This window comes from Pleurodeles waltl, chromosome 4_2, assembly GCF_031143425.1.
Source record: "Pleurodeles waltl isolate 20211129_DDA chromosome 4_2, aPleWal1.hap1.20221129, whole genome shotgun sequence".
Classification (NCBI taxonomy): Eukaryota; Metazoa; Chordata; class Amphibia; order Caudata; family Salamandridae; genus Pleurodeles; species Pleurodeles waltl.
In genome coordinates, this window is record NC_090443.1 from 306,047,521 (window position 1) to 306,191,699 (window position 144,179).

A 144,179-nucleotide genomic window follows, 5' to 3' on the forward strand; every position below is an offset into this window, starting at 1 on the left:
AAACGGCCTGTAATTGTATGTATGGCAGAGAACACCCCCGCTCAGAAATCTGCCACCTGCGGACACTCTCATGTGAGGTGTAAGGCGGCGGCTTACGGTGCAGCACAATTAAGACAGTATGCGTTCGCCACCAGCCCCTTCCGATGAAGCTGTATCAGGGTGCGGTATAGTCAGTGTAGGAATTTGAAATGTATTAGTCGCAATCTGTAGTTGGGAAAGAGGATCGCTTTCTGCTGCAGCAGTAGGACCACTGGGTATTAGAGATGGAGGAGTCAGTGTCCAGGCGGTTTGCACTGCCTGCGTTCAGACATGTACCATGGCCTGCGTTATGGAGTAAAAGCGTGCAACCAGTTTGTGTGGTGTGGGCATGCTCTGGATTATAGGCAGAATCAGGTTGACTTACTAGAGTTTAGCCCACTTGAAGCAAAACTGAATAATGAGCCTTGGAGTGCAAGCAAATTTATTGTATTTATAAATCACTGGTGATATAACACTCCAGACATTCTACAGAGCTTGCAGAAGAAGTGGGATAGGGACTTGGGACAACTGGAGGAAGCAGAGTGGGTCGAAATAAAAATGGCAGCAAGGATGTAGGCAATTTCGATATATGTATACAGTATGGTTGTCCTCTGGCACTGTAGTGAATGTTAGTATTTTAGACTGGAAAAATTGGGTAGGATGGGAGTCGGCGGGGAACAGACCAGCTCAGATGTGTCATGGGGATAGGCACCTACACACATAATTTGGGAATGCCTGATTATAAGGACCTATTGGTCCTGAACCCATAGGATGCTGGGCAATGGTCCTAAAACCTGTAAGTATAGATATCAAACTTGCACTTCTAATAGAGACTTCTAGCCAGATGTTTACCCCTTTTGAAGTCACTTTTTGAATATTTCCCAGAGGAAGACTAGATCCAGTAACCTTTTGGTAGTACCTCTGCACACCTGTAAGCAGCGCTGTTTCGATCCAGAAATAACATTTGGAGCCTATATAGGAGCCACTCCTGTGCCGCCAGCTCCTTTCTATTCATGCCAGCAGACGCAGATCTTGAGCTACCTCACTTCTCTTTGATACCCTTTCCTCAAATAAAATTTCTATTTTCAGTGTGCAAGGGAAATGTCACCTCCAAAAACAACAGGTTGTAAGCTGTGTAAAGACTGCTGCAAACAAATGTCTGTGATCCTCATTAGATTAGAACCAGATGCTCAGCTACGAGACCGGCCAAAGTCAAATGTTTGGTCCCAAGCCTATTCGAGGTTCAAAAGTCACAGAAGTCATTCCAGAGGTCAGTCTTCATCTCGATCAAAGTTGTTAAAGTAAAAACACAATAAATATAAGTAGGATTCGACCCCTTCCTGCCACTCGGTTTGGGTCAACCGTTGCTCTTGTCCCTGGCCAGCCGCCATATTGCATGTCACCAGTACTCTTCCTCTGGCAACCCTGTATTTTTATCTCAGAATCCCTCCCCTGAAAGCTTAGTGGTGCAGGCATCTACCAGCAGGACTAACCCACACACATTTCCAACTGCTACCCCCAATACGGAGTCAAAACAGGTAGAGCTGTTTGGAAAGAGTCTTCTGGAATACCTGCTTGATGCTTGATCTGTCAATGCCAGCTGGCTCCTAGAGTAATATTCCCACACTCTTTGGATTCTGTGACTCAAGTCCTTCCAGGTGTTCCTGAAGATCTCCGACCTGTCCTCACCCAGGCTATACCTGAAGGTTGTGACATAGTCAAGTTCACTTTTTGTTGTGGCTTGGACTTCACTGATTTCATCGGATAGGCCACTGGTTGCGGTCCGGCGATCTACAGTTTTCCATCATGGACATGTCTTTAGACGGGACTCCCCTGTTTGAGGACAAGGAGGATTCTGCTCTTGAGCAGTTCAAGAAGATTAGGGCTACGGCACGCTCCCTAGGATTATCTGCCCCACTTCGCCAACCACATCAGCCCTATTTCTCCTTCTGTGACTGCGGCAGAGGCTACGTCACCCAGTCCAATCTCAACAAGGTGCCCAGCAGTTTCACAGTCAAGACCATGGTGTCCACAGCCGCCACGATCTAGGTCAATGAGCTGGTGAGTCCACTGTCTCCTCTGCAGCCCCACCTGCCAAACTCCTTTAGCATGCTCTTAGTGGAGCAGAGCCACCCAGAGGGAAGGTCCAATGATTCTGGCAGGGTTGGCAGGCCACAGCATCAAACAGGTGGGTGCTGCAAATTGTCAGAAGGGATAGGCTGTACCTTTCCTTTTCACACCCCTGTACTTTCCACTGCACCCCCAATGACTGATGAAGGATCATCTGTCCATTTTGCATCAGGAAATGCAATCCTTTTTAGCCATGGTTGCTATCGAGAGGGTGCCTGCCCCAAAATTAGGACGTGGTTGCTATTCCTGCTACTTTCTAGTGCACAAGAAGGACAGAGGCCTTTGTCCCATTTTAGACCTGTGCCATCTCCACTTCATCCTCCAGAAGGGAAAATTCAAGATGGTCACACTAGGCCAGGTCTTGCCTGCCCTCGACCCAGGAGAGTGGATAGTGACATGAGACCTGCAGAATGCCTATTTCCATATACCGATCCTGCTGGCCCATCCGTGCAACTTGCGGTTTACAGTGGGACTGGAGCATTTTCAGTTCACCGTGCTCCCCTTTGGTTTCACCTGTGTCCTCTGTGCTCATAAAAGTGATGGCATTGGTAACAGCACACCTCTGGTGGTCAGGGATTCCACTCTTCCCGTACTTTGACAACTGGCTGTTGAAGGCAGGCTCACCTCAGGTAGTTGTCAACCAACTCCAGACAACACCAAACTTCCTGCCATCTTTGGGGTTCAATATCAACGATATGAAGTCATACGTGAATCCTTCTCAGACATGCCCCTTCATTGGCACCATTCAAGACACTGTTCAGTTTTGTGCCTTTCCCCACAAAAGAAAGTCCAGGACATTCAGGCTATGATTCTGAACTTTCAGCCTCAGTCCTGGATTTTAGTGAGGTTGACTTTGATGCTGCTTGGAATGATGGCCTCCTGCATCCTGCTTGTTAAGCACCCCAGGTGGCATATGAGGACTCTGAAGTGGGGTCTGAAATCTCAGTGAGCCCGACATGAAGGGGACCTCTCCAACCACATCTGCAGTGGTGACTGCTGGACTGCGATTGGGTCAGTGGCAGACCTCTCTCTTCCCCACCTGGAGCTGGCAGTGGTGACTAATAAATTGCTTCTGAGTTTCATTGGGATGGCCATCTGGGGAGATAGGGATCACATGACTCTACCCTACAGTGGAGTTCAGGCTCCATATCAACCTTCTGGAGCTGTGGGCCAACTGCTTGGATGCTGAAAGCCTTTCTTTCGTCCATCAACGCAAGGATGTACAGGTGCGCGGGACAACACCACCGCCATTTAGTCCTGCAACAAACAGGGTGGGGTGGGATCATAGACCCTGTGCCAGGAGGTCATGCGCCTTTGGAAATGGCTGGACCACCAGGGAATTTTCCTGGTGGTGAACCACCCGTCAGCTTATCGAATGCCAGAGCAAATGAGCTCAGCTGTTAATGAATAGCAAATCACAACCCGGAGGTGGTGTAAGGTATTTTCTATAAATGAGGAGAGCCTTGGCTCAATCTCTTCTCCACTGCTGAGAATGCGCAATGTCAGCACTTCTGAGCATTGGAGTTTCAAAGGTGTCTCTTGCTCAGAAACGTGTTCTGCCTTGAGTGAAACTCTGGACGCCTGTATGCCTTTCCCTCAATACCACTCCTTCCCAGTGTTCTCAAGAAGATTACGATCGACCAGGCCCAAGTCATACTAGTAGCTTCATATTGGAAATGGAGATTATGTTATCCAGAACTCCTGGCCTTGAGCATGAGACTGACCCTCTGGGAGGACCTGCCGTTGCAGCAGCAGGGTAGGGTTCTGAGCTTGGGCCTTCACAATCTCCACACATTTAACCTTCCTCTGGAGGTGGTTGATGTCATCATGTCAGCCAGCCAGCCAGCCCTTGACAAAATATTTATGTCTGTCATTGGGATAAATTTGCGGCTTGGTGTGGTACTTGGCTTATTCTTGATACCCCCCCCCCCCACCAACCCCCGGTAAAGTTATCTGACGTTCTGTTGTTTGTTTTGTCCCTAGCCCAGCCAGGCTTTGTTCAGGGCACAGTTAGTGGGTACCTTTAAGCTCTTTCTGTTTTTTTTGCGGTTGCCAGACCAGCCCTCATTGTTTAAGTCTCCAGTTGTTATGCACTTTTTGAAAGGTATACATTTGTTTCTTCCCTTTCCATTTGTCATACCACAGTAGGACCTGGACTTGGTCCTCGCATTTCTGATTTTCACTCCCTTCGAGCTGCTTTATAGCTGTTCCTTGCAGCTTTTCACCCTCAAGACACAGTTCCTGTTGCCACAACATTTGGGGCATGTGAGTGCACTTCCAGCTCTGTTTCAACCTGCCATACTCCACCTTCTTCTCAAATAAGCTAGTTTTGTTAATATAGGCATCTTTCTTGCCTAACATAATGTTGTTCCACGTCGGTCAAAACATCACCTTCCTGGCATTCTATACTCCACCTCACCCATCTAAGAAGGAGAAGAGAATCTACCATTTGGACCTTATGAGAGCTCTAAGCTTTAATATTCATTGTACCAAAGAACACCGAGTGGACAATCAGCTCTTATGAAAAAAGACAAGGCTGTACAGAGAACCATCTCCTGCTGGATTTTGCTTTGCAATAAAATCTGCTATGCACTATGATAAAACCAGCCTCCGGAAGGACTGTATTCTCATTCTACCAGAAACAAAGCTGCTACCACTGGGTTGGCACGCAGAGTCCTGCTCTTGGACATTGGCCAGGTAGCTATGTGGGTTTCCCTCCATACGTTCACAGAGCAGTATTGTCTGGACCCAGTGGGGCATTTTGCCCGCTCAGTCCAGCAGGACTTACTAGTTTGAGTTCATTCCCAGAACCAACTCCGAACAGATACTGCTTTGGAATCTATTCAAATGGTGAGGAATCTGCGGCTTGAAGTCTCTATCAGAAGAACAAGTTCAAGTTACTTATCTTCAGTAATGCTTTTTTGGACAGAAACTCTATCTTGACGCAGATTCCTCACTGACCCTTCCATCCTCCCCGTTCTATGATTGGACTCAGTGAGAAATTGGATTGTTGGTTGAGGGGGTGAAACCATACTCAAGGAGCAGCCCCAATCCTGGTTAGGATGAACCACACAATTCTCTTAAATTTACCCGTTCTTTACCCTCTGATAGCTTCGCATAAAAGCAGTCAGGCTTAACTTAGAGGCAATGTGTAAAGTATTTATGAAGCATACAAACAGTGATAAAGTGAAAACACAACACAAGAAAGCTCCCACACCAATTGAGAAAAATAGGGTAAAATGTAATAAATGATTTGATGGGGGAACAGCAAAAATACAATCCGTAGACACGGAGATGTGCAATTTCAAAGATACAAGGTAAATATAGCTCATAAAAAGCACAAAATGCTAGTTGCGGTTATCTGGATGGGTGAGACCAGGTGAATGTCACAAGTTAAGGCTGACGGTGATGGAGCGTGGGCCAGATACAGGGACCAGGTTAGCCACACTGAAAAAGTTACCTTCTTAGGTCCAGTTCATAGTGGAGGAGGCCACAAAGAGCGGAGAGAGCATCACAGATGGTAGTCACTGTAGTGCCAAGGGCAGGTTAGGTGTCAAGGACGGTCATCGCTGTAGCGCGAAGATCCTGTTAGGCATTGTGGACGGTCATTGCTGGAGATTCACGCTGGTGGTCTCCGCAGGCTGTAGCTGAAAGTGCAGATATTGCGTTGCCAGTTGTCGCTGTAGCACGAAGAATCTGGCTACCAGAGCTTTGTGTTGTCTGTTGGTGCTGGCAGCAAGATCTTGGCACGAAATGCCTGTTTGCGGTTGTGAAGAGCCCAAAACTTCAAGATTTCTCCTTTTCTTTAAGGAGAAGTTCCACTGGTGCCACACTAAGGGCGCAGGGCCTGAGGGGCACCTCTTAGGGACCAAGTACTCACTCCAGCAGAAGCCAGTAGGGCTCAGTTAGGCCCAGTACAGCAGGTCAGCTGGGCAGTTGCAGGGAATCCTCTGGTGCTAGTTATGTCCCTGTAGCTCAGAAAGTTCAGTCAGCTGACCCTTGGAGTCACTTCAGCATGGGATGACAAATGGAGGTCCAGTCTTCTTTCTCAGCAAGCAGGCCTCAGTCAGCAGGGCATCCTTCTTCTGTAGCACCACAGATGTAGGAGTGTACTGAAGAGTGGGTCTAAGGGTCCCCTTTTAGGGTAGAGCCGCCGAGTGCATGCGCTAGTGCATGGTTCTTGCTTGTGAGACTCTGTTGTGTACAGTAAAGGGCTTGGAGCCCACCTGTCACTCACTGTTTGTTGGCTTGCATGACACTCTTCTTAACAGCTTCTTAATTCGTCACTGCAGGCCTGGTATAATGTCTGCTCCTCTCTATGGAGCAGGGACCAAGCACTGACTGATTCAACTTAATCAGTGCCCGTCCGCTGCCCCCGAAGTGATCGAGGTACTATTTTGTTCTTTTTAACTTTGAGTGCCATGCAAACAGAAGGCTTGTGATTGGCAAAAACGAGCCCAGCAGGACAAACAAAACTGCTAACTTTTTATTTTGCCAAGTCATCTTTTCTCATTTTTCACTCATGTTTTCTTTTATTTTTGCTTGTGGGCACTCTTTTCAGAAGATGACGGTTATCTTGTTCAAAATACTGCAAAGCAATTTTGTTTCTTTATTATGTATAATTTAACACATAATCGTGCAGTACACCCCAATCCATCCCACTCTAATCTGCCCCACTCCAATCCACCCCACTTTACCCCCACACCAATCCATCCCACTCCAATACAACCACTCACTCCAATCTTCCCAAACCACCCCAAACTAATCTGCCCCACTCCAATTCGCCCTACTCTAATCCAAAACAATCTGCACCACTCCAAAACAGTCTGCCCCACTCCAAACAAAAACAATCTGCACAACTCCAAACCGTTCCAAATCAAAAACAATCTGCTCCACTCTAATCTACTGCACTTCAGTCCAAAACAATCTGCCCCACAACAGTCAACCTCACTCCAATCTGCCCCACTTTAATCCGGAACAATCTGCCCCATTCCAATATGCCCCACTCCCATCTGTCCCACTCCAATCCAAAACAATCTATTCCACTCAAATCTGCCCCACTCCAATTTGCTGCACTCCAATCCAAAACATTCCGTCCCACTCAAATCCAAATCAATATGCCCCACTCCCATCCAATCCTCCCCAGCCCACAACCCAATTCACCCCGTCCAATCTAATCCACCAGAATCCACCATAATACAATTAGCCCCACTCCAATCTGCCCCACTCCAATCCAAAACAATCTGCCACACTACAATCAATTTCAATCTGCTCCACTCCAGTCTGCCCCACTCTAATCTGCCCCACTTTAATCCAAAACAACCTGTCCCATAATCTGCCCCACTCCAAATCACTTTACCCCACTCCATCCCAATTCACCCCACTCCAAACTACCCACTACAATCCAGTCCACCCACACCAATCGAATCCACCCCAATCCAGCCCAGGCCAATCCACCCACTCCTACCCAATACACCTCAACCCAAGGCAATCCACCCCACCCACTCCACTCCAGTCCAATCCAACCCACCTCACTTCAATCCATCCCACCCCACCCCACTCCAATTCAATGCATCCCACCCCAACCCAATCAAGTCAACCACTACTCAATCCACCTCAATCCAATCAAATCAAATCCACCCACAGCACCCGTCCATCCCCACTCCAATACAATCCATTGTAATCCACCCCACTCCAATCCAGTCCACTTTATCCCACCTACTTCAGTCCAATACATTTTACTCCAAACCACCTTAATCTACCCCACTTCTATCCAGTCCAAACCTCCCCAATTAATCCCCCCAATCCAATCCACCCCACCCCACTCTCACCCAACCCCTCCAATCCAATCCACCACACTTCTTTCCAATCCCCTCCAATCCAATCCACTCCACAATATACTCCACTCCAATCCACCCTACCCAATCCACCCACCTCAATCCAATCCAACCTAATCTACCCCACTCACTCCAATTTACCTCACTCCAATCCACCCCAAACCAACCCGATACACCCTAAACCGATCCACCCCACTCGTATACCCCACTCTAGTCCACTCCAATCCAATTCATCCATGCCAATCCAATCCATCTCACATTAGTGCAATCCACCCCAGTCCACCAAACCACAGCCCAATCCACCCACTACAGTCCACCCAATCCACCACACCTCATTTCAATGCACTCCACTTTCCCCCAGTCTACTACACTCCATTCCAGTTCAGTTCACCGCACTCCAATCAAATCCATCCAGCCTACCCCACTACAATCCAGCCCATCCCAATTCAGTCCACCCCACTGCACTCCAGTCCATCCACCCCACCCAGTGCTTAATTTTAACTGGTGGTGGTTTCTGGTGCTAGGCACCGGCACTTATTTTTGGGGGCCGGCACTTTTTTTTCCCGCCTCAGGCATTTACTGCGCTCAAGAGACACACACATGGGAAAGACGGAGGAAGAGAAAAACTAAAAAGAGTCACAAAGGGAGAAGGGAGAAAGCAGAAAGCTGCAAGAGTGAGTTGAAGGAGTAGGGAGTGGCTGTCAATGGATTAAAGAGGCCGAGATGGGCATTCAATGCTCGCACATTTAAATGCAGCAGCCGCACGTTTCAGAGGAGAGCTTTGGGCACCGACACGTTTTTATTTACAATTTAAGCACTGACCCTACCACACTCCAATCTACCCCACCTCAATGCAGTCCACCCCACTCCAATCCAACACACTCCACCCTAATCCATCCCACCCCATTTCCATCCACCCTAATCTAATCCATTCCACCCAACCCAATCCAATCCACCCCAACCTAAACCACCCCACTCACTCCAATTCACCTCACTGCTATCCACTCCACCCCAATTTGATCCACCCCACTCCAGTCCACCCCACTCGTATACTCCCTAGTCCACCCCACTCCATTTCACCCATGCCAATCCAATCCACCTCACCTCAGTGCAATCCACCCACACCCTAATCTAATCACCCCACCCCCAATCCACCCACTGCAGTCCATCCCACCTCATTTCAATCCACTCCACTCTCTCCCAATCCACCACACTCAATTCCAGTTCAGTCCATTGCACTCCAATTGAAACCATCCAGCCTAACACACTACCATCCACCCCACTACAATCCAGCCAATCCCAATCCAGTCCACCCCACTTCACTCTAGTCCATCCACCCCACCCAGTGCTTAATTTGAGCCAGTGGTTTCTGGTGCGAGGCACCGGCATTTATTTGAGGGCCGTCACTTTTTTTCCTGCCTCAGGCACTTACTGCGCTCAAAAGACACACATGGGAAAGACAGAGTGTAGGAGGCTGGACTGGCTTGTAGTGAGTACCAAGGGGTACTTGCACCTTGCACCAGGCCCAGTTATCCCTTATTAGTGTATAGGGTGTCTAGCAGCTTAGGCTGATAGATAATGGTAGCTTAGCAGAGCAGCTTAGGCTGAACTAGGAGACGTGTGAAGCTACTACAGTACCACTTAGTGTCATATGCACAATATCATAAGAAAACACAATACACAGTTATACTAAAAATAAAGGTACTTTATTTTTATGACAATATGACAAAGTATCTTAGAATGTACCCTCAGTGAGAGGATAGGAAATATACACAAGATATATCTACACAATAGCAAAAATATGCAGTATAGTCTTAGAAAACAGTGCAAACAATGTATAGTTACAATAGGATGCAATGGGGAAACATAGGGATAGGGGCAACACAAACCATATACTCCAAAAGTGGAATGCGAACCACGAATGGACCCCAAACCTATGTGACCTTGTAGAGGGTCGCTGGGACTATTAGAAAATAGTGAGAGTTAGAAAAATAACCCTCCCCAAGACCCTGAAAAGTGAGTGCAAAGTGCACTAAAGTTCCCCTAAGGACAAAATAGTCGTGTTAGAGGAATAATGCAGGAAAGACACAAACCAGCAATGCAACAACTGTGGATTTCCAATCTAGGGTACCTGTGGAACAAGGGGACCAAGTCCAAAAGTCACAAGCAAGTCGGAGATGGGCAGATGCCCAGGAAATGCCAGCTGCGGGTGCAAAGAAGCTTCGACTGGACAGAAGAAGCTGAGGTTTCTGCAGGAACGAAAAGGGCTAGAGACTTCCCCTTTGGTGGACGGATCCCTCTCGCCTTGGAGAGTCGTGCAGAAGTGTTTTCCCGCCGGAAGGACGCCAACAAGCCTTGCTAGCCGCAAATCGTGCGTTTGGCGTTTTTGGACGCTGCTGGGGCCCAGGAGGGACCAGGAGGTCGCAAATTGGACCTGAAGAGAGAGGGGACGTCGAGCAAGACCAGGAGCCCTCACTGAAGCAGGTAGCACCCGGAGAAGTGCCAGAAACAGGCACTACGAGGATGCGTGAAACGGTGCTCGCCGAAGTTGCACAAAGGAGTCCCACGTCGCCGGAGACCAACTTAGAAAGTCGTGCAATGCAGGTTAGAGTGCCGTGGACCCAGGCTTGGCTGTGCACGAAGGATTTCTGCCGGAAGTGCACAGGGGCCGGAGTAGCTGCAAAGTCGCGGTTCCCAGCAATGCAGCCCAGCGAGGTGAGGCAAGGACTTACCTCCACCAAACTTGGGCTGAAGAGTCACTGGACTGTGGGGGTCACTTGGACAGAGTCGCTGGATTCGAGGGACCTCGCTCGTCGTGCTGAGAGGAGACCCAAGGGACCGGTGATGCAGCTTTTTGGTGCCTGCGGTTGCAGGGGGAAGATTCCGTCGACCCACGGGAGATTTCTTCGGAGCTTCTGGTGCAGAGAGGAGGCAGACTACCCCCACAGCATGCACAAGCAGGAAAACAGTCGAGAAGGCGGCAGGATCAGCGTTACAGAGTTGCAGTAGTCGTCTTTGCTACTATGTTGCAGGTTTGCAGGCTTCCAGCGCGGTCAGCGGTCGATTCCTTATCAGAAGGTGAAGAGAGAGATGCAGAGGAACTCGGCTGAGCTCATGCATTCGTTATCTAAAGTTTCCCCAGAGACAGAGACCCTAAATAGCCAGAAAAGAGGGTTTGGCTACCTAGGAGAGAGGATAGGCTACTAACACCTGAAAGAGCCTATCAGCAGGAGTCTCTGACGTCACCTGGTGGCACTGGCCACTCAGAGCAGTCCAGTGTGCCAGCAGCACCTCTGTTTCCAAGATGGCAGAGGTCTGGAGCACACTGGAGGAGCTCTGGACACCTCCCAGGGGAGGTGCAGGTCAGGGGAGTGGTCACTCCCCTTTCCTTTGTCCAGTTTCGCGCCAGAGCAGGGGCTAAGGGGTCCCTGAACCGGTGTAGACTGGCTTATGCAGAATTGGGCACATCTGTGCCCAACAAAGCATTTCCAGAGGCTGGGGGAGGCTACTCCTCCCCTGCCTTCACACCATTTTCCAAAGGGAGAGGGTGTCACACCCTCTCTCAGAGGAAGTTCTTTGTTCTGCCATCCTGGGCCAGGCCTGGCTGGACCCCAGGAGGGCAGCTGCCTGTCTGAGGGGTTGGCAGCAGCAGCAGCTGCAGTGAAACCCCAGGAAGGGCAGTTTGGCAGTACCAGGGTCTGTGCTACAGACCACTGGGATCATGGGATTGTGCCAACTATGCCAGGATGGCATAGAGGGGGCAATTCCATGATCATAGACATGTTACATGGCCATATTCGGAGTTACCATTGTGAAGCTACATATAGGTAGTGACCTATATGTAGTGCACGCGTGTAATGGTGTCCCCGCACTCACAAAGTTCAGGGAATTGGCTCTGAACAATGTGGGGGCACCTTGGCTAGTGCCAGGGTGCCCTCACACTAAGTAACTTTGCACCCAACCTTTACCAGGTAAAGGTTAGACATATAGGTGACTTATAAGTTACTTAAGTGCAGTGTAAAATGGCTGTGAAATAACGTGGACGTTATTTCACTCAGGCTGCAGTGGCAGGCCTGTGTAAGAATTGTCAGAGCTCCCTATGGGTGGCAAAAGAAATGCTGCAGCCCATGGGGATCTCTTGGAACCCCAATACCCTGGGTACCTTAGTACCATATACTAGGGAATTATAAGGGTGTTCCAGTAAGCCAATGTGAATTGGTAAAATTGGTCACTAGCCTGTTAGTGACAATTTAAAAGTAATGAGAGAGCATAACCACTGAGGTTCTGGTTAGCAGAGCCTCAGTGAGACAGTTAGGCACCACACAGGGAACATACACATGCACACCTATGAGCACTGGGGCCCTGTGTGACAGGGTCCCAGTGACACATACATATAGGCCACAAACCTATGAGCACTGGGGTCCTGACCAGCAGGATCCCAGTGACACATAACAACCATACTGAAAACATGGTGTTTTCACTATGAGCACTGAGGCCTGGCTATCAGGATCCCAGTGAGACAGTGAAAACAGTGACAAACACCCTGACATACACTCACAAACAGGCCAAAAGTGGGGGTAACAAGGCTAGAAAGAGGCTACCTTCTCACACAGAGCAATAGAAAAACAAAAAAGTGTCACAAAGGGAGAAAGCAGAAAGCTGCAAGAGTGAGCTGAAGGAGTAGGGAGTGGCTGTCAATGGATTAAAGTGGCCTGAGATGGGCATTCAGTGCTGGCGCATTTAAATGCAGCAGCCGCATGTTTCAGAGGAGAGCTTTGGCCACTGGCACATTTGTATTTACAAATTAAGCACTGACCGAACCGCACTCCAATCCACCCCACCTCAATGAAGTTCACCCCACTCCAATCCAATCTAACACACTCCACCCCAATCCATCCCACTGCAGTCTACTACACCCCACCCCAACCCATTTCAATCCACCTCACCCCAATCTACTGCACTCCACTCCATCACGCTCTACTCCAATTCACCCAATCTATCCCAACCCAATCCACCCTATCCCATCCCAGTTCAGTCCACCCCACTCTAATCCATCCAGCTTCCCCCACTCCATTCCATCCAGCCTAGCCCACCTCAATTCAATCCAATCCAATCCACCCACTCCAATCTAATCTAATCCAACCTACTGTACTCCAATCCTATCCACCCCACTCCAATCCAATCCAAACCACCCATCCCAGTCCAGTCCAATCCACCCCCTCAATCCACCCCAATCCCATCCACCTCACTCCATTTCAATCCACATCACTCCAACCCACGTCACTCCACTCTATCTGTCCCACTCTACTGCAATCCAATGCACATCACTATCTCAATCCACTCTACCCTATTCCACCGCATTTCACTCTAAAACACCCTCTGCCACTGAACTCTACTCCCCTGTACTCAACTCTGTGACATTCTACTCCTCCTACTCCACTCTACATTTGAACAAGTTCACTCTATGACACTCTGCCCCTCCCCCCCCCCACCAACTCCACTGTTTCCACACCGCTAACTTTTAGCCATGCTGAACAGCAGCCACACTGGTGTACATTTCAAAGCACATTGCAAAAGCCAACAGCTCTTGTATAGGAGAGACTCATTGGCTTTGCCAATGCTTGTTATATTTGGTGCTTACTTTGAAGTGGGAGAAGCTTCTGTAGTTTCCGTCTACAGGGATGTCTGAAATTAACAGCCCCTCTGCCCTGGCCCCAGGCTGTCTGAGGGCACATTAGGCTAGTGTGAAGACCATTGAGTGTGAGCTGCACTAGTGCCCCTGAAGTGCAAGGGTTTTAGATGACAGCTCCGCCCCACCCTATCAAGTCAGAGATGGCAATCCTGCCAACACCCAGATCCTCTTTTGTGATACTGTCTAGGAGTATTACAGAAAGGCCAGCTGCCAACTACACGTCATGTGACCCAGGAACAGGTTGCAGGCACCAAATGGTTAGGACAAGAAAATTTCAACTTTCCGAAAGTGGCATTTTCAGAACTTACTTAAAATCTGACTTTAGTATTAAGGAGGGTTTTAAATTACAATTCCTCAGACATCAACCATGACTTTCCTTCTTGCTCAAAATCAAAAAACGTATTAAATGTAATAAGGCAAACCAATGTTATCCTATGGGAGGGGTAGGCTGTGCAAAAATGAAAAACACATTTTAGAGTTTTTCACTACCAGGACATGTAAAACTTAAAAGTACATGTCCAACTTTTTTTAAGTAGAACGCACCCTGCCCTGTGCACACAAGGCTGCAATGGTAGACATGTTTAAAATGCTACTTAAGTTGGTGGCACAGTAAGAGTTGCTGGCCCAATAGCAGCATTTAATTTACAGTCACTGGGTGCATGTAGTAGCACTTTACTAGGGACTTACACATAAATTAAACATGCCAATTTGGTGTAAGCCAATTTCATAACATTTAAAATAGAGGGAGCACAAACACTTTAGTGGTGGTAAAGTGTAGTCTTAAGCACTAGCCCCCTGGTGTGTGTGGCTGCCCAGCTTCATGCTTAAGCCACTCACAGAGACATTTGTACCGCGCAGGCATTCTGAAAATTAATGACAGCTTTACTGTCAGCACTTTTCTCTTGTCCAAGATGGAAAAGGCTATCCGTGCAGTCAAGTTCCCTTCTTGTAAGTGTATATTCAAAATGCTGCAATAAAGCCAGAGAATAAAAGCACCATTATGTGTTTTAAAAGTTGGGTAGAACCAAAGATTCTTTTTTTTTTTTTTTTTTTAGTAATTACGTTTTCTATGCTACTAGTGATATTTGTCTTGAAACTAAAATTGAAACATTTGGAGGTCTGTTTGTTTTGCAGATTTCTGGAGTAAACTATTTTGCATTTGAAGTGACCCTTTGTATTGATATGTGAATACACAGATATAAATAAATATATACATTTTTAAGTCACCATAAGTATAACGGCACCAGCAACGGGATCATCACTGTGGCCATTTATTGTTCAGACACCGCTACGTTAATAACTGCATGTTACACAGACCAACACCTCACAATTTCACTATTTGCACTTCTGTGGTTGTAACAATAATACTGGTCATCTTTTATTAAAATACAACATAATTGTTTCTCAGTAACTACCTCTGTGGTCTTACTGCAGGCCACACAGAACTCATCTGGTGCAACACTTTTTTTCTTACTTTGTTCAATTCTCTAAGTCACCTTCCATCTAACCCAAGTAAGCTGCAAAGGGTCTGCACCAAAATAACAAGGAAAACACTGCGGTGTTTGTCATTTGTAGTTGACCAATTTGTTTTGCTTGACTTATTTCTGCTGGTATTACTTGTTCAACACATGATATACCTTTAAGACCTGAATCTAATTTTGCTTCCTGTTTTGAATACCTGGACAAGCACACTTCGCATTATAACTTGATCACATACGGTCATTCAGGAGCCCGCACACAGGTGTAAAAATGCACTCAAACATTCTATTGCTGCAGAAAGAGAAAGATTATTAGAGGGAACACTGGTCGTACAGCTAACAAAAATGAATTCAGCAAAACAGGAAGCGTGAAAGCAAAATGTTTGGGGTAACACCACCCTAAGGCTGACAGGTTTAACAGACTCTATCCATTAACAAGATCCCAAGTCTAGGAATCTGTACACTGGTCACAACCAGTGAGTGGGGCTCTGCGTATAAGGGCATGGACAGTCTCCAAAACAACTGATGTCAGTGCTTAAGTGGCACCTATATAGGCTCTGAAAGTCATTTCAGGAACAGAACAATATCAGTGCAGAGCAGCACAGCACCACCTACCAGCGAGGTGAGGTACTGCTGAAACTTTTCCAGATCTAGTCTGTGCACTTGGGTAGTATTTAAAAGGTGACGAATCTGCAGCAAGATAAAGTCTCTACCAGAAAGAGCATTAGTGAAGGTAAGTAACTTGTTCTCCTATGACTAATGGATAACTTGGGAGGGTCTGGGCCATAATAAATATAGGTGAAAATGGGGTTGCTTATTTCGAGGTGTGATATAGCGCATCACTGGGCAACAAGTAGCCCTCCTTGAATAGCGATATGGCTGAGCAGAATGAACATCTATGCTCAAGCTCCAGGGGCAGTGTCCACATATTCACAAGAAAATATGGGGCCCCCGGTTGGTCTGTTCCAATGGACAGTGTGTCCAATTGAAGCGATACGAAAGTCAGAGTAGGGTGGATCGCCAAATATTGGATGAGAAAATCTGTATTTGAACTGTCAGATGGTGTACACCAGGGGTCTCCAACCTTTTGTGTAATAAGAGCTATTTATGTTAAACAAAACTCATCACATGCTACTCATATTATTAGTGTTGTAATAGTGACCACATTAAACAAGATTACAATAGTGACCACCATGTCCAAGACTGCCAGCAGTGATCACCTCAGTGCATCAGCTTGCCAGCAGTAATGTTAAAAAGGCTTTATGATTTTGGAATGCCGATATGTAAGTAATACATGCCAGCCACAGCTGCAGTGCCCCAGACACAAAAGTCATCATATTAGTAATATGTCTGCGTATATGATTTATCCCTCAAAAAATCACCTTAAATTATATTTTGTAAATTCTGCAATTTTTCTTCAATTATCAGCTTATGTGTTTGGAAAATACACACATTTTCTTCTTGTAATACACAATTTTTTAATACATATGTTGATTTAATCAAGCAAAACGCTCTAATTTACAAGGCTGGGTGCACACTGGAGGGCTACTGACAGGTAGCCAGAGAGCTAAGAGTAGCTGACGAGCTAGGAATTGGGGAAGCCTGAGATATATGAATGTTTCTGGTCTTTTGTTAAACCATAAACCCAATAAAAAAATTGGTTAAAAAAATGAACAGCAGGAGTAGGCCACTTGACCAGCAACAGAAGGAAGCCGACAAAAAGAAAAGGTATATAAAAGTACGAAGAATATATGTCAAGCAGAAAGATTAGAAACGTCAAATGGGCCAGAAGGATAAACAAAAAAAGAGGGGAAAAAAACAAAAAGGAGGAAGTATAAAACAGAAAACGGACATTAGCAGGATATGAAACTCAAAGGTGGGACAAGCTGAAAAAGTAGCCGAAATGCAACAAGCAGGAAACTGAAATGAGTCAAATAGAAAGAATAACAAAAGAAACAAGAAGGGATAATATATGTGAGAACAGGAAGAAAAACCAATGTAGAACCCAATGTTCTACAGAAGAACAAATCTGGTTGCCAATACTATCTCACGCTCACAAAAATTTTTTAGCAGGAAAGGGACAAATTAAATAATTATTGCACGCAACCAATATTGACTCTTGGTTCGGAGGGGTAAAACTATTTTCCCTTATTTATTTCATTTGATAATACACAACCCATCAGAGTCAGAGGAAGACTGCCTATCTATGAACAGATGACACTAAAGTGGACATATATACACTTATGTATACATATTTACAATAATACCAGACATGTGAAACACATAATACATACAATGTTTAAAAAACATGTGCCCTACTCCAACGCTTTATAGAATAGTCACAACAAAATACAATATAGGTTGACATATACCTAATGGGTCCAAGGAGTCTGAGCAAATAATCAATTGATTTCCAAAACTTATATAGCACTACTCACTACCTTGTACAAAGAAATTTAAGGCAGTATACAGCTGGGTGCAAGATCCTTGGTCACCATTTAATTGTTGATCACTATGTTTATTGTATTTTGTTGTGTATTATCAAACCAAATAAATAAGGGAAAATAGTTTTACCCCTCCGAACCAAGAGTCAATATTGGTTGCGTGCAATAATTATTTAATTTGTCCCTTTCCTGCTAAAAAAAATTTTGTGAGCATTGTTAAGTTAGTATCCTAAGCAGGCGAGGGTTATAGGATACTCCCCTCCTTTTTTTGGCTAAATACTATCTCACGCAGCAGCGACTGTCAGAAGGGCAACGCTGTGGAGAAATAACCAGACGAGGCATCAGAATGATTACTCACTTTTAATCATACACTGCCAGAGCAACAGAATACATTCACATATATCATGGTTTCGCTACTGCACACCAGCGACGTGCAGGAAATCTCGCTGGCACGGCACCTGGATATGCTACGCTCTCTTTTGAAGTGTTATCATAGAGATCACACCCGTGAAATACTCAGCGGCCATTGCTTTAACTTTTGTTCACAAGTAGGTGGTAATACGATTTGTGTTGACAGCTTCCGCTTGTGCACAACCGATAACACTGTACAAAGTATTATAATACTGTTGTGTTTTAAAAAATCTTATGTACAACCCTAACTCTGTAAAATAAATTTTGCATGGTCGTCATAAAATTCATTTTGTACAGCTAGGATGTCGTAAAACACAATGCACAGTTGAGAAGTCATTATACTCATTCTGCACGGGCGGGGTTTTGTGGAACTGGTCCCGATGTCCTGCTGAGCTGATTGATCCGGTTTACTGTGGCTTTAGTACAAAACTGGTCATTTCAACGTAAACAGATGAGTCTTTTTGCGGTTGTATGATAGACAAGAAGACAAGCGCAAAACCACAAGTTAAAAAGTGGGGGGCGTCTTGGGTGCCCTCTGATACCCTTGGTAACTGACTGAAGATCCAGCGGTGTTAATCCCATATAAAAATAAAAGGTGAATCACGAATGTAGTCATGGAACATGCCACCTCAGTACCTATATTCTCCATGGTGCTTACACAACAAAGGGCCAACTTTTTCCCACAAACAGGAAACTCATTTCTGTCATGTTTCTTCCCTTTTTGCTAGGGCTAGTATCATTCCTAATCTCAAGGATTATCGCGGAGGTAAAACACATTTCAGGGTAAGCATTATCTATTTACGATATCTAAATAAAAGGCATTTGTAGACCATGGATATAAATTAAACTCTATTTTAAGAGTTCCATTTTAATCCACGATGTAAAAATGTATTTCATTTGTATATCCTAAATACATGGAAACAATTCTACCCGCTGAATACTCTTGGTCTAGCGAGCCAGAACCAATGGCACGTTTTCAAGATAACTGCTGTCTATAAATTATTATTATGCAGATACAGTGTGCGTAAATGTATAGGACGTTGGCATCCCCAAAAAATCGTCCAGGATCAAGTTGTGCATCTACGCTGGGACAATATCCGCATGTTTTTGTATTTTACTAGGCCCTTTCCAACTGTTTTCTCAGTTTAGATCTGCCAAAATTTAACTATGGAAAGTACTGGGGTGTTTTTTTTAATTACTCCAGTAACTACTAAATATTTTCAGATGAAATTCACAGTGAACATTTGCCACACGAAGGCCATAAATTGGTGAAACAGCATGCCAATATTTTGGACACGGGGCCTTGGGTGGGGAAAGATTTTGCAGTCTATTTTGCTAGGTTTTAGAACTCCACTTTTGATAATATTTAAGATTAACCAATATTTATAAATCAAGCACTATGTCATATAAGCAGATGCACACCTGAGTCGGAAGCAAGCTTGGTGACTGGGCCTATCTTGCACCAGCCTGATTTATAACAGAATATCATCTGCAGAGAGCTGGCAACCTGAAGCATGTCATTTGATTTTATTTGGCATTTAGAGCTGAAAGACAAGTCCAGGGCATGTTCCACAAGTCAGGCTGAGGGGCCAACAAGCCTAAATCCTATGTATGAACCGGTTTTACTGGGCCCGAAATTAGTTACCCTATAATAGTCAGTGACATTGGTAAGTATATTTCTAATACTGTACCACAACGTAACTAGTCCATGTTATGATGTATTTAAATGTATGCTTTAGCCAATAACCGTACGTTCACACCATGAAGGCTGCAATGCACATTAGCATCCAGCATGGAATGCTAAGACTGGGTCAGCCAGTTTGGAATGCTTAGAACAACACTAAGCACTGTTGCTTGCCTGAATTCTAGATTTCACCACCTGGTACAAGAGGTAGACAGAGACAGTGGGTGGTTATGTGCTTGTGTATGGTAAGGTTAGGTGGGTGGGTGCCAATAGTCCTAACAAATACTTGCTGAAGGGCACTGACAGCTGTTAATTGTCCTCCCCCTCCTTCTACATTCTTGCCTTCAACCCACAACTAAAAGGTGGTAAACAACAGCCATTAACCCTCCTTGAAGAAGGCTTTTACCAGTGTTAATGCCCTTGGCAGAATACAGTGCTGTTTAATGTTTCTGGTGATAAGTGACCATAGTCCGAGAGTAAGAGGCATCAAAAGGATGTGATGCAGGGTATATTATGCTGGATTTGTATAAGCCACATGCTGCCAAAGAGTTGCCATAGCAGCTAATAAATGGTGTTTATGTAGCCTTTAATTATTTCTTTCATAGCATATGACATGTCACGTTGAGTTTGTAACAAGACATTACTGTGATTGCTCAGAATGTAGGTTATGTTAAGGGAATTTGTAAAGCCTACCTTCTCTCATAGTGTGATCACTGAGTCTGGACTACAGAGACAGGAAACATAAGCATAAAAATCACCCTTTCTGAGTACGAAGTAGGCACTGATGTTATGGACAGTGAGACTGAGATGGTCCCAGAGTTTGACAACGAGAAAGTGCAGCACCCAGAGCTTGACTTGTGAAAGGGAAACACCCCGAGCTGGACTTGTGAAAAGGGAAGGGAAAGTAGGATCACTAGCTGAAAGCTAGAAGAAACAGGCAAGGACCACACTGTTTACATGGATGTAACAGTGAGGTGTAGACTGAGAAGGAATCGTAGGCTTCTGGCTATGCTGGATCAGGGATCCAGGGAAGCTGGTGGTAGATGAGGTATAGTCACATGGGGGGGGGAGAATGTCTTTGTTTCTGACACTTGAAGCTTGAGATAGTGTCTCCTTGCAACCAATCATCGGCGGCTATTGTGTATAGTTATGAAAGGCATCCTGCATTAATCGCCTCTCTGGAGTCTTGTCAGGATTTATGTTTGGTCAGTAAACAAGTAGCCAGGAAAAACAAGACACTTTGGGCTTGATTTAAAACTTGGCGGAGGGGAATATTTCATCACAAACGTGACGGATATCCTGTCCTCCGTATTACGATCCCATTATATCCTATGGGGATGGTAATATGGAGGACAGGATATCCGTCACGGTAGTGACAGAGTATTTCCTTTGGCAAGTTCCAAATCAGGCCCTTAGTGGATGAGGCCAGGTGGTATGGATAAAAGTAGAAAGAAGCAAGTAGAGTGAAGGGGACGGGAAATCATAATCCAGAGGTTTTGATATTAACAGATAGGGGGGATTGGGAGATCTGTATGGATCACGGCACAGGAATCAAGAAAGCCAACCAAAGACAGCCTGTAAATACTGGCTCCTTCAGGCACAGTGAGGATTACGCAGTTGATACTATCAAAGATCGCAAAATGATCACTGAGGAAATCCGTAATGTCAGCCATCACCCAGACACCTTACGGGGTCAACCCCTAAGGAGCTGGTGGCTGTGTATAAACCACAATGTGTGTTGTTCAGTAGCTATAATGAGCAACAGTCCAGCAATTTAGATGGATAAGCACAAAGAGCATGTGAGATTTTTAGGGTGCATGGGAGCTGAGTAACCGTGGCCATGCGCCAGTATCTGTTGAGCAGGTGAAGTGGATGGTATCTCAGAGCATGATCAATTACATCAGGGTGGGGCACTGAAAAGGGCACGAGGGGAACAAAGAAAGAATAGTTTGAAAACGATTTTGAGGGTTTTCAGGGGAGCATCTTTTTTGAGGGTGTTACAGAGCCTGCTGCAAAGCTGGGCCAGAGGTCTGTGTGGGTCACAATCCCATATCCTGTCCTGAGTTCACCACACTGCATAGAACATAAGACCTGAGCCAAATGGGCTGCAGTGTCCAACAGTATACATTATGAATCTGTTACACAAAAAAAGCGTGCTTCCTGGTGACATTACACATGGTGAAAGTGACATGCTCTTGCTATTAGAATACAGTAAAACAAAATCTGGAGGAAATACACTGCCATGTGAAAATAGATAATGGCTGATATCCTATGTGATGAACCTGACGCATGGTTCAGGAATCAGTATCAGACAATACACTAAACCAGACCCAAACGCAGTGCAGGGTCTAATTGCACATGTTCTCTCTATGCTATACCATGGACAATAAAAATGAAGGACAATTACAGTATTAAGGACATAAGGGCAGTTACCCTTTAGAATATATGATGACAGTGTGGTCCAGTGAGCAGTAGCTTCTTAAATAGACAAAACAAGAAACAAAAGGGGCGCAGTGTCAGATAGCATACTGCTTGGTTACCCTACACAATACACAATGAACCTGACAAATAGTCCTGGAATCTGTTGGGTTATGACAGCACCTGAGGCAAACGCACTGTACTGTACTGTACTGTACTGTTTGACAGGATACTGCCTGTTTAGCCATAAAGCACAGAATGAAAGGGACACCTGAGAGCACACATAGCCTCATCCCAGTGCACACCTATGCTAGACAACACACTGCCTTGGGGATCCTACATGATTCATGAAAAAATCCTAAAATCTGTCCATGTTCCTACATAAAACCAAAACCCAGTATCATGGATGGGTAGTATGCTGTCTAGTTATCCTACACAATACATAATGAAAATGATAAACGGCCTTGGAATGACTAGTGTTTCGATACAAAACCTGAAGCAAACACACTCTTCTGTTAGACAGTGTACTGACAGGTTATCCTATGCAATGAAAATGACATATGGTCTTCTAAAAGTCTATGTTAACACGCAAAACCAAATGTGCTGCAGTCAAATAGGATGCTGCCTGGTTATCATACAGAATATATACTGAAAGTGACACATGGTGCTGAAATCAGTCATGTTATAACACAAAACCTGAAGCTAACACACTGTGCTGTCATATAATATGCTATCTGGTTAGTCTTATGATACACAATACAATTCAACACTTGATAGCACAAAAACCTGAATCTAACCCAAATCACTTCTGTGTCACATAGCATAGTACCTGAAAATGTCATTCAAGATGAGAAAAAAAAAAAAAAAAAGAAAAAAAAAACACTTGGAAGTACACAAAACCTCACCTAAATATACTGTGAAGTAACACAGCCTACTGCTGGTTTATTTGATACTACGCACGATAAAAGTCACACTTGGCACTATGCAAAATGAGTACCCAACATGCTGTGGTGTCAAAGTTTACTGCCCGGTTATCCTAAAATATGAAAGAAGCAATTTACGTGTTCAGGTTGGTCAAAGCCCCTTAGGAGATCTGCACCAACGCACTCTGATGTTAGATTGCGTATCGTGTTTTATCTCCAAAAAGAAATATATGCAATGCATATTACACAGAGAGGCAGGGTTGAAGTGGCAGGCTCAATAACTTTTTGTGCTACTCGCCAGATCTCACAGTTAGCGAATATGTAAAATTTGCAATGTATCCTTTGCCACATCTGACATCATAAATTTTTCATACAAAGCCCTTAAGCTCCAAATGCTGAAAGCAGTATGTATGTCCAGAAATAGAGTGCAGATGATGCCCCGGATTAAAGCGCTACCCATTTACGCCAAAATGCGCAATGTGCAATATTTGTTCCTAAAGGGCAGCCATATCTACAAAACAGGTGCCAATAACAACACATTCAAATACTTCTGTCACAGCTAGAGCAATAGAGTGTGGGGGGGGGGGGGGGGGGGAATGATTCTTCCTCCCCCGCTACCCACCCACCCCCAAATGTGGTGCTTGGCAGACTTGAGATAAGAAATGATTGACTATAGATCTGAAACAGACTCGATTCGGTGCCCGCCTCGTCGTGGATTGGAGGTCTCAGTGCTGTTATGATTACACCTTTCACAAGCACTTAAGTCATAACCTAAGCCCTAATAGTGTCTAGAAGTCATTCAGTTAATGGTGTGCAACACACACACACACAAACACGCTCACGGCTGACTGCGATTCATATGGAAGCAGTATACTTTAGCAAACGTGTTACAAATGAACAATTGCTTTTGTGCACCACAATGGTCACAATATTCATTCCGTTGCTTGAAGTGAAGGGTGGAGTCAATTCGATGCTGGTTTGTTCTGGTCGAGGTAGGGTGATTATATATATTTTTGGCACCCAGAAATCTCAAGACTGGAGTTAACACAATCTATGTTTCCTCTCCGGTTTTGTTAAGTACATACATATTTGTTGTAAAATGTCTAAGGGAGGACTGCTTTGGCTTGGTCAAGTAAATCACAAGTCAGACGACATAGAACACCCAACATGCAACTGATTCTATCCTGGCTTGTCTACCATCTTAGAGGCCCGGGCCAGTCAGGGAAAACCACCAATGCCCCCAGACAGCCCAGTCCACCTATGAACGATGGAGCAAAAACTATAGCTACAACACAGAACGCTGCAGTAAACATATCGACCAGAAACTCAGCATTAGTCAATCAGCATTTTCAAACAAAGGGACAGTGTAAGAAAAACGGCCTGCACTCATACAACTAACAAACATTAGATCAAATGTTTGCCTTGAAATTGTTCCACAGATAAGCAGGGCACAACCAAGGACCTTGGTCCACTGATGGCAATACACATCACACGGGCGTTAGGGATCTTAGGGACGTAAATATCACATTACTCTTCCAGTGAGCAGCTCTTTTGCACTACTAGAAACTGCAAAAATAAGGCATGTTTTTCTCCTTTGGGCTTTTCAAATGTAAATGCTGGGGATGGGGGGGGGGGGGGTCGGGGGGAGTTCTCTGTGATTACAACTCTTCCCCCCAAGCCCCCCCCACCCCCTCCCTCCTCCCCGGCAATGAATCTGGACTTTATCTGCCTGTCCAGAAAAGCAGCTGCCAGACACAGACTTCTTAGTAGGATATCTGGTTTCACCCAAAATACACAGTTATGAGACAGAGGTCCATGCTGTACAATACGTTGCTATACATATATTATTTATAATCTCTGTCTAATGTTATTCATCTATAAATAAAATTATAATCACTTTCCATTTGTCAATATAAATAAATATGGCATATGCCTAGAATAAAACAGTTATTCTGATGAAGAAAAGGGGGTTACAGATACAGCTAAAAGAGGAATGTTTCACTGGGCACCTTCCAAATCACAGTGCCATTTGGAGAGGCCGGTTCCAGAGAAAGCCAACAAGTAAAGAGGTCTTGAGGACAGTAAACCGAGGATAAATTATGTGTACTAATCCGTGAAGAGTGTTAAGCGGCAAAGGGAATGCAAGGGTCAAAAAGGTCCAACAGAGGCTGATCAGCACATGTCCAAACCCAATGGTGGAAAAAAACAATCTAACAATGAAGCTGATGCAATTGTACATTGCCATCTAAGGGAGGAGTCACTATACCTTGTGACTCGAAAGACTTCTTCAAAGAATAACAAGTTGCAAATGTCTGAACCCACCACTAGATGGCAGGGGTATGCAGAGCATTTGTAACTAAAGTCACACATGCTATGAACAGATGTTTACAAGGCACAGGCCAATGGGGGACAGAAGGGAGCACCGGTCACACATTTGGACCAACAACAATCCATGGTCTGTGCAAGGCTAACCTGAGACATAGAAGGCTCATAGCTGAAGCCCATGTCTAAGAAAGCAGATGTTGCGTTTACATTACAAAGTTATTATAGCCTTAGTCTTAAACAGCAGAGCTAGTCCTCAAGACAGAGCACAGATATCACTAGCTCAGAAAAGAGAGCTATCCGTTAAACAGACCTCACACGTTCAACAGAGAAATTTGGCAAAATATATGCGCCTTGCACTAATGAAGGTGAGGCAGATTTATAAATCAGTGTTTAGAAGTATTAACTATGCCCAGGAGGGTTTAAAAAGATCATAGCCTGGCACTACTGCACGCTCTGTCAAAACAGGAGGGAGGCACGCATCACTATTATTCAGAAAGTCAAACTGCCATAATGTTTGTTCTTCAGCAGTAGTGTTCTTATATTAATGCATATTTCTTTAATACTTAATGGTGATCATGAGTCTTAATTTGCCTTAGATAAAAATACATGTTTCACAGAAATTCGCGTTCTCAAGGCACAACTGACAGAGATCAGCAAAACTAGTTACCTTGAAAGGGATTCACTTATCATTTGCTAAGGTATCCAACAGCAAATATCAGTGTTTATAAATCCTACCATTAAGCCAGAGTTTGGTGTGGCCTCGTGAGGCGAAACACCTTTTCACTGTCTGTGGTGGTTGTGCCCCAGTGACAAACAGTGGGACGAACAGAGTCTGAGATATAGCTGCATAATTTAAATGAAGAAATGCATATGGATACTACGGAACGATGAGGGGCTTTAAAAGAGCCATTCAAAAGAGAGGAAGAATACCGCTCTCTCTTACCCAGCATCTCTAACAATCATCAATAGGCTTTCTGGAATGTTTGTATGGTGATATGTGCTTGGGTTTTGAGACGTATTTCGATATTTAGCAGATGGCCTTTTTAATTCAGTCTGTTTGTCTTTCTGAATAATAGTCATTTGTATGCCTCCTTACTATCGTGACAAAGTCAGTATTTAAATGAGCTGTAGCGCCAAGTTTGCATTTAACTCTGTGTGGGCATAGAGTTCTTGTGTGTAAGATTTTAGTAAGAACCCCTTAACATGAGGTCTCGTCTGCATCACGTCGACTACAGAGCCCAAGTTAATAATCCAATCCCTCCCCACTTCGACCAACACTGATATGGACCTCCTGCCCTCGATGAGGCCTCTGCCTTTGGCAGGAGCATCCTTGGGGAATGAACTGGCAACCCTCGAGCTCAGATCTTGGGACCATGACTCCAAAACAGTGGGTCGGAATGGCCTACAGGGCAATCAGGCATTGCCTCACGGGCTGGTCTGACAGGTCAGTGTGTGCATGTGCTGGTTTCGGTCTGCTGGGCCGGTTTTTACTGTTGATTTCTCGGATACTTAAACAAAAATTGCCTGCGGCAAGCTCAAATCCATGCAGTCTTCTATTCCTTGAAAAATATAAACACTTATACAGCGTGCCTTTACACAAACCTCTCTAATTTACAAACGTGGGCCCCTTTTCTAGCTACTTAATTCACTAATGGAGGCCCCTTTTATTTTGGTGCCCAGGTCCATCTTCTGTCGAAGTCTGACACTGCAAAGACACAGGAACTCAAGGTACATCCTCCCTTCACAAATTCTAGTGTGACCTAATGGGATCTATGCCCTGCTCTAGAAAAGACCATTCCTCTCAAGATTCCATTGTTACCACAGAGCATTGCCCCGAGTCCTGGTATTCCCACTTCCTTCCACCTCCATAGGTCACTACCCTATTCCCATAAAGAAGCTATTTACACAATGCCAAGGTCACCTGGCAACAACATTAAATCAGGCTCAAGAATAAAATTTAAAGTTCATGGTGTTAAAAGGGGTGTGGTTGTCTGCTTTCCCCGTTAGCTCTGTCCGCCATGATGGTTGAAAGTGCCCCCAGCGGTAGGCTGGATCTGTACAGAGTCCAGCAGAGGCCTCAGCGCCTGTCCAAAGGGCCTGTGATGGGGAAGACACAAGAGAGAGAGAGACATAGGTCAAGACGGACATCTGCATTTAGGTACCACATTACAAAATGCCAGAAGTCTTGATTCGCAGCAGATTCACACAAATGTTTCACAGGCAAGAAAGGTACAGCAAGGTAAACTGGGCAACACATGCACCAAAGGGATCCGACCGAAACCTACGAGAGCAGGAGGAAAAACAGATGGTATTCATTTTATAAGTATGCTCTGAACAGATATCCAAAATAACAAGCACTGGTAAATGCATCAGGTTTCGCCTAACTGACTAATCTTGGATCCTGGACTTCTTACAAAACCATCATAAATATTATTTTAAAGTAACATGTATAGTGGAAAGGTATCAAAGGCTATATGTGCAGCATGTTACGTAACCAAGTCCATGGTCAGAGTACTGTGATAACACTTTATGTAGCCACCAGGCCCATGTGTACCCAAATGAAGATCAACCCTCAAAATGTAAGTAACAAGATTTTGTGGCCGTCAATTGTGAACTAGAAACACCAACAAAAGGGTATCAGTACCGTAAGCAAAGATAACCACTGTGTAGGGTGTGTATCAAGAGCAAGCACGAAATGGGCCACCTGAGTAAGTGCACTGGCCATCATCTACCATCAAATACAGAGTTTCTGTTTCCAAATTGCAGGGAGGTTGAGGCCGTCTTTTGTAGTTCTAAGCAGGCTGGTATTTCCAAGCAGGATCCTTATTTAGCCAATAAACCTATGTGCCATTTACATCGACCTTATGCCAAAGAAAAGATGCCAATGGCAAACACATTGGCCTCTTCTGATTAGAAGAGCATGGCTTAATGCACTTCAGAAAACTTATCAGAACTAAGTCACTGTTCATAGCTGTGGGCTGGAGGTACCAATAAATACTGAACAGCACTGTCCTCTAGAGGAGGAAGTGATATGTCTAATGTGCAGTAATGACTTTGATAATTATCACGCTCTCAAGAGTGATCGCTATACTATGACCAGCTGTATGGAAAATGGCAATGACGAATACCCCTACCCCTTTATTCCATCTACTCTGAGTGTAGCAGCTATATCACAGCTCACTGCATTCAACTGGAAACCATGATACACCCGAGATCAGTGGTTTGTCTGAAGACTACTCCCAGAGTTCTCATTCTAAGGCCACATCGTTAACAGAAAATACAAAAATTAAATAAAAAATCATGCGCATGTGGCTTACTTGGATTGCCAATAATTATCGACAGTAAGTATACCTTTGTTTTCCAAATATTCTAAAATATCACAGACATGTATAGTACTCTATAAAAACAGCCCACAATGTCCATGAGTAGCAAGTGTTGTTAAATCCAGTTCACAAGCGATATGGGTAGGGGGTAAATGAGACATTAGAGTCATGGGCTCAGGTAGACCCACTGTCACGCATTAGAACATACCTTTCAACTTTTTGACCTGTGAATGATATTGAAGCCGATTTTTAATAGAGTGGTTGTGTGAAAGGTAATGAAGGATTATAAATTTACCAGGGCAAGGCGAGATGGCAGAGAGTGACTCTCCTAAACCATAAGGTAGCACATTGCTATGAATCAATTTCACTGAAAAGACGTACACACCCTTTAAACGAATGTGCAATGGGGGGTATGAAAAGTGACCGTCACCTCAACTATGATGAGATAACTCTCTGCATGTTTGCTGCACTGTCTCTGGCTGGTAGTATTGTGTGTACATTTTGAATAGCTGAAAATCAGCAGTACCTGAGGACCCTCGGAGCGCGTATAAGCGGAGCCTCCATGCACACAGAGCAACTTTCTCCACGGAGAGTGACAAGCCTCTGTCACAGGAAATTACTTTTCAGTGACCTAGGGCCAAGCGTGTGAAGCATTAGTTGCGCATGCGCATATGCTTGGTACAGCACTGCCTACAAGAGTTCACGTGTATTAGAAAACTATGATTACACCCTTGTTTGATAGCGCAAGGCGCAGCTGCATTCAGCTGTAACTGAAGCAAGCATTTTCAATGCAACGGGTCTCGCATTTGCTCGAGTTAGAGCTATTACCGTTGTAAAGAAAAAAAATACGCTGCATGGAAAATAAACAGATAAAGTAGTCCGGACATCATGCTGAAAACATCGTATGTTTTTAGTAGTTTACCGGTGCTATGTAGGTGGGCTAAACACCGGAAAAGGCATGACATATGCATGTCTTTCACAAATGAAAGCAAGCAGAATTTTAAAAGGCAAGCCCACGAACCAATGAAAGTTAGTGACGTGAGATGGGCGTGGCTGGAAGCCCAAAGAGAGATTACAGAATGGGACAGAGTGCTTTGCGCTCGCCCATAAAAACAAATGAGCCAGAGTACCGATTGGAAGACAGTGACATCTGCCATCGGCGACACATACTGCATCGTATGACTCATAGTGAAATTTCAACTAGACAATGGCTATCGTCATTTGCACCCACCCAAAAATCTCAGGAAAAACTGTAAATGTATTACTTACAGAAGGTAAATCAGGCTGGACCGTGTGTGACTGTGTACAGACTTGGAAAATGAGGGAAAGCGTTAGTAACTAGGTAAGTGACATTTTCCGTTCGATGGCATGTGTAGCTGCTGATACACATGCTGTGCATAGACTAAAAAGCAGTTCTCCTCCCAAATAAGCGGTCGTTAGCCTGTAGGAGTTGAAGTGGTTTGACATAGTGTTTTTAGCACTGCTTGTCCAACATTGGCTTGTTGTCTAGATAAGACAGCCACGCAGTATGGCTTTGTGAATGTATGTGGTGTGGACCATGTGGCAGCTTTGCATATATCTGCCATTGGTATATTTCCAAAGAATGCCACAGAGGCACCCTTTTTTCTTGTGGAATGTGCTTTTGGAGTTATTAATAGTTGCCTTTTTGCTTTAAGGTAGCATGTTTGAATACATCTCACGATCCATCTAGCTAATCCTGGTTTTGAAATGGGATTACCTTGATGAGGTTGTTGGAAAGCAACAAAAAGCTGTTTAGTTTTCCTAAAGTCCTTTGTTCTGTCTACATAATACATTAGAGCTCTATTAAGATCAAGAGTGTGTAGAACTCTTTCAGCAGTAGAGTCTGGCTATGGAAAGAAGACAGGCAATTCCACTGACTGATTAATGTGAAAAGGTGAAACTACTTGAGGCAAGAATTTTGGATTTGTCCTAAGTACTACTTTGTGTTTGGGTACTTGGAAGAAGGGTTCTTCTAGAGTAAATGCATGAAATTCACTTACTCTTCTCAATGAAGAAACTGCTACAAAGAAAGCAACCTTCCATGTGAGAAATGAATAGCACAGGAGTGCATGGGTTCCAATGCGGGACCCATAAGTCTTGTGAGCACAATGTTAAGATTCCATGCAGGAACTGGAGGAGTTCTGGGTGGAATAATGCGCTTAAGTGCATCCATAAATGCTTTCATGACAGGAACTCTGAAGAGAGAGGTATGTTGTATGTTTTGTAGGTATGCGGATATGGCCTTTAGATGAATCTTAATAGAGGAAAAAGCAAGGTTTGCTTTTTGTAAATAAAGCAAATAACACACAATATCTTGTACTGATGCTTTAAGTGGATCTATATTTTTAGGTTGGCAGTGGTATACAAAGCCTTTCCATTTATTTGAATAGCATTGTCTAGTTGGTTTACGTACTTGTTTTAGAACGTTCATACATTCTAATGGAAGCTATAAATATCCAAACTCTATGACTTCAGGAGCCAAATTGCTCAGTTGAGCACACTGGGATTTAGATGCCTGATTTGACCTTTGTTCTGAGTTAACAGATCTGATCTGTTTGAAAGCTTGTGATGGGGCACTACTGAGAGATCTAGGAGTGTTGTGTACCACTGTTGGCATGCCCACGTGGGAGCTATGAGTATCATGGTGAGAGAAGGGTGACGCATTTTGTTGACCAGAAACGGAATTAGCGGGAGAGGGGGAAAAGCGTAAGCAAATATCCCTGACCAGTTGATTCATAGAGCATTGCCCTTGGACTGAGTGTGTGGGTTTCTGGATGCGAAGTTTTGGCACTTCATGTTTTTGCTTGCTGCGAAAAGGTCTATGTTCGGTGTTCCCCACATTTGAAAGTAATATTGAAGTACCTGTGGGTGAATCTCCCACTTGTTTATTTGTTGCTGCGTCCTGCTTAGAAGGTCTGCTAGCTGGTTGTGTATTCCTGGGATATATTCCACTAGTAGGTGAATGTTATTGTGAATTGCCCATTTCCATATTGTTTGATCTAGAAGGGACAATTGGGAGGAGTGTGTCCCCCCTTGTTTTTTCAGATAATACATTGTTGTCATGTTGTCTGTTCTTATTAAGACTGTTTTGTGTATGATCTGAGGTTGAAATGCATTAATGGCTAATAACACAGTTAATAATTCCAAGTGGTTTATGTGGTAAGTTTATTGATTGAGTCCCATTCCCCTTGTATCGTTAGATTGTTGCGATGGGCTCCCCAACCTGTCATTAACGCATCTGTTGTGATTATGGTCTGTGGCACTAGGTCTTTAAAGGACTGCCCTTTTAAGTGGTTGCGATTCCACCATTGCAGAGATTTTTAAGTTTGCCAGTCTAACAACACTAGATCCTGTAACTGTCCCTGAGACCACTGTTGTGAGAGACACTATTGCAGTGGTCTCATGTTTAGTCTCGCATTTGGTAATATTGCTATGCATGATGCCATCATTCCCAATAGTTTCATGACAAATCTTACTGTGTAAGTTTGGTTGACCTGCATTTGTGCTAAGAGGTATTGAAAAGCTTGTATCCGTTGTGGATTTGGATATGCGAATGCTGTTTGGGTATTGAGAATTGCACCTAGATAAGGTTGAATTTGTGCTGGTTTAAGATGAGATTTTTGGTAATTGATTGTGAACCCTAGTGTGTGTAGGGTATCTATTGTGTATATTGTTGGCATTGAAGAATGGTGCTGGATTTTATTAACCAATCGCCTAGATAAGGGAAGACGTGTATATGGTGTCTTCTGTGGTATGCTGCTACTACAGCTAGACATTTTCGGAACACTCTTGGTGCTGTTGTTATTCTAAAGGGTACTGCTTTGAATTGGTAGTGGCTGCCTGATATTGCAAACCTTAGGTACTTGCAGTGAGCTGGATGTATGGGAATGCGGAAGTACGCGGCTTTTAGATCTAATGCGGTCATGTAATCTTGTGTTTGTAGCAGGGGAATGACATCCTGTAGAGTGACCATGTGAAAATGTTCAGATAGGATATATAGATTTAGAGGTCTGAGATCTAGAATGGGTCTGAGAGTACCATCCTTTTTCGGTATAAGGAAGCATAGCGAGTATACTTCTGTCCCTTGTTGTGAGATGGGAACCATTTCTATTGCCCCCTTAAGTAATAGCGATTGTACCTCTTTTTTTAGTAGAACAGTGTGTTCCGGAGAGAGTCTGTGAGAATGAGGGGGAATGTTTGGTGGAGTGGAGATGAGTTCTATGCAATAACCATTGCAGATAATTGAAAGTACCCACTGATCTGTGGTGATGTTCTGCCAGTGAGAATGGAATTGTTGCAGTCTCCTCCCACAGGAGACGTATGGGATAGTGGGATATTTGGGAAGTCATTGTTTAGTGGGTGTGGAAGCACCCTTTGAGGCTGTAAATTTTCTTCTGGCTCTGAGATTCTTTCCTCTGTAAGAACCTCTAAATGGCCCTCTTGAATAGTACTGTTGTGGTTGTATTGGATGGGAGATGGAAGCTTCTGCAGTTTGGGATTTAAAAGCTCCCCTAAACTGTGTTTTTCGAAAGGAACCCCAAAAAGGTGTGGTATAAAGGGCTACCATGACTTTTGCGGTATCAGAGTCTTTACTGAGTTTCTCAATGGTAGTGTCTACTTGTGGTCCAAAGAGATACTGTTTATCGAATGGCATATTAGGCACCGCCTGTTGTATTTCAGGTCTAAAACCTGAGACCTCAACCATGCATGTCGTTTGATTGTGATGCTAGTATTAATTTCTCTAGCTGCAGCGTCAGCCGCATCTACAGCGGACCTAATCTGGTTATTTGTAATAGCCTGACCCTCTTCTACAATTTACTATGCCCTTTTTTGGTGTTTCTTCAGTAGGTATTGCAAGAATTCTTGCATTTCATCCCAAAGTGCCCTGTCGTATTTTGCCAACAGGGCCTGGGAATTGGCAATACACCATTGGCTGGCTGCCTGTGTTCCCACCCTTTTTACCGCAGCATTGAATTTTCTACTTTCTTTGTCGGGGGTGGGGTATCCCCTAAAGACTGACTATTAGCACGCTTCCTGGCTGCACTGACCACAGTAGAATCTGGTGGTAGTTGTTGTGTAATGTAGATTGGGTCTGTTGGTGCAGACTTGTATTTCTTGTCAATCCTTAGAGTTAGAACCCTAGCTTTAACTGGTTCTTTAAGTATGTCCTCTGCGTGCCTAAGCATACCAGGAAGCATTGGTAAGAACTGGCATTGTTTATGGGTTGAGGACAGTGTATTAAAAATAAAATTCTCTTCTAAAGGTTCTGCATGCATTTGGACCCCATGGTATACTGCTGCCCTAGATATAACTTGCTTATAAAACGTCCTATCCTCTGGTGGGGATAGTTTAGTAGGGTAGAGATCTGGGTCATTAGACAGTATAGGATCCGAATCACACATGTCCCATGGGTCTACCGTGTCTCCCTGTGAAAAAGTATGGGAGCGTGATGGTAGTGGTGGTGGAGTGATAGGTGGTGGTGAGAAAGAAAGCTGCAGTGAATGTGGTGTAGAAAGCTGAAGAGGTGTAGGCTTTTCCTTTCGCTTGAAAATGTTTGCCGGTGGTGGGGCAGTATCAACAGTCTCTTGAAATGCTAGCCTTCTTTTAGTCTGTGGAGGTGGAGAAGCAATAATTTTCCCAGTCTCTTTGTGGATTTGTATTCTTCTCTGCTTGATGTCCATAAGCTCCAAAATTGATTGAATGCCAGATTCCTCTATTTGATGTTCAGAGGTTGTTTTTGTTCCTTTAGTTGAATGTTCAGTGGATGTTTTGGGCATATGTTTCATTTGGGTCGAAAGTCCTGTTTCTTCCGTAGAATATGATGTTTTTGGCTCCGAAGTGGTTCCGAGGTGTTTTGGTCCTGAAAATATTAGCCGAGGTTTCGGCTCCGAAGTCGAACACATTAATTTTGGATCCGAAAATTGTGGGTGTCGGCTCGGTTCGGAGGTTGAGGTTCTTATTTTCTTGCTCGATTCCGACACAGAAATAGGTATGGCCTGCTGACGGGGTGTTTTAGCCTTTTTCAGCACCGAACCCAGGGGCCGGTTGCAGATTAGTTTTTTTTCGGGTGGAACCATGGCTTGACAGCAATGATGCACCCAAGGCCTTGCTTGATTTTTTAAAAGTGGGTGTTAGGGCAGGTGCACACATATACTGCGCCACTTTAATTGGCTGGCTGTCGTCTTCTGATCCTTGTTCGGAGTCAAAATCTGGGATCGAAACTGCCATCTGTGCCTGCTACTTTTCGAGGGTGTTGATGGGCACTGTGCGCTAATCTTCTTGCCTTTCGATCGCGTAGTGTTTTCTTCAATTAAAACAAGCGGCAAGCTTCACAATCTTCTTCAGGATGTTCAGGAGAAAGGCAAAATTTAAAGACCAAGTGCTTGTCGGTATAAGAAAATTTAGCGTGGCACCGAGGGCAGAATCGGAATGGAGTCCGATACATCAGGCTATGGCGCAGTAGGCCCGAACAGGCTCAAGAAGGGAGTTCTTTATACGTATTGCGCCCACAAGGAAGGTGCCTATGTGCACGCACCCACTAATGTATGCCCTTATGTCACGTTTGAGGTGAACTGTGATGGATGGCCTGAGGCTGCCTGGGTTGTCAGATAACAGCAGTCTTGGGCAATCAGGGAGAATAAGTGGAGAGGGGGAGTGCGCAGCCGGAAGCTATGCGAGAATACAAAGTAGTCGTGCTGGTCCCGAGTGGAATTGGGAAGTCAGCAGTGACTGTCCAGGTCGTGAGAGGCTCCTTCATGGAGAAGTATGACCCGTCAGATAAAAACATTTTTTTTAATAAAAACACAGCCCACCAGCAAGCTTGAAATACGTGCAGCCACCTGCTTTAAATGTGCACTCTAAACGCGTGCAGTCAAGAGAACATAAGTGAAGGTAAAGAAACGCTGTATAGCCTTAATGTAAGAAAAGAAGTTCCATCCACCAGTGGATTAGAATGAGTACTTCGGCCACTGGATACTGATAAGAGAAGCACACAAGGAAAACTAGCATTGGTAAATGCAGAAAATAAGCTACAGCCAATAAAAATGGAGAAAAACTAGGGGGTAAGCACAGGAACCAATGAAAAACAAAGGCAAAGCCAGGGTGGGATATAAGCCCCTTTTAAGACTAATATTGAATACAAAGATTTTGCAAGCGCTAGGCAGGCAAAGCCTAAAAAAAATATATATATCTGAACTGCACTTTTTGTTTCCATCCTGATTGACAGTTTTTGAAGCACTAAGGAAGTATGGCTGTTCTGTCACTGGATTAAGCAGAACTGTATTCCATGTTCCTCGAGCTAAGATTTCACCCACAACCAAGAAATGAAGAGCACTGAGTTCCTGGAAGAGATATGTACCCACACACCTCAAGGTTCTCTTCTTTAGACAATACAGATCTTTTGCCAGCGGTGCATGATGGGGGACACACCAGTTGGTTCCATGGCTTTCAGCATAATCACATTACATGAATTTTCAGACTATTGTCAAAGATAATCATTTGCTTAATGTGTGGTTAAGGTGATGGCACGTAATGAATTAGGACCTTCTGAACCAAAATTGAACAAGCTCATTCTATAAGGGCACCGTGAACGCCAGCACTCGGTTTTAGTGCACTGTATCATAAAAGACTGCAGATGCACCACCTTAAATATTTCCCTTCTCTGAAGCAGCACAAGTGTTTCATACTTCGGTACCCATGTCACCCTCTTTTTTTTTGCCCTGAGGTGTTGTTCACTTCTGTAATATTTATTCACTGGTGTGCATTTGGAAGTATGGATTGATGAAGTCCACAAAAGTATGTCTTGGGATCATCCAAAGCTTGCCATGATAAAATAAGAATATTCATACAGATGCAAACGAGTCACCAACATAGTCTCCTACAGTGAGTTATACTTTACTCAATTCTGTTATTTTCCGATTCACAAGGATTACTGTGTGAAAAACGAAGTGAACTGTTTACAAGTGTTTTACATGGAGAGAGAGCGCGAGAGAGAGAGAGAGAGAGAGAGGTGCAAAAATTACAGGACATCACCCATAGCGACTATTGTGTTCATGATTCTCTGTCCTACTGACTTATGGGACATCCATGCCCTAGACATTTTAATCCATCAAAAATCAGTTAAAGCATGAATTCCTAACTAGTGTTTTAAATGGAAATGCTGGTACAAACTATCTAGAGTACCTGGTTTCTTCTGAAAAGTGATGGTACTCTCCCATTATAGCTACTGTATCTATAGCTGTACCTGCCCATTTAAAGCACTGGTCCTAACGCATAAACTGCCCCTATCGTGCCCAGACACTGCCTCCAATGTACACCTGGGTCTCCTAGCCTATAGTCTTCTTTCTCCATCCAGACATAGGCCCATAGGAGAGATGGACAATACCAAGTTAGGTGGAGTGCCTTGGACAGGAAACAAATGATTACTAGTACAAGAGGCACCCTGTACTCCATGGTAGGTCCTGTCTGACACATTTGACATGGACAGAGGAAACAAGAAGCGCTTTAGCCACTAGACACAACAGAATGAAGATCAGAAGATCGGTGCTGGTATAAAACACAGACTTCAACCAAGGCCCAAGAAGGGTTGTGTCCAAGGCAAGATATGGCATTAAATGAGAGAGGGCCACATGTTCTATGGTGAGATCTGTTCACAAAACCCAGGTAGATGCCATCAAGCCTGCAACATGCCCCATAGGTTTATCATCCTAGAGCACAGAGCCACACTGTGCCTAGACATGCACATGGCCAGAATCTGCTCAGGGAAGATAGAGACAGCAGTACCTACACGCGCCACCCAGTAGTGAAGGCTTTAGAATTCCTAGAATATACTTTCCATAGTCTGCTAGAGCATGGCACTGAAATGGCCCAGCCAAAAATGACTCAAAGACAGCCGCCAGGACCTGTCAATTGTGTATTGTAGGGGGAGATGGAAGCAGGGTCCAGAACAGCGGCTAGAGGGCTGTAACCTGGCGATCGGAGAACTGGCCAGGAGAATTCTGAATGGGAATCTTCAGACACAGTCCCACTACAAAGCCTTAATGTTTCAAAGGAGGCCATAAAAATCCAGGAAGGTGGGGAGTGCAGGCCCCCCAAGAAGAATCCTCCTTAAGGGATCCTGCTGGTTACTTACCCGTACAGAAAAAAGCTTGTTTTGCCTTAGTTGCATACAACTACTCTTACAAACTATTTCTACTCTCTAAAACTAGTTAAACAGGTCTGAAGCAATTTGAGGAGTATTTCATCCGTATTAGGTGTGTTCTCTTTTACAGGTAAAGGCTCTATCGCTAATTACAAAACAGATTTTGTTTTTGCGGGGCCTTGGCCGGGCAAACTAAAAGAGCTCCAATGGCCATGGCAACAATCCTAAATAGCCATCCATTCAGACACAATAATACCCCCTACAAAGTAGAAGTACTGCAGTATCTGCCACCGTAACAACAGACAGCTGCAGAAAACAGTGCAGCACCTGGCCCGGAGACCACAAGCTGGAGGAGGTTAACCAGTGCTGCTGCCTGCATGCTAACTCGATGACCGTGCATCGGTAGGCCACAGAAGAGAATGATCGGATATGGCTGCTGGTTGGACAAGGCTGCTGTGACCTTCCTCAAGTAACTTTGCAGCAAACGGAGGCGGGGAGCACCCGAAGGCAGGGAACACACAGAAACGGCTGTGCTGTCGATGGGAGGTCAGTCGGACCTGGCAGAAGAGTGGAGACACTGACATCCTCATTTACGAGGCCCTAGCAGAACACTGCGCCACAGGAGCATAATTTGTTTTACGCTCCTGTGGCGCAGTGTGCCAGCCCATGTTTACAAGCCAACGCAAAGCCTCCTTGCGTGGCGGGTCAGGGCCTTGTAAATATGGACCCCTTTCACTCACAACACTGCATGAAAGGGGCATTCCATGGGTGTTGCTTGGGGTGTTCCCACGCAAAACTCACATGGAACCCAAAGGATTCTGACGCATTCCCTGGTTTATAAATCTGGGAATGCATCAGATTCCTATGCCACTTCAGGGGTGGTGTAAGAGTAACGCAAGGGGAAGAAATATCTTTATTTCTCCCCGTATTTTACTCTTTCTATGTGTGTTGTATTCCGCAGCAAACATAGAAAGATGAAAACACCTTGTGATTGTTTTTGTACAGTCATCTTCACAACGCAGGCAAACTTGCACCATGGTGCATGGGTGCCTGCACTGGCGCATGGCAGCAATTTGTGCACCAATGCAGGGGGAGAAGACAGTAATGCACTGTATCTTGTAGATACTGTGCACTTCTGCCCTTTCCCAGTGGCGCAGGCCATCGCAGCAAAGCACTTGCTGTGCCACCCTGTGCCACAGGCCTTGTAAATGAGGCCCAAGTGTGATTGCAGAGTATGATTTATCCGCCCTGATCTGTGGGGGGAGTCATGCAGCCTCACAAATAACCTGGCGCTCGGAAGGCTGAACTAAGCTAAACCCCACTGGCGGTACAGGTGCTGGGGTCTTCCTCTTAAAGGCAATCCTGCAGTTGACTTGTGGGTCTCCAGGGAGATGCAAAGTCGAGCTGACCCATGGGAGCTGAGGAGGTACGAGTGCCACTGGAGCATGGCTAGAGGGACCTCTGTCTAAGGGGAGAGAGCACTACTAGGATACACAGACTGCGGTTTGAGAGGGCTCTCTTCCGCTAGATCGCGACGAACTAGAACATTCGCTTGATAATATAGGACAAAAAAAAATAAATCACCTTGGTGTGACTGGCTGGCACACACTAGCCTGAAGGATATTGGGCAACCCGTTTGGATACAGGTATATTGCCAGCTCTGTGGGCATGCTCACCCCTATACACAGCCAGTGCCTTGCAACAGACTTGATGCTTGAGGGGCGCAAAACCTTTTGAGAACCCCCAACTAATCTTTGTTCCTCTTCTCCACACCATAGGAAAGACAGATACTAAACAATCCAGGCTACTATTTGATGCCCGCAAAAGTACTAAACATCAAGGACCTGACACAATATATCCGCCCTCTCAGGAACATGCATTGGACAGTGAACCCCTTTCCACAGCAGATGTCAAGAATGTATTACTGAAGATGAAATCTAACCTCACCTCAAAAGACTCTAAAATTGACTCCCTAAAACACAAAATGGATGTCACGAAGGATTGCCTGGACAAACAAACCTGCATTGCCACAGCCGAGCAAAGAATCTCAGATATAGAGGATGATCACATACAGCAGTCCAAAATTGTGAAAGAAATGCAGGAAGAACTCCATGCATTTAGCTGAAAAATGAAGATTTGGAAGTACACTCGTAAAGGTGCAATATTTGCATTCTTGAAATTTCGGAAGCAACAGTGATTGGACGAGGAGCCAAAGACAACATCAAAAAATTGATAATAACCTTTTTTGGTGCAGATAGCTTTTCGAAGATGATCGTAATTGAGAGAGTCCACAGATCTTTGACCGCCCTAGACCAATACCAGGCGCACCGCCAAGGCCCATCATCGTTAAGTTCTTGAATTATCGAATAGGGATGAGCTATTAAGGCTAGCCGGAGAAGCAAAGGCGTTTCAATACAAAGGTATGCACCTTTTGTTTTTCTGTACTTCACACAATCTATACAGGAAGCTCAGAGAAAATTCCTCGCCATCAAGAAAAAAAACTCCAAGAACACGGCATAAGATACGCTACGTTATACACCGCAATACTCAGTTTCACATGGAATAGCAAGACACAGGATATACAGAACAGAAGGATACCATCGCTTTCCTCCAGCAACACATGACAACTCGAGGATCCCCCTTAGGCACAACAACTCACACAGCAGATCATCAATCAAAGAGGTTGAATGAGGACACCATCACCTGGTATAAGGAACTCATGGTGCGCAGTCTCAACAGTGTGCTGCCTCTCTAAATCTCAGTTCTCCATCTCATCAAGCTAGAAATAGCTGGCCAGGGTTTGATGAGCAACCCTGAGGATAGCACATCTCACAGAGAATATAATGTATATGCTTTTGCTGAGATAATTCTTTCTTTCTATGCTAAACCCCTTTAATAGGTTCGAAGGTAAAAGATTTACTGCTCCTGCCTCCCCCTGCCAGCAGCAGCACCACACCAGTAGACCACAGCATACCGTATCATGACCCATGATGCGGCCTGGCGGTATTCTGCTGAGGGGCGCCGCTGCTGGCAGCAGTGCCATGTCCCATCTTCTGCCGGAGGACCCCCTGACATCAGGTGAGTTGGGTGCTCCGACAGGGGAGGCGGGTGGGGGTTGTTGTTTCTGTTTGTGTGTGTGTATGTCTGTGCGTGCATGTATGCGGGTGTGTAATGTGGGTTGTCTGTGTGTGCGTGTATGGATGTGTGAGTGTGTGTATGTTGTGTTGTGTGCATGTATGTATGTCAGTGTGTATGAATGTGTGTGTGAATGGATGTATGCATGCATGGATGAATGTGGGTATGCGTGTGTTTGTTGGCGAGTGAAGGTGCGTGTATGTCGTGGGGGAGTCTAGAGAGGGGTTTGTGGGGGGGGGAACCCGAGGAGGGGGAGGGGGCGGTAAAGACCCCTATCAGTGACAGGGAAGGAATTCCCTGTCACTGTTGGTGCCTACCGCCATAGTTTTCGTGCCGGTAAGGAAGCCACAATAACAATGGCGGTAGGCGGGGTCATAATCCCGCAGGCGGGCTAGTGATGGACGCCTGGCTAGAGACTGAAGTCTCCAGCCTGGCGGTCGTTACCGACATGGCAGACGGTTTGGTTCAATGTCTTAATATGGGGAAAAGTACCGCCAGCCTATTGACAGTACTTTTACCCATTTTACCACCATCCGCCGGGGTCATAATGACCTCCAAAGACTTGTACGGCTCCAAATCAAGGGAGGGAATCCCATACAAATACCTAGAGAAGGCGACATTGGCTTGGCTAGAAACTGAAGATCGAGTACTATTATGCCAACCGATTACCACAGAATACTAACGGCTCAAAAAATGAAGTGCACCTGGCAGAGATGGTCTCCAGGCAGAATTTTATGAAGAAAATGCTAAGGAGCTTTGTCCTCTGCTCCTAGAGGTCTATGACAAGCATTATATGGTGGAGAGACTCCCACAATCCATGAGGGAGGCCATAGTAACAACTCTCCTTATGCCAGATAAACCCCCGGTATCCAGATAAATCCCTGTACACTATGAATCATACAGTCTTCAGTCACTCATTGATGGGGCCAACAAGATATTGACTAATATACTTGCAAACAGGTTTCTGCCCCTACTGCCATACTTGATGCAGCTGGATCAATATAACTTTATACCAGGCAGATCTACTGCAGATACTTTATGCAAGGAGTTCTCACTTACACATCAAATAGCCCTGAACCTACTGGTGGTGGCACCTTTCTAGATGCAGCTAAGGCATTTGACACAGTTGAATGAACTTTACAGATTAGTCAAGGAACACAGCAGGGATATCCCACAGCCCCAATATTCTTAGCTCTCACAATGGAGCCCCTAGCCTGAATCGTAATCAACCTGGGGTCTCATTATAGACTTTTGTCAATGTATGCAGATGATGCCCTGCTTATGGTATGAGATCTGGGGTGCATTTAAATTCAATTATTCAATATGGACTCTGGTCTGGACTCTAGATCAACCGATCAAAATCAATCATGGTTCCCCTCACGTCTGCCACAATACAGCCCACACTAGACTATACATTACATTTGCAGACGGAAGCTATCCGTTACCTGGGAATATGCTACCATACTGATATACAGTCCATTTTGCAAGAAAACTATGGGAAGTATACGACGATCCTTAGAACAAAGCTGGATAGATGGATCAAACTCTTGCTGTCACGAGCATGCAGAATAGCACTGATGAATAAGGTGATATTGCCGAAGCCATTATATATGTTGCAAAACATCACCATCCTGTTATACAAGACGTTTTTTTACTCAGCTCAAATCACCAATGGTAAAATTGGCATGGGGAGGCAAACAACCTAGAAAAAGGAGGAACATATACTAGCTCCCATACGACAAGGGGTTTTGAGGCACCGCCTTCCGAAATGTACTACTTAGTGGCACAGGTGCAATTTATCCATCACTGGATGCCCACCCGCAGACATGCGCCACACATTGCCCCTGAGAAGGGCCTGATACACCTGCTCCGAATACAGAATGCCCTCTACTCACACTTTGCTAGACCCTCTAAACAGATACAGATGGTGAAACGTGCTACATGGGCACTGCCCCAGCTGATGTCCATGTGTGCCATCCCGATGTTATGCTCACCCTTAATTTCCATCAAATATTCCCTGCTGCAGATAGATTGTGCATCCACAGTAATAACACAACTCTACACCAAACATCTCAACATCTCAGTGGATCCTTTAGTGATCACAAGTTTTAATCATATCAGGAAGAAACCACTTAGATACCATTACTTATCGAAAGATATACCATGCAACATGCCAACTCTGCCCAGCGTTTTTTGCTGAGCCAACAGAGTGGCATGTGATTTCTATTTTACTGTACTTTCTTCAACCAATTAAATTAATCTCCAGGCTACATGTTACAGTCAGGGGTGTGGAATTTATTAAAATATCTACTTGTCCAGGGGACTGGTTGCTTCTCAAATCTATTTGTCCTGTAAAAAGATCTACTTGTCCCTTTGGTGCCATGTAGTGTGGCGACAAATTATGGCAGCAATCTCATTATGTAAGAGCTCTGATAATAGCCTCTCTGATTATGCCAGGGCTACTACCATAGTAGGGCTTAAATACTTGCAGTTTCAATCCCTACTGTAGCAATTTCCTTATTTTGCCACCTTTCTGCAGATCTGCATACTGGGGCTGGAGGAAGCAGTAAGCAATAGTTCCAGGGCTGGAATGCCTTTGAGTCTGCAAACCTACTAACCTGCATGTTTTAAAGATTTTCACCAGCTTCTCTCTAATATTTTCCCATAATAAGAAAGGTTGGACATTTACTCCTGACAATGGCAGCATTAGAACTTCTTCCAGGGTTGGGAAGAAAGTGGCTGGAGGGAAAATGAACTTGCAAATGCTCAATAGATTTTCACATGAGCAAATCTACACATCGTATTTACCCATGCTAAAATACAGTTCACAAATATTTTATAGGGGTACAACATATACCATGGGTGCACTTTTGTGACTTTCTTTAAGAATTTGGGGCCACATGTAGGTAGGTTCAGATTTGCGACCCGCAAATTGAGAGTCAGAGCGACTCGCAATTTGCGAGTCACAAATCCGAATGTAGGATGGTGTCCCTGACACCATCTGTGATTCGCAAGGGCTTCGCAAATGCCCACCTCATGAATAATCATGAGGTGGGTCGCAATTTGTGACCCCCTTGCGAATGGCGGCCCTCACAGGGATGGTGGCCCTCAAAGGGATGGTGGCCTGCGACAGCAGACCACCATGTCTGTGACTGCTTTTCAATAAAGCATTTTTGTTTTTTTTTGTAGTGCAGCCCGTTTTCCTTAAAGGAAAACGAGCTGCATTACAAAAACGAAAAAACGTTTTCGTTTCATTTATTCAGAGCAGGCAGTGGTCCGCAGGACCACTGCCTGCTCTGAAAAAATGTTTACAATGACATTCACAATGGGGAAGGGGTCCCACGGGGACCCCTTCCCTTTTGCTAAAGTGTTAGCACCCATTTGAAATGGGTGCAAACTGCGTATTGGTTTGCGCCCGCGTTCGCGGTCACAAAACAATCCTACATTGCAGTGCGAGTGGCAATTAGGAAGGGAACACCCCTTCCTAATTGCGAGTCGCAAACTCGTTTTGCGATTCGGTAACCAGGTTACCGAATTGCAAAACTGGGTTTGTGCATCGCAATGTGCTTTTTGCACGTCGCAAACAGCGAAAGTCGCTGTTTGCGACATGCAAAAAGCTACCTACATGTGGGTCTTGGTCCCTAATTAGGTCTGGTGTTAACAAAGACATTTAGGCCCTCATTCCGACCCTGGCGGTTTCAAACCGCCAGGGTGGAGGACCGCGGGAGCACCGCCGACAGGCCGGCGGTGCTCCAATGGGCATTCCGACCGCGGCGGTAAAGCCGCGGTCGGACCGGCAACACTGGCGGTCTCCCGCCAGTGTACCGCCGCCCATAGGAATCCTCCAAGGCGGCGCAGCTAGCTGCGCCGCCGAGGGGATTCCGACCCCCCCTACCGCCATCCAGTTCCCGGCGGTTCTCCCGCCGGGAACCGGATGGCGGTAGGGGGGGGGTCGTGGGGCCCCTGAGGGCCCCTGCAGTGCCCATGCCACTGGCATGGGCACTGCAGGGGCCCCCGTAAGAGGGCCCCTAAATGTATTTCACTGTCTGCTTTGCAGACAGTGAAATACGCGACGGGTGCAACTGCACCCGTCGCACAGCTTCCACTCCGCCGGCTCGATTCCGAGCCGGCTTCATCGTGGAAGCCTCTTTCCCGCTGGGCTGGCGGGCGGCCTGAAGGCGGCCGCCCGCCAGCCCAGCGGGAAAGTCAGAATCACCGCCGCGGTCTTTCGACCGCGGAACGGTATTCTGGGGGCCCCCGACAGGCCGGCGGCGACCGCCGCCGGCCAATGTCGGAATGAGGGCCTTAGTTTTTATTAAACTTCTATTTCTCTCTCTTTCGGCTGGCTTTACTGTGAGTGATCGCATTCTGCTCTTCCACAAGGAGCATATTGGCACACAAAGTAGTTTTGTTCAGTGTCAGGAACTACAGTGGCAATCAGTGATGTAACGAAACTGGAGGGTGCCCCTTTGCAAAGAACATGGAGGAGCCCCCTCTCCAGACTCACTCAGGGCAGGTGCTGTGCTGAAGGGGCCCCCTGGAGGGCGGCTGTGGGGCCTTTGTTATGCCACTGGTGGCAACATGTGCTTTTAGAGTTCAAAAACTTTTTTTTTTTTTTTGCCAGTGTTTGTTACAATGTTGAGGGCCTGGTAGCTCCCACAACAATAAAGTGTTACAAAAGCCATGTCAAAATAAGACACGCATTGATGAAACTAAAAGACTTATAAAAATATGTAAGATCAGTTGGCTTTGTCAGGGTTTGTTTATTTTCATGCTTCCCATAATCGTGTTGAAAATGGTTACACTGATTTTCCATGAGAAATATTTTTGGGAAATACTAGCATGCATCAACACATTTTACTAAATGACACTTCATTTGCATCTAATCAGAGAGCATTCTGGGAGCATTATACTTAGCCTCATAGCCTGAACTTTTCAAACATGTGTATACACGTTTGTTTTGTTTTTTGTACTGGAACCAACGTCAGTAGTGAAGTGTGACCTTAAAACATTTATTTACAGCACTCACCCTAATAATGAAGGCTTTCAAATAATGAACCATAAATACAAGTTCGAACAGCATTATCTTTTGGAAACACATTACCTCAACTGCAGAGAGCTCCACTCTCTGTAAACAGGCAGCTAAAGGGTTTGTGCTGCAGAGGGTTGGGCCTACTTGTCCCAAGGACAAAGTAAACATAAAAACTTGTTGCCCTTGACCCCAAACAAGATGTCCCAGGCGTCGGGCTATAGGAATTCCACATCCCTGTACAGTGATGGGGCTGATCGAGGTGCGGGGCTCCCAGCACGAGATCTGTGGTCAGTAGACCTGGGAATAGACATTGACATACAACGTGGAAATTCTGTGAGCAACAAACCAAGGAGGTTTCCCCAAATGGTAGATATAGACTGATCCATCACTAATTTTTGCATAGAATATATCTAACTCCGTAAGCCATAGCTATATACACGTCTATGCGAGATACCCAGTGCCAAAGGTGTGGTGCCAAGTAGCAGAGTTTATACATATGGCGTGGCTGCATTCTGGAGACAAATAACACAAGCCATGGAGACTATGGCGAGACACGAATTCCAGATAACCCCCAGCGTGTTACTACTTGGATATGTAACAAATGCCCCAAAAGAATTTCAAAAACTGACTGCCACGGCAATACCACTAGGCAAACGTAGGGATGCAATGGAATGCAGGGATGGTCGTATAGCCCCCTCATTTCATTTTGAAGACTGGCTCAAAGATATTTATCTCTGTGGGGAGTAGTCCGAAACCTATGCCACAACTCTGATTGATACATAAGCGGTCTATTATTGTGAACCTATTCATATGTAGTGCAAGTATTGTATGGGCTCGGGCATGTTCTATATTACATTACATTACTTGTATGCTCCCTAAGGAGGTTGGTACTGTTCCTGGATAGATTCATCGAATCTTATTGCACTTGGGATCACTACATGGGCTCTCAATATAATTGTTAGCTAACACTGAAAGCTGTAATTATTATTGTATGCGAGTTTGCATAATTTGGAAACATACATATTGTTCTTTGCCTGGAAAGCCGAATAGAGAAAAAACAATAAGAGAGCGGATTAAAAAAAATATTTTCATTAGTGCAAAAATTACACTGCACAGTCCCAATAAATTCCCAAATGTGCTGTGCACTTAGTTTTAGTTTCACAACTAATGTGCCTAAGTTATATCGCACGGTCACATTTTTTTTTAATACAATATGGTGAATGAAACCGGTGAATCCGGCAACACCTCTGTTGTTTGGTGAATATGGCTGGGGGCAAGGGACCGGCTCTAAAAATGAATAGCTAGTCTTGTGAAACTGGGGGCCAAACGCATTAATTTCAGAGTTCCTTCTGCCATACTGTAATACATTATTTTCACCAACCCCATTACTGGCTTAATTTATATATATATTTTTTTATATGGTACACACTAAAACTGTACTTACTGAACAAATTACTTCTAATTAGATATTCCACTGTTGGGTGCAACTCTAAGGAAGATCCCATGATAGCAACGCTGCTGGAAAGGTGACTCCAGAGGCCAATAGGTGGAGTCAGAGTCTCTTTGGCTATAATACCCACCGACAATATACCACCCCCTGCTCCCTGCACCTTTGCTCAGTTCAACAGACAAGGTTTTAACACGCTACTTACGTAGAGAGTATTTCAGAGGGCAGGTCAGTAATGTAGGAGGGGATCTTCTTTCCAGTCAAGAACTGGGCCACCTCATTGCTGAATGTGTTGCAGTTGTGTTCGAACAGGTTGTAGCTGGACCCACTGCACATAGAAAAAGGAAACAAAAAAAGTCAGGGATCTGTAAGTAGGAAACCTTGAAAGCTGAGATTACAAGGTGGGGCAGTAGGAGTCACAAGGGGGAGGCTTAGACTTACGGAACCCAAATAGTAAAAAGTAGGAAAGTAAGAACAGCAAAGCTTGGGACCAATGAGATACAAGTGGATAAACTCAGGACTTAGAATGGGGAAATGCGGGACCTACAAGCTATGAGTAGGGAAACTTGGGACCTAGGAGGAAGCTCGGACCTATGAGCCTTGAGTAGGGAAGCTCATTACCTACAGGCCAGTAGTTCAGAAACTTGGAGCCATGAACGTGTTAACATGAGATCTAAGAGCCATTACTACAGAATTCTGGGACTTAAGAGTCACACCCTAGGAAGCTTTGGACCTAGAGGCCACAAGTGTGGAAGCATGGATGGTGGCCGTTCGGGGGACATTTACTGTGACTGCAAATTGTGTGTGGGTGTTATGGTTCAAGTCTTCTATGCCAGTAGGGAGGTTGCAGACCTTCAGATGCTGAGTGGGAACGAGTACTTTTAACATTGATTCAAGAAACATCTCTTATGGTTGGGATGCCATAGTTATTAAAATCCATCCGATGTCATGGTCATTGCGAGGTTATGAGGGGTGACGCTACCAAATTTGGGCCGGATCCCTTCTTAGCACAGAATGGTGTGCTGCTCAGGTCATCTTCCTAGATCTGGACTGTGCTGATACTGGTATGAGAGGGTACCACCTTGGATTTTATCTGGTGTCAATGGCAGATATAATTATCATGTAAACAATTGTGTTTACACATCTGTTATGAAATTTAAATGATCCTGGATATGTTGAATCTTGGCTGGTAGTGAGTTACAGAGTTTGCCAGCTTCTACGGAGAAAGCAGAGCTATGAAATTCTTATTGTAAGGCAGTATGATAGACAACCCATGGTGCTCGACTGGAGTGCAGTGTCCTATTTGGCTGTGTTCCTTAAATTTAACATGTAAGTATGAAGGTAATTTTTCTTGGGAGGCTCTGTGAACGATGCAAAACACTTTGAACATTGATGGTCTAGCTAAAAGTAGTCAGCAGAGTGTGCAGGCCAGCGTCATGTGTTCTGTGGGGTGAAAGTGGAGGAGCCTTACTGCTGGATTTTGGATTTGTTGAATTGCACGTACAATCAAATAGGAGGGGCATGGTGTAGGTGATAAGCGTAGTCGAACTTGGAAGTCACAAGACTGAGGACAGCTTGCCGTTTTTGTGGCACATAAAATATGATAAGATGACTCACAATGCTTATAATGTGTAGAGGGTGCTCCTTGTGACATTACTTTGTTATCAGAGACACATGCAAGTCCTTAGTTTCTCCTAGGTTTCTCACTTCTCTTGACATTGCTGATAAGGCATCAAATGCATTGGGCCATATGGCTGTAGGCCCCTGTTTTTGCAATGGCCCACTGGTCATAATCTCAGCCTTTGCAGCATTGAACTGCAGGTGGTTAATCATTATCCATGCATCCAAGACATGGAGGCAATTGCTAAGTCATGACTTAATAGTGTTCTTTTGTGACATCCGCACTCAGAATTAAGTGCATATTATCAGCATAGTTAAAGCATATATGGTTAAACTATCTGATCTGGCCCTGTAGGAAGGTTAGGTAGACATTGAATTGGAGAGGAGAGATGATTGATTTCAGACAGACACTGTAGTCTTGGGCTGAGGGATGGATGTAACGGTGGTTGAAATACAAAGCTCCGTTTGTCTTTTAGGTATGTTGAAATTTATTTTAAGGTGTTTGTGCATATTTTGAGATCGTGGAGTAACACAGTAGTGTTTGGTGGGAAACAGTGTCAAATACTGCCTGAAGGTCCAGAAGCAGTAAAGTAGCCTCTCATTTCTTGTCCACTGTGGGTTTTAGGTCTTCTCATATAAAAGATCGGACTATGTCCTCAACATGGTCTGAATGCAGACTGTTAATCAGACACTTCTTTTTGCTCTGTAAAATTTAAGAACTAAATAAAAATTGGTTACTTGTGTTAAATTGTTCTGAGCTTGTTCTTAAGCCATGTGACCTTCCTGAGGGAAAACCTGGTAGTGGTATGTACGGCATCTGGTTATCAAATGCAGTGGGCAGCCCGTTGTAGAAGGTGGATATGTCTTGAGGTTGCATATTAATTGGTTTCTTAAAGGTTGAAATTAAGCGTGAAGAGGTCCAATTTGTTTCCAATGATTGAGAAGTTGTTGTTTATAGTTGCTACTGTCTTGGAGTTGTTGTTATAGATCAGCGTGGTTATCCTGAAGGAAGATAATGAGGTGGTGGTCACTCTGATAACCGGGGACTTGGAAGTCACAGGTGTGCCCCAGTGGGAGTGAATATGATGTCCAATGTGTGATCAGTGGCGTGAGTTGGCTCAGATACAATTTTTTAGAGGTTCAAGGCCTCGAGATTGAAAGCGATGGCAGTTGTTGTTGCTAAATGCTTCTTGGGAAAACAAGAGTCAGGATCTCAGGGGATGTATAGGTTGGTGTGGTTTACTAGTCTTGGTCTCGTTTAGTAGAGTATCCTCTAACTTTCATATTCTTCTCTTTAGATCAAAAGGAAGGAACAGGCAAAAGTTGGAGTGGGGAAACATCTTGCCTGGAAGGTGAGGAAGCTTAGGATCTAGTAGAAATCAGCAAGGAAGCTTGGGACCTAGTAGCCACAAGTCAAGGAGACTGCGACCTAGGAGCCACGAATGGGGAATCTTGTGGCGTAGGAACCACAAGGGGACAAGCTTGTGGGTCTAGATGCCATGAGTGGGGAAGCTTAGAGCTAGGAAACCATAAATGGGAAATGTAAAAATGTCCCATAGTTAAAAGGTGCATGCTGAAATGCACTTGCAAAAAAGTCAGAAAAATAACATCATAATTAACATTTGCAAGCTTCTATTTTTAATTTAATTGTGCCTTTTTCATAGGGCTAACCACCATTCGATCTATTCTAGCTTATACTCTTCACACTCCATGCATTTTTTTATTCCTCTGCCCAGTATAACTCTATGGTCAAAAGCCCAACTTCTCATGTGCCTCCTGAAAAATCTCCCTACTATTTTTTGTCTCTACTACAGATGCCCTGCTACACCTTTCCAGCATGAAGCAGCTGAGCTGGCAATGGTACTGTGGCGCAACTATAGAAACTCAACCAAACAGGCCTTTGTTTTCATCATTACATGAGATCTGGCACACAGCTAACAATGTTTTTATCCCACGCCTAAAACATACTTAGAAGGGTATTCAGATCCAACCACTAGATGACAGGTGTGTATGGAAAATGTCACTTACCCAGTGTACATCTGTTTGTGGCATGAGACGCTGCAGATTCACATGCTTTGCACATCCCGCCATCTAGGGTTGGGCTCAGAGTGTTACAAGTTGCTTTTCTTCGAAGAAGTCTTTCGAGTCACGAGATCGAGGGACTCCTCCCCTTTCGGCTCCATTGTGCATGGCCGTCGACTCCATCTTAGACTGTTTTCCCCCCAGAGGGTGAGGTAGGAGTTGTGTATTATAGTAATAGTGCCCACGCAATGGAGTAAACATGTATGTACATAATGTAGTTTAAAGTGATATATTTACGAATTTACAAATGTTCAAGATCAACTTCCAAACGGCTACAGGCTTCCGGGGAGGCGGGTGATCGCATGTGAATCTGCAGCGTCTCATGCCACGAACAGATGTACACTGGGTAAGTGACATTTTCCGTTCAATGGCATGTGTAGCTGCAGATACACATGCTTTGCATAGACTAGTAAGCAGTTATCTCCCCAAAAGCGGTGGTTCAGCCTGTAGGAGTTGAAGTTGTTTGAAACAAAGTTCGTAGTACTGCTTGTCCTACTGTGGCTTGTTGTGCTGTTAACACATCCACGCAGTAGTGCTTGGTAAACAAATGAGGCGTAGACCATGTGGCTGCCTTACATATTTCAGTCATTGTAATGTTTCCTAGAAAGGCCATGGTAGCACCTTTCTTTCTAGTTGAGTGAGCCCTCAGTGTAATAGGCAGTTCTCTTTTTGCTTTGAGATAACAGGTTTGAATGCATTTAACTATCCATCTAGCAATGCCTTGGAAATTGGATTTCCTGTATGAGGTTTTTGGAAAGCAACAAATAATTGTTTTGTTTTCCGAATTTGTTTTGTTCTGTAAATGTAGTACATTAACGCTCTTTTGATGTCTAATGTATGTAGTGCTCTCTCAGCTACAGAATCTGGCTGTGGGAAGAACACTGGTAGTTCTACTGTTTGATTCAAGTGGAACGGTGATATGACTTTTGGTAAAAAGTTTGGATTTGTCCGTAGAACTACTTTATGCTTGTGTATTTGAATAAATGGTTCTTGTATGGTAAATGCTTGGATTTCACTGACTCTTCTTAGAGATGTGATGGCAATTAGAAATGTAACTTTCCATGTTAAATATTGCATTTCACATGAGTGCATGGGTTCAAAAGGTGGCCCCATGAGTCGCGTTAAGACAATGTTGAGGTTCCATGAAGGAACTGGTGGTGTTCTTGGTGGTATAATCCTTTTTAGGCCTTCCATAAAGGCTTTTATGACTGGTATCCTAAACAGTGAAGTTGAGTGGGTAATTTGCAGGTAAGCTGAAATTGCGGTAAAATGTATCTTAATGGATGAAAAAGCTAGTTTTGACTTTTGCAAATGTAGCAAGTAGCTTACGATATCTTTAGCAGATGCGTGTAAGGGTTTAATTTGATTATTATGACAATACCCTTTTCCACTTATTTGCATAGCAATGTCTAGTGGTTGGTTTTCTAGCTTGTTTTATGACTTCCATACATTCCTGTGTAAGGTCTAAGTGTCCGAACTCTAAGACTTCAGGAGCCAAAATGCTAGATTCAGCGATGCTGGATTGGGGTGTCTGATCTGTTGATTGTGTTGAGTTAACAGATCTGGTCTGTTTGGTAGTTTGATATGAGGCACAACTGAGAGGTCTAGCAGTGTTGTGTACCAAGGTTGTCTTGCCCAAGTTGGTGCTATGAGTATGAGTTTGAGTTTGTTTTGACTCAACTTGTTTACTAGATATGGAAGGAGTTGGAGGGGGGAAAAGCGTATGCAAGTATCCCTGACCAACTCATCCATAATGCATTGCCCAGAGACTGATCTTGTGGGTACCTGGATGCGAAGTTTTGGCATTTTGCGTTTTCTTTGGTTGCAAACAGGTCTATTTGTGGTAGTAAGTGTGTAGTACTTGGGGGTGAATCTCCCATTCGTGGATCTGTTGGTGATCCCGAGAGAGATTGTCTGCTAATTGATTCTGAATCCCTGGAATTAACTGTGCTATTAGGCGAATGTGGTTGTGTATCGCCCAATGCCATATTTTCTGTGTCAGGAGACACAACTGTGTTGAGTGTGTTCCTCCCTGTTTGTTTAGGTAATACATTGTTGTCATGTTGTCTGTTTTGACAAGAGTGTGTTTGTGGCTTATTATAGGTTGAAAAGCTTTCAATGCTAGAAATGCTGCCAGTAGTTCTAAGTGATTTATGTGAAACTGTTTTTGCTGAGAGTCCCATTGCCCCTGAATACTGTGTTGATTGAGGTGTGCTCCCCACCCTATCATGGAGGCATCTGTAGTTATTACGTATTGAGGCACTGGGTCTTGAAAAGGCCGCCCTTGATTTAAATTTATATTGTTCCACCATTGAAGCGAGGTGTATGTTTGGCGGTCTATCAACACTAGATCTAGAAGTTGACCCTGTGCCTGTGACCATTGTGATGCTAGGCACTGTTGTAAGGGCCGCATGTGCAATCTTGCGTTTGGGACAATGGCTATGCATGAGGACATCATGCCTAGTAGTTTCATTACTATTTTGACTTGTATCCTTTGGTTTGGATATATGACCTGTATTACATTGTGAAATGCTTGTACTCTTTGTGGACTTGGCGTGGCAATCGCTCTTGCTGTGTCAATGGTTGCCCCTAAGTATTGCTGTTTTTGACACGGCTGAAGGTGTAATTTTGTGTAGTTGATTGAGAAACCTAGTTTGTGTAGGGTTTCTATGACGTACTTTGTGTGTTGTGAACACCGTTTTAGTGTGTTGGTTTTGATTAACCAATCGTCTAGGTATGGGAACACATGTATTTGCTGCCTTCTGATATGCGCAGCTACTACCGCCAGGCATTTTGTAAAGACTCTTGGCGCAGTAGTTATTCCGAATGGCAACACTTTGAATTGGTAGTGTACCCTTTGGAATACAAATCTTAGGTACTTTCTGTGTGAAGGATGTATTGGTATATGGAAATATGCATCCTTGAGGTCTAGTGTTGCCATGTAGTCTTGTTGTTTGAGCAGTGGGATTACGTCTTGTAATGTCACCATGTGAAAGTGGTCTGATTTGATGTAGGTATTTAATGTTCTTAGATCTAATATAGGTCTTAGTGTTTTGTCCTTTTTGGGTATGAGAAAGTACAGAGAGTAAACTCCTGTTCCTTTCTGTTGGATTGGTACTAATTCTAGTGCTCCTTTCTGTAGCAATGCCTGGACCTCTAGTCCTAGAAGATCTATATGTTGTTTTGACATATTGTGTGTTTTCGGTGGGACGTTTGGAGGGAATTTGAGAAATTCTGTGCAATAACCATGCTGGATAATTGCCAGTACCCAAGTGTCTGATGTTATCTCCTCCCAATGTTTGTAAAAATTGCTTAGTCTCCCCCCCACACGTGTTACGTGTTGGGGATGTGTGACTTGGAAGTCACTGCTTGTTTTGAGGAGTTTTGGGGCTTTGGAACTTCCCTCTATTCTTTTGGAATTGTCCCCCTCTATATTGCCCCCGAAAACTTCCCCGCTGATATTGGCTTTGATAAGTGGGCCTTGCTTGTGAGGTTGTGGCTTCTGTAGGTTGACCTCGAAACCCTCCCCTAAATTATGTTTTGAGAAATGTGCTTCTGCTCTGTGGGGAGTAGAGTGCGCCCATGGCTTTTGCCGTATCAGAGTCTTTTTTGAGCTTCTCAATAGCAGTGTCCACCTCCGGCCCAAACAACTGCTGTTCATTAAAGGGCATATTCAGCACGGCTTGTTGTATTTCCGGCTTGAATCATGACGTACGCAACCATGCGTGTCTCCTTATTGTTATTGCAGTATTTACTGTCCTTGCAGCTGTATCTGCTGCATCCATTGCTGACCGTATCTGATTATTTGAGATACTTTGTCCTTCTTCCACCACTTGTTGTGCCGTTTTCTGGAACTCTTTGGGTAAGTGTTCTATGAAATGCTGCATTTCGTCCCAATGAGCTCTATCGTATCTTGCCAGAAGTGCTTGTGAGTTGGCAATGCGCCATTGGTTTGCTGCTTGTGCTGCAACCCTTTTCCCCGCAGCATCGAATTTGCGACTCTCCTTGTCTGGAGGTGGAGCGTCTCCCGAGGTATGAGAGTTTGCTCTCTTGCGAGCTGCCCCAACAACCACAGAGTCTGGTGTTAATTGCTGCGTAATATAAACAGGGTCTGTTGGCAGTGGCTTGTACTTGTACTTCTTCTCCACAAATATTTGTTTGGAGTGTTTTAGCATTCCAGGGAGCATAGGTAAGCTTTGGTATTGGCTATGAGTGGAGGATAGTGTATTAAACAAAAAGTCATCCTCAATTGGTTCTGAATGCAAGGTGACGTTATGGAAAGCAGCTGCCCTTGAGACCACCTGCGTTTAGGATGTACTGTCTTCAGGTGGCGACGGCCTCGCAGGGTAACAGTCTGGGCTGTTATCTGATACAGGAGCATCATAAAGGTCCCATGCGTCGGGATCATCTTGACTCATTGCAGTATGAGTCGGGGATTGCATCAGTGGTGGAGTGGCTACCGGTGATGTGTGCATTGATGGTGGTGGAGATGGTGGCAGAGTTCTTTGTCTTGCCACCTTTGCCTTTGGCTGCTTGTCCTTTTCTTGAAAGGCAAGTCTTCTTTTCATTTTATTTGGGGGAAGAGTGCTATTCTTCCCTGTGTCCTTTTGAATGTGGAGCCTCCTTTGAGTGTAGTCTGGCTCCGGGGGGCGTGGCCAAGGACCCGGAGATGGCGCACGCCTGAACTTCTCGCTCCTGAGGGGCCAGCGAGAAAGTGCTTGAAATCGTGCCCTCTCCGGGCCTGCCGAGGTCCGAGCGGAGGGACTGGGCAGGAGGAAGTGGCCAAGAGGGCGCGGACCCTTCCGGCAACCACGGAGAGTGCCGGGGGGCGAAACCGGCCAGCTGTTGGGCTCGGGGCCCGGAGGCCTGGGAGCGCGGCCGAAGCCGCGGCCTCGCGCTGGGTCGAGGCCCGAAGCGGCGTGAGGGCAGACCGAGTGGAGAGGCGGGGGACCCCGGACGGGTCTCCCCGTGGCGGCGCGGGTTCCGGAGGGGGCCCGAGAGCCCAAGAGTGACCGCGTCTAATCGGGGTGGGGCAGGGCAATGCTCCTAGAAGCGGTCGGCCCCAGATGAATACGGGGGCCGGCCTACGAACGAGGTTTGTGGCATCGGGCGGAACTGAGGGCCGAGGCGGCACGAGGGCGATCGGCCCGAGGGCAGCGGGGGAGGCCAAGGGAGTCCCCCCCGCTGCGGCGGGGTCGCCGGTTGGGGCCCGGTGGCCCAATAGTGGACACGCTTTGAGGCGCTGCTCTTAGACAAGAGCATGACCCCAGAGAAGAAGAGTGGGGACGACGAGTGGCCGATAGAGAGAGTAGGAGCAGCGCGACACCGGGGTGACGGTGCGACCCGGGAGCTGGCCATGAGGCCGCTTGACTGGAGGTGGAGCTCGGGGCCCCGGCAAACTCCGAAGAGGTGAAATGATTAGAGGAAAGAGGACCCTGGTGAACCCCTGTAGACATCGGTGAGTTCGCAGTGCGACTGGTGGCCCCTTGGGGTAGGGTGCCAGAGAAGAGTGGCCCGGGACCGCGCCTGCCTGAGCCCCCTGGGGGCGGACTTGGAGCCCGGGGCGGGAGGATCCAACTGACAGGATCAAATCAACTGGGCAAGAGGAACAGCCTGTGGAACCGGTGAGTGGCGGATCACGCCCTGGGGGTGAGCGGAACGTGGAAGGACCAGTGGATGGACTTGTGGATTCCCTCGGGCGCCCTAGAGGGCCGGAGACCCCTAAACGAGTAGGGCAGGAAACAGTACAAGGGGGATTAGCCCCAGAGGGGTGAAACAGGGTGCCCAGAAATGTTATTGGTGCAATAAGGAAGCCAAGTGGGACGCAAAGCGGAGCCGCGAAGAGGGGAGACAGACGTGAGCCCACGACGTGCCAAAGGGCCAAGAACTGGAGAAGCTAGCGGCTAAACAGGAAAAGTCGGCGTAAAGACCCCCCGGCGCCGTGGCCCGAAAACAGCGGGTCTGGACGGAGTGCAGGGGCCCAGCTGAGGATCAACCAGGAACAAAAAAGGTACCGCTTATGGTGAGTGGAAGTGACGCCCTGGAGTGGAACTATAAACATCGTTGGGGCCACTGCTGGGGCCCCTAGGGCAAGGCCGGCAGCCAGTCTGATGTCCCCCAAGAGCCGCCGCAAGACCAGAACCATGGACACTGCGGCTCCGGCTGAGAGCGGGGGATCGGGCACGCAGGACCACATGCAGCTCAAAGTCCAGGATACTCTAGATAAAATACTCGGAGCGATTGAGGACACAAAAGCAACGCTGCCGCGGGAGATAAGCCAGGTCGCGGTTGAGGTGAGCCTACTGAGCGCGGACCACCACAAATTGGTGGACAGAGTTAAAGAAGCAGAAACTGCACTGGCGGACATTGCACCAAAACAGAAAGACTTGGCGGCCGAAGTGACCTCCCTGGTTGACAGATTGACGCGCCTCGAAAAGAGAGCTGAAGACGCGGAAGGTAGGAACAGAAGGAGCAATGTACGCGTAGTGGGCCTCCCGGAGGGGGCCGAGGGGGTGAACATGGTTGAATTTCTGGAGAAGTGGTTCAGCACAACAGTGGCGCCCGGGCGCCTGACTCCTTTCTACACGCTGGAGCGGGCGCATCGAGTGCCGGCGAGACCCCTTGCTCCGGGCAGGCCCCCCCGGGCAGTGATAGCTAAATTGTTACACCACAGAGACAGGGACACCCTCCTGCAGAGGGCCAGGGAGTCGGGCCCGTTCAAAGTCGCAAACGGGGAGGTGACACTATTCCCGGACTTCACCCTGGAGGTGCAAAATAAGCGAGCTTCATTTATGACAGTCAAGAGAGCCCTAAGGGATGAAGCAATCCAGTACTCGCTACTCTACCCAGCCAGGTTAAGGGTAATGCTGGAAGGGAAGACAACGTTCCTCCAATCCCCTGAAGAGGCGTGGGAATGGCTGGAGTCACACAGTTCACGGGCGGGAGGGCCAGCAGGAGAGGGCGCGAATGGGGGCAGGGCTCACCGAGCTCCGAAGGGAAGGAAATCCAGAGACCGCAGACGACTGGCACCTACGCAAACACAGAAGGAGAAAGGAAGGAAGGAAGCACTGGAAGCAGCAGCACGCATGGGTGGCGAGGCATCCCCCCAGGAAGGCTCTGGGGATGAAACGGATGACAAGCTGGTGTCCTCTGCGGGAGACCTGGAACTCTCAGCCCGGGCCCCGAAGGTAACACCACAAACGGCTGACGAACTCGGCTAACATGGACCTGCGGTGGGCGCCGGAGATAGAGCGTGTCATGGGAACTAACGGCCCCTCGGGACTTGGCCACCCCCCGGACCAGAATCTCGCCTATCCAAAATGGCGAGTACTGCTGTTAAGAGACTAAACAAGTTGCACTGTTGCACAATTAGCTGGGCAACCTACAGGCTTAGAGGCGCCCTGGGGATCGGGAGTTGGGATACACAGTTAAAAGTTAATATGGCACAGTGGGTGGCGGAATTAGTTTGCGGCAAAGTCATGAATATGTGGAAATACAACTCTGAGGCTTGGGAGGGCCGGGGACAATGTTACCAGTCTGAAATCACAAAATGGCAGATTACAATCTCTTGACCTGGAACGTTAGGGGAATGGGTACACCAGCTAAAAGGCACAAAATACTCTCCTATTTAAAGAGAAGGGGTGTACAGGTGGCACTACTGCAGGAGACTCACCTGGCGCCTGGAGAGGGAGAGAAGCTAAGACGCAGGTGGAGGGGGCAGGTGTTTGCATCAGAATACTCAGCCTATGCAAGAGGTCTATTAATATGGATCAGAGCGGGGGTCCCCTTCACAATGATTTCTTCTAACATAGACCGAGAGGGAAGATTCGTGATATTAGAGGGGAGGCTACATGGTATACCAATGGTCTTGAGCTGCATTTACGCCCCCAACCAAGACCAGGTACCCTTCATATCGGGCCTATCGAGACACCTCACACGCCAACACGCCGGAGAACTATTACTGGGAGGTGATTTTAATGCAGTGATAGACACAAACATGGACAGATCCACCCCACCTCTACAAGGGGCAGCTACAATTAGAACAGCCAAAAGATTAGGCGAGTGGTTGGACACGTGGGGGTTGTCGGATGTCTGGCGAGTGCATCACTCAACTACTAGGGATTACTCTTACTACTCGGGTCTTCACCGGGTGCACACTAGAATTGACAGGGTAGTTTGTACTGCAGGCCTGATGAATAACATGACACGCTCGGAATATTTAGCCCGCACCTTGTCTGACCACAATCCCTTGCTAATAACGATGAGGTTGTCGGAAGATAGACCCCCCATACCATCATGGAGACTGTCCCCCTCAGCACTTGAGGACCAGGCGTACAGAGAGGCCCTGCACTGTCACCTAGCAGAATACATTGAGACGAACAGTGGGTCCACCCCATCTAGGGCCTTGGAGTGGGAGGCACTCAAGGTGTTGACGAGGGGCTTCTGTTTGGGGCAGTCAGTGGGGGTGAGGCGCACGCTAGAAAAGGAACTGGAAGCCCTAGAGAAGGATATGCATGATGGGGAGTTGAGACAGGGGAAGGCAGTCCAGGAGAATGGAGAATACAGCCGTGCCCGCAGAGAACACTCCCGTATTGAAGAGCAGCTCAGATGTCATGATAGGCAAAAATACATAGCATCCTTGCAGGCGGAGGAGGGCAGATCGGGAAGGCTGCTGGCATGGCTGGTCCACCCAGGGGGGCAGGGTGAGCCGGTCACATGTGTACTAGATGGGGAGGGATCGGGCAGACTCAGACCGGGCCCCATAAATGACCCATTCAGGGAATACTACACGCAGTTGTACGGGAAACCCAGTGAGCTGCGGACGGAGGTCTTTGATAATTACTTACTACAAACTCCACTGCCTACACTGAGTGCAGAGGAGAGAGACGGCTTGGGGGGTCCAGTGTCGGTAGAAGAAGTAAACGAAGCAATAGCACAGTTAGCACCTGGAAAGACTCCAGGAACAGACGGCCTCCCCATGGATTTTTATAAAAAATACAGATCACTGCTGGCTCCCCAACTGATGGAGATGTATGCGGAGGCACTAAAACAAGGAGAGCTACCGTGCACACTGCGGGAAGCCTTGGTGGTGCCACTCCCCAAGACAAAAGACAGGGAAGCTTCGGTGGCGGACTTTAGGCCTTTATCAATGCTAAACAGCGACTTCAAAATTCTTAGCAAGATCATGGCTGCTCGGCTACTCCCCCTTATGACCAAGCTAGTGCACGCTGACCAGAACGGTTTTGTCCCCGGCCGTAATACCTCCCTGAACTTAAGACAGGTTTTTACGGTTCTGCACATGCCTAAGAACCTGAGGCCGACGGCGGGGTCTTGCTCGCGGTGGACTTCGAGAAGGCCTTCGATTCTATCAGGTGGGACTACTTAAGAACTGTGATGCTTAAAATGGGGCTGGGGGAGGAATGGGTGAAATGGGTGGATCTGTTGTACTCATCCCCACTAGCAAGAGTTAAGACCGGAAGGACGATTTCTAGTGCATACCCAGTATACCGGGGAACTAGGCAGGGCTGCCCCTTGTCGCCACTGCTGTTTGCTCTGGCAATTGAGCCCCTGGCCTCACGGCTGCGATGTGAAGGCATGGGTAGGGGAATTGCGTGGGGTCCGGATGAGCATATTGTTTCTCTGTATGCTGATGATATACTTATCTACCTGTGAGACGGGACAAGCGGACTCACGTGGGCACTGGGGACACTGGAAGACTTCGGAGACATATCTGGTCTCCGACTTAACCGGAGGAAAACATTTGTATTCCCGGTGCTGTCAGACGGCATGCGCCCTGATGCGTGCCCAGCGGATATAAACTGGGCCCCGCGGACTTTTAAATACCTGGGCATACAGATATTTCACGAATTGAACGACCTTCGAGACGGGAATATTGGCAGGACACTCAGATCCCTGCGCGCCTCGGTGGGGTTCTGGAGATCATTGAAGCTAACAATAATGGCCAGAGTGGCGCTCTCAAAAATGATCATGCTTCAGCGCCTCCTTTACTACTTTGCTAACTTACCGCTACAGGTCCCCTCTGCATGGTTCAGAGAGCTGAATGCTCTGCTTAGAGAGCTGATATGGGATGAGGGTCGCAGGAGAACAGCGCTTTCGACCATCTGTAGACCGACACACTTGGGGGGGCTGGGTGCTCCTGACTTCGAGGCTTATTACTTGGCATCCCAGCTACAATGGGTGGCCGGCTGGCTAGCGGGCAGGGGACGGCTGGACCTAGCTACCGCGCACGGAGTAATAGACACAGCTCGGATAGCAGCAAGTATGGTGGGCAGGAAGATTGCCCCCATAAGAGACAACATAATGTGCAATGTGGCGATGAAATGCTGGAAACGGTGCGAGAAAAGGACTGGGGTGGGGCCACCGTACTCTCCCGCTCTGCCGCTGGCGGCCGTCGCTCTGGACCCGGGAGTGGGGGAGCGAGGGGGGCTGGGATTGGGACCATGGACGAGAGCAGGGATAGTGACAGTGGGGGGGGCTATTCAAGGAGGGGGTGCTGAGGAGCTTCGCTGATGTGGCGGGGGGGGGGGGGGGGGGGAGTGCCACAAGGACAATTTTTACTCTTCAGGAGGTTGGTGCACACCCTGAAAGAGCATTGGGACACGATCAACGCGGAACCCACGATTCACGGGGTGTTGAACCTCCTGTTGACAGCAGGAGAGGAATCTCACTTGATTGCAAAAATATACCAGGCCCAAATAGAAGCAGCAGTGGACCCCCTGCATTCCCTAAGAGAAAAATGGGTGAAGACAATTGGGCGGGATCTGTCTGAATACGAGTGGAACAGAGCACTAGCTTATTCCAGGATGATCTCGCCTCGGAGTGGGAAAACCTAGTGACAAACTGGGACGACCTAACGAAGAGACCAAAAGCACCTGAGGGGGTGGGATGAACTAATTGAAATGGCCAGCGGATAGGATCGTGGGGGAAGGTCCCCGTAACTATGACAGGAGGAATACTAGGCGCCCCTCCGAGCCAGACGCGGAGAGTGAGAGAGCGGGGGGACAGGACACAATAAGTAAAATGATAGAGGACGGAGGGGTGGGAAGCACAGGCCAACCCTACATAACAAGTAATGCCCTGACAATTGCCCCATTAAGAAATTAAGCAGATCCACCCACTTAAGCCAATAAGTTTATTCAAAGTTTGAAGTTGAGTTAAGTCTGTTATTAGGTCACAATATCCAAGAGGTAACAAGGGGTTCTGAAAGTACTGACAACATAAAAGCGATCTGATTTAGAATTGGAAATACTGATGTATAAGTATTATATTATAATATAATTGAAATGTACAAGTAATTGTAACACGCATCGCAAGTAAAGTATAACAGAGTTGCGGCTCAGTGAGCAGAAATGTACCATAAGGACAAAATGTTACAGTAAACAGACCTACATATGTAAAACAGCAAACAGTTAATAAAAATATATTTGAAAAAAAAAAAAAAAAAAAAGAGTAGTCTGGCTCCATTGATTCAAGTTCTTCTCCGAACTTATGTCCTTGCATTTTTTAGGACAATCCCTGTTCCTCTGTGTAGGAACCTGTTTTCGGTTCCGAGGCTGGATGTTTCGGAATCGAAACCTTTTCGGTAGCCTTTTTGGGCTCAGAGGAAACCTTCTTTATTTTCGGCGTCGTCGTGTCCCGGTGCCGACCCATTTCGGTGCCACTGTCTTGGTGCCGAACTTGCTCGGAGCCACTGTCTCGGGCCCGAGATTGCTGTGTGCCGGTATCTCGACCGGAGTCGGATGACTTCGACACAAGCGTGCCCTTTTTCGGTGCCGATGATCGGTCACCTATTTTTCGGGTTAAGCCATGGCCTGTTGGCGGTGGCGTCCCCTGGACTTTTGTGGTCTTCTCGTGAGTTTTATGTTTCGACGTCTTACTCACGGTTTTTCGGCGTTTCTTCGGGATCAAGCTCGTCTGAGTCCGATTCCTGAATGGAGAAGGTTTCTTCTTCCTCCTCGCCGACGCCATCTGCAGTCTTCTCGCTCTTCGGTCTCTTAATGTCTTCCTCGACCAAAACGCTCGACAGGCTTCACAAGTATCTTCTTTGTGCTCTGGAGACAAACACAAGTTACAGACCAGATGCTGATCTGTATGCGGATACTTGTTGTGACATTTTGGGCAGAAGCGAAATGGGGTCCGTTCCATCAGCCTTGAAGAGACACGTGGCCGGGCTGACCAGGCCCCGACGGGGGAAATCGAAAAATCCCCGAAGGGCCACCGGAGCTCTTCAAAAGTCGGTGTCGATCTGTTGTAACTAACCCGATACCGAACGCAAACAATACCGACGATTTTTCCGAGATTCTAACTAACTTTCCGACCCGAAACACGGACCGATGGCGGAAAAAACAACAATCTAAGATGGAGTCGACGCCCATGCGCAATGGAGCCGAAAGGGGAGGAGTCCCTTGATCTCGTGACTCGAAAGACTTCTTCGAAGAAAAACAACTTGTAACACTCCGAGCCCAACACTAGATGGCGGGATGTGCAAAGCATGTGTATCTGCAGCTACACATGCCATCGAACATATATACATATATATATATATATATATATATATATATATATATATATATATATATATATATATATATATATAATAATGCCAAGAATTTTCACCACACTCCACGAGGGACCAGTAACGTGTTTTTTATTATAGTAATGACCACCAACGCGTTTCAACTCCCCAAGGAGTCTTGTTCACGGTGAACAAGACTCCTTGGGTACCTCGTGGAGTGCAGTGAAAATTCTTGGCATTATATAAACTTCGAGATTGGTCCTCTCTGTCACTGGGCACTGGCAGTGGAGTGCGCAGCCCAGCAACTGGGCCAGCAGCTACAAATCGCGGTTTGCTTATTTGTGGCTTTTTCACTGCCTTTCCTATCCTTCGACTGGGGGTCAGAATGTAAAGATGGCTCCAACACTCCTTACTACGTTTGCAGTCTGTTTTTTTTTTTCAAAAGTCTGTTGAGTCACCAGATATGGTCTGACTCCTCCTCTTAATATGCATTGTGCATGGTCACCAACTCCATATTAGATTGTTTTTCATGCAAAAAGGTGAGAGTATTAATGGGGTGTAAACACAAGTTAGATGCGTGAAGTGCAATGTCTGCGAAAAGAATAAAGCGAGAGATCTGAAAAAGACACAAACTTCCAGGGAAGAGGGCAGACATGTGAATCTACAGCATTACCCGCTACAAACAGATTCTTACAAGGTAAGTGGCATTTTCCATTCATAGTATGTGTGGCTGTAGATGCATACGCTTAGCACAGACTGTAAAGAAGTGCCCTACAAAAGCGGGAGCTAGTGTGTGGATGTGGCAGAGGTCTGGAACAAGGTCTTTAACACCATCTGACTGACTATGGCCTACTGGCGCACTAAGATGTTCACATATTAGTGCGTTGCAAAGATGTGTGGTGTTAACCAGGTAGTTGTCTTGCAGATATCCACTATTGGGAGTGGATTCCTAAGAAGGCCATGGTGGCTCCTTTATTGTGTGTGGTGTGTGCCCTGGGAAGAGCAAGTAAAAAGAACCCTTTTTGTTTTATGATAGAAGGTCTGGATACTCTTGGCAATCCACCTAGCTAGGTCTGCTTTGGAGATGAGATGTCCTCGCTTAGGCTTTAAAAAGGACACAAAGGGGGGGCGTGTCAAGTCCTGGATGCCAGAGCACACCCTCTCACCATGGTTTGCAATTGAACAGGCACACAGGGCCCTGGGCCCATGGCCCCCACCGGGTGGGACTAGGAGACCTATGATTGCGCGCTTTTTCAACTCTAAAGACCGTGACACTATTCTTAGAGAGGCCAGGCACTCCCCCGACCTCCTTTGGGACAACCACAAAATTCTGATCTTCCCTGACTATACCCGCGAGGTCCAGACCCGGCGTCGGTCATACGAACAAGTAAAACAAAAACTCAGAGCGATGCAACTTCCCTACATGCTCCTCTTCCCCGCACGCCTAAAAGTTATCCTGGCCGGCAAGGCACACTTTTTTGAGTCGCCTGAGGAGGCATGGGACTGGCTTATAGAAGAAGGTACTGGGAGCCGAAGGGGTCCCCCTGGCCCGCCTGGGGGGCCCCGGGGGATGGACCCAGTCCCCGATTAGACACACGAAGAGGTCGGAAACGTACAAGGTCCAGAATTGGGAGGCAGAGGAGCGCCAACACCCCGGCGAAGGAAGATAATGAGTCTAATCTGGACTCCCAGGCGGGTGGAGACCACGGGGATGCCCTGGGGGCCTGGGCCCTGGAGCGGGGGCTGGAGGGGGATCGTTTGAGCCAGTCCCCTACACTTGGCTAACACGGACTCACACATTGGGTTTTGACATACTAGGGGGGAATTACCACACTTGGCACTGACCCGTACAAATCGGAGCAGGGACACATACACAACACAACGTTGTAAATTCTAGCATTACCTAAGGTTTGGCTACCGTTAGCCGATTGCAACTGATCCGACGGAAAGGAGGGGTCCACCACTCCATTTAGTGACAGTTCATCTGACTGTGACACCCCGGTTGGTTACTTGGGCGACCGATGCATCCTGGGTAGAAGTATGGGGTGGGGGGATGTTGGGGGGTACAAAAGTTTCATTAGGGTTTAGTAAAGTTGTTTTGATAAGTTCCTTTGTTGCACCTGGCACATTGATCCTTCTCGTTTAGAATGTTCGCCTCTGGGTCCCCGGGCGGGTTCCCGACATCTCATTACACTAACACTATGCACACAGTTCCCTCACTGACACAGGTTCTTTCATGGAATGTAAACGGTCTACTGAACAAAATCAAGAGGTACGCAGTGTTTAGCACCTTGCGCAGGTATGCCCACTCAATGGCTCTGTTACAGGAGACTCATCTGCTCGGCACTAAATGTCCTCTGGCGCGCGGGGGCTACGATAAGGTTTACCATGCAGGATTCTCAAGGGGCTCTAGCGGGGTGGCCATCCTATTCCACCGCGCGCTGCCCATAGTGGTCACAGCCACGCAATCAGACCCACAGGGTAGATTTGTGGTGGTGACCGGAACACTACACAGACTACCGTTCAATGTCGTGTGTGCTTATGCCCCCCCTGCTGGGTTTGACACCTTTCTACTTACGCTACGCCAGGTGTTGACAGACCTTCCCCAGGGAACGACACTAATAGGAGGGGATTTTAACTCCGTCCTGGACCCCAGACTCGACGTCTCTGGGTCTATATCCACCACTCGATCCGGACCACTCTCCAGTACGAATCCGACTGGGGGGTGTTGACACGACCCAGCGTCCAACATGGCACATGAACGTGTGGCACCTACAAGAAGATGAATACACCCTCGAGATTGGGGACCATCTCACCCAATACTTTGACCAGAACTTAGGGTCCGTACAATCCCCAGGCACGATCTGGGCTGCATGTAAAGCCTCACTCAGAGGTTATGCCAAACACCTTGTTCGCATCCGGGAACGTGCCCGTGACTCACAGGTGGAGAAGCTTGAGGCCAGGGAGTCATACCTTGAGCGACTAGACACCACAGCCGCATCAGCATCCGTTCTGAGGCGCCTTACCATGGTCAGAGAGAAGATAAGGCAGTTAGTACTGGAATCTGCGAAACATTCCTGGAGAGCGTCAGTGGCCCGTGTGTACGGTTGGGGGGACAAGAACGGCAAACTCCTACACTGGCTGGCCTCGCGTCCACTAGCCGACAGAATTATTCCTGAAATTGCGGACGAGGCGGGCTCACTTGCGAGGACACCTAGTGAAACCGCTAAGAGTTTTGCCTCTTACTATGTCCAGTTGTATGCGGAGTGCCCCCGCCCCCTGGCTGAGAGGGAGTCTCCCCTCTTGGACGACATCGTCCTTCCTAAAATCTCACAAGCGACCAGGGAGAACCTGGATGAAACCATAACGCTTTCTGAAATCACAGCGGTAATATCCAGCTTGTCATCGGGCGAAACACCCGGCCCAGATGGCTTCCCGTCGGAACTTTACAACAGATGCGGGGATATTCTGAGCCCTCACCTGCTCAATATGTATGACGAAGCCGAGAAGAATGGCTGTTTCCCTTCCGGGATTGACCAAGCCACAATAGTGGTGATCCCGAAGACCCAACCTCCGTCACGTAACCGCTCAGCGTATAGACCTATCTCTCTCCTGAACATCGAGATCAAAGTGCTATCGACTGTACTCGCCACCGGGTTGAAGGTTGCGCCCCCATCACTGGTACACCCGGACCAGTGTGGATTCATGTCATCACGTAGTAGCAGTTGCTAAAGTTGCCCTAAGTGGGAAGGGTATGCCCAGACGTGGGTCCCGTGCTCACTGAACCACTGGATTCAAGCTAGCCTGGCTGATGAAGGGTGAAACCCTGAAACCGGTCCCAAGATGCTTGTTTCTGGTCCAGTGAGTACCTGGCTTGGCAGTTCGGGCTGGACTGTTCCCATGAGGAACAGGGTCAAGACTGATTTGCATATGGCTGGGTACAAACTGGGGTGGCATGGTGAGCAAAAGAACGATGGATTAAACCCAGATCTGTGACTGGGGGTGAGTGTTTGCATTGTTCAGCACTCCGTCCATCATCCTTTTGTGTTGCTGAAGACTCCCCGGCGACTGCGAGCCCGTGAGTAGCCAGAGTTGGCCCCCCGAGCCACCACAGCAACGCCTGCAGAGGGAATCCAGAGGCTCCCCCTGACCGCGACTGCCTGCTTCAAAGAACCCGACGCCTGGGAAACCCACTGCACCCGCAACCCCCAGGACCTGAAGGATCCGACCTCCAGTGCAGAAGCGACCCCCAGGTGGCCCTCTCCCTTGCCCAGGTGGTGGCTACCCCGAGGAGCCCCCCCCACCTTGCCTGCCTGCTTCGCTGAAGAGACCCCTGGGTCTCCCATTGAAACCTATTGCGAACCCAACACCTGTTTTCACTCTGCACCCGGCCGCCGCTTTGCCGCTGAGGGTGTACTTTTTGTGCTGACTTGTGTATCCTCCGGTGCCCTACAAAACCCCCCTGATCTGCCCTCCGAAGTCGCGGGTACTTACCTGCTCGCAGACTGGAACCGGGGCAACCCCTTCTCCATTGAGGCCTATGCGTTTTGGGCACCACTTTGACCTCTGCACCTGACCGGCCTTGAGCTGCTGGTGTGGTAACTTTGGGGTTGCCCTGAACCCCCAACGGTGGGCTACCTTGGACCCAACTTTGAACCCTGTAAGTGCTTTACTTGCCTGGAAAACTAACAAATACTTACCTCCCCCAGGAACTGTTGAATTTTGCACTGTGTCCAATTTTAAAATAGCTTAATGCCATTTTTGCCAAAACTATACATGATATTGTGTTGATTCAAAGTTCCTAAGATACCTGAGTGAAATACCTTTCATTTGAAGTATTACTTGTAAATCTTGAACCTGTGGTTCTTAAAATAAACTAAGAAAATATATTTTTCTATATAAAACCTATTGGCCTGGAGTAAGCCTTTGAGTGTGTGTTCCTCATTTATTGCCTGTGTGTGTGTCCAACAAATGCTTAACACTACCCTCTGATAAGCCTACTGCTCGACCACACTACCACAAAATAGAGCATTAGACTTATCTCTTTTTGCCACTATCTTACCTCTAAGGGGAACCTCTGTGCATGCTATTTCGTACTTTGAAATAGTACATACAGAGCCAACTTCCTACACATGCTATTTCCATTTGTATTTCCTTTTCTTGTTTATCTTAAAATCAATAAAAGCTCTTTATTAAAAAGGACACAAAGGGTGGGTCCAAGTTACAGAAAAGGCCTGGTTCTGTTTATGTACTATGGGAGCCCTTTTGACATTCAGTGTGTTGAGTGCTCTCTCTGCAGTGAAATCCTGTTGTGGCAAGAAAACAGAACTCTATGGTTGGGTTAAGGTTGAAGAGTAACTCCACTTTAGGGTGGAACTCAGGACTGGTTCAAAGAACAGCCCAGACAAATGGATGAACAGCTTATATAGCCTACAGCTTGCTAATATGCCTAAGCGATGTAATGGGCACGAAGAAGGCCACCTTCCAGGAAAGGAACTGAAGGGCACATGAATGTACAGGTTCAAGGTTTGGTCTCATGAGTCTGGTGAGGATTACACTGAGAGTCCACACAGCAACAGGAAATATTCTTAGAGTATCACCCACTTGAGGTCCTCCATGAAGGAATTGACCATGGGAATTCTGAAGAGGAACGAGTGTTCCCTGTTTTGTGAATAAGCTGTGTCTCTAGGTGGTGAGAAGTGTAGGCAAGGCCTGCTTTCTGCAAGTGCAAAAGGTAAAAAAATGACATCCTAGACCACAGGCCTTAGCGGGTCCTGGTTTTTGGATAATCAGTCAAAGAACCTCTTCTATTCTGCCACATAACACACCGATGTTGTAGGCCGCTGGGCTTCCTTTAGCCTAGACAAACATTCTTGAAGAAGGGTGAGGTACTAGAAATCTAGGATTTCAGATACAAATTGCAAAGCTGAGCTGATCCGGATCTGGATGCTTGTAAGGTCTGGTTTAAGTGGAAGCCTCTAGTGATGGTTGTGGGACATCTCCAGGAGAGTGGAGTACAAAGTCTGTCAGACCTAGGTTGGCACTACTAGACTGACAGCAAGAGATATTTACCTGAGTTTCCTTACCACGAAGGGAAGCAGCGGGAGAGGTACTATGTGTAGGCAATAAGCCTGACCCAAACAGCCGGTCGTCGTTGCTGTTGGTGCCTGCAGATGCAGAGGAGTAACTCCAAGGGAGATTCCCTCTTCTTCCCTGTGCAGACTGAAGACAGGCTGTCCTCGGAGGATGCATGGCCGGGAAAATGTTGCAGAAGCTGGAGGAGCCAGAGAAACAATGTTACAGGTGAAGCCTTCGTCTTTGTGGCAGGTTGTCGGTCCCTGAAGAGTCCAGATGCAGTTTCTTTGGTCAGAAGTTGAAGTAAGGGATGCAGAGGAATCCTGCTGGAATTGCACTGCTGGCAGCCCGATCGGTTGAGGCTTTAGGATAAAGGCATGGACTTTTGTATGGGCATGGAAGGTCCCATATACAAGGCGAGAGGGTGCCTAACAAAAACACTAAGATATGGAAGGGGTGGGCAGAAGCAAGGGGTATACACCTGGAATCCTGCCCAGACACCCAATGGTCTAACAAAGGTATAGGAAGTCAACAAGGAAGGAAGGAGCTGGATGAGGGAGTGAGGAAGGTCAAGGCTAGCATGGATTCCACAAATATTTTAGTCCTACCTACAAGATGATTATTGTCAAAATGTCAATGTGCAGTGTTGTTATGCTTGATGAGTGTTACCAATTCACCTCGGCTGGAAAATCAATGAAAAGTTTGTCCAAAAAAAAAAGGGCATTACCCATGGACTGTGGGCACCTGACGGCCTGCAGGGCTGTCATGTGAAAATGTATATCGGTTGAAGGGTCTGAGATAGAGGATCGTTTAGAGGGAGCCGTTCTTCATGGGGATTAGAAAGCAGAAAGAGTACAAGCAATTCCCTTGGTGTTTCGGTGGCCCTCTGTCTATAGTACCCTTCTGTTGGAGGGTGTGCAGTTGTAGGATGCTGGCCGTGTGTGGTGGGTACCTAAGGTACTTACACCTTATACCAGGTATTCCCTATTAGTGTACTGTAGGCAGTGTCTAGAAGCCAGGCTCTCTAGAGGTAGCTGTGGATGAGCAGCCAAGGCTTATCTAGGAAACATGCAAAGCTCATGCAATACCACTGTAGTCTCACAGCACTTACACACATAAAAGAATACACTCAGTATTATTACAAAAATAAAAGATACTTTATTATGGTAACACAACACCAAAATACTACGGGGGCAATACTCCCTTAGGAGGTAAATAATACACAAGATATACACTAGTTGTCAGAAATAGGCATAAGAATAGTTAGAAAACAGTGTAACATAATAGAGAATAGTGGACTTGGGGGAGCACAAACCATATACTAAAAAAATGGAATGCAAGAGTGTCAGCCCCTCCCAGGTAAGTGGCGTGTGTAGAGGGTCGCTGGGGGTACCAGTAAAGCACAAAGGTAAGTACCACAACACTCCCCAGCAACCAGGAAAGCAGGAGTAATTTACTAGAATTTCCCCAGAACACTCAGAAGAAAAGAAGAGAATTGCAAAACTCCGAGATGACTGCAAGAAACCAACAGTGGATTTCTGAAGAGGAAGACCTGTGGAGAGAGGTGACCAAGTCCAGAAGACACAGCAGAGTCCAGTGGGGGCAAGAGCCCCTACCCACCAAGCAGAGGATTGCATGAGCTGCTTAACAGTAAGGAAGAAAGGCAGCACTGCAGCCCTGGAGTCGAAGTCGAGTTCCTGGAGGATGCAGGTGATGTCCCACGCCGAAGGAAGATTGCAGTCAGGTTTGCGTGTCTGGATTCCACCAACAAGGCTTGGCTCAGCCAAACCTCGCGGCTGGCAGAAATGGTGCTGCTGGGGACCAGCAAGCCCCAGGCGGAATCAACCCGGGGGGGGGGGGGGGGCAGTGTTGGCCCTCAGTGTCACAGAGAGCCCAAAGAAGCACAGGCAGCACACACGGGGGTCCCAAAGGACGGGGTCACAGAAGTTGCAAAAGGAGCCCATGCAGCACTATGAAAAGGAGCCCCACGCCGCAGGAGAGTCACTCAGGGAGCTGTGCATCGCAGGAAGGAGTGCTGGGGGCTGGAGCTTCACGAATACTGAAGACCCCTTGGAAGAAATGGCAACAAGCCTTGGCAGGTGCAAAGGATGCGGTGCACGAGGGTACTCTCCTATGCGGGCAGGCAAGGGCTTACCTCCACCCAAGTTGGACAGTTGGCAGAAAGGACCGTCTGGCAACTTCCAACCACCACCCGTTTTGCAGGATCCACGCAGCCCAGCAGGAGAGGGGACCCAAACAGCCGGTCGTCGTTGCTGTTGGTGCCTGCAGATGCAGAGGAGTAACTCCAAGGGAGATTCCCTCTTCTTCCCTGTGCAGACTGAAGACAGGCTGTCCTCGGAGGATGCATGGCCGGGAAAATGTTGCAGAAGCTGGAGGAGCCAGAGAAACAATGTTGCAGGTGAAGTCTTCGTCTTTGTGGCAGGTTGTCGGTCCCTGAAGAGTCCAGATGCAGTTTCTTTGGTCAGAAGTTGAAGTAAGGGATGCAGAGGAATCCTGCTGGAAGTTTTCAAACCAAAATCTGAGGAACCACCCAAAGGAGAGACCCTAAAAAGCCCTGAAAGGGGGATTGGTCGCCTAGCTGGGTGACCACCTATTGGGAGGGGCTTTGACGTCACCTGCCTGGCCTGACCACTCAGATGCCCCCAGAGATCCCTGCCAACTTTGGATTCAAGATGCAAAACCCAGGGACCCTCTGGAGAAGCTCTGGGCACCACCCCTGGGGTGGTGATGGACAGGGGATTAGTCACTTCCATTTCCATTGTCCAGTTTCATGCCAGAGCAGGGACTGAAGGTCCCTGAACCGGTGTAGACTGGTTTATGCACAGAGGGCTCCAATGTGCCCTTCAAAGCATACCAGTAGCTTGGGGAGGCTACCCCTTCCAAGCCATGTAACACCTATTTCCAAAGAGAGAGGGTGTAACACCCCTCTCCCAAAGGAAATCCTTTGTTCTGCCTTTCTGGGCTTGAGCTGTTCAAGCAACAGGAGGGCAGAAACCTGTCTGAGGTGGAAGCAGCTTGGGCTGCCTGGAAAACCTCAGAAGGCTTAGGAGCAATACTGGGGGTCTTCTAAGGAGCACCCAGAGCGCATAGAATCATACAACCAATAGTTGCTAAAATATTGGGGTATGAATCCAACATGTTTGATACCAAATGTGCCTAGGTTCGGAGTTATCATTGTGTCGATGGACATAGGTAGTGACCTATGTCCAGTACATGCATAAAATGGTGTTCCTGCACTCATAAAGTCCAGTAAAGTGGGTCTGGAGTTTGTGGGGGGCACCTCTGCTAGTGAAGGGGTACCCTCACATACAGATAACTGCACCCTGCCCTCTGGGCTGAGAGGGCCTGCCATAGGGGTGACTTATAGTGCCCTGGTGTAGTGACCTATAGTGAAAACGGGTGCATGAACCCGGTTCACACAGTCTGCAATGGCAGGGCTGCAGAACCCTTTGTATGGGCTCCCTATGGGTGGCAGAATAACTGCTGCAGCCCATAGGGATCCCCTGGAATCCCAATGCACTGGGTACCTAGGTACCATATACTAGGGGCTTACATGGGAGTACCAATATGCCAATTGTGGGATGAAATACAGAGTTTTGGGAGAAAGAGCATAATCACTGGGGTCATGGTTAGCAGGATCCCAGTGAACACAGTCAAACACACAGACATCAGGCAGAAAAGGGGGTAACCATGCCAAGAAAGAGGGTACTGTCCTACAGCAGTGCACTTCCTCCTGAAGGAGGGAGAAGTGTTTCTTGCTGAGTGTGTGTATGTACAGGGCAGAATGTTTGGGGCAGGGAGGTTGCACATAGTTCAATACAATAACTTTGTTGAACCTAGGATCTACCCATCTGACGTGATTTCCCCCCTGCGAGATAGGAAGTTAAGTATTCTCCCCTGATAATCATGTGAGGTCAGTAAGGAGGTGGTGTAAGTCACTGCATGGAGGTAGCATCTCCATTGATGGAGCCACCTTTCCCCCTAGCCTTGTTGTTTGTTACCTCTGTAAAAGACTGTACTGTATGTACCCTGTGCTGCCCTGCTGGTGGTAACTCAGGGGCTGACTTTAATAAGAGTAGAGTTGCTCATGTGATGCGGTATTTGCCTCCATCTGGGTTGGTGTTTTCGGAAGGAGCTTCCCCCCCCCCCCCCCTTATGGAGTGGACTGAAGCACTCCCAACATCAAATGGCAGGAATATGCTAAACTTGTGTACCTACAGAAACACATGCGTCAAACATCTAAGTTAATAATAAAAGTGAGCTGACATGGCCGGCTTAGACAGTGAATATTGGGAAGGCAGAAAAGGGGACTAAGTGCAGCTTCTGATCGGTAAAGACTGTCCGGCATGAGGTGTAAAGCGTGTGAAGAGGGTCCAATGAAAATCTGTCCAGCTAAATACATTTGCCAGGAAGAGAAGCATGATGGTGTCTAAAGATCTGTCTGACAACCTACTGACAAGGTGACGTGGTTCACTTAGTTACATCTTAGCTGGCCACTTAGCAAGTGTGGAGTGGCTGTCCAACATCACAAGGCATTTGCATGCCAAAAAGCCTGTCAGTAACTGCATATTAATCCAGGCATGAACATGCTCATGGGTGCCACTGGTAGTGTTGAGGGTCAAAGTTGCTTGTCTGGTCTTGTGGGAGTTTACACGTAGGTTGCAGTTCCTGTATCTTTTGCCTTGTTTTACATATTGTAATTCACATTATTCTACAAAAGTGCAATTTTTATTTTTCATTTTTATCAGGATGGACTCTGGTGAATCAATTCTCTGAAAAAAGGTTATCTGGTCCCAAACATGTACAATGGCTGTAGAAAAGAACTCACCAGAACATGGACTCTCCTAAGGATGCAAGGTACTCCATGAACAGGTCTTCGGTCACTTCTGTGCACCCCAAATCCACCACAGAGTCAGGAGGCCCCAACAACGTACCTCCCTGCAGAGAAAGAAAGTAATATATGAAATGTCAGAGTGAAAAACTGTATGAACATTCCTATAGCACACAACCTGAGAGGTACAAGACAACATATGAACAGATTGCAGAAACATCCATTCTGCAGAAAGATAAAAGGCATCACATGGTCAGACACGTATGTTACTGACAGGAAGAGAACGGTAGCTTGGCAGAGTAGAATAAACTTACCGGGGGGCAGCTGGTGATGCCCCCGCTGCCGTAGAAGTACTCATCCTCATACACCACTACACCACTGTGCCTAGGAATGCAAAGGAGAGAGGGTCTGTGAATACTATATGTATTGGAATATAACACTATAGTGTGCAAGGGGATAACCAAAGGCCAAATGAAAAGATCAGTCATTTGAGTAATAAGCCTTTGGGGCAAAAGGTGTCTGGGTAGACAAATCCATCTATGCATGCAACACTGGGGTGGGTGGTTCAGGTCCAAGAATATTAAGTCTTGGATGCAACACTATACCACTCCCTGTAGATACAGTAATGTATTGTTTAAATCATTATTTGGGTCCTAGAGGGGCTAGGAGACAGAAAGATGAGTGCAGGTCTCTGAAACAGTAGGAGGGGGCTAAAGGACATTGTATATAACTGTGGGTCAGGGCAAGGAAGGTAGTCCCCACCCCCTTCCAGATAAAGGAGCACCCTTAGACTACACTCACCAAATGCCATCCAGCTGCTTTCCTGTAGGGAAAAGAGAGAAGGGATGTGAAGTGAATGGGAAGAAAAAAATGAAACATGGTACATGGAGTCGAAAGACACATAATCAGAGCCACTGGAATTAAGTGACAGGGAAAAGCTCAATTATGCAGCAGGGTTGACAAAATGTTGCAGCAAAAGAAAGCACGTTATGCAGCGTAATGTGGTATTAGTATAACTTACATAATAGTATTACTTCATTATTTTGTCATTTTGACACAATAACACTGTTTGGGTAAAAGTTACTCTTTATTAGTAGTAGTTCAAATACAGCAATAAGCAACTAGAAGGTGACCGATCAGTCAACCTTAGCGATGAGCCTTCCACTGGACAGAAACACGTGTCACAACAGTAGTGGTAACTTTTGATCCACTTGGGCTAGAAACTAGTTTTTGCTTAAATCTGCAATATATACAGCAGATGATGGATTAGGCAGCAATTCCATAATTATAAGAGCAGCATCCCAGTTGCAGAATCGCATAATTCCAGTGAACTGCACATAATCAATAATTTGCAATACAGGTGCTCAACAAGCTTTGAACATATAAAGACAGAACTAAAGGTCTAGGAACTATTTACCACTCACCTATGTAGTCAATAAGACATTTAGCAGGCCCCAGATAATAAGCAGAGAGATAGTGGTAGAAGGATTGACCAGACTCCCCTCCTTCTCCAGACCCTCCTCCTATTTATCCTCAACCCCCTCCTGTTCATGACCATCACAGACCCAGGGATGTGGAATTCCTATCGCCCAACGCCCGGGACATCTTGTTTGGGGTCAAGGGCAACAAGTTTTTATGTTTACTTTGTCCTTGGGACAAGTAGGCCCAACCCCCTGCAGCACAAACCCTTTGGCTGCCTGTTTACTGCCTGTTTACGGAGAGTTGAACTCTCTGCAGTTGAGGTAATGTGTTTCCAAAGGATAATGCTGTTCGAACTTGTATTTATGGTTCATTATTTGAAAGCCTTCATTATTATGGTGCGTGCTGTAAATAAATGTTTTAAGGTCACACTTCACTACTGACGTTGGTTCCAGTACAAAACAAAAAAACCGTGTACACACATGTTTGAAACGTTTAGGCTAAGAGGCTAAGTATAATGCTCCCAGAATGCTCTCTGATTATATGCAAATGAAGTGTCATTTAGTAAAATGTGTTGATGCATGCTAGTATTTCCCAAAAATATTTCTAATGGAAAATCAGTGTAACCATTTTCAACACGATTATGGGAAGCATGAAAATAAACAAACACTGACAAAGCCAACTGATCTGACATATTTTTATAAGTCTTTTAGTTTCATCAATGCGTGTCTTGTTTTGACATGGCTTTTGTAACACTTTATTGTTGTGGGAGCTACCAGGCCCTCAACATTGTAACAAACATTGGCAAAACCCCCCCAAAAAGTTTTTGAACTCTTAAAGCACACGTTGCCACCAGCGGCATAACAAAGGCCCTGCAGCCGCCCTCCAGGGGGCCCCGTCAGCACTGCACCTGTCCTCAGTGAGTCTGGAGAGGGGGCTCCTCCATGTTCTTTGCAAAGGGGCACCCTCCAGTTTCGTTACGTCACTGATTGCCACTGTAGTTCCTGACACTGAACAAAACTACTTTGTGTGTCAATATGCTCGTTGTGGAAGAGCAGAATGCGATCACTCACAGTAAAGCCAGCCGAAAGAGAGAGAAATAGAAGTTTAATAAAAACAAAATGTCTTTGTTAACACCAGACCTAATTAGGGACCAAGACCCACATGTAGGTAGCTTTTTGCATGTCGCAAACAGCGACTTTCGCTGTTTGCGATGTGCAAAAAGCACATTGCGATGCACAAACCCAGTTTTGAGTTTCAGTAACCTGGTTACCGAATCACAAAACGGGTTTGTGACTCGCAATTAGTAAGGGGTGTTCCCTTCCTAATTGCAACTCGCAGTGCAATGTAGGATTGTTTTGTGACCGCGAACGCGGGGACAAACCAATCGCAGTTTGCACCCATTTCAAATGGGTGCTAACACTTTCGCAAAAGGGAAGGGATCCCCATGGGACCCCTTTCCCATTGTGAATATCACTGTAAACATTTTTTCAGAGCAAGCAGTGGGCCTGTGGACCACTGCCTGCTCTGAAAAAATGAAACGAAAACGTTTCATTTTTGTTATGCATCTCGTTTTCCTTTAAGGAAAACGGGCTGCATTACAAAAAAAACTGCTTTATTGAAAAGCAGTCACAGACATGGTGGTCTGCTGTCTCCAGCAGGCCACCATTCGTGAGGGGGTCGCAAATTGCGACCCACCTCATGATTATTCATGATGTGGGCATTTGCGAAGCCCTTGCGAATCACAGATGGTGTCAAGGACACCATCCTACATTCGGATTTGCGACTCGCAATTTGCAGGTCACAAATCTGAACCTACCTACTTGTGGCCCCAAATTCTTAAAGAAAGTCACAAAAGTGCACCCATGGTATATGTCGTACCCCTATAAAATATTTGTGAATTGTATTTTAGCGTGGGTAAATACGATGTGTAGATTTGCTCATGTGAAAATCTATTGAGCATTTGCAAGTTCATTTTCCCTCCAGCCACTTTCTTCCCAACCCTGGAAGAAGTTCTAATTCTGCCATTGTCAGGAGTAAATGTCCAACCTTTCTTATTATGGGAAAATATTAGAGAGAAGCTGGTAAAAATCTTTAAAACATGCAGGTTAGTAGGTTTGCAGACTCAAAGGCATTCCAGCCCTGGAACTATTGCTTACTGCTTCCTACAGCCCCAGTATGCAGATCTGCAGAAAGGTGGCAAAATAAGGAAATTTCTACAGTAGGGATTGAAACTGCAAGTATTCAAGCCCTACTATGGTAGTAGCCCTGGCATAATCAGAGAGGCTATTAATTGCTGCCATAATTTGTCGCCACACTACATGGCACCAAAGGGACAAGTAGATCTTTTTACAGGACAAGTAGATTTGAGAAGCAACCTGTCCCCTGGACAAGTAGATATTTTAATAAATTCCACACCCCTGAGACCCTTCCTCTTTTCTAGCACATGATCCCTCCTTTTCCTGGCCCCAACCCTCTTTTTCTCCAGACCCTCAGTACCTCTTTCCCATCACATTGAGACACATCCTGACCCACCAGCACCTCCTTCTATTGAACCACAACTATTTGCGTCCATGATATGCAGTCCCTTCCTTCTCCTGTTCCTTAGCACCTTGTCCTCCTTACACTCAGGTCCCTCCTACTGCTGGCCCTCGGCCTGCTAGTTCCCTGAACACCTAGCCCCACCATCTACAATCCACCAAGGACTTCATTCTGCTATCCCTCAGCCCTTCTTCTCAGTGGTCGAAATTGGAGGGGCACAACGTGCCCCTACTTTTATGATTTATGAAACATTGTTCCCCTACTTTCTGTTAAATGACAACCGTCCCAGGTCGAGTAATTCCGACAGTTTAAATGCCTCAGCTGAAGTGCCATTTGGTAAGTTTCCTGTGTGGTGAATCCGAAGCCATGCAGAGCTAAATAAGTTTTCCTGCCAGGGTGCCTGCTTGTCTGAAAGAAATGCAAATGTGTGCTACGAGTTAATCTGCAAATGTAAAGGATGCTTTGGAGCCGGTACTGGCTTTAGTTGATCTAATCACTCAAATCTTTGTGATGACAAAGCTTTATTCTTTTTGAATGGTAGTACCAAGGGTTAACAATTGGGCTGTGAAGCACGTGCTTTTAACTGTAATTGTATTTATATCACGCTTACTACATCTGGAAGTGTTGAAGGGACAGTAAAGGGAAAAAAACAGCATTACGTATGGGTATGACAAAAATCTATATTTTAGAAGCATCATTTTATCTTAAACATTTTGCGCATTTTGTAACTATCTTATACTGTATGTAATACAAGTTCAAAATAATGAATTACATATTCACTGTGCTTTCTGTCACAGGCTGTGACCCCGTGGCACTAAAAATACACAAGTCATTTTTCTCCACTGCACCAATCAAGACTTATGGCCTGATTTAGAAGTCAGCAGAGGGGAATTCTCTGTCACAAACATGGCAGATATCCAGTCCCCAGTATTACAATCCTATTCTATACTATGGGGATTATAATAAGGCAGACAGGCTATTTGTCATGTTTGTGACGGAGTAACCCGTCCAACAAACTCTAAATCAGGCCCTTAGTTCTATAGCTCTCTGGTTACACACACACCTCTGCAGTGCATTAGCTAATATAGGTTTCATAATGTACTATAATGAATTTCCCATTGAGTAATGCCTTTTTAAATATACTTTCCATTTCAGTTCAGGGTTGTGGAATTTAACAAAATATCTACTTGCCCATGGGACAGGCTGTGTCCTAAATCTACTTGTCCTGTAAAAAAAATCCACTTGTCCCTTTGGTGTCAATTAGTGCAGCAACACATTATGGCAGCAATTTCATTATATATTAGCACTGATAATTGCCTCTCTGATTATGCCAGGGCTCATACAATAGTAGAGTTTGAATACTATCAATTTCCTTTTGCCACCTTTCCACATATCACATTCTGGGGCCAGAAGTAGCAGTGAGCAATAGTTCCAGGGATGGAATGCCCATGTGAATCTGTGCAAACCTACTAACTTTCATGTTTTAGGGATTTTTTTAACCAGCTCTTCTTTTGTCGTTTTCCATAATGAAAAAGGTTGGAACTGTACTCCTCATAAGGGCAGAAGTAAAACTTCTCCCATGGTTGGGAACAAAAATGGTTGGAGGAAAGTGAACTTGTAAACACTCAACAGATATTCACATGAGCAAATCTACGCATGCATAATTGCTTGTGCTAAAATGCAATTCACAAATATTTTCTAGGAGTACGATTTCCTGGCCTATTTCTGTAAATTCTTGTGAATTCACAAAAGCCATGAATCTGCACTAATGCTAGGACATATACCATGTGGGCACTTTTGTGACTTTCTTTAAGCTTTGGGACCCTAATTAGGTCTGAAATTAACCAACACTTTTAATTTTTATTAAAATTCTATCTTTATCTATCGCTAGCTTCACTGGGAGTGAAAGCATTCTGCTCTTTCACAAGGAGCATATCGGCACATAAAGTCGTTTTATTCAGTGCCAGGGACCTCTAAGCACTTTGTGCTTTTTGAGACCAAAAAAATATTTTTAATTTTTGCCTATGTTTATTATAAAGACACAGGCCTGGTAGCTCCCACAACAATAAGGTTTTACAAAAACCATGTCAAACCAAGAAATGCATTGGCAAAACAAAAAGGCTGATCACCAATGTGGGACCTATTGGCTTTGCCAACGCTTGATTATTTTCATGTTTCCCATAATCTTGTTAAATATGATTACATTGATTTTCCATTATGATTTTTTAGCATGTATCAACACATTTTACTAGAAGATGCTTCAAAGAATTAGCACCTAAAAGTTCACAGTAGATTAGCAAGACCTTTTTTTCCTAGTAGCAATTTTGTGACCATTTTATTTTGAAAGCTAAGGATCAGACTTACTTTCAAGCTTCTTCAAATATTTGCATTTGATCAGAGAGTATTCTGGGAACATTATACGTAGTTTCATATTGTTCAACTTTGCAAATGTCTGTACACATTTTCATAATAGAACCAATCTTATTAGTGCAGTACGAGCTTACATTTCCTTAAAGCACTCACCCCAATAATAAAGGGTGTGCATAAAAGGGCCATCAATACAGGTTCGAACAGCATTAACATATAGACACAAATTTTACTCTAGCTGAAGACAATGCCCTTCCCTGATTCATTATGTGGTAATAAAAACTGGCAGCCAAAGGGTTTGTGCTGCAGGAAGTTGGGCCTACTTGTCCTAAGGACAAAATAAACATGAAAACTTGTAGTCATTGACCCCAAACAATATTCTTGGGTGTTGGTCTATAGGAATTCCACATCCCTGTAAGCTGCTTGTAATTTTAATTCTATCTACAGGACGATGAAAGACCAAAAACACTTCCAGAATATTTTAATTTTTTAGCCACACCTTTGACCTCGCCCCCACTGCATGCAGCATCACAGTTCCCATACTTTTTTAATACACTTCGACCGCTGCTTCTTCTAACCACCAGCCCCATTCTTCTCCCTGACACTCAGTCTCCACCTCCTCTGGCCCCCACTTCTCCTGAGCCTCAGCCACCTTTGACACTTCGCCCTCTCATTTTCCAGACACCAAAACACCTCCTTCTCCAAACCTTTAACACCCTTCTCCAAGCCCCTGTCCACCACACCCCTATTCTCCTGCTTCTAAGCATTCCCCTACTCCAGACCCCTAGCGCTGTCCTTATTCAGACTCTCAGGTTTCTGGTTCTCCAGGGCCTGCGTTCTCATAACCCTCAGCCACTCGGTTTCAAATGATACTCATCCACCTCCTCCTCCTGGCCCCCCAGTCCCACTGTCTCCTGACCCTTCACCCTATTTCTATTCATCCATACCCTGCTACTCATGATCACCATCTTCTCCAGCCTCACCCCTAAATTCTTCCATTCATCAGATCCATCCTTCTCCTCCTAAACATGAGCCATTTCCTCTCTCTTATGACACTCATCTATCTCCTCCTGACTTCCTTATCCCCTCCTTCCCCTGCATCTCCGCCCCTCCTCCTGGCCGATGCCCCCTACTTTTCCTTACCCACGTCCTTTTCCGGACCCAAAGTCTCCTCCTTCTCCTGATCCATAGTCTCATTTCAATCATCCCTCCATTTTTGAGGGCACTCTATCTGTAGGTACTGGCTTCATCCTCTCTAGCCCCAAGACTTCTCGTTTCCTAGCCCTCAGCCATCCACCATCTTTCTCCCAATGAACCGCAGCCCCAGTCCCCCGGGGACCGCCGGGCTCGCGAAGCCCTCACTCCAAGCGATGGGAGTCTTACCTAACATGACGGGACTGAGGCGCCGGGCCATGCCTCGGGACAGGTCGTACACGTAGAGTTTGACAGGCTGCGACCCGGGGAAGGACTGGGACTGCATGGGGCCGATCCTGCAGGACTAAGGGGGTACAGAGTGGAAGCCAGAGACAGTGACAGGTAGCTTGAAGCCGGGCTAAAGCACGTCCCCAAGAACTCATGTGCCCAATCAGAGACAGAGACAGAGTGACGTCACACACGAGGAACTTCGTAGCCACCAATCGGCTGACGGACGGGCTTGAGGCCACACCTAACACAACAATGACTTTGCAACCAATGGATACAAAAGATAACTTCCTACACAGATTAACCTTCTGGCTAATCACGGGTGAGAAAAGACAAAATACCCTGCCCACAGAACTCTGACTCACCAATGAAAACTAGGATAGAATCTACGTCAACAAAGCACATGACTCAGCACTCACAGGAATAGGGCACGCCTACGGGATACGTCGCTAAAAACGGAGGACCATGAGGATGCACTCTCAAAGGAACTTCGAGCACCATTGGTTGAAAATGAGCGAGGCCACGCCTACAGACGTATGACCGTTCAACACGAGCAGCAAAGTGAAACAATTTTCATAGAGCAGTACTGGTACAATTTGGGACGGAAAAGCATTAGTATGCCAGCAAATGAATGACTCCGCAATAACAGGAGGAAGAGAATTAAGACCTCGCCCACATGACACTGATGAAGCACTTTTGGAAGATCCGTGAAGGCCATGCCCAAGTTCTTTTATTGTATTTACTGAAATATTTCAAAAATAGTAAAACGAGGTGCGCACTTTTTATAAAATGGCAATCTTCCGAGAAAACAAACATGGGAGAGGAAAGGAGAAATTACTTTTCAAAGTTGTCTTTAATTCTATGTCAAGACTGGAGGCGCCGGTTTGCTTCTTAATCTTTACTACTCATAAACAGCATGTAGGAAAGTACCCTCTTTTAGGCACGGTTACCCCCACTTTTTTTCCTGCTGTCAGAGTGTTTTGACTGGTTTCATTGGCATCCTACTAACAAGGACCCCAGTGATTGTGTTCTCTCCCTCTAAATTTGGTTGCCTAGGACTTTGCACACCCCACAATTGGCATACTGGTGCCCTCATGTGTGAACACTGAATTTTTACTAATAAATATTAATGTATTTTGAATTATGAATCTGCATTGAATTTGACTTAATATAGAAAGTAATGTGCAGCTTTGAAAATATGCCCACTTGAGTGTCCGCGAGTAATCACGAAGTGTCCTTATTAAATACATTTTAAAATAAATTGATGTGCTTATGTTTAGATTAATATAGTGTGTTATATTAATGATTACTTATTATGCATTTGTTTTATTAATCGTAGGCCTTAAGATAGCGAAGTCTTGGGCCTAGTTTGCACAGCCTCATGTTAAGCTGCACAGTTCAGATAACGCTGTGAGAATTGTTCGTTTGAAGAAATTAATATGTGAATTGTTTTCCACTTAGTTGACCAAACGCTAGCAGATGTCTTTCTTTTCTCATGAGCTTGCTAGAATGTCTTGTACTAGTTACTGTTACATTGTATAGTTTAGTGTGTGAGAAAACAATGTTCTTAGGAGTTAACAGTGGATGCACTGACTGGATTACATACAGATGGATACAAAAACGTTACCTGACGAGCCTCACGATGGGAACAGGAAAAGAGGAGCCAATCATCAACGTGACAGACAGTTTATTTATATCTTAGATTTAGAAATGAATTCTTATTGGACTAAATGTAAACGTACAATTCTATGACCAATGGCAACGTGGGAAGTGTTTTAGAAGATTTTAACTTAGCCCTGCTGCAGAGAGAGAGAGAGGTGCTCATTTTTCCCAGTCTTTTGCTGAGAAGCCCCATTTCGATCATTCTCATCTTTGCGCTCATTTCTATGCTGTCTCACGAGGCTGAACAGTTCCTGATGACTTTATTTCTATCTTTAACTTTATTGCTTAAACTTCTGATGTTGAATGCTGTACCCCTAGACATTGCTTTAAAATGGTTCGGATAGTTTAGAGTCCCCATTTCTGAACCATTCCCCTTCATGGTCTGTTGCTGATGCTGACGGAACAGATGTCCAACTAACAAAGATAATCACAGCTTGCAGATCCATACTGAGGAGAGGTAAAACAAAATGCTATCGTTCTTGTTGTAAGTTGTCTTTTGTTTCTAAGAACCAAACGTCATTTTGATAGAGCCATAGCTAGATGTTTTTCAAATTTATGTTGACTAAATAGTTTTGCATGAAGTCCAAACATGCTTTTCTAATCAGCAGGGTTGGTGAGGGAAGATCCTGAAATGTTAATAGGTTGCTATTAATAAATAATTGATGTTGCTTAGTTGCTGACTCTAGATGTATGCTATTTCTATTGGGCAGTTGTTCTTGCTATTGATTTGTACTGTACCTCTTGAGTGCGTAGTAATCCATGCATTAGTTAAATTGAGGTTCTTTAGAAGGTTTGGTCTATCAGTGTTGTTTTTGTATGTATACCATTTGATTTTGAGACTAAAGCCCTCATTACGACCCTGCCGGTTGGTGATAAGGTGGCTGTAATACTGCCAACAGGCTGTGGTAACTACTGCCAAATTATGACCATGGCGGAAAGATCTCCAAAGACAGCCAAAGTACCATACCGACCGCCAGGGTGGAAACAACAGCCACCACAGCGGTAGCCATCTACACCCAGGTGGAAGTCAATGTTCCGCCCACCATATTATGACCTTCCAAACCACCACTTTTTCGGGGGCGGTACCAACGACATCAAAAGCCTGGCAGAAACACAGCTCAGAAGGGAAAGGACTCACCATTGGAGACACAGGGATCAACCATGCCGCCATGGAACCTGAACTGCATGTCTTCCTGATGATCTTCTACGTTCTGCTCCACCGCAAACACCAACACCAGCGAAGACAACGACAGTGACTACAGCCACCTAGCACACATGGGAGGCAGGAGGAAAAAGAGAGTGACACATACACGCACAACACACACACATGCGCACCACACACGCAACCAGATGCATTATAAAAACAATTTTACCCTGTCACTCGGCTGAATAATGCAAGGACAAAACGATTTCACAAAAGTGAATGTAATGAGATCAACACAGTATGAAAAATAAGTGAGGCAAGATAATAGATATATACATATGTACAGAAAAAAGGACATAGCCCAGTCCACAATGTTCGTAGGCCACATGGCCACGGGCCAAAGTCCAAGGCCACACATGTCACCTGCTTCAACACGGAGAGAACATTGCAGGGGCATCAGTTGGTAAATAGGCAGGCACCTCAGGGGGACGGGGGGCACCTCAGCCGGGAGATACTACAATCTATCTATGTCCTGGAGGGCGGAACCTGCCCTCTGCTTGATCCTGGGTAGTGATGAGCCACAGTCACTCAGGTGGGTGTCATACCCACTCGTTCTGGAGAGGGCAACATGCCCTGTGCTTGATCCTGGGGAGTGCAAGGCCTCAGTCTCTCAGGTGGGTGTCATACCCCCTGGTTCTGGAGGGGACAACATGCCCTGTGCTTGATCCTGGGGAATGATGGGCCACAGTCTCCCAGGTGGGTGTCATACCCACTGGTTCTCGAGGGGGCAACACACCATGTGCTTGATCCTGGGGAGTGCAAGGCCATAGTCTCTCAGGTGGGTGTCATACCCACTGGTTCTGGAGGGGGCAACATGCCCTTTGCTTGATCCTGGGGAGTGCAAGGCCACAGTCTCTCAGGTGGGAGTCATACCCACTGTCTTTTGAGGGGGCAGGCCGCACAACAGCCCATGGAGGCAGGATTACATACCGTCCGCCAGCGGTGACAGCTATACAGTGGTGGTGCTGCTGGTGGGGGGATGCTCCTGCCCATCCCCTGCAACCTCGGACGGCTGCACAACCATGGTTGGTGGTGGGGCTTGTTCACAGTTCCTGGCCCAGGCCCCTTGGTCTTCCTGGCTGCTGAGGCAGACTCCTTTCCCTTCTTGCCTGAGGTGCAAGTTCCTTGGTCTTCCTGGCTGCTGGGCCAGGCTTCTTTCCCTTTTTGCCTGCTGGTGCAGGCTCCTTGATCTTCCTACCTGCTGGGGCAGGCTCCTTTCCCTTATTGCCTGCTGGTGCGGGCTCCTTGGTTTTCCTGCTACTGGTGCAGGCTCCTTTCCCTTGAGGCTGCCTGGTGCAGGCTCCTTCGCCTTCAGGACATGTGACCTGGATCCCTTTCCAACACAAGTGGGTGTGGTGATGACGGGGGCCCGTGGACTGTGTGGCTGAGGTGCTTGGCTGGGTTCTTCCTAACCTGCCCATATGTGCAGGACGGTGGGAAAGGGGTAGGGAAGAGGTCAGTGGTGGATAGGAACAGTTTTTAGGGACATTGGGGTGGGAAGAGGGAGAAGGAATGGGAGTGGAGGATGAGGGCATGGTTGTTGGTGGTGTCTGCTGCTTTTGGGTGCAGGTGCATGGGTTGTATGCTGTTGTGAGGTGGATGGCTGTTGGGTGTCTGAGTGCTCGCGTTTGTGTACTTTAGGAGGGGGGCAAACACAGTGGGAGAGGACACGGGGACATGTGCATGGCTGTTGTGGAGATGTCTGCCAGTGAGGTGTGTGTTCTGCTTGGTGTGGTGATGCTGGTAGTGGATGATGATGTAGTGCATGCAGGTGTGAGTGGACGGAACTGTGTGGGAGGTGGTGGAAGAGGAGGAGGGGGAGACTGGAAATAGTGATGTTGGTGTGTCTGCAACTCGAAGGTGTTTGTGTGAGTGCCTCTGGGATGCAGTGTGGTGCTTGTGTTTGCCTGTGACACTCTTGGTTGTTGTCTTGTGTGCATGCTCGTCTGCCTGTGTTCTTAGGATGGGTTGGGGTTGAGGAGAATGGCACTGGGCAGTGGGGGGAGGGTAGAAACAGGGACAATGGCTGCCATCAGAGAGGAGGCCAAAGCCTGAATCGATCTCTGTTGGGCCGCCAATCCAGTGTGAATGCCCTCCAGGAATGCATTAGATTGTTGCATCTAGGCTGACAGCCCCTGGATGACATTCACAATGGTTGACTATCCTACAGAGATGGATCTCAGGAGGTCACTAGCCTCCTCACTCAGGGCAGCAGGGCTAACTGGGACAGGGCCTGAGGTGCCTGGAGTGAAACAGATGCCCACCCTCCTGGGTTAGCGGACACGGACACTTCGCTGAGGGGCTGCTGGGAAGGTGGTGCTGGTATGGGGGTGGCGGATGTACCTGTAGCTGGGGTGGTCACAGAAGTGTCCACCACCACCAGCGAGCTATCATCGGAGTAAGTATCTGTGTCAGAACTGTCCCCTCCAGTCTCCGCCATGGTGCTCCTCTCGCCCTCCGTCCCACTGGTGCCCTCAGCGTCGGTGGACTCTGCCTCCTGGGTCCTATGGGATGCAGCTCCCTCTGTCCCCGGTGCATCTGCTCCTCCGCCAGATGATGCTAATGCACATAAGGACAGGATGACAAAACAAAAACGGGGGGGGGAAGTGACAAAGGATACAATTGGTCAATGGCTGCACCAACACCACCGTTGGCGTACACAGCACCCTCACACACAAGAAACAGGCCTACGCAATATGCCATAGCACTACCAGAGTAATAGCGACCAAGGCATGGAAACGGGCACACACCGCCAAATGCAGCACACCTGGGACCCACGCAGCTCTGACCAGTAGTGGATGCCTATGAGCTAGGTAGCAAGATTTTCCCTTCTGAACCCTAGCTACCAGGGGACCTATGCTGCAATGTCAGGCGTGGCCTAGGGCACCCACTGACACACATTCCCCACCCACGTAAGTTGTAATGATGGGCACTGTACTCAACCCCTTGTGGCTGCTGTGATGCCCTCAAGCGCCCATCCAGCTCTGGATAGGCCACCACCAGTATGCGGACCATCAGGGCGGTCAGGGTTCGACGGGCACCCCTTCGTCATTGGGAGGCATCCCCAGCTGAGCCTCCACCGTCTTCCGTGCCCAGCGTCTTAGGTCCTCCCACGGTTTGCGACAGTGGGTGCTCTTCCTGCCATAGACCCCCAGGGTCCACACCTCCTTGGCGATGGCACGTCATATTCCCTTCTTTTGATGGGCGCTGACCTGCAGAGGCAATACACAGAGGAAAATAGATTTAGACAAACAGTCCTACCTGTTAAACATATGTCCCACCATACCCGTTTCCATCACCATTTACACACACATGGCCCAGCACACAACCTGTACGCCGCCCAGAGGACATCCACCCACCCCCTTATACAAGGCTTCACACACACCACTCCATGCATTCATGCCACATGCATTGTGCCCACTGTGTACTCACCTGTTGATCTGGAGGCCCATACAGCAGTCTGTACTGGGGTAGGACCCCATCCACAGTCTCTCCAACTTCTCCGATGTGAAGGCTGGGGCCCTTTCTCCGTCACACGGGCCATGGTAGGTTCCAGACACAGGTCACAGCAGCACATGCAGTGTAGGTCCTCTCCTATGGAAGGTCAGGTAGCAAGTGAGCAATCAAATAGAAAATGGCGATCACGTCCGCGGCAGTGCAGACCATCACCGCCGGCGTAGATCACCATTGGCCAGTGTAACCCATAGGGCCCAATTATAACCAATGAGGAGTTGCACGGAGGTTCCAGACCGCTTCCCGCAACAGCACACAACGTCAGTGGAATTACCTCACTTCCACCTGTCCCTCCACACAGGACAGGCAGACACCATTTCGGGGGGGCAGGCCTTGGAAAATTGCTGCGTCACTGGTGATATTAGGAAATACTGGACAAATCGCACTGACCAATTATAAGTTACCAGGATGCAAAGTTCTGTTGTAGCTCTATTGTTCAGTTAGAGACAGGCTCCTCACTCTTTTGTCCCTTAGATTCCTACCTCTGCGGATGAATAGGAAATGGAGGCATACTCCAGTGTACAGACCCCTGGTGGACTTGGCAAAACTGGAGGACATGCACATTATACTCACCTATAGACTTGACCTGGCCACAATCACCGAGCTGTGTACCCAATTGGAGCCTGACCTGATATCTGCTATCCCTCACCCCACTGGGATCCCACCTCTTGTGCAAGTGCTATCAGTGCTCCATTTCCTGGCAACTGGTTCTTTCCAAGTGACAGAGGGCTTGGCAGCAGGGATGTCACAGTCAGTGTTCTCAAATGTGCTGACAAGAGTGTTGTCTGCCCGGATTAAACACATGTGCAGCTACATTGTTTTCCCCCAGGTTGAAGATTTTGCCACAGTGAAGGCCGAGTTCTTTGCAATGGGACATATCCCCAACATAATTGGGGCGATTGATGGAACACATATTGCATTTGTCCCCCCCACACCAAAATGAACAGGTGTTCAGAAATCGTAATAGTTTCCACTCTATGAATGTACAGATGGTGTGCCTTGTAGACCAGTACATCTCCCACGTCATTGCGTAGTATCCTAGGTCGGTGCATGATGCCTTTGTGCTGAGGAATAGTAGCATCCCAAATGTGATGGCCCAACTACAGAGGCACAGGGTGTGGCTAATAGGTGAGCCCTGGTTCCCACCCAGTAGATGTTGGTGTATGGGTATGGTGTGGGCCATATTTGATAGCGTGTGGCTAAATGTTGTCCCTCAATATTTTAGGTGACTCTGGTTACCCCAACCTATCATGGCTGCTGACCCCTGTGAGGAATGCCAGGACAAGGGCAGAAGAACGTTATAATGAGGCCCATGGGCGAAGCAGAAGGATAATTGAAAGGACCTTTGGCCTCCTGAAGGCAAGGGTCTGGTTCCTCCATCTGACAGGTGGATCCCTGTGCTACTCACCCAAGAAAGTCTGCCAGATAGTGGTAGCATGCTGCATGTTGCATAACCTGGTCCTCAGACGCCATGTCCCATTCCTGCAGGAGGAGGAGACTGGAGATGCCTGTGTGCCAGCAGTTGGCCCTGTGAACAGTGAGGAGGAGGAGGCAGAGGATGAGGACTACAGAACATCTGTGATCAGACAATACTTCCAATGACACACAGGTAGGACAGTGTTACTTCACATTTCAATGACATTTGTTTGAATTTCTGTGTCACTGGAATGCTGATATTTCCCACTTCTATGCCCACTTACTGTTCCCTCTGCCAATTCATTTTGCAGATGTTGCTGACCTCACATATACTCCTGGTGTGATCACTGCAGCCAGCTACAGGTCATTAATCTATGCTCATTTTCTGTACAGTTGAATTGCAATGTTTGTACCTGTTTCAATGAATACATAATTGATATACATGACATACTCCAAACTTATTTTTTTTCCAAGGGTGTTTATTGAAGTGTTAAAATATAGAGGGGCAAGTGCAATGGGATGGGTTGATGATGGAGGAAAGTCCAGGGTATTGTTCCAGTCTATATGTAGCACAGATGCATTGTCTAAGTGTACATAGGAAGGGGAGCAATGGCAGTTCATGGTGGACAGGGTGACTGAGTGGGACACAAGGGTGACAATCAGGAGAGTCTCATTTCCCAGTGGGGGTCTTGGCAAGTGTCTCTGGCTTCTGTCTGGATTGCAGGGAACATTTGCGGGGTGGTTCACCTTCTGCAGGGGTGCTGGTGACCTGTGAGTCCTGTGGCGGGGCCTCCTGTCCACTAGCGGTAATGGAGGTGGAAGGCTGTTCAGATGTCTGGCTAGTGGCAGGGGCCTGCTGTTGTGAGACTGCCTCCCTCGTAATATTGCCCATGTCTGCCAGCATCCCTGCTATGGAGATCAGGGTGTTATTGATGGCCTGCAAGCCCTCCCTGATCCCCTGGCACTGCCCCTCCTGCAGCCACCTGTTCTCCTGCACATTGTCCAGGATCTGGCCCATCGTGTCCTGGGAATGTTAATAGGCTCCCAGGATCTCTGCAAGTGCCTCTTGGAGAGTCGGTTCCCTGGGCCTGTCCTCCCCCTGGTGCACAGCAGTCCTCCTAGTTTCCTTGTTGGCCTGTGCATCTGTCCCCTGAACAGTGTGCCCACTGCCACTGACCCCAGGTCTCTGATTGTCTTGGGTATGAGGTGTGGCCTGGGGTCCCTGTAGAGGTGGACACATTGTTGATTGACGTGTCCTGGGGACAGAGGTGTGGGTATGCTGGGTGGGTGCTGTGGTGGTGTTTCCTGATGGGGGAGGCTCTGTGGTGGTGTGTGACTGGGCCTGGGTAACCGACTGTCCAGAGGTCCCTGATGGGCCAGGTAGGTCATCCAGATTCTGAAGACCAGAGTTCCTGTCATCACTGTGGGCCTCTTCAGTTGGGGGACTGGATATAGCTGGCACCTCCTCTCCGCTGACATTGGCTGGGGTACCTGTGGGGATGTAAATTATGTGTTATGGTTTCCATGTCTGACATATGTTGCATCCGTGGCTTGCCCTCTCTGGTTGTATTTGCCCTGGCAGCTTTCACTTGTGTGATGATTAAGGGCCAGATGTATGAAACTTTTTTGCATTCGCAGAAGGTGCGAATCGCAAAAATCGTCCGTTTCCAAATGCAAAAACGTGGTCTGCGATGCATGAAAGGCATTCGCAGACCAAAAATTGCGATTTTTTGCATTGCGACCTGGTTTTGCGAGTCGCATTTTTTGATTCGGTATTTCCAGTCGGAAATTATGAGGCGCAAAATGCAATTCGCAAAATCCAAGTCGCAAATCGATCCATCAAAAAATCGCAAATTGCGATTTTTCGCAGAATGGCATTTTGCACATGCAAAATACCACTAAGTAAAACCAGGTGGTAACCAGGTGCAACCTATATAAAGAGGCCCAGAATGCCTCAGACTCTTTTCCACAATGGCTGCACTCTACGTCATGGCAAGGAGGATGAGGATCTTGGCAGGTTTGAGGAGAGGGAGGAGGAGACAGGAGTGCATTTTCAGAGTGCGCATTACACTTTTTGACCAGACAGTGGAGGAAATATTTGAGAGGTATAGGTTGAACTCAGCCATGATACTTGATCTGATAGCTGAGCTACAACCCATACTGCAGCACAGAACACATAGGACTCATAGCATCCCCACCCATGTGCAGGTATTATGCTCCCTCCACCTACTTGCCTAAGGGAGCTATCAAGGGGTCATAGCAGCAGCTAGAGGGGTATCACAGAGTACCCTCTCCAGATTTTTCAATGCATTTATTAAAGCCATGCTGAGCAGGATACACCAGTACATCAGATTCCCCCACACCCCACAGGATATACAGCAGACAAAAATAGATTTTTACCAGACAGCACAGTTTCCCCACGTCCTAGGTGCCATAGATGCTACACATGTTGCAATCTGTCCACCATCGGCCACAGAGTATGTGTACCGCAACCGTAAATACCAACATTCAATGAATATACAGGTGATATGCAATGCCTCATACATCATTACTGATCTCGTGGCCAGGTACTCAGGGAGCACACATGATTCGTACATCTTTCGCCATAGCGGAATTCACACAAGACTGCTAGCTGGGGAGTTTGGAGAAGGATATCTACTAGGTATTGTCCTTCTGTACAGTGGCGCATTGATGGCGTGCAGATGTCAGATGGCTCACTTACTCATCATACCCTCTGTCCCTTCCAGGAGACAGTGCCTACGCAGTGCGCACCTACATGATGACGCCCTATCTAAATCCTGCAACACCTGCAACACCAGCAGAACGGAGATACAATGCAGCACACAGGGCAACCCGCAACGTGGTGGAGCGCACCTTTGGACTGCTGAAGAGTTGCTTCCGGTGCCTCCACAAAAGTGGAGGGGCACTACAGTACAGTCCAGAGATGACATGTAGAATAGTGGCTACTTGTGCAATCTTGCACAATATAGCTACCACAAGGGCATACCTGTGGAAATATCGGAGCCAGACTCAGATGAGGATGATGATCCCATACCACCCCTACAGCCAGCAGACAGGACCAGTGCAGCAGAGGGAAGGCAAATGCGTGCTGACATCACACACAACCATTTCAGATGTAAGTATGAATAAGACAAATGCACTGACACATGTACCTGTAGTGGAGTAAATGTATTACCTTAATGTCAGGTAATGTTAGTCCAACGAATACCAACAAAAGTGAGTTAAAAAATAGAAACAATAGAAGTTCGGAGTAAAGCACTATTACTTCATAGTGTACTCATTACCCCTCTGGCCGCTACAGTTACTTCTTGCGGCCACGCACACCACTCGGGTGCTCAGTTGCCTCACTGGCACCTTGATTGTCTGCCTCAGTGGCAGTGCTGTGCCTGGCACTGCGCCGTCTGGTGTCCATTAAGGGCACAGATAGGCTGCTGAGGCTGGAAGTGTCCTCCGTGTCCCCCAGTCCAAGCTCGCTAGGTGTGGCTGACCTGTGTCCCATGATGTTGTCAATCACATTTGTGATTTGGACTAGTCCATGAGCCACATCCCTGCTGCTGTGTGCTGCCTCCACCTGTGCAGCCACTGCACGACGTGAAATCTGTGAAGTTGAATTAGCTAGCCTATTGACAGAGCGACAAAATCCCATGAACATGTTCATGAAGCATCGCTCCTGCCTGCGGTGGCTCACCCTGTCATGGCGCAGCTCCTGGCATAGTTCCCGCACAGCTGAAGTGAGCTCCCTTGTGTCCTGCGATGCCTGGACCTGTCCCTCATGCAGCTGTTCTATATTTGCATTCAGGCACTCCAGCTGGCGATGCAGGCCCTCCATGTTGGCATTATGTTTTTGTAAAGCAGTGATCTTTTTTATCCTGCAGGCGCTGCTGCTGCAACATAGCCGCTTCCAGGCCACCAAAGAAGGAGGTTCCCTCACCTGCCTCATACGCCTGTGCACCTGCATTTGTAGCCATCCTGCGGGGTGCTGTGGTCTGCTGCAAACTGGCCTCCTACATCTGGGTGCATCTGCCAGTTGGGGATGGTGTATGTGGGCCTTCCTGCTGCTCATCGGAGTCCTGACTGAGCTCTGGCAGTGGCAGTGCCCTGGGCCTGCGTCGGAGTGGCGCAATGGTCAGAGACCCACTTGTGTTGGAGTCTGAGGCTGCATGGGTGTCAGTCTCCCCTAAGTTGGCACATGCTGTGGCTGCTGGGCCTGGCCCACCTGCAACGACAATATGCAGCATGTCAGTTATATTTGTTACAAATAAGGTCACACAATGGTAATAAAGGTACAGGTACTTCTCTTCACTGTGTTGTGAGTGTTGTGTTCTTCTGGGTGTCGCTCCACTTAATTACATTGTATGTGCTACTTTCAGCTCTGGGTTGTGGACTGCCACTCCCATAATGCATTGTTGTGCTGCTTCTAAGATGTGTAATGGACTACTTCTCACAATGTTTTACATTACTTGCTAATTCCTAAGGGGCTTTTGTGCATACACATATGGGGTTACAATTCAATATTGCACTTACCTTTGCTGGTACTTGGTGTGCCGGAGGTGTCTATCTCTGTGACCCCACTGACTGCTTCAGGGAGGAGTGTGGACTCCACTAGGTCCTCTAACGGGGTGGATGGTGACTCTGTGGGTGGACCGCCTCCTGTACTCCTGGCCTCCTGCAGTCGTCTTGCCACCCTCTCCTTGGCACGGGACAGCAGGTCGTACCACCTCTTCTTAATTTCTTTGACCGAGCGCTGTGTCACTCCAATAGCGCAGATCTTTGTTTGTATGTCTGCCCAGAGTCTCCTTTTCTCACTCTCCGGCACCTGGAGTGAGCTTTTGCCAAAAAGCCGGTCATGGCTCCTGACCACCTCCTCTGTCAGCACCTCCAGCTCTTGCTCACTAAATTTGAGCTTCCGCTTTCTTTCTCCCTTCTTCTTTCCTTGGGCTGCGGTGTCCATGGTTGTTCAGGTGTGCTGCCTCCTTCAGAGTGTTGCTCAGTGTGGCTGGGCTGCCTCTCTCTGGATGCTGGTTTGGGTGTGGCACCTGAAACTGCCTGGGATGACTCACTTCCTGCTTGTGATGTCATCAGGCTCTTCCAGGTGTGCTTTCTCGCAATTTCTCGCAATTTGCGATTTTCAATTACTGAATGGCAATTTGCGATAAATGCAAATTGCGATTCAGTAAATTGGCCTCGCAAACCACAAATAGCGATTTTTAAGAAATCACTAATTCCGAATCGCAATTATGGTACATGGCCTATTGCGACTCGGAAATAGCGATTTCTTAAAAATCGCTATTTGCGGTTCGCTAAGCAATTTCTTCATACATATGGCCCTAGATCTCTATAGTGTGCATGCTTTAGTGATGAGTGCTCATGCAGGGCTGTGAGTGGTGTCCATGCATTGGTAGAGCATGCAGTGCCTGGCATTGGGATGATTGAGATGTGATGGTGGGGTGTGTGGGATTGAGTGGAGTGATGGGAGTGAGGGTGGGGGCATGTGATGGCATTCAGGTAGGGGGGTAGTAGTAGTAGAGAGTTGACTTACCAGAGTCCAGTCCTCCTCCTATTCCAGCCAGGCCCTCAGGATGCAGGATTGGCAAAACTTGCTCCTCCCATGCTGTTAGTTGTGGAGGTGGGGGTCCACCGCCAGTCCTCTGCACAGTGAGCTGGTGTCTTGCTGCAATGGAATGTACCTTCCCCGTAGGTCGTTCCACTTTTTCCTGATGTCATCCCTAGTTCTTGGGTGCTATCCCACAGAGTTGACCCTGTCCACGATTCTCCACCATAGCTCCATCTTCCTAGCTATCAATATCTGCTGCGCCTGTGCTCCAAATAACTGTGGCTCTACCCTGATAATTTCTTCCACCATGACCCTTAGCTCCTCCTCTGTGAAACAGGGGTGTCTTTGTGGTGCCATGGGTGTTGTGTGAGGTGTGTAGGTGAGGGTGTGTTGGGTAATGTGTTGGGGTTGTGATGTGGGGTGCGTGAATGGTGTATTGGTGTGAATAGTGTGTGGCTCTAGTTGTGTCACTGGTCTTGATGTCTCTCTGCTGGCAATGGTTTGAAATGGTAAAGGTTTCTGGGTGCAGTGGGTGTGTGTTTTATGGTAGTGTGGCTGTGGTGTGTGTACGGGTGTCAGGTGTGTGTTGTTTGAATTGTCCAATGTGGTGTTGTTTTGTTTGTGTGTGTCCATTTTTAGCGTGGCCGTATGTACCGCCAATGGTGTACTGCAGTTGAATGTCCGCTGTGGTGATTTGTGGGTCATAATGTGATGGGTGTAGTTCTGTTGGTGTAATGGTGTGGGTTTTGATACCGCCCGTTTATCACTGACCTTTTGTAGGAAAGTACCATCTTGCCTGGCATGTTACCCCCATATTTCACTGTATATATGTTGTTTTAGTGTATGTGTCACTGGGACCCTGTCAGCCAGGGCCCCAGTGCCCATAAGTGTGCCCTGTATGTGTTCCCTGTGTGATGAATAACTGTCTTACTGAGGCTCTGCTAACCAGAACCTCAGTGGTTATGCTCTCTCTGCTTTCTAAATTGTCACTAACATGCTAGTGACCAATTTCACATTGGCATACTGGAACACCCTTATAATTCCATAGTATATTGTACTGAGGTACCCAGTGTATTGGGGTTCCAGGAGATCCCTATGGGTTGCAGTATTTCTTTTGCCACCCATAGGGAGCTCTGACAATTCTTACACAGGCCTGCCACTGCAGCCTGAGTGAAATAACATCCACGTTATTTCACAGCCATTTACCACTGCACTTAAGTAGCTTATAAGTCACCTATATGTCTAACCTTCACCTGTGAAGGTTGGGTGCTAAGTTACTTAGTGTGTGTGCACCCTGGCCCTAGCCAAGGTGCCCCCACATCGTTCAGGGCAAATTCCCCGGACTTTGTGAGTGCGGGGACACCACTACCTATGTATAGTGTCACAATGGTAACTCTGAACATGGCCATGTAACATGTCTAAGATCATGGAATTGTCTCCCCAATGCCATTCTGGCATTGGGGAAACAATTCCATGATCCCCCGAGTCTCTAGCACAGACCCGGGTACTGCCAAACTGCCTTTCCCGGGGTTTCACTGCAGCAGCTGCTGCTGCCAACCCCTCAGACAGGTTTCTGCCCTCCTGGGGTCCAGCCAGGCCTGGCCCAGGAAGGCAGAACAAAGGACTTCCTCAGAGAGAGGGTGTTACACCCTCTCCCTTTGGAAAAAGGTGTCAGGGCTGGGGAGGAGTAGCCTCCTCCAGCCTCTGGAAATGCTTTGATGGGCACAGATGGTGCCCATCTCTGCATAAGCCAGTCTACACCGGTTCAGGGATCCCCCAGCCCTGCTCTGGTGCGAAACTGGACAAAGGAAAGGGGAGTGACCACTTCCCTGACCTGCACCTCCCAGGGGAGGTGCCCAGAGCTCCTCCAGTGTGCTCCAGACCTCTGCCATCTTGGAAACAGAGGTGCTGCTGGCACACTGGACTGCTCTGAGTGACCAGTGCCAGCAGGTGACGTCAGAGACTCCTTCTAATAGGCTCTTACCTGTGTTTCTAGCCAATCCTCCTTCCTAGGTAGCCAAACCTCCTTTTCTGGCTATTTAGGGTGTCTGCTTTGGGGAATTCTTCAGATAACGAATGCAAGTGCTCATCAGAGTTCCTCTGCATCTCTCTCTTTACCTTCTGCCAAAGGATCGACCGCTGACTGCTCAGGACGCCTGCAAAACCGCAACAAAGTAGCAAAGACGACTACTGCAACCTTGTATCGCTGATCCTGCCGCGTTCTCTACTGTTTCCTGGTGGTGCATGCTCTGGGGGTAGCCTGCCTCCTCTCTGCACCAGGAGCTCTGAAGAAATCTCCTGTGGGATGACGGAATCCTCCCCCTACAACCGCAGGCAACAAATGACTGCATCACCGGTCCTCTGGGTCCCCTCCCAGCACGACGAGCGTGGTCCCTGGAACTCAGCAACTCTGTCCAAGTGACTCCCACAGTCCAGTGACTCTTCAGTCCAAGTTTGGTGGAGGTAAGTCCTTGCCTCTCCACGCTAGACTGCATTGCTGGGTACCGCGTGATTTGCAGCTGCTCGGGCTCTTGTGCACTCTTCCAGGATTTCCTTTGTGCACAGCCAATCCCGGGTCCCCGACACTTTAACCTGCAGTGCACAACCTCCTGAGTTGTCCTCCGGCATCGTGGGACTCCCTTTTGTGTCTTCGGGTGAGCTCCGGTTCACTCCTCTTCCAAGTGCCTGTTCCGGTACTTCTGCGGGTGCTGCCTGCTTCTGTGAGGGCTCCCTGACTTGCTGGGCGACCCCTCTGTCTCCTCATCCAAGTGGTGACATCCTGGTCCCTCCTGGGCCACAGCAGCAGCCACAAACCCTAACCACGACCCTTGCAGCTAGCAAGGCTTGTTTGCGGTCTTTCTGCGTGGGAACACATCTGCATGCTTCTACACGACGGGGGACATCCATCCTCCAAAGGGGAAGTTTCTAGCCCTCTACGTTCTTGCAGAATCCACAGCTTCTACCATCCGGTGGCAGCTTCTTTGCACCCTCAGCTGGCATTTCCTGGGCATCTGCCCACTCTCGACTTTGTCGCGACTCTTGGACTTGGTCCCCTTGTTCCACATGTACTCTCGTCCGGAAATCCACTTTGGTTGCATTGCTGATGTTGGTCTTCCTTGCAGAATTCCCCTATCACGACGTCTGTGCTCTCTGGGGAATATAGGTGCACTTTACACCTACTTTTCAGGGTCTTGGGGTGGGCTATTTTTCTAACCCTCACTGTTTTCTTACAGTCCCAGCGACCCTCTACAAGCTCACATAGGTTTGGGGTCCATTTGTGGTTCGCATTCCACTTTTGGAGTATATGGTTTGTGTTGCCCCTATACCTATGTGCTCCTATTGCAATCTACTGTAACTTTACATTGCTTGCATTAATTCCTTTTGCTATTACTACATATTTTTGGTATTGTGTACATATATCTTGTGTATATTTGGCATCCTTATACTGAGGGTACTCACTGAGATACTTTTGGCATATTGTCATAAAAATAAAGTACCTTTAGTTTTAGTATATCTGTGTATTGTGTTTTCTTATGATATTGTGCATATGACACCATTGGTATAGTAGGAGCTTTGCATGTCTCCTAGTTCAGCCTAAGCTGCTCTGCTATAGCTACCTTCTATCAGCCTAAGCTGCCAGAAACACCTCTTTTACACTAATAAGGGATAACTGGACCTGGTACAGAGTGTAAGTACCCCTTGGTACCCACTACAAGCCAGGCCAGCCTCCTACACCTTTGGGCTGGCGTATTTGTGTATGTGGCTGAATACTGACGGATTGGTGTGTGTGTGTCATAATATGGTGAATGGATATCCGCCGCCACAGCGGTAAGTTGGCGGCAGTCAGCATGGCGGTAAGTGGGATTTACCGCTAATGTCATAATGAGGGCCTAAATTGGGTGATATTAGCATTGTTAATATAGGGAAATAAACATTATAATTTTTACATAAAGTTGTGGTTATTCATCGCCAAAGGGGTCATGGTACTTACTCCAAAGATTATTGATATTGTTGATTGCTTTGTGGATGATTTGTATTGAGATTGAGTCTTATGGTGGGACTTACTCTAAGCGCAGTCAAATGGTCCATCAAACCTCTAACGCGTCCCCTTATAAATTAAAGCTAAGAAACCAAATAAGGTCGGACGCGCTAACACATGTAAGTCGCTAGTGTATGGTTCTTAGGTACCCAGAGCATTGGGGCACTGGGTGTTCCCCAGGGGCTGCAGCATGTATTGTGCCACCCATGGGAGCCCATGCAAAATGTGTCTGCTGGCCTGCCATTGCAGCGTGTGTGAAAAGGTGCATGCACCCTTTCACTACAGGTCACTGCACCAGGTCACTATAAGTCACCCCTGTGGTAGGCCTTCCTAGCTCGGAGGGCAGGGTGCAGGTACCTGTGAGTGAGGGCACCCCTGCAGTAGCAGAGGTGCCCCTGCAAACTCCATTTCCATTACACTCGACTTCGTAAGTGTGGGGAAGCTATTTTACCCGTTTACTGGACAAAGGTCACTCACTACCTGTGGTCCAGCTACATAATGGTAACTCTGAACCTGGGCATGTTTGGTTTCAAACATATCAGAACCATACCCCAATACTGTTGCCGTTATTGGTTGTATGATTCCATGCACTCTGGGGGCTCCTAAGAGGACCCCTAGCATTGCTACTACTAGTCTTCTGGGGATTTCCAGGCAGCCCGCGCTGCTGCCACCCCTCAGATGGGTTTCTGCCCTCCTGCTGCTTGACCAGCTCAGGCAGAGGAAGGCAGAACAAAGGATTTCCTGTGGGAGAGGGAGGTAACACCCTCTCCCTTGAAAATAGGTGTTACATGGCTTGTGAGGGGTAGCCTCTCCAAGCCACTGGTATGCTTTGAAGGGCACATTTGGTGCCCTCCTTGCATAAACCGATTTGCACCAGTCCAGGTACCCCCGATCTCTGCTCTGGTATGAAACTGGACAATGGAAAGGGGAGTGACCACTCTCCTGTCCAAACCCACCCCAGGCGTAGTGCCCAGAGCTCCTCCAGGTGGCCACTTGATTCTGCCATCTTGAATCCAAGGTGGGCAGAGGCCCCTGGGAGCATCTGAGTGGCCAGTCCAGGTAGGTGACATTACAGCCCCCTCCTGATAGGTAGTCACCCTGCTAGGTGACCAATCCCCCTTCCTGGGCTATTTAGGGTCTCCCTCTTGGGTGTGTCCTCAGATTTAATGTGCAAGATTCCAGCAGTACTCCTCTGCATAATTTACTTCGCCTTCTGGCCACTGGGACTGCAACTTGACCATCCAGGAACTGACAATCTGCAACTTCAGAGACAACTCCGTTCTGCAACATTGTTTCTCCGGCCCCTTCCAGCAGCTGCAACATTTCCCCGTCTGTGCATCCTCTGAGGGTAACAAGTCTTCAGCCTGCACAGGAAGTAAGAAGGAATCTCCCTTAGAGTGAGGAGTCACTCCCCTGCATCTGCAGGCACCAACTAAAATGACGACCAGCTGTGTGGATCTTCTAACCTCTGGAGCTGTGTGGATCCTGCATCACAGGTGGTTGTCTGGAGTGGTCCCCTTGGTCCCCTCTACCAATTGTCCAACTTGAGAGACTTGAGAGACTTGAGAGACGGTAAGCCCTTGCCTCTCCTTGCAGGACAGTACCCTTGTGCACCACGACTATTGCTGCTACCAAGGCTTGTTTGTTCCTCCTCCAAAGGATCTTCAGGCTACGTGTAGCCCCAGTCCCCAGAACTTCTTCCTGCAAGGCCTGCTGTTCTAGCGACGAGGAACACTTCTTCACGTGTGCTAAGTGGGCCTCACTGCGACTCCTGTGCCTGCTGCCCTTGGGTAGCCTGTGGAGGCTGCCTCCTCTTTTTGTGACTCTCCCAGCTGCTGAAGGTCACACCAGACTCCCCTCCTTGGGTTGAGTTCCCAGGACCTTGCTGGTCCTCTTCAGCTTTGCAAAACCTTCTCCTCCATTTCTTGCAGTTGCTAAGGCTTGTTGGTGGTTTTCCAGCACCACTGACTGACTGCATCATGACCGCCGACGTGGGACATCACTTGCATCACTTCTGAAACTCCTCTTCTGCTCCTGTGCTGCACTGCTGACCTTCTTCGTCCACCGTCCAGGTGGTCCTGCATCCACAGAAGGGTCCTGCCACCACCAGACACTTCAACACGAACTGGACTTGGTCCCCCTCCTTTTCAGGTCCTCTAATGTCAGGATCTACCTTTGGGTTTTTCCAGTCTTGTCAGGGTCTTGCACAATCCTTTTCCAAAGTCCTCATGTTGGTTCCAGGGAAAACTGGAACTTACCTCTGCTCTCCTGGTCGCTGGAGGTCAGTCTGGTAATCACCTCTTGGGGTTCCTAGTTCCTCTAGCTCCCTTCTACTGATTCCACTTCCTTGGGTAGGGGGACTGCCTTTCATATGGCACTTTTTTAGTATGCCTATTGCTTCCTATGCTATTTGACTGCTAATGGTTGTATAATAGTGTGTTTACTAACCTCCAGTTGGGGTATTGCATTTACAGTATTTTAGTAATTGTGTTACTATAATAAAGTCCATTTATTTTTGTAACACTGAGTGGTTCTTTCATGTGTTTAAATGCTGTGTGACTGTAGTGGCATTGCAGAAGCTTTGCATGTCTGCTAGATAAGTCTTGGCTGCTCATTCACAACTACCTCTAGAAAGCCCTGGCTTCGTAGACACTGCCTTCACATCACTAATATGGGATACTTGGACCTGGTATCAGGTGATAACACCATAGGTGCTCACCACATACCAGGCTCACCACATACCAGGCCAGCTTCCTACACAGCAACCAATAAAAAATAGTAAACATGCTATAAACTATTATGCTTTGAACCACGCCTCTACCATAACCCACCAACGGTAGTCCAGTCGCGCATACAAAATAGATACGCACCATCTTGACCTCCTCTTTCTTTGCTGCTCCATAGTCAAGATAAGTGCCTCTCTATTTGTTGGTAAAAATTACTTTACTGCTACTGTTTAATTCACAGGTTTCACAGCGGCACTCTGTGCCGAGTGTATTAAGTGACAGCTTTGGTCAGCGTTTTCATCCCCGTTGGGTGCGTGTTGCGCCTACTTTTATTATTGTACTTTTCTTTCTTTATTTATTTTTCTCACGGTGCCTTGCTAGTTTTTGGTACTGCTGTTTCCCCCATGGCCTTGCTCCGTTTTCCCCCTTCCATTCCCTCCAATCAGCGCTCTATGCGAAGCATCCTCATGGCCTGCCCCACCTGGGAGTGAAGCTGGTCAACGTAGCCCAAATGGGCTACGCACACTGGTTTCTGCGAGGGCCAGCTGAGACGCTCTCTTGCGCTTGGCCGACCTCCTTATAGCAAGCTGGTGACGCCTCTCTCCGGGCTGCAATAACGGGGGAAGATTATGCAGGCATGATTATTGGTGGCAGTGAACATTCCTCCACTCATTCTTTGTGGGGCATATTCTTGTGAACATTGTCGGCTGACAGTGTTATTTTTAGGAACTTTCTTAGTTCTACCTGATGCCAGCTTTGACTCCCACCAACACCCTAGGCCTATCGAACGATAGTTCACTCAGAGTCCCTGGAATTTAACTCTTAACTTCCCTTTTCCTCTGAGTTTACGTTTAGGTGACCCTTGCTTCCCTCTGGGGACATAAGGACTGTGGTAAAATACCATTAATAATATCTGGCTACGAGACATATGAGCAGGGCCTAGAGATGTATGGCCCTTATCAAGATGAGGACTACTATTATGACCCTTGCATGGAGCAAGTCATTGACTCCTCCATCCAGAAATCCATGGATAAGGCTCTCTCCTCCGCTCTGCAACCCTTACCCAAACACCTGCAGGAACTGTCCTGGCCTCTAGCCCTCCTTCAGGTGACCTTTCCCTCACTCCCTCCCTACCCTCCTCTGACCAGGCCTGGCCCCATTCCAGCACCTTGGCCACTCTGACCTACCTGAGCATACTTATGCAGCTGCCCATAAGCCATCTATTCTCCCGCCCTCCTCCCCAATCACAGGTTCTGATTCTGACTCCTCCACTTCATCACATGAATCTTGTAAAGCCCAACAGCACTCTAAGAAAGAAACGTTCCCTCTCCACGTCCACCCCGTCCACGTCTTCCCTGTTTACCTTTGAGCCTTCTTAGATCGTCCACCCTAGGTCCTCTGACTGGTCTCTCGCTCCAGCAGTCGCGGAGTAAATGCAAGCGCATATTAGAAGAAGCTTTAAGAAAGAGCTACTGTCCAGATTAAAATCTGAATATCTTCGGCTGGATCAACTTCATAAGACAGCTGTCACTCCCAAAATGGATGCAACTATGCTGTCATTCAATACATACAATAAAGATCCAAAGAAACATACAGACAGAGCCCTCCCGGCATGCCAAGATAAACTCCTTGATGTGTCTAGTCCTTTAGCAAAAGTTTTGGAATTGGTTGTCCACGCCAAAGAAACAGGGGCTCCTATTCTCCCTGAAATCCTCGCTGGATGGACCCAACGAGCCATCTGCTTTTTGTACAATGCGAACTGCGCTCTGGCCTCTGAGCACCAGAAATCTGTTTCGTTAAGGATAGACCCTCAACTTGTAGGCTTGGCCTCAGTGGAGGTGTCTCCCCTTGCCAAAGGGCAATTGTTTGGTGGCTTTTTTGTGAAGGACATTGCAAAATTCATAAGCATCTTCACTTCCTTGGATGTCACAATCTTCTCTTAAAAGAATGTTCAACCCCTTTTTTGGAAGGTCGCTTCCAAGGACAGCAGATCGGCCATAGTTACCAACAAGCTCCTCCTAAGAGCTATTACCCACGGCGCAGGGGATACTGCCAAGATCGAGGACAGCAGGCTTCTACCCCATCTGAGCAAGGGGCGTATGTGGATGCATCTACCGAGGCTCCAACAGAGGTTATAGAGCAATTGACAACACCCCAGCAGGTAATGAATCTTTCTGTTCCTTCTCTTCCATCGGGGGGAAGGTTAAGACAATTTGCTCACAACTGGGTCAAAATCTCCTCAGATGCATGGGTGTTAAACACTGTGCAAGGTTATTCCGTTACATTCCCTTTTAATCCATGTCTTCCAAATACCTTCCTTTTTTCCCAACAAGACATGCGATTGCCCAAACTTCGAAAACCTGTGGTCAGACACCTTCGGGGAGGGTTGTATGCATGATCATATACTCAGACGGTATGATTCTTTTAGCACAAGACCAACATACACTTCTATCTCATCTGTTGTGGACAGTTTCTCTTTGACAAGAACTGGGATTTGTGATCAATCTCGAGAAATCCTCTATGATCCCCTCCCAGCAACTGGAACTCTTGGGGTTTCAGGTGGATTCCATAAAAGCCCAACTGTTGCTGCCATCTCAGAAAATAAAGATGATCAAGAGGGAGTTGAAAGCGACACTGTCGAAACAGACGGTTTCTTTGAGATCCCTGGCCAGGATTGTGGGGTTGCTGATTTCCTCGAGTCAAGCAGTGTTTCTGGGACCGTTACACTACAGAACTCTCCATAGATTGAACAGTCACTAGCTTCAAAAGGGCCTCTCTTATGATCATATGATCCTTTTATCTGTCGAAGACCAAGAGGAACTCCACTGGTGGCATCTACACTTGGAAGCCTGGAATGGCAGGGCCATCTTCAGAGCCACTCCGGCAGTGGTGATAGAAATCCAATGCCAGCCAATGGGGCTGGGGATTGAGATGTGGGGAGTTCTGGACAGGAAGTTGGTGGTCAGCCGACGAGTTACGTCTCCACATTAACTGCCTGGAACTGTTGGCATGCTCTTTTGCCATCAAGTCCCTATCCCCCATCAAGAGCAATCATTGCATTCTGCTGAAGATGGACAATGTGTAGACGGTTTATTACATCAACCGCCTGTGAGGGATCAGGCCCCATCTATTGGCGAACATTGCAAGAGAGTTTTGGCATTTTTACCTCTTGCAGAAGACCATGTTTGTGGCGGAATTCCTTCTGGGGAAGGGCAATCTGGTAGCAGACTGGAACTCTTGCTTCCTCTTAGATTCCAGTGATTGGAAGCTCCACTTGTCGGTCTTTTAGCAGATCATGTTGGTTCTGGGCCCTTGTCATCTAGACCTTTTTGCATCTCTGCTCAACTGCCAACTCCTGAGGTTTTACAGTTGTAGACCAGACCCGATGGCCCTGGCAATGGATGCTTTTTCCTGCGGGATTGGTCAGGTCAGATGATTTATGCCTTTTCCCCCTTTGCCATGATCCCGAGGGTGGTGGCCCAGACCAGGCGTCAATCTGCATCCTTGGTTTTGATTACTCTGGTGTGGAAGATTCAACCGTGGTTTCCTTCCTTTCTGGAGCTGTCCATAGCCCTTCCTATCCTGCTCCCAGTATTTCCTTATCTCCTGCCTGTTCCAGTGGGCTCGCCCCACCCTCTGCTGTTGCAGGGACAACTGACCATTATGGCTTGGAAGATATCGGGAGACACAATCAAATGGAAGGCGTTTCATCTTCAGCTGCCTGGGTTTATACACCGAGCTTGGGCTCCATCCACCCGGACACTATGGGGGTCATTACAACATTGGCGGTAAAAGCCGCTTACCGTCGTGCAGAAGACCGCCAACACACCGCCGCGCCCGCGGAATTCCGCCACAGCTATTATGACCCACATCTCGGAATCCGCTGAAATTCAGACACCCACACAAGTCCGCCACACCAAAGGTCAGTGATAAACTGGCGAAAACAAAACCTCCACCGTCACGCCAACAGAAACACGCCCATGCTATCACGACCCACGAATCCACGCGGTATTCCATTGGCGGTACACACCACTGCGCTCAAAATACACACACATCTCCAAAACACCTCCACTTTGGACAATTCGAATTACGCACACCTGATACACATACAAACAACACTCCCACACACCCAATACAATATAAAACACACACCCACATCACCCACAAACCCCTACTACCAAACATTTGAAAGAAGGCCTGAGCTTGACTACATCAATAGACAACCCCACCACACAGAGGCACACAACACCATCACCCATACAACATCCACGTTCAAAACACCCCACACCACCACACATCACCACACTCATCAACACATACACCACCCCACACATCACCTACACCACCCCATGTCACGCCAAAGACACCCCAGGTTTTCCGAGGAGGAGCTCAGGGTTATGGTGGAGGAAATCCTACGGGTAGAGCCACAGCTATTTGGAGCTCAGGTGCAGCACACCTCCATAGCCAGGAAGATGGAGCTATGGCGAAGAATCGTCGACAGGGTCAATGCTGTGGGACAGCATCCAAGAAATCGAGAGGACATCCGGAAGAGGTGGAACGACCTACGGGGAAAGGTGCGTTCAGTGATATCCAGGCACAACATCACGATTCAGCGGACTGGCGGCGGACCCCCACCTCCTCCCCCACAACTAACAACATGGGAGGAGCAAGTCTTGACCATCATGCATCCTGAGGGCCTCGGAGGAGTCAGTGGAGGAATGGACACTGGTAAGTCAAATCTTAACTATCATATCCCCCACCCTACCTGCATGCAATCACACACCCCCACCCTCACCCCCTCCCCTATCACGGCAAATCCTCACTAATGTACTCATAACACAAACCACACATCCCAACACCAAGCCCTGCATGCAACACCAAAGCATGGTCACCCCTCACTAAAGCATGCCCAAAGCACATACCCCTAACACCCCCCCAACCATCATCACACAAGCCCCCAAACTGGAATGCTAGCACTGGGGTACACGCTCACCCACCCATTGCACACCATGACACACACAGATGCAATAATCATGCTTTTATACCCCTGCAGGACCACTACCCAACGTCACCAGACAGGAGGGTCCAGACATCTCCACCCCACCCACAGAAGAGGCCCACAGTGATGACACCAGCTCTGGCCAACTGGATCCAGATGACCAGCCCGGACCATCGTGGGCCTCGGGACAGTCGGTTCCCCTCGCACAGGCACAGCCCAACACTGACCTTCCACCCTCTGGTAACACAAGCACAGCACCCACCCAGCGGGCCCAAACCTCCCTACGCAGGACAGGTCAATCAGCGGTGTGTCAACCACTACAGGGAACCCAGGATAACCCACCACCCCAACAACAACAGGGACCTGGGGGCAGTGGTAGTGGGCACACGGTCCAGGGGACGGAGGCACAGGAACACAGGGGAACTGGGAGGGCTGCTGTGCGACAGGGGGCGGACAGGCCAAGGGAACCCACTCTCCACGAGGCCCTCTCCTCCATCATGGGAGCATACCACCACTCCCAGGAGACGATGGCGACGGTCCTGGCCAAGTTTCAGGAGACCCAGCGCATGCAGGAGGAATAGTATTTGGGGTTCAGGGAGGAGCTTAGAACCATCAGCTCCTTCCTGGGCACCATCGTAGGGGTGCTGAAGGACATACAAAACACCATGAGGGACACCGTGGCACTCCAAGGGGCCCCTGACACTAGCATGGAGGATGAACTGCCCACCACCTCTGCCGGCGCTAGTGGACAGGAGGCACCGCCACAGGACCACCACACCAGCACCCCACCCCCTGCAGACGGACCACCACCCCGCAAGCGGTCCCTGAGATCCAGGAACAGGACAGATCAAGATGGCAAGACCCCCGCCAGGAAATGACACCACCCTGATTGTCCTCCCACTGTCCCACTTTGTTACCCTGTCCACATTGGAACTGCCCCAGCTCCACTTCCTATGCCCATATGGGCAATGCACCTGTGTGACTAATAGACTGGACTCTGCCATGGACATTCCACCACCATCACCATTTTCCCGCCCCCTCCAATATTTAGCACTTCAATAAACACCCTTGAACCACAAAACAATCTGGAGTCAGTCTGTGATTTTGAAAATGTGTATTAACTATGACAATGGCCAAATCCGTTTGAAAATGTTATGTCAACATACCTATGTCACACATCACAAGCCCATGAAGGATGCAAGCAGATGACACACGTTGGTAACCACACCTGTGAAACCGTAATGGAAATGTACAACTCAGTTACCATATACTGCTACTAATTGACAGACAGGCTAGAGGTAGAAGTGTGAAAATGAATGTGATAGTAAGTAAAAAAATTGTTCTCACCTGTGTGTCACTGGAAATATTGCTGTATGACTGACTCCCTGTTGTCTATGTCTTCTTCCTCAGCTTCATCCTCATCACTGTCCACAGGCTCCACAGCTGCCACAACACCGTCATCTGGACCATCCTCCTGCAGAAAAGGCACCTGGCGTCGCAAAACAAGATTGTGAAGCATTGAGCAGGCGATGATGATCTGGCACACCTTCCTTGGTGAGTAGAATAGGGAACCACCTGTCAAATGGAGGCACCTGAACCTGGCCTTCAGGAGGCCGAAGGTGCGTTCGATCACCCTCCTAGTCCGCCCATGGGCCTCATTGTAGCGTTCCTCTGCCCTGGTCCTGGGATTCCTCACTGGGGTCAATAGCCAGGACAGGTTGGGGTAACCAGAGTCCTCTAATAGCCACACACGGTGCCTCTGGAGTTGACCCATCACATACGGGATGCTGCCATTTCGCAGGATGTAGGCGTCATGCACTGAGCCAGGGAACATAGCATTTACCTGGGAGATGTACTGGTCTGCCAAACATACCATCTGTACATTCATTGAATGATAACTCTTCTGGTTCCTGTACACCTGTTCACTCCTGCGTGGGGGGACCAGAGCTACATGGGTGCCATCAATAGCACCTATGATGTTGGGGATATTTCCCAGGGCATAGAAGTCACCCTTCACTGTAGCCAAATCCTCCACCTGAGGGAAAACGATGTAGCTCCTTACATGTTTCAGCAGGGCAGACAACACTCTGGACAGCACGTTGGAAAACATAAGCTGGACATCCCTGATGCCATGGCCACTGTTGTTTGAAATGATCCACTTGCAAGGAAATGATGCACTGATAGCACCTGCACATCAGGGGGGATTCCTGTGGGATGGCGGATTGGTGAGATCAGGTCTGGCTCCAACTGGGTACACAGTTCCTGGATTGTGGCACGGTCAAACCTGTAGGTGATGATCAAATGTCGCTCCTCCATTGTTAACAGGTCCACCAGCGGTCGGTACACCGGAGGATTCCGCCATCTCCTCAAAAGTCCCAGCTGACGGTGCCTAAGAAGGACAACAGCGACAACAGAGTCAACAAAATCCCAGGTATGTACCCACAGCCACACAGAACATGACACCAAATACAAAACTCATCCTGTATGTGTGTTGAGTGTAGGCCTAGGTATGTGTGACGCAGTAGTAAATGAAGCCATGTGGGCCCCTGAAATGGCGGCTGCCTTACCTCTAAAGTGGGACAATGGGGTGTGAGGTATCTGCGCTGGCGTTGTACACCGTTGCGGTAGGCGGTCGTAGACCGCGGCGCAATGCTGCATTGGTTAACATTGGACCCTATGGGTCCCAGGAGCCGATTAGGAAGTGCGCCGGCGGTGATGATACGCACCGCTGCGGACGTGACCGCCGCGGACGTGACCGCCGCAGACGTGACCACCATTTTCTATCTGTTCAATCACTCGATACCTGATCTTCGACAGGAGAGGACCTATACTGCAAGTGCTGCTGTGACCTTGGTCTGGAAGAGACAATGGCTGCTGCGTCTGGGGAAAGGGCCCCTGCCTTCACTGCTCAGGAGTGGGAGAAGCTAGTCGACGGGGTCCTCCCCCAGTACACGCTACTCTACGGTCCTCCAGACCAACAGGTAAGTACACAGGGAGCACGTTGTATGGGCTATGCTTGGTGGAGAGGGCTGGATGTCAGTAGCAAGGGGGCAGAGTTAAACGACCATGAAGGACTGAGAATGCATGTGCCACATGGCAAGGGTAGCGATGGGGGCCACTCACTTAGACGGTGCACTTGTTAATGACTTCTCTTCTTCCCCTGTACATGCCATGTAGGTCAGCGCCCACCAGAAGAAGGACATTTGGCATGTCATCGCCAAGGACGTCCGGACCCTGGGGGTCCACCAGAGACGGGGCACCCACTGCCGTAAAAGATGGGAGGACATTCGCCGCTGGAGCAAGAAGACGGCGGAGGCTCAGCTGGGGATGGCCTCCCAACGTGGGAGGAGTGCGCCGTAGCACCATGACCCCCCTGATGTTCAGGATCCTGGCGGTGGCCTACCCTGAGTTGGATGGGCGCTTGAGGGCATCACAGCAGACACAAGGGGGTGAATACAATATCATTCAGCTGACTTTGCGCGCAGTGGAGGGGTCTGGGTGGGGGAGGAGGGCTGTGGGTTTACCTAGGCCAGGGCGAGTTCCGTAGGCTAGGCCCCTCCGTAATGCAGGCCATGTGCCACTCCACCCCACCTCTGTCCAGTGCCAAGTACAGGTATACATGCCCCTGTGTCATCTATGTGTGCAGATGTCCACCATAGCCATGTAGGCCATATCCCAGGAACTGCATCTGTAGAGCCCAACAGCGCTGCGTAGTGCAGGGGGCTGCTGTGTCTGTATTGTCCGCCAACGGTAGCGGTAAGCCATGCACTCAACCTGTCTTTCTTCTGTCGTCCCGCCCCCCTTTTTGTGCTCTCCCTGTTCTTTTGTGCATCAGCATCATCAGGCGGAGGTAGAGTGGCACCGGAGCACGAGGGAGCTGCATCCCACATGGCCATGGAGGGCCACACCACAGACTCTGAATACACCAGTGAGAAGGGGGGCGAGGGGAGCTTCACGTCGGTCCCTAGATCACCAAACAGTGACACAGACTCGTCCACTGATGGGAGCTCCCTTGTGGTGGCGGCACCATCTGTGCCCCCCCCCCCACTTCTACAGGTACAGCCGCCACCCCCCCTACCAGCACCGCCCTCCCAGCAGCCCCTCAGCCTTCGCTCTGTGCCCGCTCACCCAGGAGGGTGGGCATCACCTTCGCCCCAGGCACCTCAGCCCCTGCCCCATTCACCCCTGCTGCCCTCAATGAGGAGACCATTGACCTCCTCAGGTCACTCACTGTTGGGCAGTCTACCATTGTGAATGCCTTCCAGGGTGTAGAAAGGGAGTTGCAACACGGTAATGCATTCCTGGAGGGCATTCATTCTGGTCAGGCTGCCCTTCATCGAACCCTGCAATCTCTGGCCTCAGCACTGATGGCAGCCATTGTCCCTGTGTCTAGCCTTCCCCCTCCAACTTCCTCCACCCAGGCCCAATCCCCTGTACCCCAGCCTATCCCAGGCACACCATCAGACAAGCATGCACACACCCCAACACACAAAAGTAGCTCAGGCAAACATAAGCACCACACATCCCACAGGCACTCACGCAAGCATCACCCACATACAGACACAGCAACATCCACTGCCTCCACTGTGTCCCCCTCCTCATTGTCTCCCTCCTCCCTCCCAGTCTCGTCTACACTCTCACCTGCATGCACTACATCTACAGGCACTAGGACTCGCACCACAACACCCAGCACCACACCCCGCTCACCTGCACTCACCACCCCCACTACCATTTACACGTCCCCTGTGTCCACTCCCAGTGTGTCTGTGACGCCCCCTCCCAAAGTACACAAACGCGGGCACCCACACACCCAACATCCATCCACCTCACGACAGCCTCCAGTACCTGCACCTGCACCCAAATCACCTAAAGTGACACCTCCTACAGCCACCTCCTCTTCCTCCACTCCCAGACCCCCTCCACCTACCCATCCCAGTCTTCGTCAGAAACTCTTCCTCAGCGACGTTGAGCTCTTTCCCACCACCCCCACCCCTCCAATTCATAGGTCCCGTAGTAGCACCTCAGCCAAAAAAAGTCCGGTACCAGTGGTGCGTGTTAAAGGTGTGTGGAGTGTACCGGCCACCAGGGCAGCCAGTGTGACACGGAGCCAAAGCACTGCCAGTTCACCCCCTGTAAAGCACCTTAAGTTGGAAAGTGGCCGACGGGAGAGGGTGAAGACTCCTGGTAGAAAAACAGCTCACAAGGGTCGCGGGGGAGTGCTGAGTCTGCTGTGACTCCTCCCAAGGTGTTGAAGGGGCAGAAGAAGTCTCCAAAGTCTGGAAAGAGCAGCACGGCAGAGAAGGCCGCCATCCTCCCCGCCGGCCGGGACGCCAGCAGTCCCGTCACAGGTCAGGAGACCACCGCCTGAGTCAGTGCCCTGGAGGGCACCAGTATCATCACAGGTCAGGAGACCACCGCCGGAGTCAGTGCCCTGGAGGGCACCAGTATCGTCACAGGTCAGGAGACCACCGCCAGCGTCAGTGACCTGGAGGGCCTCGGCAGCCACAGCCTCGCTGGGCACTGACGGACCGTAATGCCACACACCGCTGCACAGGTCAGAGACAGCAAAGGCAAGCACCGCTGAACAGGGCAAAGACCGCCATGGTGAAGGCCGCTGAACAGGGCAAAGCACCGCCATGGCAAAGCAAAGCTGAACAGGACAAAGACCGCCATGGTGAAGACCGCTGAACAGGGCAAAGCACCGCCATGGCAAAGCACCGCTGAACAGGGCAAAGAGCGACATGGTGAAGACCGCTGAACAGGGCAAAGCACCGCCATGGCAAAGCACCGCTGAACAGGGCAAAGCACCACCATGGCAAAGCACCATTGAACAGGGCAAAGACCGCCATGGTGAAGACCGCTGAACAGGGCAAAGACCGCCATGGTGAAGACCGCTGAACAGGGCAAAGCACCGCTGAACAGGCCAAAGAGCGACATGGTGAAGACCGCTGAACAGGGCAAAGCACCGCCATGGCAAAGCAACGCTGAACAGGGCAAAGACCGCCATGGTGAAGACGGCTGAACAGGGCAAAGCACCGCCATGGCAAAGCACCGCTGAACAGGCCAAAGAGCAACATGGTGAAGACCGCTGAACAGGGCAAAGCCCCGCCATGGCAAAGCACCGCTGAACAGGCCAAAGAGCGACATGGGGAAGACTGCTGAACAGGGCAAAGCACCACCACATCAAGCATCGTTAGCCCATGTGCAGCTGGGACAGTGACGGAACAGGGACCGTCACGGGGAGCGTGATGCACTCTGGGCACCAGTCCCCCTCCAGAACCAGTGGAGACCTGCATCCACTCTGTCTGTCATTCACAGGATGAAGCACTCAGGGCATCAGTGCCCCTCCAGAACCAGTGGAGACTGTTATCCACTTGAGAGACTGTGGCTTTGCACTCCCCAGGATGGTACAGTGGGCAAACCACCCACTGTAGGGACTTGTGAGACTGTGGCTTTGCACTCCCCAGGATGGTACAGTGGGCAAACCACCCACTGTAGGGACTTGAGAGACTGTGGCTTTGCACACCCCAGGATGGTACAGTGGGCAAATCACCCACTGTAGGGACTTGTGAGACTGTGGCTTTGCACTCCCCAGGATGGTACAGTCTCTCATCAATGGGCATGGAGCCCCGTCGTGGATCTGGCTTTGCACTCATCTGGCTGAAGTCCCCCCCCTTCCCTTCCCCCTGAGGGGCCTGTTGTATTTCTATCTGATGGCCCTGCAGTGTTCTCTCCGTTTGTGGACTGGTATCTAGTGTGGGCCTCACCCATGCATTTTGGGCCCAGTGGTCCACGGACATTGAAATGTGCATACCTGCACTACTAATCGTGATGTATATATTTGGAAAGTGTATATCTATCTGTATATATTTGGTTACTGTATTTTGATACATTACAATGTTTGCACTGATTTCCTTTTGTCTTAGCATTCTTCCGGGTGGGTTGGAGGTTGTTACTGTACTGTTTGGAACTGCATTGGTGTGTGTGTTGTAGTGTGCAAGGGGCGGGTTGGGGGTGGGGGTGTTGCGTGTGTGTCCCCCTGACTTTTGCCTCCCCCCTCCCCTATGTCGTAGGTGCAGTACTCACCGTTGTCTTCGGCGCCTACGTTGCTGGTGATCGTAGATGAGCAGGAAGACAAGCGCAGGGAGGATTTGTAGTTCGGACTCCATGGTAGCCTCCTTCCTCGTGGAGTGTGTTAAGGTGAGCGTTTTCCCATTGCAAAAGCTGTTTCCGCCGTGTTTTTGTCCACGGTGAATCCGCCCCGGAAAAGGTGGCGGATTGGCGGGTTGTGATACTGTGGGCGGTACTTTGTCTTCCGCCTGTCTGTTGGCGGTGACCGCCGCGCTGCTTGTCTGTTCCGCCGTGGCGGTCGGAGTGTTAAAGTGACTGTCTATGTTGGCGGTTTCCGCCACGGTCATAATTCCCTTTTTTTGTCCGCCGGCCTGTTTGTGGTATTGCCGCAGCTTTAACACCGTCCGCCAGGGTTGTAATGACCACCTATATTCTTTGGGACGGAGGAAAGGGGTGGGTAGGTGCCTTTGAGAGGAGGTGGATCCTGTGGGATCCGAGCTGAAGGACATTTTGAATTTTCTGTCAGAATGCATTGAGTCTGGATTGTGTTACAGGTCGGCAATCAATTTCAGGTCAACTATTTCAGCTGGACATGAATGGATAGATGATGAACCAGTGGGAGCCCATCCTTTGGTGTGTAAGTTGTTAGAAGGCGTTAGGGTGGCCAATCCAACTAGACCGCGTTATTCCCAGTTGTGGGATGAGAATGTGGTATTATCTTTCTTGAATGCCTGGCCCAACAATTATTTGTTATCCTTGAAACAATCATCTGGAAAATTGACTGTTATTGTGCTTAATATCATGTTGCAGGGTCTCTGATGTGAGAGCATTGGAGAGCAGGTAGGTTGTTTTCACCTATGGGTGTTTCATTTATCATTTTCAAAAGAACAAAATGCATGTCTTCCTGTGTTGATTATCCTGCCTTTCCTCACAATGATAAATTGTGTGTTGTGAAATGTTAAAAGGTCTATGAAGACTGGTCATAGGAGTGATCCCTGTGGATCTCTCCTCATTGTGACTCAGAAACCTTTCCGTCCTGTTTCAGCAGCAACCTTGGCCTGTTGCGTCCGTTGGGTCATGCCTGAAGCTAGTATTGATGTTTCAGTATAAAAGGCACATTCCACTAGGGCTCAATGGCTTCAAATCTAGGATCTAGATTGGAAGATATTCTTCGTGTGGTTGATTGGTCGAGTGATTCGATGTACAAAATGTTTTATTATAAACCAATTGTGCATATTTCTTCTTTGGTTTTTGATCAGCTTTGAACCAGCATAATCGGAGCCTCCGGCCCTGACATAGAACACAAAACTTTCTAGCTTTGAGACAAGAATTTTAGATTCTAATAAGGACACAGAGGCGAGGATTATCCCACCCGCTGGGACAAGTAAACTGTTGGAATTTTTTGATGCTGACATAGTACTGTTTGTCAAGTTGTATATTGCCCTCCCTTGATGTGTCTGTAGGGGGCTGAGATAGGATTAATTCTTTCTCTCATTTCAGGAACAGATTCTAAGCAGACATGAGGCTTCCTCAGTCTTTTGTTGAGCAAATTGAAAGCCAGAGTTTTGTTGGATTTGGTTGGACTTGAAGTTGTATGGGAGTCCCTGTTGGATCCCCCTTTTTCATTCGAGGACTGGTACAATGGACTGCCTTTACAAAGAAAGAGGAGGTCAAGAGGCACCCTATGTATTTTGTATGCTTTACCAGACTACCATTAGTGGGTTATGATAGAGGCGTGGTTCAAAGCCTCATGGTTTATATTTGTCACAGTGCCCTTTCCTCGGGATCTGCACGCTGCTGAACAAAAGGCCCACCTCCCGGCGTCACCAACTCAGAAAGCTATTATAGCACAGAGTTATGATGAAGCCAGGCGGGGAGAAGGGAATTAGGGTAGGGAACTACAGAGAGAGAGATCTGAAAAGAAAAGGTTAGAACAAATATGCATATACTCATTCATAACAGTATAGCTCACCAATAGACTCTTGAATAAAGGCGACTCCGTGATATCAGATTGAGACCCTTTGTGAATTGGGCGTAGCCCCTTCTTTAAATCATGGAACAAGAACAAACTGCAACCTCTGAACCTAGAGATGGCAAGAGCCTTGGACTATGGACATACTCTGAATATCAATCATGTAATCACTATACATTCATAAACATAAACGTTTGATCTCAGCCTAGAAACTCTCAAAGACTTAAATATGTATCTCACATATTCTCAAAGACTTAAATATTTATCTCACATATTATGCTTCCCAAAAAACAATGAAACTATAATTTGCTTATCTCCGAAACGTTTTCACATTGACTATCTAGGCCTGAAAGTTTTACTCATTGAACTTGAAGCGCTTTGTTCGTTGGGTAGAAGCGCCTTGCTTGTTATACATGAAGCGCTTTGTTCAATATGCCAGAGAGCGATTTTACTTGCTTTGTCTGAAGCGCTACGCTCGTTATGCTAAGGGGCGCTTTGCTCATGTGGCCTGAAGAGCTTTGATTGCCGTGCCAAGGGCGCTTTACTCATGTGGACTGAAGCGCTTTGATTGTCGTGCCAAGGGTGCCTTACTCATGTGGACTGAAGTGCTTTGATTGCTGTGCCAAGGGCGCTTTACTCATGTGGACTGAAGCGCTTTGATTGTCGTGCCAAGGGCGCTTGACTCATGTAGACTGAAGCGCTTTGATTGCCTTGCCAAGGGCACTTTACAAGTGTGGCCTGAAGCTCTTTACTCGTTGTGCTAAGGGGCGCTTTACTCATGTGATCCAAAGCGATTTGATCGTCGCGCCAAGGCCTCCTTACTCTTTGAACTGAAAACGCTTTGCTCGTTGTGCTAAGGGGTGCTTTACTTTTGGAAGTAACAACCCCCTTCACGACCTACTTGTATCTGAATTCACCATCGAAACAATGATACTCAAATTTACTGTCAAGCTGCCATGCAGGAAATCTGCTCTTCTTCAGAGGAACCCCCACAAGGTCTGACTGAATCGAAGTCTTCAAAATAGTGAGCAATCTGCTTGGGTGTGGCTGGGCTTTATAGGCCTGCCACACCCCAAGATGGCCGCTGCCTCTAGAAACCTGGGAATTGTAGTCCATTCCTAAAATAGCACTGATAAGTACATCATGTCCACCAATGTCCTGACCCTGAAGCTACATGAGCTTTACCACAGGGCAGGCGACGCTGATGACCACTTTTAGAACAAGAGGGGATGACAAGTGGTACGCATGAAGCGCCGCAAATAAGCGCAGCGGAGTTTCGGACGGGACTTGGACCGCGCACAGCCTTATTCCTGACAATAGTGTGTTTACTGTTTTTACTATTTTTTATTGGCTGCTGTTTAAGACTAGTAGAGTGAGAAGCATAATCCTCGCCCGTGTCCTTAATAGAATCTAAAATTCTTGTTGCAAAGATAGAAAAGTTTGTACTGAAGTTCATGCTGAACAAGCATTGGCAATGCCAATTGGTCTGGTTTTTGAATGAAAGTGCCTTTGTGCAATTGATGGATTTAGGAACTCAGAGAGTTATCATTTCTGCTCTCTGATACTCATCTTTCACTCATGCATCCTTTCGTAGTTAGACTCTTGATCCCTAGCGAGACTACTGGTTTAGGGGTGACATCACTTCTTTTTGTAGGCGACACCCTACCATCTTACAATAAATATTTGATATAAAATTCCTTACCAAGAAAGCCTAATCTCTACCTTAGGGAGAGCTAGGTATGACAAACCTAATCTGCCAGTAGCATGTTCATGAGAAGCTTCTCCCAACCCTTGTTACCTTGGAATGTGGCCTCTGAGTTAGACTCTGTAGTGACACAAAGGCCCTTAATATAAACATGGCGGAATAGCCGGCCGGCAACCATGCTGACGGTCAACGGAAGACCACCAGTGGTGGTGGCAGGCATCCCGCCATATTCTGACACATGGAGCCTCACCGCCATTGATGGCGGTGAGGCCTGCCATGTGCCATGTGCCATGCTGGCGGTCGGTGTTGGGGGTGGATGCAGCTTCACTCTCACCGCCACATCAGTCCAGACACCGCCATGGAGGCGTGGCGATGCCGGCAGAGCAGCATCCAGGGAGCCCGTTCCCTCGCAGAGCAGTGCCATGGAACAGGTAAGTGCTGTCTGAGAGGGAAGGCGGAGGGGTGTGTGTGTGAGTGTGTGAGTGCATAGGGGTGTGCGTGTGTGTTTGTGAAGGGGGTATGTGCGTCTGCGTGTATGAATGCGTGTGTGCATGTAGGAATATGGGTGGATGTCAGGGGTTGTGGTTTGGGGGACCTGTATGGAGGTGGGGTATAGTGTAGGGGGGTTTTGGGAGGCCTACAGGGAGATTGGAGGGAGGAGGGATAGGGTGTCAGTTTTCAGAGTTCAGGGTGGGGCAAGGGGGGGCCTGGTGTGTCACATACAGGTGACGGAATGAGAATTCCTGTCACCCGTATGCTTTCCGCCAGGGATTACCTGGCGGGGTATCATGCCCGGAAATTCCTGGTGGAAATGGGATCATTATCCCACCGCCGGTCCAGCCTCCATCGCTGGGTCGAAAGTGCCTACTGGCGGTCAATTCTGTCCTGGCGGTGGGTAGTAGCCAGTTCACTACTGTGTTCTGAATATGGTGGTCTGAACCATCATGCGATTTGCACTAATGACCGCCGGCGCGGCGGTCATTACTGCCATGTTCATAATGAGGGCCTTAGGCTGAATTCTGCAACAAGGTGACATGGAGTGTAGATGGCATCTGGAAGGAACCTCTCTAATGGCCTTGTCTGTGTGAGGTGTAGCTATACAGATCATGTACGATCCGTGATGCAGGTATGTTCCTAGACAACTGATAATGTGGCAGATGTGTGTCGGCAGTTGCATAAACAATCCCTAACAAGTGTGCATGATGTTCCTATCCCACGTAAGTGAGAAAGGGACATGACAGTACCTACGTATATCACTGATTGTGACGCCGATAATGACGCCTTCTCAGAATGGCACAGATTATAAAAATCTAAACATTTCTTTCTAAATGTGAACAATGGCAGCAAGCTCAAAGAAATAATTTAAAAAATGTAATATGTAGGAAGCTGTCTCTGTATATACTATACCAAAAATAGGGTCCACAGAATCCAGGGGTTCCCCAGAGGCTTAACAGAGGCTTAAGTAGATAATACTAATGTTCTCTTTTGTAGTAGTGTGGTCAAGCAGTTAGGCTTATCAGAGGGTAGTGCAAAGCATTTGTTGTACACACGAAGTCAAGAAATGAGGCACACACTCACTGACTAACTCAAGTACAGTTGTCAATGGGTATCAAGCATATGTATCAAATGTACTTTGCTGTTTTTTTGCAGGTAAAGGAGTTTAGAAGTAAGTAACACTTTTCTATTTAAAATGTTGACACTACAATTTTTCATAGGAGGGGGTGAAGTGTTAGCACAGTTAACAGGTAAGTACATGACTTACAATTCCAGTCTTTGGGAGTTAGGATGTCCACAGGTCAAAGTTTAGGCAGACTCCAAAAGTGCACCACCAGCAACACAGGGACAGCTGGGTGAAGAGGTCAAAGTTGGCATCAGGTTTACAATGCAATCTATGAGGACTGGGGGTGCGCGGTAGAAATCAGATTGCAGGTAAGTACTCATGGTTCCAGGACACAGGCCTAGGGGGTTTAGGTAAGCACCGGTGGGGGCACAGGTTCACACCAAACACACACCCTTAATGGCTCAGGGGCGGCTGGGTGCAGGATGCAAACATAGAGCTGGGCATCCAATGCTTTTCAATAGGGGGACCACAGGGTCACAAAAAGAGCTGCAGGCTAGGTCCAGAGGGTCGGTTCCGGGAAACCAAAGACTGGACACGTAAGGAAGGCGCCCGCTGGATGTTACTTGACAATCGGTCAGATTCCCCATGGCCAGGCGGCTGCGGTTACAGGTGCCTCCTTGGGCGTCGGGTATCTTTGTCTGTTCGTGGTCAGGGGAATCCTCAGGATTCAGGCTGCAGGTGTTGTTGTGTTGGCCAGGAGGGGTCAGCATAGGATGGACTCAAGGTCAGAATCGCCTGAGTACCTTTTCTGGACCAGTGGGCCGCCTGGACTCGGGCTGTGGGTGTTGGATGCAGAGTGGGCAGGGCTTGTAGATCTGGGACGGTTCTGGGGTCCTTTTTGGGGGTTTCTTCTAGACAGGACCGCTTTCCTCAGGAGTTCTTGGTCCTCTGCTGGGCAGGCAGTCCTCAGATGGTTTGTAGAGGTTGTTGATCCTGCCGGATGCATCACTTTCTTGGAGCAGGGGTCTTTGAAGCTGCAGACAGGCTGGTAGGGCTGAGGCCAGGTCAGTTGTCATCTAGAGTCTTCTCTGCTGGGGTCGGCTTGGCAGTCCTTGTTTCTTCTTGAGGACACCAGGAATCCGGTGAGCAAGATTCAGGGGTGCCCCTAAATACTAGATTTAGGGGCATTACAGGGGTCAGAGGGCACTGAGAGTGGCTACACCCTTCCTGTGCCTACTCCCTTTGGGGAGGGGGACACATTACTATCCCTATTGTTCCCTCTCCTCCAAACCAAAATGGAGGATTCTGCAAAGAGGGGGTCACTTCAGCTCTGGACACCTTAGGGGTGGTCCCAGCTGAAGTGGTCACTCCTTCTTGTTTTTCCTAATTTTCTCACTGGACCTGCCGCCAAAGTGGGGCTTGGTCCAGGGGGCAGGCATCTCCTTTAGCTGTAACAGAAGGCCTGAGCCTTTCGGGCTCACTGCCAAATGTTATGGTTCCTTGAGGAGGAGGTGTGAAGCAACTCCACCCAGAGCAGGCTTTGTTAGATGACCACAGAGAGCACAAAGGCTCTCACCCTATGGGGACAGAAACATGTCTCTTAGTGGCAGGCTGGCACAGACTGGTTAGTATTGCACTAAAGGGTTGGATAAAATACAGGGGCATCTCTAGTGTGCATTGTACAATAAATCCAAAACTGGCCTCAGTGCAGGTTTATTGTGCTGATAAGTTTGATACCAAACTCCCCAGCCTTCAGTGAAGCCATCATGGAGCTGTGGAGTTTGTAATGACAGACTCCCAGGTCATGTACTTAATATGGCCACACTGCACTAACAATCACCTGTGGTATTGTACACCCTGACTTAGGGCTATAAGGCTTGCTAGAGGGGTGACTTACCTATGCCATAAACAGTGGTTTGTGGGCATAGCACCCTGGAGGTGGTACCATGTCGACGTTACCTTTTTCTCCCCACCAGCACACACAATCGTCAATGGCAGTGTGCATGTGCTTGGTGAGGTGCCCCTTAGGGTGGCACAATATATGCTACTGCCCTAGGGACCCTGCCTGGTCACAGAGCCCTTGGTACCACTGGTACCTTTTACAACAGAATTAGCTGTGTGCCAGGGGCGTGCCAATTGTGGAAACAATGATACTGTTTAGGGAAAGACCACTGGTGCTGGGGCCTGGTTAGCAGGATCCCAGCACACACTCAGTCAAGTTAGCATCAACATCAGGCAAAAAAGTGTGTGTGGGGTGGGGGGAGCCATGTCAAAAGGGTCACTTTCCTACAGAATAAAACAGAGCATGCTAAGTACGTAAAAGGTCATTAGGTGACATGGACAACAGACCTGCAAGCCAAAGGAGCTGACTCCAGTGTCCCAGTGGGTAACTAAAATGGATCCAACACACCCTCTCCATTGTTGAAACAAGGATGCTAACTCACAAGTGAGGGTGCATTAGTCCAAAACAAAAAAGGCTCTGAGCTATAAAATCTAATTAAAACTAAGCTAAAAACCCACAAAAGAGATACAATGTCAATCATGACAAGCAAGGCAGGCCAAATACAGGCCGAAGCAAAAAAAGCAATTTGGTATTAGATTTTATGTTTTGAAAAAACCAATGGTCAAACCTATTCAAAAATAGGTATGATCGTGTATCCAGAGTCATCAAATGGGAGGCATCTAGGAAGGACTCCACATCACCAGGTGTTAGATCAATCACAGGAATGGCATAGGGATCCAGGGAGCAGAATTGTGCAGAAGCCTGAGACGCAGGATCCCCTCGTAGGCAGCACCATCCATTGTCCCTGCTGTCGTTGGAGCCAAGTAGTTCACAAGCGGTGGCTCATAAGTGGCCTCGGGAATCAACCTCAGTCTCATGGGGCACGACCGTGAATGAACCCTCACAGGGAACATTAACAGTTCCTCGGGAAGCACTGGCTGTATAGCAAGACACACCAACAGGATACACTCAAAGAGGCACCAGGTGCAATGAAAGACTGGTTGCATGCACCACAGGACTGGTCTGAATGACAATGACCAATCATGCTCCAATTCTTCTAGCAACAGTTCGCCTAAGTACTGCATCATGCCATCACGACACAGCTGGGCTGGCGGTAGCTCTATCACCCTGCTTCGCTGAGAAAGCACAACCATTGCATATCAGGAATAGCAGTAGCAGTATTCCGTCAATCAGCACCAAAGTTACAGGAAATCCACCAAACACACTAAAAAAAGAGTGAATGGATAGATGAAGGAATGATTCTGAAGACCTTCTGGAAGGTGAAAACAAATCCGTACTCAATAGCCCTGTGTACAATCCCTTCAATGCCTGAGGCATTGAATATTCTGCAGACCAGCTTGGGGAAGTTGGTATTTAATAAGGATTGTATCTCGGCTGATGATCTTGCTATCTGTTTGTCTCCCTGGCCGATGTCAATGCAACTTGTTTTTGGAACAGCAGCTTGTCAAAATTTACATAAATAGTATCAATGTGAAACCACATTACTGCTACTATTATCTCTTGAGTGGGGGGGGGGGGGGGTGATAAAACGTCCACAACCAGTTACAACTTGAGAAACTGAAATTGCGTAGGCAATTCCCGGTCTCATTCCGCAGCAACTCTGATCGTTCAGAACCACATCACTTCCATTCAAAAGTATATGAAATGCTGGACGAATCAAAGGGATGGGAGTACCCTTCAAAAAGTATGCTAAGTTTGCGACCTCTGCATTGCTGAAGCCGTGAAGGGACACCTGTTTGCAACTCATTGAATGACTAACAGTAGTTTTAAATTTGCTTCAGCTCAGAAAGACCTCTATTTCGTTGTTCGTACATTTGAACATGAAAGGCAACTCCCACTCTTCTTTATTATAGCTATTTCCTAACTGCTTATATCTGCCTGCAGAAAATGTTTCAAACATTTTGTGAAATGAAAGGTGGAAATTGGCAGATTTATAGCCCTGTTTATGAGCCATACTGTTGATGGTGTCTCTGCTACAGTGAAAGGCAGCTTTTCAGTATTAAGCATGGAGTAACTTGCTTCCTTTTGAACTATCATCTGTTGCTTCCTGGACAAATTAAAAGCAGCAATCAATTCACTATTGATTATGTATTTCCAAGAGCTGTGGCAATTTTTTCAGAATCTGCAACGTCAAACCCAATGGCATGATGGAACGCAGCTGACTTTGCCCAAAAAAGCAACATGCCAATCTGATGAGGTCAATCGCAGATGATACAATTTTATTAAGTGTATATATTCTTTTGGACAGAGTGTTCATGCCATTATCGACAACAGCTAAAGCCTTTTTCCTATATTCTTTATCTGCCTTAAACATGCAGCTGCCTCCATTTGAGAAAGCTTCCAGAGCTCATTCTACATGGCATACAGGAATCGTTCAGAGCGGGGTTTTCTTGGATCTAGCAAGAAATCCTGCAAGTCTACTTCCTCTGATAGGAGACTAAGATGTTCTTTTACTGCTGCTAAGGTGTTAGTGGGTAGCCATTGTTGGCATAGTTTTCCCACACTGTAACCCTCATTACGACCTTGGCTGTCGTTGGAGCCAAGTAGTTCACAAGCAGTGGCTCATAAGTGGCCTCGAGAATCAACCTCAGTCTCATGGGGCACGACCGTGAAGGAACCCTCACAGGGAACATTAACAGTTCCTCGGGAAGCACTGGCTGTATAGCAAGACACACTAACAGGATACACTCAAAGAGGCATCAGGTGCAATGAAAGACTGGTTGCATGCACCACAGGATTGGTCTGAATGACAATGACCAATCATGCTCCAATTCTTCTAGCAACAGTTCGCCTAAGTACTGCATCATGCCATCACGCCACAGCTGGGCTGGCGGTAGCTCTATCACCCTGCTTTGCTGAGAAAGCACAACCGTTGCATATCAGGAATAGCAGTAGCAGTATTCCACCAATCAGCACCAAAGTTACAGGAAATCCACCAAACACACTCAAAAAAGAGTGAATGGATAGATGAAGGAATGATTCTGAAGACCTTCTGGAAGGTGAAAACAAATCCGTACTCGATAGCCCTGTGTGCAATCCCTTCAATGCCTGAGGCATTGAATATTCTGCAGACCAACTTGGGGAAGTTGGTATTTAATAAGGATTGTATCTCGGCTGATGATCTTGCTATCTGTTTGTCTCCCTGGCCGATGTCAATGCAACTTGTTTTTGGAACAGCAGCTTGTCAAAATTTACATTAATAGTATCAATGTGAAACCACATTACTGCTACTATTATCTCTTGAGTGGGGGGGAATAAAATGTCCACAACCAGTTACAACTTGAGAAACTGAAATTGCGTAGGCAATTCCCAGTCTCATTCCGCAGCAACTCTGATCATTCAGAACCACATCACTTCCATTCAAAAGTATATGAAATGCTGGACGAATCAAAGGGATGGGAGTACCCTTCAAAAAGTATGCTAAGTTTGCGACCTCTGCATTGCTGAAGCCGTGAAGGGACACCTGTTTGCAACTCATTGAATGACTAACAGTAGTTTTACATTTGTTTCCGCTCAGAAAGACCTCTGTTTCGTTGTTCGTACATTTGAACACGAAAGGCAACTCCCACTCTTCTTTATTATAGCTATCTCCTAACTGCTTGTATCTGCCTGCAGAAAATGTTTCAAACATTTTGTGAAATGAAAGGTGGAAATTGGCAGATTTATAGCCCCATTTATGAGCCATACTGTTGATGGTGTCTCTGCTACAGTGAAAGGCAGCTTTTCGGTATTAAGCATGGAGTAACTTGCTTCCTTTTGAACTATCATCTGTTGCTTCCTGGACAAATTAAAAGCAGCAAACAATTCACTATTGTTTATGTATTTCCAAGAGCTGTGGCAATTTTTTCAGAATCTGCAACGTCCAACCCAATGGCATGATGGAACGCAGCTGACTTTGCCCAAAAAAGCGACATGCCAATCTGATGAGGTCAATCGCAGATGATACAATATTATTAAGTGTATATATTATTTTGGACAGAGTGTTCATGCCATTATCGACAACAACTAAAGCCTTTTTCCTATATTCTTTATCTGCCTTAAACATGCAGCTGCCTCCATTTGAGAAAGCTTCCAGAGCTCATTCTACATGGCATACAGGAATCGTGTAGAGTGGGGTTTTCTTGGATCTAGCAAGACATCCTGCAAGTCTACTTCCTCTGATAGGAGACTAAGATGTTCTATTACTGCTGCTAAGGTGTTAGTGCGTAGCCATTGTTGGCATAGTTTTCCCACACTGTGGCCCTCATTACGACCTTGGCGGGTGGCTTCGGCGGCAGCCAATGCGGCCGCACCCCCGCCGCGGCCATTTGGAGATCCCCGCTGGGCCGGCTGGCATAAACCTAGTTTCTGACCGCCGGCCCAGCGGGGATCTCGGCCCCAACACAGGAGCCGGCTCCAAATGGAGCCGGCGGTGTTGCGGCCGTCCGACGGGTGCAGTTGCACCCGTCGCGCTTTTCACTGTCCTCATAGCAGACAGTGAAAAGATGCATGGAGCCCTGTCAGCGGGCCCCTGCACTGCCCATGCCAGTGGCATGGGAAGTGCAGGGGCCCCACGACTCCCCGTACCGCCAGCCTTTTCCTGGCAGTTCAAACCGCCAGGAAAAGGCTGGCGGTAGGGGGGCTCGTAATTCCCTAGCAGCGCTGCTGGGGCCATTGTGGTGGGAAACCGCCAGACCCGGCGGTGCGACCGTGGCGCTTCCGCAGTCGTAATGACCTGGGAAGCACCGCCAGCCAACAGGACCGCCAGGGTTGTAATGACCCCCTGTATGTTGAAACCATACCAGAGTGTTGACTCAAGACATAGCGAGGGTCTGGCCGGCTGATCTTAAAATCCCCTGAGGAATTAACTAAACATGCCTGACACCCATTTGTGTCTAAAGGCCACAATAACCACCCACTGGTAATTGAAAGTATGGCATTAAAGGTACCATTCTCAACCTAAGCATTTAGGGCCAGATGTATCAAGCGTTTTTGCATTCGCCAGTGGTGCGAATGGCCATTTGAGAATGCAAAAATGTCTTTCATTATGTATGAAAGACATTCGCTATGCAATTTTAAGGAATCGCTAAAATAGCGATTCCTTAAAATTGCGATTTTCTAAATAAGAATCGCAAATAAGGAATCCTTATTTGCGATTTCTTAAGCACACGTATCAAGCTTTTCCTTAATGCAAATTGGGCATTAAGGAATCACAATTTACCCCCAAATACAACTTGGTGGTAACCATGTGCAAATTTTTTAAATTGCATTTTTTAAATTGACATGTAACGCACACATGCCCCTTTGACATGTGTGCGCCCTACATGTCCTTAAAAAAAAAATTGGGGTGCAGAAGAGGGGGCCTTAGGCCCCCAGCACCCTGGGGTTTTACATTTCCTAAATTGCGAATTCCAGTTAGGAATTCGCAATTTGGAAAATGCAAAAAATTTGCTAATATAAGTGCGAATGGGCTCAGAATCACTATTTGCGATTCAGTAATAGCATTTGCGATTTTTAAGAAATCGCTATTACCGAATCGCAAATATGATGCATACCATTTTGCGACTCTGGAATAGCGATTTCTTAAAAATCGCAAATGCTATTACCGAATCGCAAATATGATACATACCATTTTGCGACTCTGGAATAGCGATTTCTTAAAAATCGCTATTAGAGAATCGCAAAGTGGATTCCTGATACATCTGGCCCTTAGTTCTTCTTCTGTGACATTCAGGAATGTTTGCCAATTGGTGAATGTTGAATTTGGCTGTTGTGGGGATAGTGTGCGCATTCAGTTCTTTTACTTTTGCAAACCCTAAGGAGGCGGTTTGTTGAACAGTGTCATTATAAATATAATTTGTAGAGTAATAAGGCATGCTCTAAACAAAGCTTCCCTAGCCTGAATTTGCCAATCTTGGGTTCCCCATACACTTTTCACATGAATAGTGCTCTTCCAGTATTCATAACCTTCAACAGTAAGCCAGGAAACAAAGGAATCTAAATACATTAATTTAGTGTTGGATAGCAAACTTTTTCGCATTTTACAAGGTGGTAATTTTAAATAATATGACTGCATTTGTAGTGTCATGCCCAGAAAAATATACAAAATTGTCTACATATGCTTTGGGGCTCCCCACAGGTGGAGTAGAACAATGTTCCCACTGTGTGTAATTAAATACTGCTCTATGTTTTGTAATTCGGTGCAGAAAGTAATGTCCCCAATGATGATAACAGAACATAATTCGCTGTGTTCCTACACACAACATCACTTTCAAATACAGTGTAATCCTGCAGCTCAGCAAGCATAGAATCAACCGTTTTAACATCCCAGTCATCAGAAACAACACCAGGTATAATGACATCAGTCATTGAAATTTTAAATACATAAGGAATTTGGATAACCTCAGTAGGCCCATATATATCAAAATAAGCTTTATCCCAAACAATCCCATCAGGAATATGTACTGCTGAAATGTTCATAAGGAACAAGTCTCTTCAACCTTATGTGAGGAGAGATATGGTGTTAAAACCTCATCCAGTGGCTCAACAGAAGAGCGTTCAGGAAGATAATGACCATTTATCAAGAGAAAGAAAACATTCGCAAAACCTATCCACAACAGAAAGGTAAGTAATGTCAGTAGTATCTATAGATAATACCATGGAGAGACCAAATATTCATTTTTAAGCCATATGTAGAGCTTACATGTCTTTGAAATGGTTTTATTTGCAGACGTAGATGAAGTTGAAGAAAAGTAATCTTGGTCGATGAAGTAACCAGGAGCAGTCTGTGCAAACACAGGGACAGGTGCATTGTGGTGGATGGATCCATTTCATGTGGAGGTTCATAGTAGAAGATGTAATTAGTTTTTGTTGCATTAGAGTAATAAACAGCCATATCTTGGACAGTTCTTGTTGATGAAGTGGTAAGCGGAATTAGCAAAAAGCTCATTCCCACCCCTCCCCTTGCTTGAGGAGGCATTTGTAGCATTGTTGTACATGGTTTTATATTCTGAAGAGTTATTGTTTCTTCTTTGAAGAAGTACATCCTGCTGGGTAATGCTAGGGGACCAGGAAATACCCAAGGGACCTCGGGGTCCACTGTGCAGGATCGTCCACATGGTGCAATTTGATGTTGTCAATGGAGACAAATCTGTTCCCTTTGGAACCTGGCAGCAGTGGTAGAGTAACAATTCTGGAGCCTCGAATTCCCAGGTATGGCACCAGTGCTTTGTAATATGAGCCAAATTCCTTCTTCACAGAAATCTTCTCACAAACCAGATCCACAACTTTAGGAATCCAGCCTGTAGATGTTGTTGGTAAATTCGTTTGTCCTAAGGTGGCGGCACTGGTTGATGAATTATCATCACAAAATTGTTGAAACACCTGTAAGACAGTGAGACTTTCATTTATGTCAAATGGTATGTCTGCCGCCACCATACCAGGGCCATCTAGATCTGGGACATATATAGGTATCCAAAAGAGTACCTCATAAGGAGTGCAACCCCCTAAGGACCATCTTGGCAGATTATTCAGTGCTCTCTGGACCCCATCTATGTGAATAAGCCAACTGCAGCCAGATCCTAATACTCTTGCTGTTAAGAACTGCTTTAGGTCATGATTCCTCCTCTCCACGACACTGTCACCCTCGGGATGATATGGAGAAGAGTAATGGATTTCAACACCTATCGTCCTCATGGTGTCCCTGAATGCCCTAGAGGCAAAAGCAGGGCACTGGTTTGAGTGAAATGCTGCAACCACATATGTACCCACAAGGGCCAGCAAGTCTTTTATAACAGTTCGGGCGTCAGCCGACCACTGTGGCCACACCCACAGGAATCTAGAAGAAGAATCAACAGTGACTAAACTGTATATGTATGCACCATCAGGGTGTAAGGGACCACAATGGTCAAGGTACACACATTGTAGTGGCCTATTGGACACTAAGAGGGATGTCTGCGGTTGGCTTTTGATGTTGGATTCCTTTATTTGCTGGCAAATATCACAGCAAAGAACATCTTGCTTGGTCTGTTTGTATAGACCCGGCCACCAAAAGCGTTTCTGTAGAAGTGAGATTGTGGCAGCCACACCAGGAGGTGCGGATGCTACACCCTCCTGTGCTGCTTTGATGAGATCTAATCTCTGGTATTGGTTTGGGACCACTCGATCTCCCACCCCAGGAATTGTTGCAAAGGCAACATTCTGTGCACTATATGGGAGGAATATTTTGCATGGTATGCTTTTGAAAGAGGCTTGTCTTCAGCTGAAGTTTTCAGGGCAACCTGTATCTCATTATCCAATCTCGTATGAGAACAAGCCATTGCAGCAACAAAAGCCGTAGCTACTTTGCATTGGACTGATTCATCAGCCAAAGTATTTCCTACAAAGTGAACTCTTACACGTTGATGGCCCAATGTATGCACTACATAAGCATCTGGTAGCTTATCCTTTAGATCAGCCACCCTCCCCCACAGAGTTCTGTGTTTTATGGTGTTCTCCTTTGAGTCTCTGAACCCATTCAACCGCCAATGATTAAGATAATCATTCTAGGACTGGACACAGTAGTACGAATCACACAGAATCAATGTGAGCTGTTGTTGATCCATATGTTCCAATGCCAAGATAAGAGCTTTAAGTTCGCCCAGGGTCTTCATGTAGGTACGTTGAGGGTGGAATACACCATCCTTCATCACTCCTCTCACAGCTGCGCAAGCGACTTAGTATTGATATTTTGTACCTACTGCTGGTTGTGCTGAACCATCAGTGTAAATGACAGTTTGGTACCTGTCAATTGGCAAGATGTTAGTAGGTGCGGGGTACTCCTGTTCATACTGGAGAAGTTCTTGTGTTTGAAGTTTTGGGTCAGAAATGTAGTCAACATCAGTAGCAGTCAGGACAGTTGCCCACTGAATCCAACGTGGATGTAATGCTTTAGCATTAGGAACGCTTCCCTTGGTGACAGCCTCTAAGGCCAGCACCGGGGTAATGACAATAATGCATTTCCCTTGGGCAAGTGGCTTCTCCTTAATGACAGCCATCTGTACAGCAGTCAGGATTTTTTCTGCGGATGCAAAGTGTTGTTCTGCGTTTGAGTACAAATGTGATTTGTATGCTAAGGGCACCATGTTGCCCTCATTAAAGGTGACTTAGGTGAACTCAATGGCACCTTCTAGCATGTCTTGCTGCAACCCTCTAAGGATGTGCGTAGGTTCAATTGCCGAGTGTTTTCTTGAGAAATCTGGGCTAATTAAATCATAGAGTGGTTTTATGCATTGTCCATAATCTGGAATGTAAATTCTGCCAAAGTTAAAGAAACCAAGTAATGCCTGCAGTTTCTTGATCGTGTTTGGTGGTTGAAGTTCATTGCATTTTTCTAAAAAGTGCAGGGCCAGGCTCCTGCCTTCAACTGATAGCCATTCCCAGAGTATTGTTCCTGGGATACGAGCTATCTTAGTTTTCTTAAAATTGAATTTGTACCCCAAGGTGGTGAATCCTAAGATGATCTGATCAACCCTGGCAAGATGAATGTTGAGGTCGTCATCTGTGAGACAGATGTCATCCACATAGGACAACACCTCTGGATTGATATCATGCCATATTGATGTTACATAGACAGAAAACAACCCTGGGCTGTTCTTATAGCCCTAGGGCAAACAGCACAAAAGTGTTTATGAACCAAATGAAAATGCACTCAGGTCCCGACTTTCATGCGCTAAGTTTGGGCAGAAAAATTAGTTGGAAATATCCATGGTTGTTTTGTATTTTTGTTTTAGTTAGTGCATGCTGTGTACATTATGGGCCATATGTATCAAACATTTTTGCATTCGCAAACGGTGCGAATCACAAAATTCAGCCGTTTGTGAATGCAAAAATGCCTTTCACAATGTATGAAAGGCATTCACAGTGCAATTTTGAGGAATCGCTAAAATAGCGATTCCTTAAAATTGCAACCCCATTTAGAGAATCGCAAATTGCGATTCTCTAAATAGGAAATCGCAAATAGAGCACATGTATCAAGCATTTCCTAAATGCGAATTGGGCATTTAGGAAATGCAATTACCAACAAAATCCAATTTGGTGGTAAGAATGTGCAAATTTTTAAAATGCATTTTTAAAATTGACATGTAGCACACACATGCCCCTAAGGCATGTGTGGGCTTCACATGTCCGCAAATATGTTTTTGGGGTGCATCATAGGGGGCCTTAGGCCCCCAGCCCCTGTGGTTTGCATTTCTAATTTGTGAATTCCTAAATGGAATTCGCAAATTGGGAAAAGCAAAACCATTCGCACCTATGGGCCTACAGACCCATAGGGTTGAATGGAGTTGCATTCTCTATTTACGATTCGGTAATAGCATTTGCAAATTTTAAGAAATCGCTATTATTGAATCGCAAAATTCATACATACCATTTTGCATTTCTTAAATAGCGATTTCTTAACATTCGCTAGTTAAGAAATGCAAATCGGATTATTTATACATCTGGCCCTTTGTATTGTGTATGTGCATGTGTAGTTGTTTAAGTGTCTGTAATCTAAAACTATTTTATATGAATAGTCTGGTTTTGCAATAGGGAATAACAGGTTATTCATCGTAGAGACACAGGGCTTTATTACTCCTTGGTATTCGAGTTGACTGACAATCTCCCTAATTCAAGCTTTAGCCTCACTTTTAACAGGATATTGGGGCTAAGGCTCGGATGTAGACCTATTAGGTATTACCTGGTAGGGGGAATCCTTATCCCATCCTACAGGGTTGTGGTACAGTGCTGGTGCCTGCACCAAATTCCAGTCAACAGTGAAGGCTTCTTTTATCGCATCTGGAACAAGATCTGAGTAAGAAGGCAAAATTATATATTCCCCATGTGAGAGTTTGCGGACATGGTCGGGTGGCCAGTCTTTTTCTGCTAATAGAATATCCTAATTAAGTTTTTCCCAAAATATTATACTAATAGTGCACCCTATGTCTCCCTCAATTTGGATATTTAAATCATAAACCCTATTGGGTGGGAGAACGCGCCCATCAGGAGTCTCAACTACAAGAACGTTGTTAGTTGCTGTCACATCCAGATGATCTTTCAGACTCTGGTGACATATCATGACTTCTGCCGTGCTGTCCAGCAGGGTCACTGCCCATGTCTTGTTCCTCATCAACATTCTCAAATTTGCTGCCTTGTTTTATTGAAATCACTGGCACTTTCTTCTTTTTCAATTGTGACTTTTATTGTTTGTCCTCTTTCTTGTCTGAGGAATGCTGTGAGTCTTTCTTCTGTGCATTTCTCTGACTGGCCCACTCTCACTCCATCTATCCGTCGTACCTTGAAAGGAACGAGAGGGACGTGAATCAGTATATATGTCAGGGGCCTTTAAAATTTCGCTAGTTCTGAGATTATGGCCCTCATTACAACCTTGGCGGTAAATGCCGCCTACGCCGTGCGGACAGCCGCCAACATACCGTAACCGCGGTGGTATACCCCTACGGGTATTATGACCCACACAGAGAAATCCGCCACTATACAGACACCCACACAAGTCCGCCACACCAAAGGTCAGTGATAAACTGGCAGTACCAAAACCCACACCGTTATGCCAAAAGGAATACGCCCACAGTATCAGGACACACAAATCACTGCAGCGATCTTTCAACTGTGGTAAACCACTGGCGGTACAGACTGCCACGCTCAAAATACACACACACTAACTAAACAACACCACATTGGACAATTCAAACTACACACACCACACCCACACCACTATAAAACACACACCCACATTACCCACAACCCTTTCAACTAAAAAAAAGATTGTGAACAGAGAGAGACAAGCCAGGAGCATCCACTCAATCTGAGCCATAGAACCCCATCAGCCATACACCATCCACGCACCTCACAGCACACACCACAAAACATCACCCCACACATCCTCACACATACCACTCACACCACATCCATGGCAACCCAAAGACACCCCAGGTTTTCAGAGGAGGAGCTAAGGGTCATGGTGAAGGAAATCATCTGGGTAGAGCGCCAGCTATTTGGATCACAGGTGCAGCAGACGTCCATTGCAAGGAAGATGGACCTATGGCGGAGAGTTGTGGACAGGGTTAACGCCATGGGACAGCACCCCAGAACAAGGGGTTGACATCAGGAAGAGGTAGAACGACCTACGGGGAAAGGTGCGTTCTGTGGTTGCAAGACACCAGGTAGCTGTACAGAGGACTGCCGGTGGACCCCCACCTCCTTCCCCACAACTAACAATATTCGAGGAGCAAGTCTTGGCGATCATGCATCCTGAGGGCCTCGCAGGAGTAGCAGGAGAACTGGACTTTGCTAAGTCAAATCTTTACTACTATATCCCTCACCCTACCTGCATGCCATCACAAACTCCTACCCTTACCCTCACCTCCATCACTCCACCAACTCACATATACTCCGCTATCACAACCCACCCATCCCAATACCAAGCCCTGCATGCTACACCAATGCATGGACACCCATCACTGACCTGCATGGACACCCATCACCACAGCATGCCCATTAGAGAGAATCACCTAGCCCACAAAATCACCATGCACACAAGGCAAAGCTGACAGGGCAATGACAACCATACAGGGAAACACACCCATGCACAAGATGGCACACACAGATACAATAACACTGCATTTTCATCCCCACAGGACCCCCACTCAGCGTCACCGGAGAGCAGGTACCACCAACATCCAGTCCCCCCACAGAAGAGGACCACAGTGCTGACAGCAGCTCTCCATGCCTGGATCACGATGACCAACCTGGCCCATCAGGGACATCTGGACAGTTGGTTACCCTGCCACAGTCCCATACCACCACAGAGCCTGCCCCCTCAGGAAACACCAGCACAGCACCCACCCAGTGGGCCCATACCACTGTCCCCAGGACACGTCTGTAGGAGGCTGGCCTGGCTTATAGTGGGTAGCCTGTGGTACTTACACCTTGTGCCAGGTCCAGTTATCCCTAGTTATCCCTTATTAGTAGATTAGAGGTGTTCTAACAGCTTAGGCTTATAGAGGTAGCTATAGCAAAGCAGCTTAGGCTGAACTAGGAGACATGCAAAGCTCCTACTATACCACGTATATCACAAGAAAACACAATACTCAGAGTAACTAAAAATATAGGTACTTTATTTTATCGACAATATGGCAAAAGTATCTCAGAGGATATGCTCCCTTAGGAGGTAAGTAATATGCACAAAATATACACACACAAACCAAAACCAGGTAAGTAACAGTTAGAAAAGTAGTGCAAACACTGTAGAACACAATAGAATGCAATAGGGAGAAATAGGCCTAGGGGCAACACAAACCATATACTCCAAAAGTGGAATGCAAACCACAAATGGACCCTAGGCCTAGTGTAGTGTGTAGAGGGTCGCTGGGAGTGTAAGAAAACACTAAGGGTGTCCAAGATACCTCAACCCAAGCCCCTGAAAAGTAGGAGTAAAGTTACCCTACTACCCCAGAAAGACAGTAAAGACGAGATAGGGGATTCTGCAAGGACAACAACTGACTGCAAAACACTGAAGACGGATTCCTGGACCTGAGTACTTGTAAAGAAAGGGGACCAAGTCCAAGAGTCACACAAGTGTCTAGGGGGGGCAGGAGCCCACTAAACCCCGAATGAAGGTGCAAAAGGGCTGCTTTCGGGTGGAAGAAGCCAAAGATTCTGCAACAACGGAAGATGCCAGGAACTTCTCCTTTGGTCAGAAGATGTCCCACGGCGTGCTGGAGGACGCAGAGTTGTTTCCACACAGAAAGACCGCAAACAAGCCTTGCTAGCTGCAAGAGTCACAGTTGAAGGTTTTGGGTGCTGCCGCGGACCAGGAAGGACCAGGACGTCGCCCCTTGTAGGAGGAGACAGAGGGGGCACTCAGCAACACGGAGAGCCCACACAGAAGCAGGCAGCACCCGCAGAAGCACCTGAACAGGCATTCAGAAGATCTGAGCATGGATGTCATCTCAGCACAACAAAAGAGGGTCCCACTCACCGAGTTGGGCAATGCAGGACAGAGTGCTGTGGACCTGGGCTAGGCTGTGCACAAAGGAAGTCTTGCAGAAATGCACAGAAGCCCTAGCAGCTGCAGTTCACACAGTACACAGGATTACTGTCTGGCTTGGGGAGGCAAGGACTTACCTCCACCAAATTTGGACAGAAGGGGCACTGGACTGTCGGGGACACCTGGAACCAGCTCCTGTGTTCCAGGGACCACGCTCGTCAGGATGAGAGGGGACCCAGAGGACCGGTGATGCAGATGTTTGGTGCCTGCGTTGGCAGAGGGAAGATTCCGCCGACCCACAGGAGATTTCTTCTTGGCTTCCAGTGCAGGGTGAAGGCAGACAGCCCTCAGAGCATACACCACTAGGAAACAGTTGAGAAAGCCAGCAGGATGAGGCGCTACAATGTTGCTGGTAGTCTTCTTGCAACTTTGTTGCAGTTTTGCAGGCATCCTGGAGCAGTCAGCGGTCGATCCGTGGCAGAAGTCGAAGAGGGAAGTGCAGAGGAACTCTGGTGAGCTCTTCCATTCGTTATCTGGTGAGATACCCACAGGAGAGACCCTAAATAGCCCTCAGAGGAGGATTGGCTACAGAAAAAGATAAGCACCTATCAGGAGGGGTCTCTGACGTCAACTGCTGGCACTGGCCACTCAGAAGTATCCATTGTACCCTCACACCTCTGCATCGAAGATGGCAGAGGTCTGGGACACACTGGAGGAGCTCTGGGCACCTCCCCTTGGGAGGTGCTGGTCAGGGGAGTGGTCACTCCCCTTTCCTTTGTCCAGTTTCATGCCAGAGCAGGGCTGATCCCTGAGACTGGCTTCTGCAAGGAGGGCACCATCTGTGCCCTTCAAAGCATTTCAAGAGGCCAGGGAAGGCTACTCCTCTCAGGCCCTTCACACCTATTTCCAAAGGGAGAGGGTGTCACACCCTCTCTCAGAGGAAATGCTTTGTTCTGCCTTCCTGGGACTGAGCTGCCCAGGCCCCAGGGGGGCAGAAACCTGTCTGTGGGTTGGAAGCAGCGGTAGCTGCAGAGAGAACCCCGGAAAGTTAGTTTGGCAGTACCCGGGCTCAATGCTGGAGCCCCGGGGATGCATGGAATTGTCCCCCAATACCAGAATGGTATGGGGTGACAATTCCATGATCCTTGACATGTTACATGGCCGTGTTCGGAGTTACCATGGTGACGCTACATATGTAGTGCACACGTGTAATGGTGTCCCCGCACTCACAAAGTCCGGGGAAATTGCCCTGAACAATGTGGGGGCACCTTGGCTAGTGCCAGGGCGCCCTCACACTAAGTAACTTTGCACGTAACCTTCACTAAGTGAGGGTTAGACATATAGGTGACTTATAAGTTACTTAGGTGCAGTGTAAAATGGCTGTGAAATAACGTGGACACTATTTCACTCAGGCTGCAGTGGCAGTCCTGTGTAAGAATTGTCTGAGCTCCCTATGGGTGGCAAAAGAAATGCTGCAGCCCATAGGGATATCCTGGAACCCCAATACCCTGGGTACTTAGGTACCATATACTAGGGAATTATAAGGGTGTTCCAGTGTGCCAATCAGAATTGATCAAATTAGTCACTAGCCTGAAGTGACAATTTTAAAAGCAGAGAGAGCATAAACACTGAGGTTCTGGTTAGCAGAGCCTCAGTGATACAGTTAGGCACCACACAGGGAACACATATAGGCCACAAACTTATGAGCACTGGGTTCCTGGCTAGCAGGGTCCAGGGACACAAATCAAACATACTGGCAACATAGGGTTTTCACTACGAGCACTGGGCCCTGGCTAGCAGGATCCGAGTGAAACAGTAAAAACACCCTGACATATAGTCACAAACAGGCCAAAAGTGGGGGTAACAAGGCTAGAAAGAGGCTACTTTCCTACACAACCCCCCCCCCCAAACGAAGGACAATAAGGCTAACCTTGGCCAGTTGAGTCTTTATTGTCTAAGTGGTGATAATTGGAGAGTAGCTCTGCAATAGATTGGTTACTCCCTTTATCATCCACTATATGGTTATTTCCCTGTGGGGATGTAAACCACCCTGGTTTAAAGCTTTTTAGCTAGCCAACAATGTGAAGTTATATTCTCAGAGTTCCTATTAGTATGTTTAAGTTTAGAGCAGTGGGAATTGTCCACTGGACCTATATCAAGTGATGAGAATGCCAGACAGGGATGCTGTCTCAATAAAGCCATAGCTTGGCTACAACTTTGTCCATAGGGCTGTAAGAGTGAACAGGGATGCTGTTTCTCTTGCGTTAGAGCAGGGCAGGGATGCTATCCTATGAGCTCCACACTAGGGCAGGGCTGCTGTCCTAAGTGTTGTGAGGCAGTGCAGGGTTGCTGTGCTAAAGTTTCTCTGGGTGGGTTGGAGGGATGCTCCATGTTAACTAAAATGGTGCACTTTTTCTCACCAATATTAGTTATCCCACAGAGAGGTACTTCTACCTCAGGGAGTACAGCTGTGCTAGCTGATGATTCCCTTGGTACGTGTTCCACCCCAGGAGAGGTTTCTCCCACCACAGGAATGATATCCTGAATGGCAGGGTGGGTAGGGGATACTTTGATGCCTTTTTCACCTGTTGTTGGAGAAGGATACTGAGTTTCCAGGCCTTTTTCTCTCCTTTGCTTTTTCATTTCAGCTGAAATGAGAGGAACTAATTCCTCAGGGATACCCAGCATGGCTGCATGGGTATTAAACTCTACCTCAGCCCAACCTGAGGCCTCTCGGTCATTACCTAAGAGACAGTCTACAGGTAAGCTAGGTGATACTACCACCTGCTTAGGGCCAGTAACTCCACCCCAACTAAACTGAATTATAGCTAAGGGAAGGAACTTAGTGGAGTTATGGACATCAATAATCTTGTACTGTTGTCCAGTGATGTGTTGTACAGGAGACACTAGGTTTTCAGTCACCAAAGTGATACTGGCACCTGTGTCCCTGTAGGCCTGAGCCTCAACACCATTTATGGAAACTGCTTGTACTTATCCATTGTAAGGGGACAAGCATCCAGTGTGGCAAGGCCAGTGCCACCAGGTGTGACAGAAACTGTCGTGGGACTGACTACTCCAGTTTCTATGATGAACCCATAAGTGAACCCACCTACACCCTTATTTTGACTGTTGCCAGCAGTCCCACCACTATCATCACTACTGCTAGGGGCACTAGAGTTTGATGTATTAGTGGTAGTAGGCTCAGGGGGTTTACCTGGGCAGGACTTATCCCCTGGCCTATGGCCTTTATTTTTACACACATAGCACCAAGGCTTTTTAATGTGTGTGGGTTGTGAAGAAGAGGAAGAAGATGATTTATCCCCACCACCTGAAGAGTGTTTAGGATTTGAAGAAGGATCTTTAGTTTTACCCTTATCCCCATGCTTATCCTGAGATTTCTCACCATCTTTCTTCTTGCCATCCTTGTCACCTCCTGTATGAACTTTTCTGTTCACTCTTGTTCTGATCCATTTGTCTGCCTTCTTTCCCAATTCTTGTGGAGAGGTCAGATCTGAGTCTACCAAGTACTGGTGCAACAAATCAGACACACAATTGTTCAAAATATGCTCTCTCAGGATTAGATTATACAGGATTCCATAGTCAGTCACCTTACTGCCATGTAACCAACCCTCCAAGGCCTTCACTGAACAGTCTACAAAGTCTGCCCAGTCTTGAGAGGATTCTTTCTGGTATCTCTGAACTTAATCCTGTATTGTTCAGTGGTTAAGCCAAATCCATCCAAGAGTGCATCCTTCAAAACTTTGTAGTTATTAGCATCACTTTCTCTGACAGTAAGGAGCCTATCCCTACCCTTACCAGTGGAAGAGAGCCACAAGATAGCAGCCCACTGCCTTTGAGGGACCAACTGTACCATACAGGCCCTCTCAAGTGCAGCAAACCACTTGTTAATGTCATCCCCCTCCTTGTAAGGGTGGACTATCCTATGCAGGTTTCTGGAATTTTGCTCTCTGACATGATTGCTATCAAAAACACTGCTGCTGCCACCATGGGGAACTAACCCCAACCTCTGCCTTTCCCTTTCCACACCCAGAGATTCCCTGTCTAAGGCTAGCTGCTGCTTTTTAAGCTTCAGCCTGGCCTCTTCCAACCTCAGCTTTCTGAGTTCCCTTTCCATTAAGTTATCCTCAGGGTGGGAGACTTGGGAATTGTGGGACACAGACGTTATGTGGGAATTGGCAGAGTTGGGCCTGACCCTAACTTACTGGATTCTAGTAACCTGGCCTTTAGGAGTGAAGGGTGCCCTACTAACGTGTGACCCCCTCCCACTGTCACTAGATGGCCTTAGAAGAACCCTCACCAGCAACCTCAGGGGACTCCTCTGAGTCTGACTGGGTACCCCCCTCCTCTACCTCCTGATCCTGGGATGGGCCAGACTGGTTCTGGTCACTTTCTAGGAGAAGGCTGAGGAGAAGATCTTTGGTAGGATTCTTTCCAATTGCTAAACCTCTTTCAATGCAGAGACCCATCAAACCTTTAAAGTTTAGATTCCCATAGGTTGCCTGGACAACTGTGGGAGTAAGCTCTACTGCAGATATGATAGAAAGGGTTTAGGATAGAGAGAGAAAAACCTTTTTGGGAACTTTTGAAAGAACAGAGAAAAACTTTTTCAAACCTTTTCAAACTTTTGAAAGTTTTCAGAAACTTTTCAGAAACCTTTTAGAAAGTTTTTAGAGAAGGAAAGTTAAACTGTTTAGGTTACTGTGTATATTCTGAAGTATTTGGTATATGTTTTTCTTATGAAAAGCACCAATGACAAAGTGGTAAAGCAGTTATAAGTACTTATCCCACCGCTGCACCACCAATGTAGGAGGCTGGCCTGGCTTATAGTGGGTACCTTGTGGTACTTACACCTTGTGCCAGGTCCAGGAGACAGTAAAAACACCCTGACATATACTCACAAACAGGCCAAAAGTGGGGGTAACATGGCTAGAAAGAGGCTACAGCGATCCAGGCAGAAGCCAGAGAACATTTCCAAGACCCCCGCCTGGAAATAAGACTCTCCTGAATGTCACCCTTGTGTCCCACTCTGTCACCCTGTCCACCTTGTACTGCCATTGCTCCCCTTCCTATGCCCCATTGGACAATGCACCTGTGATACCAAGAGACTGGACTCTAACTGGACATTCCTCCACCATCACCCCAGCCCATTTCACACTCCCCTCTACTTATTGGCACTTAAATAAACACCCTTGGAACAAATACAATTCTGGAGTCTGTCAATTGATTGAAATATGTATTAGTACAACATTTTGAAAACCTTGCAATTCATATGTACAATGATATATACATTGGTATGACCTGTCGTGGGCAGCAGTAAACACGCCAGAGTGGGGCATAGAGATCTGAAAATAGAGATGCCAAAGGGTATAGTAAGTGGGCATAGACATAGGGAAATCATGCTGCCATGTACAATGTCCAACAGAAAATTGAAATGTAAAGTGAAGTTACAGTGTCTTACCTGTGTGTCACTGGAAGTACTGCTGTATGACAGTACTTCTGTTGTCCACATCTTCAACCTCTGCCTCCTCTTCCTCACTGTCCACAGGCTCCACCGCTGCCACAAGACTATCTCCAGGCTCATCCTCTTGCAGAAAAGGCACCTGGCGTATCAAGGCCAGGTTGTGCAACATGCAACATGCGACTATGATCTGGCACACCTTCTTGGGTGAGTAGTTCAGGGATCAAACTGTCAGATGAAGGCACCAGAATCTGGCCTTCAGGAGGCTGAAGGTTCTCTCAATAATCCTCCTTGTTCGCCCATGTGCCTCATTGTAACGTTCCTCTGCCCTTGTCCTGGCATTCCTCACTGGGGTCAGTAGCCATGAGAGGTTGGGGTAACCAGAGTCACCTGAAAATATCGAGGGACAACTTTTAGACACACACTAACCCTTAGGGACAACCCCCTACCCAGACACCAACATATACTGGGTGGGGACCCTGGGCTCACCTATTAGCCACACCCGGTGCCTCTGGAGTTGAGCCATCACATATGGGATGCTGTTATTCCTCAAGATAAAGGCGTCATGCATAGAGCCAGGATACTTGGCATTCACATGGGAGATTTACTGGTCCACCAAACACACCATCTGCACATTAAGAGAGTGATAGCTTTTTCTATTCCTGAACACTTGTTCATTTCTCCGGGGGGGAGGGGGCAAATGCTACATGTGTACCATCAATGGTACCAATGATGTTGGGGATATGTCCCAGGGCATAAACGTCAGCTTTCACTGTGGCCAAATCTTCCACCTGGGGGAATACGATGTAGCTGTGCATGTGTTTCAGCAGGGCAGACAACACTCTGGTCAACAAGTTGAGAACATTGGCTGAGACATCCCTGATGCCGTGGCCACTGTTGTTTGGAAGGAACCACTTGCCAGGAAAGGGAGCACTGACAGGACCTGCACTAGAGGAGGAAATACCTGTGGGCTGGTGGATAACTGACATCAGGTCTGGCTCCAATTGGGCACACAGTTCTTGGACTGCGGCCCGATCAAGTCTGTATGTTAGAATAATGTGTCTGTCCTCCATTGTCACAAGGTCCACCAGGGGTCTGTACACTGGAGGATGTCTCCATCTCATATTCATCCTCAGCGGTTGAAGCCTAGGGAGGAAAACGGTGAGCAGAGGGTCATATTCACACATCTATTGCAATAATGATGCATCTCTTCATTTACAGAACCAGTTTGTGAATTTGATAGTCAGTTGATGTGCCAATGTCTGCTTGGACACACTTAGGTGCCATCACCTGTGCCCCCCTGAAATGGCGGATGCCTGACCTGTGTGGAGGGACAAGTGGAAATGAGGTAATTCCACTGGCGTTGTGCGCCGTTGCGGTAGGCGGTGGACGACCGCTGCGCAACTTCGCGTTGGTTATTATTGGGCCTTATGGGTTCCAGGAGCCAATGGCGATGTACGCTGGAGGTGATGGTACGCACCGCCGCAGACGTGACTGCCATTTTCTATCTATTCACTCACTTGCTACTTGACCTTCAACAGGAGAGGACCTACACTGCAAGTACTGCTGAGACCTATGTCTGGAAGCGACAATGGCTCATGTGTCTGGGGAAAGGGCCCCTGCCTTCACTGCGGAGAAGTTGGAAAGACTTGTGGACGGGGTCCTACCTCAGTACACTTTACTCTATGGTCCTCCAGACAAACAGGTGAGTACACTTTGAGCATGATGCATGGGCCATGAATGTATGGAGTACTGTGTGTGTAAGCCACATGTAGGGGGGGCTGAGGTGTCCTGGGCAGAGTGCTGCATGTATGGTGGTCAATGTATGTGCGTTAGTGGATGGGAGGGATATGGTGGGCCATGAGTGTGATGGTCCGGACGGTATTACTGATCCTTTTCCTGCTGTATTTTTCCTGCAGGTCAGCGCCCATCAGAATAAGTGTATTTGGCATGCCATCGCCAAGGAGGTGCGGACCCTGGGGGTCTTTGACAGGCGGAGCATCCACTGCCGCAAACGGTGGGAGGACCTGCGCCACTGGGCAAGGAAGGCGGCGGAGGCCCAGCTGGGGCTGGCCTCCCAGCGAGGAAGGGTTGCCCGTCATACCCTGACCCCCCTGATGTTCCGCATCCTGGGGGTGGCCTATCCGGAGTTGGATAGGCGCTTGAGGGCATCACAGCAGCCACGAGGGGGTGAGTACAAATTCAGATTCATGAGTTGGCGCGCGTTAAGGTTTTACCTGGGTGGGGGATGTGGACTGTGGGTGCCCCTAGGCCAGGGCGAACATGGCAGGGTAGGTCCCTTGTTGGGCACGCTTTGAAACACTCCAACCCCAATGGGGTTAGTGGTCATCTACTACTGGGCAGGGTCCTGTGGGTTTCAGGTGTGCGGCTGATGGCGTTATGCCATGTCCCCCATGGGCTGGTCACTAGCATTGTAACTGGTAGTGCATGGCCTAGTACATGGGGTAGCTCCCTGTGCGTTGTGTACACCAACAGTAGTGTTGTTGCTGGCATTGACCAAGTGTATCCTCTGTCTCTCCCCCCCTTTTTGTTTTGTCACCCTGTCCTTGTGTGCAATAGCATCATCTGGCAGAGGAGCAGAGGCACCGGCGATGGAGGGAGCTGCATCCCACATGGGCCTGGAGGCCAAATCCACTGAGGGTGAGGGCACCAGTGGGACGGAGGGCGAGGGGAGCACCACGACGGAGACAGGAGGGGACACTACAGACAGCGACTCCTCCTCCAATGGATGCTTCCTGGCGATGGCAGACACCTCTGTGCCCACCCCAACAACAGGTACAGCTGCCACCCCCCTTACCAGCACCGCCCTCCCAGCAGCCCCTCAGCGTGTTTCCTGTGCCT

General features: G+C 47.4%; 1 protein-coding gene across 2 annotated transcripts; it reads right to left on the bottom strand.

Moving 5' to 3' along the window:
• Window positions 1–17,940: 17,940 nt before the first annotated feature.
• On the bottom strand, window positions 17,941–82,512 carry DESI1 (desumoylating isopeptidase 1). 2 transcript variants are annotated; one of them, XM_069231260.1, is made up of 6 exons: window positions 82,332–82,512; window positions 75,423–75,444; window positions 74,936–75,005; window positions 74,619–74,728; window positions 47,663–47,785; window positions 17,941–27,457 (listed from the first exon to the last, which is right to left on the bottom strand). In XM_069231260.1, exons 1-6 carry the CDS (start codon window positions 82,426–82,428, stop codon window positions 27,364–27,366), a joined length of 516 nt encoding a protein of 171 aa, XP_069087361.1. In that variant the 5' UTR covers window positions 82,429–82,512; the 3' UTR covers window positions 17,941–27,363. The 2 variants fall into 2 exon arrangements, with proteins under 2 accessions (XP_069087361.1, XP_069087362.1); XM_069231261.1 differs by lacking the exon at window positions 82,332–82,512 and adding an exon at window positions 82,092–82,152.
• Window positions 82,513–144,179: the final 61,667 nt, after the last annotated feature.

Bases quoted from the DNA above. Each gene is read 5' to 3' on its own strand.
- DESI1 (XM_069231260.1), bottom strand. From the start codon at position 82,428: ATGCAGTCCCAGTCCTTCCCCGGGTCGCAGCCTGTCAAACTCTACGTG. The intron at 75,445-82,331 runs GTAAGACTCCCA...TTTTCCCTACAG, and splicing joins CCTCAGTCCCGTCATGTTAG to GAAAGCAGCTGGATGGCATT. The intron at 74,729-74,935 runs GTAAGTTTATTC...CTTTCTCTGCAG, and splicing joins GCATCACCAGCTGCCCCCCG to GGAGGTACGTTGTTGGGGCC.